The 144,179-nt window shown below is 41.5% G+C and overlaps 6 protein-coding genes, 1 non-coding gene and 1 pseudogene across 13 annotated transcripts; 5 read left to right on the top strand and 3 right to left on the bottom strand.

Moving 5' to 3' along the window:
- Nucleotides 1-3,763: 3,763 nt before the first annotated feature.
- On the top strand, nucleotides 3,764-22,716 carry LOC109112328 (E3 ubiquitin-protein ligase TRIM39-like). Its single transcript, XM_042745308.1, has 10 exons — nucleotides 3,764-4,061; nucleotides 5,997-6,624; nucleotides 8,930-9,025; nucleotides 9,347-9,580; nucleotides 14,453-14,618; nucleotides 15,435-15,506; nucleotides 15,607-15,627; nucleotides 20,120-20,146; nucleotides 20,310-20,485; nucleotides 21,329-22,716. Exons 2-10 carry the CDS (start codon nucleotides 6,016-6,018, stop codon nucleotides 21,686-21,688), a joined length of 1,761 nt encoding a protein of 586 aa, XP_042601242.1. The 5' UTR covers nucleotides 3,764-4,061; nucleotides 5,997-6,015; the 3' UTR covers nucleotides 21,689-22,716.
- Nucleotides 22,717-31,365: 8,649 nt separating this feature from the next.
- LOC109099333 lies at nucleotides 31,366-33,339 on the top strand. The gene has a single exon (XM_019112836.2). It carries the CDS (start codon nucleotides 31,366-31,368, stop codon nucleotides 33,337-33,339), a length of 1,974 nt encoding a protein of 657 aa, XP_018968381.2.
- Nucleotides 33,340-40,140: 6,801 nt separating this feature from the next.
- On the bottom strand, nucleotides 40,141-61,840 carry zgc:158376 (uncharacterized protein LOC100101643 homolog). Of its 7 annotated transcripts, none has more exons than XM_042745088.1 (12): nucleotides 61,326-61,840; nucleotides 55,246-55,388; nucleotides 54,922-55,107; nucleotides 54,026-54,169; nucleotides 53,871-53,957; nucleotides 51,324-51,506; nucleotides 49,429-49,461; nucleotides 48,279-49,330; nucleotides 45,703-45,866; nucleotides 44,979-45,143; nucleotides 44,233-44,454; nucleotides 40,141-42,010 (listed from the first exon to the last, which is right to left on the bottom strand). In XM_042745088.1, exons 3-12 carry the CDS (start codon nucleotides 55,090-55,092, stop codon nucleotides 41,853-41,855), a joined length of 2,379 nt encoding a protein of 792 aa, XP_042601022.1. In that variant the 5' UTR covers nucleotides 55,093-55,107; nucleotides 55,246-55,388; nucleotides 61,326-61,840; the 3' UTR covers nucleotides 40,141-41,852. The 7 variants fall into 7 exon arrangements, with proteins under 7 accessions (XP_042601022.1, XP_042601024.1, XP_042601021.1 ...); XM_042745090.1 differs by having other exon boundaries at nucleotides 55,246-55,371; XM_042745087.1 differs by lacking the exon at nucleotides 61,326-61,840 and adding an exon at nucleotides 60,110-60,243.
- A 498-nt stretch (nucleotides 61,841-62,338) lies between these two features.
- Nucleotides 62,339-70,283, top strand: LOC109088656 (NEDD8-conjugating enzyme Ubc12). The gene is made up of 6 exons (XM_019102815.2): nucleotides 62,339-62,681; nucleotides 64,809-64,903; nucleotides 65,504-65,542; nucleotides 66,510-66,613; nucleotides 69,229-69,292; nucleotides 69,415-70,283. Exons 1-6 carry the CDS (start codon nucleotides 62,567-62,569, stop codon nucleotides 69,553-69,555), a joined length of 558 nt encoding a protein of 185 aa, XP_018958360.1. The 5' UTR covers nucleotides 62,339-62,566; the 3' UTR covers nucleotides 69,556-70,283.
- Nucleotides 70,284-72,664: 2,381 nt separating this feature from the next.
- Nucleotides 72,665-96,793, top strand: kpnb1 (karyopherin (importin) beta 1). Its single transcript, XM_042745525.1, has 22 exons — nucleotides 72,665-73,170; nucleotides 73,726-73,784; nucleotides 75,410-75,592; nucleotides 78,354-78,554; nucleotides 78,633-78,785; nucleotides 78,859-78,918; nucleotides 79,012-79,101; nucleotides 79,307-79,417; nucleotides 79,498-79,599; nucleotides 80,210-80,434; nucleotides 80,508-80,699; nucleotides 81,040-81,170; nucleotides 82,034-82,181; nucleotides 83,834-83,905; nucleotides 83,980-84,124; nucleotides 86,102-86,184; nucleotides 86,492-86,599; nucleotides 88,641-88,784; nucleotides 92,827-92,932; nucleotides 93,014-93,128; nucleotides 94,558-94,719; nucleotides 95,213-96,793. Coding segments are annotated over exons 1-22 (2,631 nt in total). The 5' UTR covers nucleotides 72,665-73,130; the 3' UTR covers nucleotides 95,214-96,793.
- On the top strand, nucleotides 86,213-86,354 carry LOC122140897. The gene has a single exon (XR_006157438.1). It is a non-coding gene; the product is annotated as a small nucleolar RNA SNORA79 (small nucleolar RNA).
- An 11,652-nt stretch (nucleotides 96,794-108,445) lies between the features above and the next one.
- Nucleotides 108,446-110,583, bottom strand: LOC122140702. Its single transcript, XM_042745353.1, has 5 exons — nucleotides 110,165-110,583; nucleotides 109,873-110,024; nucleotides 109,554-109,652; nucleotides 108,993-109,133; nucleotides 108,446-108,894 (listed from the first exon to the last, which is right to left on the bottom strand). The coding sequence occupies exons 1-5, from the start codon at nucleotides 110,235-110,237 to the stop codon at nucleotides 108,715-108,717; spliced, it is 645 nt and encodes a 214-aa protein (XP_042601287.1). The 5' UTR covers nucleotides 110,238-110,583; the 3' UTR covers nucleotides 108,446-108,714.
- A 29,654-nt stretch (nucleotides 110,584-140,237) lies between these two features.
- Nucleotides 140,238-144,179, bottom strand: part of LOC109088651 — an 8,716-nt pseudogene continuing 4,774 nt past the window's right edge.

The raw sequence follows: 144,179 nt of genomic DNA, 5'->3' as shown, positions 1-144,179 counted from the left end.
ACTATGAAGGTATCAACTAAACAAACTGAAATAAAATCAGGAAGAGACAGAGGGAGTGCTTTCCTTATTTAGTTTAAGGAGATATGATTAAACAGTTATCACTTGTTAAAGTAATGCAGCATGGTCATAAAACCTAGGGAGACTGTTAGCTGCGCTAGCAGGGACACATCAAACACCTCAAGGTAATAAACAGAAACAATAGGAAGTGTTTCTAGTCGGCTCAGGGGCCTGGTGTAAGGAAGGTAATAGACAGGAAATTAGGCTACTAAAACCAGTACTACTCATTAAAGGGACAACAGTTGCTAGAACTGCTCTAACCTATACCGAGAGGGAAGATGGTGATGGTCAAATAACTAAAATAAGGTAAAGTTAAAATGAAAATGAAAATGTCCTAATAGCTTTAGGAGAATAAAAGAAATAATAAAAATAAACAAATTGATTTAATTAAATCTCAAATTTAATTCAAATCAACTTAGCTGAATCTGTACCTTCAAGTTAAAAATAAATGAATGAAATGAAATCATAGAGAGGTAGCATAAAGTCAAAATAAAAAAAATAAATAAAAAAATAACACAAATAGAACCAACGTATGTGAGGAGGGGCAAACCTAACTGAGTCTACACACAAGGTTATAGTATAAACATGAAGTGAAGCCAGGAGTGAGAGAGAGAGAGAGAGGGGGAGGAGTGGTTCACACTTTAAACTCTCACAGTGTCAGTTAGTCAGATGCTAACAGCTAACAATTAAGTTAGCTTTGGCTACACTCAGTTGTTTGTTTACACAAGGGTCTGTGACATGGGTGCTGTTATCAGATTGAACCAAAAGAGGCAGCTCTCAACTTCCGGGATCAAATGTTGCTAAGAGACTGATGCAAGCTTACAACACTTGCAAGTGGAGCAGAACTTGCACCGTTGTAAATCTGCATGAGAAACTCACGCGCCGTCAGTTATGACGTATCGCATGTAACTTAATTCAGAAATCAAATCAGCACATTCACTTCACAGACAATGGCAAGTTACTAGTTAACTAGACTAGAATTAAACCATTACTTCACTATTTAATTGCATCACCTCAATGACTACAATGATATGCGATGGTTAAAGGAAAGCCTTAATTTTGGGAGATGAGGAACATGGCTCAAATCACTAATAAAAGCAAATATACTGCAGCGAGATTACTTCGTCGCCCAGTTTTAATATCACTGCCAGTGGGGTTTCTTCGCCATGCAGTTTAATTCATGCAGCTAATCTGAGGTTTCTTCATCAGACTTAAGACTTATGCATTTAAAACTGAATGTGGGGGTTTCTTCGCCCAATATCAGATAACTTTAGTATAAAACTATTTTGATTGAGATTTTAAGACTCCCGGTTATCATTAATCCAACACTGACCTGCAGTATTCCAAGATTAATTTTGCTCTGTGAACAGACGAGAGGCACACATTAGTTAGCTATGCTAATGGTTAAACCCACGGGAGTAATAGTCTAGTTGTATGACATTGGAAGACGCAATGGCATCAGTCTAGCTATACATAACTTAAGGCCTTAATTTTAAGATACGCAAGGAACATTGCTCGCTATCTTCTTCACGCTAAAAGAGGGTTTCTTCGCTCAATTTAGGGCGGTTAAATTGCATTGAGACACACTATAAAAGGTTTAGCCGTTTTATAGGGTCAAATTTTATAAACTGCAGTTAACTTAAGTCATTAACAGTGGCTGGATTCTCAGTGAGGAACTCGAGAACTGTTAAGGCTCAGAACGTGGGCGTGTATGGCCTACACATTCATTCACAAAACGCGCGTTTGGATAGTAGTTTGGGTTTGAATGAACATGCATAAGAAATACACCACAGTTACTGAGTCTGCTCACAGAACTACGTTTAAAACGTTGCCTGCATTCTCCACCAAAATGTAACAAATTAGCTCAAAGTGAGATGTACATAATTAATCATAACGGGTTATTATTAACTACATTCAGCTTCAGGAATTACTTGTAACATTATATTATTAATAGTACAATAAAATGATTTGTTCGTCCGCAGGGCGGACAGTGTTAATTGTTTATTGACTCTAAGTAAAATTATTTCTCTGGCCACGAAAAATAATTTTACTACTAATACATTGCTCCCAGAGCATGTAACAAAACTGGAACGTTAAAGTGACCTTGTCCTGTGAACAGCAAACACAGACAACCAAGTGTGAATACATATGGATGTTTATTAAACTACACTACAGGGGAACATGCAACATCTGACTAGACACAAACATACGCACATAAAACATAGATGCCAATGCAAGGAAGGCATGGATAGAGAGAGAGAGAGAGAGAGAGAATGTGAGAGAGAGAGCGCACTGCAGAGAGAGAAAGATCAAGCGAGCGCTTACACGCAAGAGAGTGGATAGTCATGTCAGTATTTACTCATAAACTAAATCACAACCTGTTAAGAACCATCAAAGAATCTCATCACCTTAATTAAAAGGAGACAAAGCCTAGAAGTGCATCTAAATAGTTAACAAGCGGTTACTTGCATTGGTTCTGTAGTTGCTGAGTAAAGTGTCCCGGTGCATGCATAATGGGTAGATTCCTGTTAAATCCTGTTAGGAGTAAAACCTTCGTCATTTCATCCATGGGTTGACTGCTCCGAAGTGCTCCGAAGTGAATCAACAAAGTTGCGAGGGGTCCAAGGTGATGGGTGTCTCCAGGGAACCGCAAGTTAAGAGAAGAACTCTTTTTGGGTGTGGAAGAGGTTTTATCTGGTTTCCCGGTAACAATACTTTTGGTTGGATTGACCAATAACAAGGCATACAGTTTCAGCGGGAAAGTGTTTCTTTGTCTCAATGACACCTCATCTGCATATTTTATGAAAGTCGTGATTAATTGGTTATCTGGTAACCCAAATTATGGTACAAATAGTATGAAGCATTTTAGGATCACATAGTGTACATAATTGTTTGGGGAAGGACCAAGGACAACATATGTCGAAGATCTTACAGCAGAAATACACTCATATACCTGAATATAAGCGTTGAGAGTCAAATCCAGATGAGGAATTGTAACTAGGCTACTACAATAGTGAAACATACAAAAGATACATGCATACACTAGATACATTTGTAACTGATTAATTATAGTCTAAATGAATAAAATGGAATCCCTACAACCTAAAGCCCAAATGATCGTACATGATCCTAAGCAGATGCTACACTGTTGCCTCTGGCTTGCTTAGTTGGGGATAGGGGTGTCCTCAATTAAGAATTTTCATGGTCAAATGTGTAACGCACGCCTCACAGATGCAAACGGGTTAAATAATGTTTTATGTTTTGATTAAAAGAGATTTCAGTGAAAACCTTATACATTTTTTTCAAATTCTTGTTTACAGCATTATTTTAATAGGCTGTATATTAACTTATTAAGAGAAAACCAATAGTTTTTTGGTAAACATTTGAGCACCGTTGGCATGATCATAAAACCCCCAAAAAATTTGACTCTGAGATTGGTAGTCAAATCAGGCTCCTCCTATCAAAGCATTGAATCTTTGACTATTCGGGGTCACCCCTAGATGGGGACACTGAATATCCAGCGATATTGGTTACTTGATTGCACAGATACTATTTAAACTGAACTGAGCTGGATGATGACATCACTGAATTCAATGATCAACTGCCTTTAACTGAAAATTGGCACAATCTGTATTGTTAAAAGCGCTATATAAATAAAGGTGACTTGACTTGACTTCTGTAATTTGATGCGTTATTCAGTGGATAACTTTGACTGATACTTTCACTTCTGCCCATGTTTCAAAGGGTAATTGTCCTTCCCTTACACACTCCTGTTCCTCTCACATATTTTCGCTGTGTCTAATACACACTTGCCTAGCCTGTCAGACTTACCTGACTGCTTTTGGGAGCCGTGGCCAATCCCTGTGTGTTGAAGGAAAACATGTTAAACTGGACAGGCTTGCACACAAGACATCATGCACACAGATACCTGCGCTGTCAAGATAAAGAGATCCACTGCACACAAGTACAAGAAGATTCAACACAACATCAGAAACACATCAGAGGTAAGATAGCTCTATAGCTGTGTGAATCTTCTGTGAATATTCTCACTGTTCTGCTGGGGATCTGTCCATAAAGCCTGCTTTGCTTCCAGTATAGCACAAAATGAAGTTTCTGCTTTTTGTAGGCTGGTGCTGCTTACTAGAGTTTATAACCATGATATCAGAAATCATTATCACAGTTCTCAATTAAATCCATTTCATTGTTAGATGATTCGTTCATTAAACAACTAATATGACATCTAACGTTTTTTAACATATACAGTTGGACTGTCTGTTAGTGTTCTTCAGTCACAATGTTGGTTTGGAGTCTATACAGTTCTTTAGATCCATCAACTACCAGCACTATACTCCTAAACGAGACACTGAATGGACTTATAATACAAGTGTCTATAACTAAATAAGTAAGAAGTAGATGCAGTTTATGTGCTATATGTTGGAACAGTATTTAGAACCTCAGTAAAGGGACTCAACCAGATGTTGTTAAACCTGATTTTCAGCATTTTACAAAATGTTTGTGCGCATGACCTTTGTTATGAGATGTGTCTGCACATCTAATGCAGAGTGACTGTGCATTCATGACTAGGCACCTCCCTTTGAAAAAACCTGCTTTATGCTGGTTAATGTTGGTTTAGTGCTAGTGTTTAGTGTGATATCTCTGCCTGCAATGCTCATGCTATTCTAAACTACTAGTCACCGGAAATACTTCAGCAGCCCTATTAGTTTTCCAAACCACCATGTGACAGCAGTTCCTGGCAGCCCATAACCTGACCTAAACTGACCAGCGATCTGCGCATCAGAAGAAAGTTTTTAAATGTTTAGGTTTGTGTAGTAATTGTTACTGCAGATGACTGTAATGTTTAACATCAGTTTACACACAAAACAATATATAGAAACAGTTAAAATGCATTTGCCTACTGTGCACTGCTTACTGACAGAGGTAACCGAGCGCAAAATACATTTCAGTATGTGTGTAGTTCTGCGGGAAATTTTAAACATGACCATTTATATGGGATTATTAGAAATTGAGTTAAATACCACTCATCATCTTTAGAGTGACCACACATAAAAAGAAAACACGTTTTCAAGCCCATACGCAACCGTCAGTGTTGTTTCTCTGATTAAAGTGAGATGCAGTCACCATGCAGTTTATCTACATTACAAAAAGCTGAAAAATTACACATTCTAAATAAGAACCATATGCATACTTAGGACGTTTGCGCTGTAGGACTGTAAAAATAGAGAAAAAAGGGCGATGTTGACTTATTGAAATCAGATCTCCTATTAAGATGTTTTAAGAACATACATCCTGACATGCAATCACCTGAAAAACTAAGGTGAAGTACAATGTATTTAGCGTGTAAGGTAAATATGATGACATCTGACTTGATTTGATTCTCTCAAGCAAAGTTTGTAGCAAGAGGTTTCTGCCAGTGCCTGTTCTCTTTATTGTAAATCAAATGAGCCAGATTACTGTGTCTCTTACCTTGGTGGCCTTGTCCCATTCTTTAGCTAGTTATGCTGATTGGATTAGGACTGGTGAAATGGGGCAGGTTGCTATACCTGAATACTTTATTTGCATACTTTGTTTAAGGTCGTTTCCCAGGTGCTTTGTCTCTGTTCCTAAGCACTGCCCCCTAAATGTGTATAAACTACAAAGTGTCACTGCCTTAGTCAGACTTTTGATGACTGCAGCGCCGCGTTCTCAATAAAGAGCTCTGCTGAAGATACCCAAGAGTCTCCTAGTTTTAGCTTCTGAGATTCCAACAGGGGGAAGAAATATCATTTCAGATTACATCTTGCTTTTAGGTTTTTACTTCCAGAATTTTAATTTCAATGTAATGTCATTCAATAATAACTCAAGCCGGTCGACAACAACTAGCCTACCCCAGAGTCAGGGGTGGATCATTTTTCAGTCTGTGGATATTGGATGTTTTCTAGGCTGTCACAGAAGCGCAGCATGGCCCAGCTGGATGCGTTCTCTGAGCAGGAGCTGACCTGCTCCATCTGTCTGGATATCTTCAGTGAGCCCGTCTCCACGCCATGCGGACACAACTTCTGCCAGGGCTGCATCGGGGGCTACTGGGCCTCTAGCTCAGTCTGCACCTGCCCACTGTGCAAACGGGTGTTTGAGGAGCGTCCTGAGCTCAGCATAAACCGGGTGTTTGCTCATATCGCCCAGAAATATAAAGAGGTGCAGTACGGCGAGCCTCCTCAGCCGAAGCCAAGGCAAAAAGCAGTTATTTCCGGAGCTTCTCTGGCTGACGCAGAGCAGATTTTATGTGATGTCTGCAGCGGCAAGAAAAAGAAAGCTGTGCGTTCCTGTCTTACGTGCACTGCGTCGTACTGCGAGCTTCACGTGGTGCCACATCAGCAGACGTCGTTCTACGCCTCCCATCGACTGCTGGATCCTCAGGAGGCCCTGCGAGGCCGAACCTGCCAGGAGCACCACCGGCTGCTGGAGGTCTACTGTCGTACAGATCAGAAGTGTATTTGTGCCATCTGCGTGCTGGAGGAACACCGCACACACACCACAGTCTCAGTGCAGACAGAACGCACTAGCAAACAGGTAATGTGGAAATATGTGTTTTCACTGCAGCTCCAAACTACAACGGCAAGAAGGGATAGATCATTCAAAAATGATCATTCTGTCTGTCATTTTTTACTCACCCTCAAGTTGTTCCAAACCTGTATGAGTTTCTTTCTTTTGTTGAACAGAATAATATTTAAAGGGTTAGTTCACCCAAAAATGAAAATTCTGTCATTAATTACTCACCCTCGTTTTTTTTTAAACAGTGATGCGCGGGTTGATCCAAAATGAGCGGGTGTCTGCGGTCACCCGCGGTTACGAATCATCCAAAAATATTTTTAATGATATTCGGGTCGCGGTCGGTCGGGTCGTTTGAAAATAAAGATACCAATTAAACCTTTGTAATTTATATAGTACTAGACACAATTTTGAAATACATAGGTCTACACTTTATTGGCTGAATAACTGGCACGAAGATGACGCATGAGCTCAGTCTAGTGATGGGAAGTTCGGTTCTTTTCCACGAACCGAAATTCTGTTAAATATATAAAGTCACTAATCATAACTTTAGTCAGTTAAAAACCTCATAATCATTAAAAGTTTACAATTAAGTTTTGCAACAATGCACCCAAATACAGTAACAGCAATAATGTGCATACGAGGATTTAAGTCTTGAAGATATAAAGTAAATAAATTAGGTGTCATCAGCGCAGAAACCATGAACCACTTACTATACATAATATAATTGTTTTTTCAAAATTATCGCTAGGGACAATTTGGCAGTTGCTGGACATTGGTAGGGATACACGTCCCTGGCGACACCCCCACCCCCCCACCCCTAATTCCACGCCCCTGCGCTACGATGAGCATTTACTACTTTAAAAAAATGCGGGTCAGAAAGCGGGTCGGGTACAATATTTTCTTTTTCTTTTTTGCGGTCTGACTTGCGGGGCAGGTTAGTTGAAAACGTTGGTCGGGTGCGGGTTGTTTATACATTGACCCGCGCATCACTGGTTTCAAACCCGTAAGACCTTCGTTCATCTTCGGAACACAAATTAAGATATTTTTGATGGAATCTGAGAGCTGTCTGACCCTCCACAGACACCAACATGCCGGATCTGTTTCCTGTTGTACAATGGTTCTGAATGGAAACAGTGTATCGGCGTGACGCAGCTGACACAGAACAGCATACGTCCCGTGGATATTCTCCAAAATGGCACCCGAGTGATGCAGAGGAGACAAATTGTTGAATCATTTTTTTTTTTTTGCACACAAAAAGTATTCTCGTAGCTTGGTATAATTGCAGATGAACCACTGATGTCACATGGACTATTTTACTTGATCTCCTTGCTGTGTTTCTGGACTTGGGAACATTTCAGTTGTGTTGCTGTCTATGAGAGGGTCAGACAGCTCTCGGATTTCATCAAAAATATCTTAATTTATGTTATGAAGATGAATGAAGGTCTTACGGGTTTGAAACGACACGAGGGTGAGTAATTAATGACAAAATTTTGTGTGAAGTAACCCTTTAATGTTCTATTTACATATAAAAATACTTGAATAAATATATAAAATAATACCATGGAAGTTTATGGCTACTGGTTCCAAACATTTTTTAAATATTATAAAATATATGTGGACCCATCAAAATAAAGTGTTAGAAGATATTAAGCAGACAGTCTGCTAATACTCTAATAACTGCTAGTTGACATGTAGTTACTTACTGTTAGAAGAACATCTAAAGTGGACTATCAAAATAAAGTGTTACCTGAATCTCATACAGCTTTGGAATGCCATGAGCTTGAATAAATAATGAACAGAATTTTCATTTTTGCTGAACTATTACTATTGTTAGGAGCAGAGCATTAAAGATGCTAAAAGATGCTTTTTCTTAGTGTTCTTTTTATCATTGTATTTGATGTTGCTGTGCTTAGTGGGGCTTGCTGTAGCAAAGAATCACTGTTATTATCTCATATTCTTCTTCTGGACCAAACTTTGGCACCTTACTCATCCCATACCACTGAGTTATGATTTTGTTTAATCAATCAAGTGTACAGCATTTGGGGAGAGAAATGGGTGAAACAATATCATAGACATGGACAAGGGACTGGTGAAATCATAGTAACCAATCACGCAGACCTACACTGAGAAGAAAAAAAAAAAACGTCAGAGGGATATGTATGGATCAGAACATTGTAAAGACATAAATGGGCTCTTTTGACTGCCATGTAATATTTCAGAAGCACCCAACCATAAAGAGAGACTGATGTTTAGTCCTTCTCAAAAGATTGTGAGAAGAGAGATTTTAGACCTAAGAGACTTTATTTTTTCTCTCACCTCATAGAGGCTCCTGGGAAAAACAGAACTGGACCTTCAGACATGTATTGACAAAAGAAATGCCCAGCTGACTGAGCTGAAGAGCAAACTACACGCCTTGCAGGTATTTTAAAACTCAAGTCAAGCTTTACTGTCATTGCAAAGTTTGCAGCATACAGATGAATGGAACATATATATACTTGTATAATCTTTTGAGATTTGAGGTCTTTTGAGTTTAAAAGCTATGGATAGCTTTTAGAAATTTACTGTTAAAACAGTAAAAGGGACTCTTTTTTTGACAGTGATGTTTAATCACATATCTCCACATATTTCAAAAACTTTGCTCAAATCATCCATACATTACACATCTGCACCAGAAATATTTTGAACTGTCCCTTTGAATGGTGCTGCAGTCCAGGCTTGTCATGTACGATGTGTTTGACAGAGCTACGCTCAGGCTGAGCTGTCCGAGGTGGAGCAGGTCCTGTCTGACATCACACACTCGGTAGATCGCATCCGCAGCGAGCTGGTAGGCGGGATAGAGGAGAAGAGAGAGGCTGTGATTGGACGAGGACAAAGCATCGTCACCCAGCTTGAGACAAAGTTAGCACAGCTGCAAGAGAGCAGAGGCCGACTAGAGGCACAGGCTATTTCAGATGACCATATCGGCTTCCTTCAGGTACAAAGATGCAGTCTTATAACAAACACCCCAGATTCTCTGTGTGTTTTTATCTCTTCTGTTATTATGTTTTTTTAACCACATCCCATTCTCACTCAAGGCACCGAACACTGAATTGTGGTCAAGTGCTTTGCCTGTCACTATTAAGACACTATACATGCACCAACAAACTCTATTACAAATGCTTGTTTTATGCTTCTCTTATCATTATAATTGAACCGCTGAAAATGTTCATGCTTGGTTAACACAGTCACATCTCATTCAAAAGATATTAAGTTAAAGATCCCGAGAAGTCACGAGACACATGAATGTCAATGGCAATTTGCAGTCAAAGCTGACATAATGCTTCTTTAGTTATAATTCCTGAATGTGAGGAGGGCTGAGCATTGCAGTGGATGTAGACAGGATCATTTTTGGCTCTTTTCCTCAAACGCAGTGACGGTCCTAGTTCTTCTATATAACAATGCCAAGGGGTACCTTTAGGGTCTTAAAGGGATACTCCACCCCAAAATGAAAATTCTGTCATTAATCATTAACCCCCATGTCGTTCCAAACCCGTAACAGCTTTGTTCATCTTCAGAACCCAAATTAAGATATTTTGGATGAAAACCAGGAGGCTTGTGACTCTCCCATAGACTGCCAAGTAACTTACACTATCAAGGTCCAGAAAAGTATGAAAAGCATCTTCAGAATAGTCCATCTGCCATCAGTGATTCAACCGTAACGTTATGAAACGACGAGAATACTTTTTGTTTACGGTGATGTGGAGAGAGACAGAGGAATTGTTGAATAAAGTCGTTATTTTTGTTTTATTCTCGTACAAAAGTATTCTTGTCACTTCATAACGTTACGGTTGAATCACTGATGGCAGATGGAGTATTCTGACGATGCTTTTCATACTTTCCTGGACCTTGACGGTGTAAGTTATTTGGCAGTCTATGGGAGAGTCACAAGCCTCACGGTTTTCATCCAAAATATCTTAAATTGTGTTCCGAAGACGAACAGAGCTTTTACGGGTTTGGAACAACATGGGGGTAAGTGAATAATGACAAAATTTTCATTTTGTGGTAGAGTATCCCTTTAATAGTGTCTGTGCAGTCAGGATCACTGGGGAAAGGCATATTTGTGCGGTCCCCGGGGCCAGCTGTGTGAGGATTCCTGGGAAGCAGACAGATCTATCTGTGCTTTGGTGAATTGTGTCCAGGGTCCAAGACCAGGGTCAACACAAAGTCTGTACAAGCACTGAAAAAAAAAAAAAAAAAGCTTCGCTTCTTTACCTATTGTGTAATGATTTAGCTGATGACATTTTTGGTTTCTTGGAAAAGCAAGAATCTAGCCTGAAACATGTCGGCAATGAATATCCACTGGAGGCAAATTGCAGTTTAACCCAAATGCAGATTATTAATACACATCAAAACAAAGAAAAAGAATAATGACTTGACTATAGTACACTAGACTAGATCTGAAAAATACTCAACAAGAGACAAGAAAAACTTAAGTCCAGTCAAAATTTATTTCTATAGCATATAGTTGCACCAAAGTGCTGTACAACAGTATATATAAAAACTAGATAAAGCCTTGTACACAAAGCTATTTTAAAATCAATTCTAAACTTTATAGGAAGCCAATGTAAAGACGCTAAAATTGGAGTAATGTGATCCCTCTTTTTTGTTCCAATAAGAAGACTTGCTGTGGTGTTTTGGACAATTTGCAGATGAGAAATCGCTGTTTGAGGCAGGCCACAGTAAAGGGAATTACAGTAATCCAAGCGTGATATTATAAAAGCATGGATTACAGTCTCCAGATCTTTGTGGGGCAAAAACTGTTTCAGTTTAGCAGTTGATCTCAGATGGAAGAAGCTGCCCTTTACCACTGTGCTAATTTGTTTCTCAAAGTTGAGTAACGAATCAAATGTAACCCCAAGATTTCTTACATAGGTTTGAACATGGCAGAGAGAGAGCCTAAATTAAAAACAGATGAAGTCCTAGAGTGCCCTAAAATCAGAATTTCATTTTTGCTTTCGTTTAATTGCAAATTATTATTAGCCACACAAAATCAGAAACACATCACAAGCCCACGGACCGTTGGCTAAACGCCTGATGCATATGGGACACAAAAGTGGAAACACTTCAGGAGTTTCGAAGTCATCATCGGATTGGTTGAATTTTACAGGATATTTAAAGTTCATGGCATAGAATCTTTAAAATATGTCAGAGAGTTTTACAGACTGGTCTGTTATTGTGGCGACATTTCCATACCTCGAAACGTGACAATGAATGAAACAAACTGTGATTGGTTGTTTGATATGTCGGTCAAACGGCCTTATGGGCGGGCCTTGGCCAATGAAAGCTGCCATAGATTCCAGACCTTCAGTCTGAAGGTCTGGCTACTCTAGATTATTAGCCATCCAACATTTTATCTCCTCAAAACAGTTGTAGAGCACATCCAAAAATTCACTGCTGTCAGTTTTTGCTGGAAAATAGAACTGTGTGTCATCAGTATAGCAGTGGTATGACATCTTATATTTCTTAAAAATGGCACCCAAGGGAAGCATGTAAAGTGAAAAAAAGAAGAGGGCCTAGAATGGTCCCTTGGGGCACACCACATGACAAAAGAGCCGACGGAGAAGAAAACTTCCCAATGCTCACTGAGAAGGTTTTGTCTTTAATATAAGAGGCCAACCACTAAAGAGTGACACCTTGAATAACCACCAACTTTTCCAACCGATGTAACAGAATTCTAAGATCAATTGTATTGAATGGCACACTTAAATCAAACAAAACAAGCACCGCATATGAACCAGTATCGAGAACTTGCAAAAGGTCTTTGCTTCCCTTCAACAGTGCAGTTTCTGTGCTGTGCAGTGTTCTAAAACCTGACTGAAAAGTATCTAAAACATTGGTCATACTGATAAAGGAATTCAACTGACGATAAACAACTCACTCTAATAGCTTTGAGATAAAAGGCAGCTTAGAAATAGGTCTGAAGTAACTGAGGACAGATGGATCAAGATGAGGTTTATTAAGCAGAGGGTGAACCACAGCATGTCTGAAACTAGCTACGAACTATTAATGATGGCTGCTACGACCAGACTCAGGGTTGCAAACACTTCCTTAAAAAGACGAGCTGAGATGACATCAGATTCACAGCTGGAGGATTTAGTCTTAAAAAGAATATCAGCTAGCTGTACAGAGGAAATTGGATGAAAACAAGTTAATAAATCTGTTGGTGAACAGCTCAATTGGGGATCATATGTTGATGGCTTAATAGAAGCATTAATTTTCATTACTTTATCATCAAAAAAATTAAAAAAGTTCTCACAGGTTTCCCGAGATGGATCAAATGAAAGGGCAGGTAGCATTAAATCAATTGTCTTAACCCCTTAACTGTCACCGTCCCACCTGTGGGACGCTTGGCACTCTTTTTTTTTTGTTCTTTTTCTCTAGAAAGTCTTTTAGTAATCATCATAAATTATATACCATTTGAAAGCTTAGAAGCCCAAGATTCATCCTGTGAAACCCATTTTGAAATCGGACATTGCGTTACCATGGAAATGTTACTTTAAAATCTTATGGCGGTCTCCTCCCCCTTAGTGGGCAGTGTCAAGTGTCATATTACAAAAAGCATTACGGTCTTTTAGAATCAAAACTTTTTATAATCTTGGCAACAAACATATTGGAAAGGTCTGAGTCTCAGGATTCCATATTTGGTGGTTATTTTGAGTATTGAAGTAAAATTGACAGAGAAATCTAGGGAAAAATTCATTAAACAAAATTCAAAGTAGTTTTGATGGCTCCCAGTGGCTGTTTGTGGTATGACGCCCTAAATAAAATCTTACAGAAACCTCAATTTTTTTCATATCAACTTCAAATTTGGAACATAACTTATTTAGACACAAGGCTTTAAATTTATACCAATTTTAGAGTAAAACCTGTTATGTAAAATATTTATAATAAATAAAATTAAATAAAATTAATATAGCGCATTTTATTTACAGTAGATTTAAACTTCTATAACTTTTTGATACTTTAATTTTTAGAAAAAAATCCACTTTTGTCAAAATCTGCTAATTTTCTTCTTTAAAAAGAGACCAACCTTATGTCTATATTCCAAAGTGTTCATAAAATACAACAATTTAAGTTTGGATAGTGCACTTTAATGCCTATTTTAAAAAATGGGGGGTGACAGTTAAGGGTTAAACAACATCCTCGGTCGGTTCGCATTTTCAGTAATGAGTTTGGATAGGAATTCTGACTTTTGGTAGCTAGTTAAGCATGAAATCAGACACTCATATGAGACTTGGAGTTGTCTTGCAGTGTCTCTTTTCCATTTTCGTTCTGCCTTACAACACTCTTGTCTTAGAGTGTGGGTGTTATCATTAGGTAGAAAGGAGAAATTAGTAATAATTTAAGACAGGACACTGGACATGTCTGAAACCACAGGGCTTCACAAGTTATAAAATTATCACACTACACTAAAGCACTTTTTATTTTACTTGACTATTTTTTTAAGAGTTTGTGGTGCAACTACTCTCAGAATAATTATTTAGGGCAAAAAAGCAGGAGAGAGGCAAAGGGGACCTTCAAAGATCTTTATCTGGCCCTGGCAGAGACAGGTTATAACTGTGTTGTCTGAGTGACAGAAGCTAGATTTGTGTGTAGAAAGTCCTGCAGAAACCACAGATCGTGGATGAGGGCCAGAATGAGCCTGAAGGACAAAGGCTGATGAAGCAGATACTCGCTCAGTCTCAGTACTACACGTTTGTTTGTTTTTTTCAGTATACCTCAGCATAGGGGTACATACAGTGTTTTATCTTCATCATGTTGTACTCCACCAGATTCTTTTGAATATGATGATCTTTTTTGATGGCAGAGTTTTGAGGAAGCCAGCAGTCCCTTGCAGGACTCAGATATGGATATTCATGAGGTGGATGAGCTGACCCTACGATTCTCACTTGGGGACGTCAAAGCAGCTTTAGGAGAGATCCGGGAAAGACTGGATGACATACGCTGTGGGGAAGTGCATTACCGACACTCCGGTGAGACACTGCCGTGTGAGAAATGCAATGACACTGCATTACTAGCATTTCACAGCATATAGTGCCAAGGAACAGAGTGACAAACACGTTATAATACTGTTCCATCATTAATCAATAACTACACAGGAACAAATGAGTAACACAATATTAACACCAGTCTAGTAACTATGATTAACTAACAAGAAACTCTGATTAACAGACTAGTAAGTAACAGCTTTATGATTTAGGTAAGGCAAGGCAAGGCAAGGTTTGAGGTCTTTTAGTTTGCATTTGGTTTATTTCCTGTTTCCTTGGGCCATTTTGTAGTTTTTCAGCCCATAATTTTTCCCAATTGTTCCTAGTTTCTTCCCCTAGCCTTGTATATAAACCCTTGTGTCTGGTCAGTTGTTGTCAGTCAGATTTGTCCCATTTTTGTTTCTTTGAAGTGACCTGTTTCTGTCCCTATTCTGCTCTTTTCAGTCAATAAAACTTTGTGCAAATGTGCCATGACCCTTTGCCTGCCTGCCCGCCCTGTTGTTACTCTGGATTATACTCCTGTGGGGGTGTTTGAGAAGTATTTTGCATTCTCACATTATTTCTATAATTTTTTAGTAATTCTCTGGGAGGCATGAAAGAATAGTAGTTATTGATTAGCTTATAGTGAACTACTGCATTACTATTGCTTACCACAGAGTTTTCTGTGGATAATAGTATTTACCAGAGGGCCCTGTGTAGTTATTCATTAATGATGGAAGAGTATACCACAGAATACACATGTGACAGGAAGTCTCTTATGAAGAGAAGCTTATAAGAGCATGTGTGTGATTTCTGTGACAGTGTCATCATTAGCAGAGAGTGAGAGTATGATGAGCGTTCGATCGATGAAGAGGAATGAGTGGTCACTGAAAGGTAAAGAAAAACACTCAGACTCTTAGGAAATACATCTGCAGTATCTCTAGAAGAAACATTAATGATCTTCCTCTAAAATTTTTCATTTTGTGTTTTACAGATCTACGAAAATTAAAAATAGGTATGTATGTGTTTTAAGGTTATGTATGTACATTTTTTTTCAGTGTCTTTCTTGTAAAATTATTTTTTCATTATATTACTTGATGACAAAGAAATGCGTCATGTCTGAAAAAAATGTGTAACGTTAGACACATCATGCATTCATCTGTCACAGCTTTACTTTATTAGACAGTACAAGCATAGTACAAATGCATACTTTATAGTGCATAATTTGGGACACAACACAGGGTTATGTCTTGTCAAGTCAAGACACCTATATTTCTATAGCCCTTTAATACAGATTGTGTCAAAGCAGCTTTACAGTGTCAAACAGGAAAAAGGTGTGTTGATAATGCAAGAGGACAATAGAAAACAGTCAGTTTTTCATTTAAAGTGAGTTCATCATTGATTTAGTGATGTCATTGTCCAGGGATGTGTTTCCCTAAACCATTGTTAGCTAACTATAGTCGTTAGTTCCACTGAACTCTATCGGTAATGATGGAACTTGCGACCATAGTTGCTTTTTGGAAACGCACCCCAGCTCAGTTCAGTTTAAATAGTACTTTTGCAATCAAGTCGACGATATCGCTGTAAATGAGGCGACAGCAGCAAGGAACCAAAACTCCATCGGTGACAGAATGTAGAAACCAGGCTCAGTCGGGGGGCCAGTTCTCCTCTGACCAGACGAAACCAGCAGTTTAGTTCCAGGCTGCAGCAAAGTCAGATTGTGGGCTGGCATCGCTCAGAACATCCATCTGCTTGAAGACTGGATGCATCACATGGTGGATGAGTCAAAGCTGGACACAGGGTGCAGAGGATTCGTCTGGTTCTCGAGGTCTAACTGAGCAGCTGACAGAACTGTATATCACAGAACTGTGCTAATGAGCAATGGCGAGCACTAGCCATTAAGGGTAGTGACAGAGCTCAAAGCTGCTGTGGACCCTCAGGCACTGGACTACCTTGGACATGCTAGCTATGGGAGGAGAACAGATAGATGACCAACCCTAGCTCACCACTAAAATAAGTGAAGAAACCTAGTGAGCATGCAGAGTGACAGCTTTTTATTGGTTATGAGTGCTCTTTGTGAGCTTTCTAGGCAAACCATTTAAAATGTAGAACTTTGTTTTTCGGCCACACACATGTTGCAAAGTTTCAGGAATGACATCTGCATATTTATGCCAGATCCTCCTTTGAAGTAGGAGTGTTTGACATAGTGATAACCATAGCAATAGACGGGACAATATTTGAAAACGTGCATTAAGACTAGAGCACCCTCACTAATTTCATACTTTAAAACAAACAACCTGGTTGATATGCTTTTATTGTATAACTATATACATAAACAACAAAATACAAAAGCACTTAACAATAAGTAGCCTATTAATAAAATAAATAACTAGAGAAGGCTGACTATAATCAGCTTGCTTCCATTTAGTGAGATAAGCCTACTCTTCAGTCTCTCGCAAGACATCCGGTGGGGGGTCCAACGGGAAGGGCTTTGCTTGGAGAAAGCAAATGAAGCAAACGAAGAGTAGAAGAGATGAAGGGTTTCTGAAGCACACTGCTACAGCAAGCTCTAGCCAAGTGTTTGAATGTTAAGCAGTGAGCTCATTGTCTGCTGATACAAAAGAAACCAGTCAGCTGTGCCATAATGGTGTGATTATATCAGACTGAGTTGAACCTATCGGTCTGCGCCATCTAGAGTTTCATGACAGAACTTTGTACTTACTTTTTTTTGACAAATTATGTTTTATTATTAATAATAATAATAATAATAATAATAATTATAATAAGCTTTATTTTATATAGCGCCTTTAAAAGTAGCATCGCAAAGCGCTTTACATAAAAAATATGAAATTAAAAGATAGACATAACAGTGGAGGCAGTAAAAAACTAACCAAACAATAGTAATTACGAATCACATAAAAGCTACTCTAAAAAGTAAGTTTTGATGGACGATTTAAAAACACTAAGGGATTTTGCTTTCCTTATCTCAGAGGGCAGGGAATTCCACAACTTAGGAGCCAAAGAAGAGAAAGCCGATCACCCATAGTTTTTAGCCGTGTTGTTTGGACAGTTAAAAGACCAGCTTCAGAAGAGCGTAGAGCACGTGTAGGAGTGTACAGGGTTAAAAGCTCACACAAATATTGAGGGGCCAAATTATTCAAGGCCTTATAAGTGAGCATGAGAATTTTAAAATCAATACGAAAACTAACAGGAAGCCAGTGCAATTTTTCCAGGATAGGTGTGATATCCTGATTCTGATGTGCTCCCTTGCACTGGTCCTAGTCAGAATTCTAGCAGCTGAATTTTGCACCAACTGTAATTTACTTAAGGTAACTTTAGAAACTCCAGCCAGCAAAGCATTACAATAATCATGTCATGAATAGCAAAGTTAGGGAGAGAAATACCAGAAAATGCAGAAATATTTAAGGAGGAGGCAGCAGAAGTATGAGAGCAGCAGCTTGTTGATTGAGTGAAACAGTTGTTTAGGGTTTCTCTGATTGCTGACAATTATCTGAGAAAAATAAACAGATCTAGCTGACACAATCTCAGCCTTATATTCAAGTAAGCTGTCTTTCCAGGCCTGGTGATGAACAGTTAAACCTGATGTGCACCATCTATGCTCCATTTTACAACACAAAGCCTTCACAGCACGCAGATCATCATTGTACCAAGGAGCGGAGCGTGCAAAAGAAACAGATCGTGATTTCAAGGGATCCAGCGTGTCCAGGCCAGACAAGAGAACTGAATTCAGCACAGAAACGTTATCATCCAGATCACCAGATACAGAAGCACAACTTAAAAAATAGTCAAAAAATCTGAAAAATCATTGGGCTCAATAGATCTCCACTTGCGATAATTAATGATGTGAGAAGCGTTAGTGTTCATGACAGGTAATTCCATGTTAAAAAAGACAGCCCGGTGATCAGACAGACCTAAACCAGAGGTTTACAGCTGAGACACAGATGAACCATTGGGAAAGGTCTAAAGTGTGGCCTTTGTCATGCATAGGACAGTCCTAGAGTTGGTTTAATTCAAAGCTCTCCAATATGGACAAAAAATCTTTTGTTATTGTGGAGTCTTTTAATTCCATATGGATGTTGAAATTCCCCAGGAGAAGAATTCTCTCAAATACAGTGATACCCCCACCTCTACCAGAAGAACACGTGAGATCAAATAATCCATAGCCAGCAGGACTCAGTTCATTAAAAAGAAGACCGTCAGATTCTTTGTGCCATGTTTCAGTTAAACAGACAAGGTCCAGCTTTTATTCTAAAATAATGTCAGATAAAATAACAGCTTTGTTGTTGATAGAGCGCACGTTAAACAGTGCTTATTAGCAAGGTTCGGGAGGAGCATGATCAGATTATTAACCAGTTTGGCACAGGTATAACTCATTTAGCTAATTATCCTAACTAGCACAATGCATATATATACACACAGCCAACTCACCACCTCACTCTTAAACTGTTCTCATCCCTACTAGGATTGGGGGAGTTCTCTGGGTTCAGGATATATTCTGAGCTCGGGCCCTCCTTCAAGACAGCATGCCAAATATACTGAGTGTTTGCTAAATCAGATTATATGTAAGGGTGAACTCGTGAACTGACAAAGCAGGACATATTAGGAAGAGTGATTCTATGTGCATTGCTTTCAGTATCTGCTTCATTTTATGATCATTCATGCAATGCTGGTGGATGAAGACTTCTTTGGTAGTCGTGTAACCCCTAGGGTACAGTGTTTATAGTTAGAGACAGAGCCTCTGTTTACTCTGCTGCTGCATTATAGCTTACTTTGATACAGTAGATAAATACATTTTTGTGCAGTAATAGAATAATAATAGGCGTCGTTTTACACTATTCAATTCAATTCAAGTTTATTTGTATAGTGCTTTTTACGATACAAATTGTTGCAAAGCAACTTTACAGAAAAGTATGTTTCTACAATATTTAGTAGTAGCTTATCAGTGATGCGTGTCAGTTTATGTGCATACGGCAGAAATGTTCAGAAAATCAATTAAAGATGTAAGAGAGAGAGCTCAGTTTAATTCACTGTTGATTCAGTTCAATTCAGTAACTCAGTGTTGCAAACGGAAAGTTTTCTCATCACTGTGTTTGTGTGTGTGTGTGTGTGTGTGTGTGTGTGTGTGTGTGTGTGTGTGTGTGTGTGTGTGTGTGTGTTTGTTTGTTTGTTTGTTTTTTGTGTTATTTAGAGGACAGTTCACAGCCCATCCAAGTATTTTATGCACTCTTTACCAAAACACACACACACACACACACACACACACACACAAGACAATATTAGGATGTCTACTATTTTTTCCCTACAGAAGTCTATTTTCAATATTAATATTTCATTATTAAATTGTTTCACCTTCACTCATCAATACTAGCCTATCCAAATAAAGTCCCAGTATTGATGAGTTCATATGTTGATTTTAAAAGACGCAGTAACATCTGATCTATGATTTAGATCAGCCCTTAATACTGAATACTCTCTGTCTCTTTTAGGCCACAAAAAGATTAAAACCTATCTTGGTGAGTGATCTTGACTCCTGTTGCATTTCCTTCATAGCCTCATTTTCTGTAATGTACTGTATATTATGTGTCTACTTTCTATTTTCAGTTCTTCTTGAAAACTCTGAAAGTTCTGTATGATTAGTGAAGCTGGAGAGCTGATGAAATGTGTGTGTGGTTTCAGAGGACGTAACGCTGAATCCGACCACAGCGTACCCGTTCCTCATCCTCTCGGACGACCGCAAGCAGCTGAAGCGCGGCGAGAAGCTGCAGTTCTACAGGAACAACTCACAGCGCTTCGATGTCTGGTCCTGTGTGCTCGCCAAAGACGGCTACGAATCCGGAAGACACTACTGGGAGGTAATGCTTTAGAACAGTCTACATTCGGAGGTCCAAATCTGAATTGTCATCAATGTCAAAGGTCTGGAACAACTGTTTTTAATAAACATGCATAACAAATGAACACACTATAAAGTGCCTTTTGCTTTCAAAATACATTCATAACAAGTGCAAAAGTGGCAAAACAATTAACTTAAGTGTCAGCAATAGAGGTTGACCAATATGGATTTTTCTCATAAAAGAGAGTATGAGTTTATGTTTATTGCAGGGCACAGTAGTAGTAGTAGAAGTAGTAACATAATTCATAGTAATAATAATTGGCTCAAAACTTTCCTGGCTGTAATCTAATAAGCGCTGTATTTTTTCAAAGATACATTCATATACAACACCCGTGCCACGTTTTAATTTTTACTTTCAACCAAGTGTATGCCTTTTGTGGAATCTTTTGTGGTGGTCAGTTTTGATATTGTGATGTGTATGAGAAACACTGGACACTGCTAGAAGTCAAATGGCCATAATCTGACTGATAACCAAAAAATAAAAAACTAATTACTCATATTACACAACAGTGAAGTGTCACCCCATTATCAGTGGATCTCATGACAAACGCAAGAAAACGTTCAAATATCTCGCCTTCGCTTTTATTTCAGACCATCTCCAAACAGACATAAAAAAATTAAACAAATGATTTACAAGTTTAGCATGCGTTTATCAAAGTAGGAAATATAATTAGTGTTCTTGACTTTGAGAAGTGCTGCTAGAGACACTGATGCGCACACAAACTCATTTGTCACGCATTTCTTTTTACGCAAACCTGAAGGAGTAATGTTTTCAGCACTGAAGTTGTAAATGCCACACTTTCAGGTCAGTGTTGGTGAGAATAAGGACTGGAAGCTGGGAGTGGTGCGAGAGTCGTCCCCGAGGAAGGGTCTGTTTGACATGACCCCTGCTATCGGCTACTACGCGCTGTGGTGGAGCGGCAGCCATTTACGCACACTGACCGCGCCGCCCCTCGCCAAGATCAAAGTCACGGGTCACCTGCGGCGCGTAGGCATCTATCTGGACTGTGAGGAGGGTCAGCTGGTCTTCTTCAATGCCAAGACAGGATCTGAGGTGTATACGTTCACAATGGCCTTCTCAGAGAAACTGTTCCCACTGTTCGGCACGGGCGATAAAGACGTGCCGCTGATGCTGATGTCTTCGTTTGTCAGTGTCCCAGAATGAGAATGTGCGAAGAGCAAAGGCTGCTCATCTTGGCAGAGAATGAGTTCAGAGAGCTGGTTTACCTGCTCAGGGTTTAAGAATGCACAGACTCTGAAGTGAAATGACACACTCGCCACAGCTCACATCAGCTCATTTGTCACAGATGTTATGCCAGATTGTTCAAAAGTTTGGAATCGCTTTTATTATGTTTTGAATGATGGCATCAGTGAAATAACGCATGTGTTGGGTTACCTTGACAAAAACAAAACAATAAACCATAATGTGTTTCATTCATATGTCAGTAATACCTACAACTATTCCATTTGAAATATTTTAAATAATCATATCATTATCTTATTTAAATGCATCAATCACCATGTCAACTGTATTACATCCCAACGATTAATTCTAAAAAAAGATGCATTGGGAATGTCATTTAACCTTCATTTGTTTACAGAATTATGGCACAATGTTCACTAAACTGAAAAGTATAATGTGACTTTTTTTAAACTAAACAATTTAAAGGTGCAGTAGGAGATCTTGGAAAACTTTAGCCTGATAGCACTTAAAAAAAGGCCCACCCTTCCTGCAATCACTGTCCAAAGCCACGCCCCCTGAACACATATACGCTCACAGACCAGAATACCAGAGACAACATTACTGCAATAGGCTACATCAGCGCTTCCCAATTCCAGCCCATGTTCCGAAGTGAAGTCAACCCCTGCTCAGGGAGTAGGGAGCCATGAACACTGTGTAGGGATCATATCGATGTGAAGAGCCTTTCAACCAGCATAATACAAAATGTTTCTGAAGACAATCACCTATTGCACCTTTAATATTAGATTTTCATTGAAAAAAAAAAATAGGCTACTGTTTCCTTACTCTAAAATTAATTAAAATACTGTTGCAATATTTTTTATATATATATATATATATAAGTATTGTATTTTTATTGTTATGTTCATTTTTTTTTCATTTAATACATTGTGTGTCGAGAGATTGGCATTATTTAATAGTGGAGTGGTTACCGAATGCATTTGCTTGACGGAGTAAATACAGATCTTTGTGTGAATGAGTGAAAGTGATTTGGAGAGAGAAATGGTCAACTAGAACCCTTAAGATCTTTTTGTCGCCCATAAGATCTTGTCTAGGGTGCCGACATGATCACAACAGCCCTGTTTGTCACCTACAGTAGCACACCTGTGACAGCAGTCTTATCTGCATGAGTGAAGAGAAGACACGGGACGCTGATTTACTGCAGAATCTTAAAGCAGAGCCATATCCTTCACGGGGCAAATATGAAGGCTGGAATGTACAGTTATTATGGATGATTGAATCAGAGTTTGAGGTCTTGTGGGAAGAGTTTGACTGTATGTTTGATGAGGAGCACCATATGAGAGGGTATGAACAATACAGCATCTGTTTGTAATGGAATGTCTTGTACTTCATTCATCTTTTACCCAATTTAATGCAATCTTGGTGAAAAAAAACAAAAGTTGCATTTCCTTTAAAAATGAATGTTATATATGCATATTTATAGGAGCAGTGACAAAGAAATTTCCATTAAATTTTCCCCCAAATTCTAACTTAAAATAAATGAATAAATAATGTAATATCTGCAGATGTTTTTTGTATTTTTTTTTTAATCTTTTTTATTATTATTTGTCATATAGTTCAGCATGAATTGTGTTCATATCATGCTGAATAAAATGAAAAATCATTGAAAACATACATCTGATATATATTTGTGTGTGGTTCCTCACAAAGATGCTATATCCAGAATGTCTTGTGTGGACCGGTCACTTGTTTGTATGGCATGATACAAAACACAGTTAAATCTTTGGATACTCTAACAAAACTGAATGAGCTTGAGCTGTTACACATACACAAACTTAACTCATGCAGGTGCCAAAGTTAAGTAGCAAAAGAGCTCTCCCGGAAGCTATAGAGCACAAACGGTTTTATTATATTAGAAAGTCTATGGTTAAAAAAGACTTCCACAACTCTTTAAAGTTCCCAAATACAACAGTCAGCAGATTTCCTTCAACAAACATATTACCCATAACACACATCAAAACCAGACAAAACCTAAAAACAACACAGAAAAATAACAAAAACACCACAAAATAAAAAAAACCTTACAATAACACATTTATCAGACACTTATGTTATTCTTATATAGCTGAGTTCTCACTCACAGTCTTTCAGAAAAAAGAGAGAATAAAAGAACATTAACATAATTAGTATCATAAATTAGATTTACATTTACATTTATTCATTTAGCAGAACTTGTATCCAAAGTGATTTACAAATGAGGACAATAGAAGCAATCAAAATCAACAAAAGAGCAATGATACACAAGTGCTATAACAAGATCAGTACAACGCAGTACACATAGCAATGTTTATATATATAGAATAGAAAAACAATATAGAAACTAGTGTTAAGGGGGTTTATTTAAGAAAAAAAAGCAATTATTTTTTATATTTTTCATTTGTTTAAATAAGCAAATAATCATTAATTACTAAAGACCAAAAAACAGTTTTCACACACCTATTACACCAAGCTAGGACACGAGTGCAGCGGTGTAACCGTTTTCAATGAAGAAAACATTAGCTACTCCAATAATGGGCTGTTTTTAGATATAATACAGTGATATAGATGAGTCTCCAGTCATCTCCCAGCATCCCTCGGGGTTCAGTCAGCTGATCATCCCTGACTGCTCTTCTGGTCATCATCCTGTCTTCAGTCACACACACCTCAGTCACAGTCACACTCACATCCTGCCTGTCACTCACATCCTGTCTTCAGTCACACACACATCCTGTCTTCCAGTCAACCTCAGTCACAGTCACACACACATCCTGTCACACACACATCCTGTCTCACACACAGTCACAGTCAACACACACATCCTGTCTGCAGTTCCACACACATCCCAGTCACAGTCACACACACACCTGTCTCAGTCACACACACCTCAGTCACAGTCACACTCACATCCTGTCTTCAGTCACACACACCTCAGTCACAGTCACACACACATCCTGTCTTCAGTCACACACACCTCACTTCACTGTTACTCACCAGTCTTTCTAGGAATCGATTTTCTCACCTGAAAATAAAGACCTGGTCGTATGTTACCTCTGTTTCGTCTTCTATTATTATGACAATAATATTAATGAAAATACCTAAATTCTATTATAATAGTAAATTTTCTTAAAAATAATGAAAAAAGAAAAACTATCTGAGCTAGTGCTGTACAGTGTATAGGGAGGGAGCTCTATTACACCCAAACTATTCCATTCAAAGTATGCAAACATGTTAATGGAACATATGGCGGGTTTTACAAAATATCATGTTTTTATTTTGTTTTCATGGCAGATTTATACACTAAGACATCACTATCAGGTTAGTAAAATGCAATGAATATATAGACTTTAGCATCAGAGAATCAAGTGCAGCCATCTTTAGATTTTTTTCTTTGAAGAGCGATCAGCTGGTAAAGTGAATTAACTTACTGTAGATTTAACAAAAACCTGAATACAATACATACTAATTGTAATTGAGATTGTTGTGAATTAGATCAAGTAATACTGAGTGTATATGATATTTTTTATTGTTCCTCAGCTGCAGGTATTTTAATAAAGCGGCTCACTATAGCTGTATTCCTCCGTCAGCTTGGCTCTGGTTCTCAGCACCCCAAAAGCTTGTTCTTCACTGCATACTCATGGATGAGACATGCAGATAACTATAGAGTTCAAAGTTTAGTCACTGAATTTTATATAATCAATGAACTTTGAAAAAGTCAAATGTTGTAAACATTCTATTAGTTATCAAAATAAATGAATTGCAACAGTTCTGTCATACCTAAACTGAACTCTGTACAAAGGAAAAAACTGTTCTCTTATGAATCCCCATGTGCAAGAATGTGAAGAAGGGCAGAGGTCAACAGAACATAAATGCCAGAATGTAAAATGAGTTATTGTAGGCATTTAAATATGGTTTAATTTTCGTACTTCACAAATTAAAGAAAAATTATCACACATTTTTAGAAGAAAGTATGAACATGAAAAGTATGAGCATGTACAGCACTCAATACTTAGTTGGGGCTCCTTTTGCCTGAATTACTGCAGCAATGCTGCGTGGCATGGAGTCGATCAGTCTGTGGCACTGCTCAGGTGTTATGAGAGCCCAGGTTTCTCTGATAGTGGCCTTCAGCTCTTCTGCATTCTTGGGTCTGGCATATCGCTTCTTCCTCTTCACAATACACCATAGATTTTCTATGGGGTTAATGTCAGGCGAGTTTGCTGGCCAATTAAGAACAGGGATACCATGGTCCTTAAACCAGGTACTGGTAGCTTTGGCACTGTGTGCAGGTGCCAAGTCCTGTTAGAAAATGAAATCTGCATCTCCATAAAGTTGGTCAGCAGCAGGAAGCATGAAGTGCTCTAAAACTTCCTGGTATACGGCTGCGTTGACCTTGGACCTCAGAAAACACAGTGGACCAACACCAGCAGATGACATGGCACCCCAAACCATCACTGACTGTGGAAACTTTACCATGGACCTCAAGCAACGTGGATTGTGTGCCTCTCCTCTCTTCCTTCAGACTCTGGGACCCTGATATCCAAAGGAAATGCAAAATTTACTTTCATCAGAGCACATAACTTTGGACTACTCAGCAGCAGTCCAGTCCTTTTTGAAGCGAGACGCTTCTAACGCTTTCTGTTGTTCAAGAGTGGCTTGACACAAGGAATGCGACAGCTGAAACCCATGTCTTGCATACGTCTGTGTGTAGTGGTTCTTGAAGCACTGACTCCAGCTGCAGTCCACTCTTTGTGAATCTCCCCCACATTTTTGAATGGGTTTTGTTTCACAATCCTCTCCAGGGTGCAGTTATCCCTATTGCTTGTACACTTTTTATCTACCACATCTTTTCCTTCCCTTCGCCTCTCTCCTCTCTGCAGGTGTTTTGAGTTAATTAGCTGATTAGAGTGTGGCACCAGGTGTCTCGAATATTGAACCTTTTCACAATATTCTAATTTTCTGAGATACTGAATTTGGGATTTTCCTTAGTTGTCAATTATAAACATCAAAATTAAAAGAAATAAACATTTAAAATATATCAGTGTTATGTTCTGTTGTTTATCTGGGCAAAGAGAGACCTCTTGTGGTGATTTCTAACCTAGCATGTTGTTTACGTTTTACTTGCAGTCTCGCGTCAGTTCAATGTCTCTCGGTGAATTAAGCGGACTCAATTTCTCTCTCTTGATTTAACTTGGTCAGAAAACACGTTTGCCTGTAAGTACGAAGCCATATAGTCATCTCGTCATCTAGCACTAAGAATAATAGTAATGAGATCCTTTGTTAATGAAGTTGAGTTCGTTCTAAATGTGTATTTTGATCGCATATGCTAAACATTAGCTTCGTAATGTAAATTCCCATAGAAGTTAGCATTAAGCTGGCACATTTATTTTTATGTTTATCAGATTAAATTTCAATGTTATTCATAAACAACTTCTGTATTTGAATGGAATACTGAAATGTATTGTTCTTTGCAGTTTTACAGTGCTTCCTGAGTAAAGTTTGGAAAGGATAAACAAGCTTCATTCTTTTTTCTGGGGGAAACTGTTAACTATCTGCCGAGCTGATGTAACTGGCTAGGCCACGCCATACACACACAGAAGCGGGGGCAGAACAGTAAAAAGGCACAACTCTTCTAACGGCCAGCGCTTGTCGATCTGTAAGTAGAAAAAACCACTTAAAGCAACCATCATGACACACAGAATAGAAGAAGAGGATTTGGATGGATTAGAAACCAGATCACAAATATCTAACTGCTCAAGAACCAGCAGAAAATCTGTGGCTAATTCTATGGCATTGAAAGCACGGGCTAAAGCAGAAGCTGCGCGTGCTGAGCTTGCATTTGCTAGGAAAGAGGCAGAGCTAATAAAACAACAAGCCATTCTAAACGCCAGTTTGTATGAATTGAAATTAGCAAGGGCAGCGGCTGCTGCTAACGCCGAAGCTGAAAGCCTTGAAGCAGCTGCTGAGGAGGAATATGAACTGTTAAATCCACTTCAGCAAATAGAAAAAAACACACAATGCCTCCAACTCCAGTCGAAATTCATTGTGGAAATGCTGCAATGCAGATTCCTATCATACATCCAGGTCACCAGCCTTATCAGAGTACAAAAGCAGCCAATACAGTAAATTTAGTTGCAGTTTCACAATCAGATACAAGATCACGGGCGACCTCACCAGTACGCCAGCTTTTTATGGACAGCAGTGAAGCGAACAGATGTGACAATCAGGTCAACGCGTCACCAAGTAAAATCAGTGAACACAAGCTTCTTGAGCAAACTCAATATCACTCGTACAAAGGAGAACCAATCTGGACCCCAAATCAGATATCTAGCACTGCACAGAGAAAATCATACAGTGAGCTCTCCCACAATGTGAAACAAACCAGTGACGATTTCAGGCCTCCCCGGTTTTACTACACACAGCCACTCCCTATGTACAACACAAGCCCACCCAGTGCAGTGGCTGCAACAGACCTAGGGAAGTACTTGATGCGACGAGAGCTGTTGAGCTCGGGCCTGCTGAAGTTCGACGACAAGCCGGAGAACTACTGGGCCTGGAAGGCGTTTTTTATCAGCTCTACTGATGACCTGAAACTCTCCGCTAGAGAGGAACTTGATTTGCTGTGCAAATGGCTCGGGCCCTCGTCATCTGAGCAAGCTAAAAGGATCAGAGCGGTACACATTCACAATGCACCCACAGGCCTCAGGATGTTATGGCAAAGACTGGAGGATGTTTATGGCTCACCTGAGGTGATTGAAAATGCTCTTCTGAAAAAGGTTGAGGAATTTCCTAAGATCTCAGCCAAAGAAAACCACAAGTTAAGAGAACTGGGAGACATTCTCATGGAACTTGAAGCAGCCCGAGCAGATGGATACTTACCTGGTCTCTCATATCTCAACACCTCCCGTGGAGTAAGCCCAATAGTCCAGAAACTCCCTCCCAACCTACAAGAGAGGTGGATTACTGTAGGATCACGTTACAAAGACCAACACAGGGTGCCATATCCTCCCTTTGGAGTCTTCGTCAACTTTGTTTGTGAACAGGCAAAAACACGCAATGATCCTAGCTTTGCCAGCATTACAGGAGCATGGTGTGCAACAAAGACAGAAAAGAGTGTTTATCAGCCAGCCAGTCATCACGTGAGAACATCAGTTGCTGTGAGGAGGACTGAAATCTCAACAAGTGGCAGCGACAGCGATAATACAACAATAGTCAGGAAACAAGAGGATCCCGACAAACAGTGCCCACTACATAACAAGCCTCATCCATTGAGAAAATGTCATGGCTTCAGAAACAAAACTCTTGAGGAAAGGAAAGCGTATCTGAAAGAAAAACGCATCTGTTTCAAGTGCTGTGCTTCATCCACTCAGGTTGCTAAGGACTGTAACAGGCCTCTGCTGTGCCAGGAGTGCAACAGTGACAAAACACCCGTCAGCGCTACATCCAGGGCCCGCCCCATGGAAAACTGATGTACATGTGAGTACCGTGGATCACAGCGGGGAGCGGCAGCCGCTGGAGGCCATTCCATCTGTGACGTCCAAATGCACAGAAATCTGTGGGACTGTGAACACGTCAAAATCCTGTTCCAAAATCTGTCTCGCCTTAGTGTATCCTGTTGGCCAAAGAGACAAAGCCATGAAGACCTACATTGTTCTTGACGAGCAGAGCAATAAGTCCCTTGGAAGAACAGAATTCTTTGAGCATTTTGGAATTCAAGGCGCAGGGTCGAGGTACTCTCTGAAGACATGCTCAGGAGTGGTGGATACAGCAGGGCGACGCGCCAGCAACTTCATAGTGGAATCAGTAGACGGTAACATCCACATTCCCTTGCCTACTCTGATTGAGTGTGACATGCTGCCAGACGACAGGTCCGAAATACCATCACCAGAGGTAGCCAGACATCATCCACACCTCAAACACTTGGCAGACAAAATCCCAGCCCTAGATCCCAACGCGTCCATCCTCCTCCTACTTGGGCGAGACATAATACGGCTGCACAAAGTGCGTGAACAATGTAATGGGCCACACAATGCACCGTTTGCTCAGCGACTCGACCTTGGATGGGTGATAATCGGAGAAGTGTGTCTGGGAAGAGCACATAAAACCACAACTGCCAGCGTCTTCAGAACCAGTGTGCTGACAAGCGGGACGTCACTCCATCCTTAACCCATGCATCAGCAACTTAATGGTCAGAGAGAAGATTGACAGCGCTGTACCACCCCACACCATTCCATGTGTGTCTCATGCAGCCAATAAAGCAGATAGTCTGGGCAGAGATGTGTTTCAAAGAACACAACGCGATGATCAGCTTGGCCTGTCCATCGAAGATGAGTTGTTCCTTGACCTCATGGAAAAGGAAGTCTACATAGACGAAGCAAACTGCTGGGTAGCACCGCTGCCATTTAAGCCAAACAGGCTGCGTCTGCCCAACAACAGACAACATGCTGTCAATCGCCTCGCCTCCCTCTGTCGCATGCTGGAGAAGAAACATGGCATGAAAGAACACTTCTTCAACTTCATGCAAGCAATGTTTGATGCTGATCAAGTGGAGGTTGCCCCAGCACTGAGGCCACAACAAGAATGTTGGTACCTACCAATATTCGGTGTTTATCATCCACAGAAAAAAGACCAAATACGTGTAGTGTTTGATTCCAGTGCAAAACACGAAGGCATCTCCCTTAATGACGTTCTTCTCAGTGGGCCCGACATGAATAACACCCTACTGGGGGTCCTCATGCGTTTCCGCAGAGAGCTTGTAGCGGTAACTGCAGATGTCCAGCAGATGTTCTACTGCTTCATTGTCCATGAAGATCATCGTGATTTTCTACGATTTTTGTGGTTCAAGGACAACAACCCAAACAAACACATTACTGAGTATCGCATGAAAGTGCACGTTTTTGGCAACTCTCCTTCCCCTGCAGTAGCCATCTATGGCCTGAGAAGAGCAGCCCTGCATGGAGTAAAGGAACGGAACAGTGAAGCTACACAGTTCGTCATGAGAAATTTCTATGTCGATGATGGGCTGTCCTCATTCCCCACCGACAAAAAGGCCATCGCTGTACTGAAAAACACAAAGGAGATGTAAGCAGAGTCAAGCATCAAGTTACACAAAATAGCCTCTAACAGTCGTACTGTGATGGATGCCTTTCCCCCTGAGGAGCGAGCCAAAGACTTGGTGGATCTAGAGCTAACTGTTGATCCCTTGCCATTGCAGCGGAGTTTGGGACTCACCTGGAACTTGCAGTCAGACACGTTCACGTTCCGTGTATCTAGAGAAAAGAAGCCATTTACTAGAAGGGGAATCCTGTCTACAGTCAATGGACTTTACGACCCCCTGGGGTTTGTAGCACCTGTCACAATCAAAGGAAAGGTCTTAGTCAGGGAGCTGTCTGCCGAGCAAGCTGAATGGGACGCTCCTCTGCCAGCGCCGAAAGAGGAACAGTGGAGAATGTGGACGGACTCACTCTGTGAGCTTGAGCAGCTTCAAATTGACAGACCCTATGTGCCAGTTTCCTTGTGCTCCACAAAACACAGAGAACTCTGCATCTTCTCCGATGCCTCCACCATGGCCATATCAGCAGTGGCTTATCTCAAAGCAACAGATAAAAATGGACACACTCACATTGGATTCCTCATGGGCAAGGCAAAGCTGGCTCCTCATCCCCACACAGACTGTTCCACGGCTCGAGCTTTGTGCTGCTGTCTTGGCTGTTGAATTGGCAGACATAATTAAAGAAGAGCTCGACGTAGACGTCCACAAGGTCACATTCTACACAGACAGTCGGATTGTATTGGGCTACATCAACAACACAAGTAGAAGATTTTATGTATATGTTGCCAACAGAGTCACACGCATCAGAAAGTCTTCAAGCCCGGAACAATGGCAGTTTGTCAGCACAGAACACAACCCTGCAGACCATGGGACTCGCTCAGTGCCAGCTGCCATGTTGAATGACACCAACTGGTTCAAAGGTCCAGCCTTCTTAGCCAAAGACACCTCACCGCCAGAGGAGTTTGTGCTCATTGACCCTGAAGCAGACGCAGACGTACGGCCACAGATCCAAGCTTTCATAACCAAGACCTTCGAAGGAGAGCTGGGACCAAAACGATTTGAACGCTTCTCCAACTGGAAGTCACTTATTCGAGCCATTACCAAGCTCATACACAAGGCCAGGTCTTGTACAAAGGGCTCAATCAGCAATACGGATGAGCCGACACAAGCAAGACTAATAGTCATCAGAAACGCTCAACACAATACATTTGCTGAGGAGATGAAATGCCTTTCCAGAGGTGAAATCGTTCCAAAGTCAAGCCCTCTGAGGAAACTTAATCCAATTGTGGATAAGGACGGCCTGCTGAGAGTTGGAGGACGCATTCCTTTGGCTGACATACCCTGGGAAGAGAAACATCCAATCATTGTCCCCAGAAAGCACCACGTAGCAACCTTATTGGTGAGACATTACCATGCAAAGGTTGCTCATCAGGGAAGACATCTGACAGAGGGTGCTGTTCGCTCTGCTGGATTGTGGCTGATTGGAGGCAAGAGACTGGTGTCAAGCATCATACATAAATGTGTGACCTGTAATAAGCTGAGAGGAAGAATGGAAGAACAAAAAATGTCAAGCCTACCTGCTGAACGTCTCAACCCGGGTCCTCCGTTCACAAATGTAGGTGTCGATGTGTTCGGCCCTTGGACCATAAGCTCAAGACGAACTCGCGGCGGCATTGCAGAGAACAAACGCTGGGCAGTCATCTTTACTTGCATGGTAACAAGAGCTGTGCATATCGAAGTTCTCGAGTCTTTGTCCTCCTCAAGCTTTGTTAATTCATTAAGGAGATTCACAGCTATCCGTGGTCCTGTCCGCCTGTTTCGTTCTGACCAGGGAACGAACTTCATTGGGGCATGCAAGGAACTTCAGATCAAATCTGATGATCAGGAACTAAATGCTTACCTTCACAATCAAAGCTGCACCTGGACCTTTAATCCTCCCCACTCCTCCCATATGGGTGGAGTGTGGGAGCGTATGATAGGTATTGCCCGTAGAATACTGGATGCACTGTTGTTACAGACAAACACTGCCCACCTGTCTCATGAAGTTTTGGTCACATTCATGGCTGAAGTCATGGCCATTATGAACGCTAGACCCCTTGTTCCTGTGTCGTCTGACCCAGACATGCCCACAGTGTTCACACCTGCCATGCTGCTAACACAGAAAGTCGACCCAGTGCTGCCACCAGCGGGAGAGTATGACCTTAAAGACCTATACAGCAAGCAGTGGAAACAAGTGCAGGCATTGGCAGACTCATTCTGGAAACGCTGGCGTCAAGAATACCTGGTGTTACTCCAACCAAGGAGAAAGTGGCACGTGGACAAGCCAAACCTGAGCGAAGGAGATGTTGTGCTGCTCAAGGATGCTCAGGTCAAGCGGAATGATGAATGGCCTGTCGGAGTGGTGGGGAACGCCATTCCCAGCAAAGATTCTAAAGTTCGCAAAGTGGATGTGAGGGTGGGCAGACAGGATACTCAGCGGGTGTATTCTAGACCAGTCTCAGAAGTTATTTTACTTGTAAAAAGGGAATAGTGTTATAATACATTATAACAAGCGGGGAGTGTTATGTTCTGTTGTTTATCTGGGCAAAGAGAGACCTCTTGTGGTGATTTCTAACCTAGCATGTTGTTTACGATTTACTTGCAGTCTCGCGTCAGTTCAATGTCTCTCGGTGAATTAAGCGGACTCAATTTTTCTCTTTCTTGATTTAACTTGGTCAGAAAACACGTTTGCCTGTAAGTACGAAGCCATATAGTCATCTCGTCATCTAGCACTAAGAATAATAGTAATGAGATCCTTTGTTAATGAAGTTGAGTTCGTTCTAAATGTGTATTTTGATCGCATATGCTAAACATTAGCTTCGTAATGTAAATTCCCATAGAAGTTAGCATTAAGCTGGCACATTTATTTTTATGTTTATCAGATTAAATTTCAATGTTATTCATAAACAACTTCTGTATTTGAATGGAATACTGAAATGTATTGTTCTTTGCAGTTTTACAGTGCTTCCTGAGTAAAGTTTGGAAAGGATAAACAAGCTTCATTCTTTTTCTTGGGGAAACTGTTAACTATCTGCCGAGCTGATGTAACTGGCTAGGCCACGCCATACACACACAGAAGCGGGGGCAGAACAATCAGTCTGTGTGTAATGAATGAATATAATATACAAGTTTCACTTTTTGAATGGAATTATTGAAATAAATCAACTTTTTGATGATATTCTAATTATATGACCAGCACCTGTAGTTACTAGTGCTCTTTATTTATGATGATGATATAGAATTTATGAAGTGATGCAGAGCACCTATATGTCATCACTGTTGTTCTGCTGAAGCTCATTTGGCACCTGCATCATTTGACTTGTTCTTGGAGCTGAAAAGTCTCCCGTTTGTTGTGGTCGTAAAGAGATACTGTGGTTCCGCGTTTTAATAAACACATTTCTTGTCAAGAAAAAAAGGAGAAAAAGAGAGACAAAAGCTGTAGCTGTGAGTGGGCTGGCCACGCCCCTTTGGCTCCGCCCCTGATGTGTAAAAATAAACTTTCCATAATAGTTTACTGATGCCTTTTATTGGTTTTATAAAATTTAGTTCTACCTTTTTTATTTCTAAAATTCTTGTTAAACAAGTTTAAATTTATGTAATGCTGTAAATTTAGCTGTATTCACCCAAATAAATTCAATTCGTCTTATATTTTGTACATGGGTGTTCTTGCTTAATAATTTCCAGCCCATTTTAAACCAGCAATATAATAATTTGTAAACAATAGTTGACATACATAAGATAACCCAGCATGTTGGGTAAAAACATTTAATCCAACCAGCTGGGTCAAAATAAGCCAGCATGTGTTCTGTCCAGTATTTACACAACTCTGCATTGCCAAATAACCCAAGTTGGGTTGTTTTTAACCCAGCATTTTTTAGAGTGTATGATGCAGAAACCCACACCTACTTAACAGAACACCCTACTTATTCTGTACCGGACCCATTTGATGTAAAGACCACAATCCTAACCCAATATATGTTAAAATGTATATTATTAATAATAATACATTACATTTAGTTTGCATTTAGTATGCTTTTATGCACATAATGTCCAAATATTAGTTAGGACAAATGTGCATAAACAACAGGCATTACAACTCACACTGTAAAGATCCTTTACTGCAGGAAAGGAGAGGAGTGATAATCTGGAGCAGATGCGGGTGTTTCAGATTTCAGGTTATGGTGATTGTTGTGGGGAGTGAAGGTGGAGCCTGGTTAATCAGTGACAGGACTGCTCCTGACCTGCTGGACAATCAGGACGAGATTCATGGAAAGAGCTAAGAAGAGCAGGACCCATGATCATTCCTCTGGTCCATATCATTCCCATTCCACCGTCAGGAATCCAAGCTCTTCCAGGATGAGCGGTGGGAGTCCTCCATAGGACCAGGCTCTGTGGAAGAATCAGACACAGGAGGGTGGTCAGGTAGTAATGTGTGGGTAACTTCAGGTGGAGGGGTTGAAGTGGCGAACAATGAAAAGAGGCCCGTGTATCTGGGACTTATCTTCTGGCAGGGCAGGTGCAGCTTGATCCCTGGTGGAGAGCCACCCCTTTTGTCTGGCTTGATAGTGTTGTGTTTTCCAGTCCACCGGACAGCAGCATGACCCTTCTGGCGGCGCACTGCCCTTTGAAGATTTTGATGAGCCACTTCCCAGACCCTCTCGCTCTCTCAGAACCAATGGTCAACCGATGGACCACGGAAATGGAGGAGGCTGGAAGCGGAGTATGCACTAAAAGGGCATGAGTGTAAAGAATGCTTTCCAGACCCAGTAGGTGATTGGAAATGGTGTCTTCTGGGAGGCCAACATTGCAGAAAACACGATTAAACATCAGCCCACCAGTTTCCATGGCAGACGAGGGTCCCTTGAAGGGAATTAGATTGCAGACGTTGTAATATCTATCTACAAGGATGCAGGTACAACCATCTGAGGGAGGCAGACTGGTTGAAGTCCTCTCCGAGGTGTGACCAGGAAGAGAAAACATAGCACATTCAGAAGATCCTTGAACAAACCTTCTCCCGTCCTGTGCCATTCCTGGCCACCAGAAGTGATCTTCCACTTCCTGTTTGTTGCTGCTTGTTGTTTGTTGCTGCCGTATGCCTCTAGTTTGAGCTCCGTCACATTATTTCTCTATCGTCTATTTTTTATTATTGAAATCTATTTTATACACCATCATTTTCGTTTCTATAACGTGTGAATATATCCTCTATCGTATACTACAACAAAAACAATCAGAGCGCCTTGTTATCACTAGTTTTATTTTGATTTCCCAAGTCTGCTAGTAGCTTATAGCCAATTAGCATCGCCCTTAAAGCAAGTAACTCACTGTTACTGCTTTAATGGCGGATGTATGTCTACCTTTGAGCTTGAGGCCGTGGAGAAGCAGATTCGGGTCCTGGAGCAGAGGCAGGCCCAGCTGAGAGAGCGGAGAGCCGCGCTGGAAACCTCCCGGGCTGACGCTCACAAGTCCAGGGTAAGTATGCAGCGTGCTACTAACAGTCCCACCACCTCCACCCTGTGTGTTTCTCTGCACAGGCCCGGTGCACCCAGGACGCGATCTGCCCAGATGTCCTTCACTCCGGCGCCGGGACACCACGGACCCTGGGTGCATCCGCAGCGGAGGACGCGAGCCAGGCCCCGGGCGACGACTTCTCCCCCTCCGGTCTTCGAGATCTCCACACAGAACCGCTTCTCTTCCCTCCGCGAGACGGAACGCGACGCTGTGATCGTCGGAGACTCCATCGTCCGACATGTCCGTGCTACGTTAGCCGAAGGTAAAGTGCACACTCACTGTCTCCCTGGTGCTCGTGTTCTCGATGTTTCTGCGCAGATACCCGCGATCCTGAAGGCCGACGAGAGCCACAGAGCGGTCGTGCTTCACGCCGGGGTTAACGACACCACGCAGACGGAGAGGGACTTCAGGAGCCTGATCGAGACGGTTCGCAGCACGACGCCCGCGGTGACGATCATCTTGTCAGGACCACTGCCCACGTATCGACGAGGACACGAAAGGTTCAGTAGACTTTTTACTTTAAACGAATGGTTATTGTCATGGTGTAAAGAACAGAAACTGATCTTTGTTAATAATTGGAATCTTTTCTGGGAGCGTCCTAGGCTTTTTCGTGCTGATGGCCTGCACCCCAGCAGAGTCGGAGCGGAGCTGCTCTCGGACAACATCTCCAGGACTCTACGCTCCATTTGACTAGTAAGCCAATTCTCAAATAACTGCTATGATGGCTTTTGTTCTACCCGCTTAAATGTTAGAAGTACTTGCGCTGTCCAATCTATTAAGACGGTGTCTGTTCCCCGAATAGTGAGGTCAAAATATAAATTTAATGTAGGATCTAGAAAAAATCTTATCGTGATTAAACCAGAAAAACGTAAAATAAATGAACAAAAACAATTTTAAAAGTTTTGGCTCATAAACATTAGATCACTCACACCCAAAGCAGTTATTGTAAATGAAATGATCACAGATAATAGTTTTGATGTACTCTGCTTGACTGAAACCTGGCTAAAACCAAATGATTATATTGGTCTAAATGAGTCTACTCCATCAAACTACTGTTATAAACATGAGCCCCGTCAGACTGGTCGTGGGGGAGGTGTTGCAACAATATATAGTGATATTCTCAATGTTACCCAGAAAACAGGATACAGGTTTAAATCATTCGAAATACTTAATACTGCTTAATGTTACACTGTCAGATATGCAAAAGAAATCTATTGTATCTCTTTCTCTGGCTACTGTGTATAGACCACCAGGGCCATATACAGACTTCCTAAAAGAATTTGGAGATTTCCTCTCAGACCTGTTGGTTACCTATTATACCAAAAAACACTACAAAAAACATATAAGACAAAAAAATTACTTATTGGACCAAAAAACATTACACAGAATCTCGTAGATTACAATTTGCAATTAGACGGATGTACTGTTACCTCCTCTACTGTCAAAAATCTGGGTGTTATATTAGACAGTAACTTTTCTTTTGAAAATCATATTTCCCATGTTACAAAAACAGCATTCTTCCATCTTAGAAACATTGCCAAGCTACGAAACATGTTACCTGTTCCTGATGCAGAAAAGCTAGTTCATGCGTTCATGACCTCTAGACTGGACTATTGTAATGCACTGCTAGCTGGTTGTCCTGCATCTTCAATAAACAAGCTACAGGTAGTCCAAAATGCAGCGGCTAGAGTCCTTACCAGGTCAAGAAAATATGATCATATTACCCCAATACTACAGTCTCTGCACTGGCTACCTATTAAGTTCCGTATCAGTTACAAAATATTATTACTTACTTATAAGGCCCTTAATGGCTTAGCTCCTGCGTACCTAACTAGTCTTCTACCACGCTACAACCCATCACGCTCCCTAAGGTCACAAAACGCTGGACTTTTGACTGTACCTAGGATAGCAAAGTCCACTGAAGGAAATAGAGCCTTTTCACATTTGGCTCCCAAACTCTGGAATAGCCTTCCTGATAATGTTCGGGGCTCAGACACACTTTCTCTGTTTAAATCTAGATTAAAAACACATCTCTTTGGCCAAGCATTCAAATAATGCATCTCATAATTTTGGACTGCAGTTATATCTGATCAAATGCGCATTATTATTCTTTAACTTGGGTTAAACTAATTAATTTTACTTGGCTGGAACAGCAGCTATGCTAATTATGTCTCTATTTGTTTTGTAACTAGGATTTACACAAGCTCCAGTCTGGATCCAGAACACCTGAGAAGAGATGATGCCAACCCCTCAGAGGACCTCAGATGATGCTAACCCAGAGACAACATACAGAACTACCACATTTTGCTATAAGTTTGATTGCATAATTGCTGTTAATAGTGTTCATCGTCTGTTTGTTTACGTCTTTTATTGATTTTTCTGAACATTTCTGCCATATTCAAAAAAACTGACAGTCACCACAGATAAGCTACTACTAAATATTGTAGAAACTTAATTTTCTGTAAAGTTGCTTTGCAATGATTTGTATCGTAAAAAGCGCTATAAAAATAAACTTGAATTGAATCTTACAGCAGTGAGGGTTTGATTGGCCCCTGGCCAGTGCCCACACAGGTGTGACAGATCTGATCAGAGGGATGCATTGAGGTATGACCTGACCTCCAATATCTTCAAGATGCTCTCTGTTCCTGATGTTGTCATTTTTTTCCACTGGGTTGAGCATTTTAGAGAAGAAGGCACATTGATGAAGTTTTGGTGATGTCCTCTGCTGCTGAGACAGGATTGCTCCAACTCCTGTTGTAGAGGTGACTTCCACCACAAAGAGTTTCTTGGAGTCTGGATGAATTAGGAGCTGTGCGATGGGAAATGCTTCGAGTCACAGCTAGAGTCCAGGACAGAGACTGTAGAGTGAATGAGTAATGGACCTGAAGTTACGGATGAAGCATGGATAGAAATTGGCAAAATCAAGGAAACGCTATGACTTTTTTACAGTTGTGGGAGTGGGCCACTCGAGGACTGCAGCAAGCTTCCCCTTGTCCATCTGAACGACCTCATTACTGATTACCCAGGAAGTGAGGTGTGTTTGATCAAGTAGACATGCAAAACCTGCAGCACTGGGGTACTCCAGGAATCTGTCTGGAAAACACTGCTCCAGGGCTGCGTTTCCCAAAAGAAACCGAAGTTGATCGTAGCTCTATTGGTGACATTGATTCTACAATCAAACTTAGGCTTACGATGCTTTTGGGAAACGCAGCCCAGATGACCAAACTGTTCTAACGTTCAGTAGGTTCAGGTTTTGAGATAAGAAGAATCTGCATCTGGTGGACAAATTGGCAAGATATTTTTTAGAACTATCAACAGGGTACTTTTGGGTGTTAGGTTCAGCAAAGATGCAATCCCTGTAATGACTGTACATTGAACCGTACTTTCCAAATAAGTCCAGTTGAGTTTGTTTGTTTTAAAGAATAAGCCTGCAGCTGATTCCAAACTAATTCTGCTAAATCAAATGAAGAAAAGATAATCACTCATTTCTGGACACATCCCTGGCAATAGTGTTTTTCCACAAGTCTTGAGCTCTTTACTGGTGTGTTTTACTCGTACACATTCAAACTCTACACATGATGGGCATTAGGGAGTCTTTATTCAGATGGTATATATATCACACGGTGTGCCCAACTTACGCGCTGCAACAGCAACAGTAGTTTTCTCTCGGAAATGCACATAAAATCCTCATTGTTGAGCCCTGAAAATGACTTTTTTTAAGTTAGCCAGACTCAAGTATTTCAGTAGTGTTTGCAGCACATCGAGGAAAGAAAAGCAAAGCAAATAAAAACAACCCCCATTGTCTTTATTTAATTAGACATTTTACAGTAGTCACTCTTACAGTAGCTGCCTTGTTTTTCCCCATTGTTTCACATATTCTATCACATGGATCAATGCAAAGGAAGAAATATATATATTTATATATGAAAGCCCAAACCAGGAAATTTTGGCAAGATATTACAATAACATGATTTCAGCCCTGTGCATTCAACAGGGTGTATGTTTGGTTCATACATGGCAATTACGTTTGGTGGGCTATGAATCTGCAAAAAAAACATGGTCAGATGAAAGAGGAACCGTATTGAAAACCTACAACTTGAATTCTTCGTGCTGATTCCAGAAATGAATCTCAGTGATTGATATGCAACTATAAACTGCACACAGGTATTTCCCAATGTGCAAGAACGTCTTTTAAATGCAAACCGCACTGAACATGAAATCTAAAAACAACAACAACATCAACAAAAAAAAACATAGCAACTACATTGTCGAGGTCACTTTTAAGGGACGCTGTTTGTCTACTGCCATCAAACACTTTAAACTGCCATGTATTGGACCCAATACTGAATAAAAGTGTGCAAGGAATACAGTCAGTGAAAGGTGTTGACATGCATCGCATTCTGGAGGAAAGCAGCTGCAGAGCTCACCGAACGATGAAGGAAAGTTGTTTTCGAGGCTCCCTGGTAGAGGCCCGTTCAATAGTTCAACAGAGAAGATGGAACTGGTTTCAAATCAGAACAATTAAATCTGTTAAAGCCTTCCTGCTCAGAGAAGCATTAAAACAGCAGAAGTGACTCAGACTGGGAAGAATGCCTTTGCAGAATGTGTGGTTAGTCTTTTGCGCCTGGAAACACCAACTGTTTTATTCTCAAATACATGTTCAAACTAACTGGCCACAAAGCATCTATCTTCACCGTTTCTCCATTGCTAATGGGAGGCAAATTTGAGTTTGGACCGTTCTGGCTTTTAAGGTGAGCAGCTTGAATGACAACAAACCAAGGCCTCGTTCTGTGAAAACCTCTCCACATTCACCCTGCCACAGTATATAAGATGCAGCCGATCCCAGCGTCTGTCAGGCGTCCCGACCCGTGTCCTCCATCGATCAGGAAGAGAGGGGAAGGACAGAGGACGGTCAGCGTATGGCACAGCAAGACCGAGAGCGAGTGAAGAGAAGGGAACACCAGAGTTAACACTGTTCACACACACCTCCGAAAACTGATCCATCAATGAGTGAATCTCAACAAACACCTAAAACCCCAAAATCAAAGTCCAGCCTCATTTCAGGACCATAAAGATTTACAAGCACCTGATTCTCATCTCTGTATCTGAACCTCATCACCTCTGACAGCAGCGAGGACTCGAATTTGGGGGGACAATGTGCCTACCACTAATGAAATCATCTCATAATGCAAACAAAAACTCTTAATGGTCCCAAAGTGGGCTTTTATTTAATTTATGCAAAAAACCAAACAGATAAAATGTGTTTTGATTTTGGGGTGAGATGCACCCAAGCACACTAACATGGCTGTGTTTGAGACGAGCTCTCCACAGCAGGACACATTCTGCTTCGGGACAGGAGAACTGCTAATCTGTACACACACTCATTACTGGTACGGATATCTATGTGGACTTGATTTCTCCATTCACAAATGGTTGATCCAGGAATAAAAAGCGTCTGTGATGTCCGAATGTCCTGTGGTGTGTCAGGGCAGGAGTCTAGCTGTTCTTGAGCAGGAGTCTGTCTTCGGCCGAGGGGAAGCAGTGCAGCTGGCAGACGTCTGGAGCGAGCAGGCCGCAGGAGCGCAGGTCCACACTCTGCAGCGAGGCGCAGCGGCGCAGCAGCGGCAGACACTGCTCCGTCACCTTCACACAGCCTGAAACACAGCAGCGCAGTCACCACTCTGCTTACCTTCAGGATAAACCCACACTGGAAAACACCACCGGGATTTTAAATGCTACCATAAAAACCTATTCACTGATTAACGGCAAGTTCCCCTACTATATACGGTGAAAAAGAATGCATCATTTACAGTGAAAAACCATAAACTGACACTCCCAGAATTACCTGCGTTACATTTCACTTTTTTTTTTTTTGTTAAAATAACTTTCTTCTTGTTTTTTTTTTCTTATGAGCTGTGTACAGTAGGGTTGCATGTCACATCTAATGTTGTTAAATTAATGTTTATTGCATAATTCCAGTTTCAGTGTCACCATGATGGTGTTTAGTGTTTGTGTGAACGACTCTGTGCACCTTCTATATATGTGACCCTGGAGCACAAAACCAGTCATAAGGGTAATTTCTGGACTGAATAAATAATCTCTCCATTGATGTATGGTTTGTTAGGAGGACAATATTTGTCTGAGATACAACTATTTGAAAATCTGGAATCTGAGGGAGCAAAAAAATCTAAATATTGAGAAAATCATCTTTAAAGTTGTTCAAATGAAGTTCTTATCAATGCATATTACTAATCAAAAATTAAGTTTTAATATATTTACGGTAGGAGATTTACTAAATATCTTCATGGAACATGATCTTTACTTAATATCATAATGATTTTTGGTATAAAAGAGAAATGTATAATTGTGACCCATACAATGTATTGTTGTGTATTTCTACAATTTATATACCTGTGCTACTGATGACTGCTTCTGTGCTGCAGGGTCACTATGTCAGTATTTAAAAGCTGCTTGTGATGGGCTTTGGTTCATCATGTGACTCATCACCTCCTGTTTTTGGTGGTCCTCATCATATTAGAAAGGTACAAAACAGATTTCAGTACTTTCATAGGTTGTTATATTAGCATTATATCATTTAAGAAAATTATGTTTTTTAAATTTAAATGTAAGTTAAATTCATAAAACCTAAAATGTTGCTACTGTATTTTTTATAGTAAAACTTTTTTTTTTTACCGTATTTTTTTTCAGTGTATGCAAACAGCTAAAGCGTCGTGCGGTTGTGATCTGTAATGAGCAGCCCGAGGTGAACTACAGTCATAACAGCTGGACGTTCACATACAGCTGTTTCACTGTGAGCTTCAGAGTGCTTCGAGTCACAGAATAATGTTTGGGGAGTATCTGAACTCAGTCTTGGGTATCAAATGCTGACGCATCTTTTCAGGTTTGATGGTGATCAAAACAAATCTTTTACAGATATTCTTTTAACTTATTGCTGTTGTTGTGGCCACATCTCAACCACAAGCTCATTTTTATTCTCAGTAGCTTTGGTTTGATTAATTCATATTAACATGGGTTCCTATGGAGACTGTAACAGGACGAACCTGAGCTTAAACTCAGTCACGGTGAAGGATATTACTTCAACAGAGCAGGGTACTAACTCATGTTAATATGGACAATGTTCAAGTCCTGCGTGTGGGTGTATTTTAACGAGTATCCCAGAGAAATGTCTTGTCCCATAAACCCGTGCTTCTCAAACCTATCAGACGCACCTATTTTGGGATTTGCAGTCTGTACTAGTGAGCCGATGCAAACATCTAAATATTTTGGATGTTACCAAGTTATTACCATGCTATTACTCTATTTACCACCTTTTGTCTTAAAAAAAAATACATTATACATTATAAAATTATCATTTTACCATTGCTAGTATGCTAGTAATGGATTTAATTACATTCCTTTGAACTCAAGACGGCTGTAAATTTATGACAATTTAATTTTTTCCCCTAACAAAACAACATCAACATTACTCTGGAATTCTACAACTAGATATATTATATTTACTAGCATAACTTTGACTCATGATGTTAGAATGTTTTTTGGTGTTGCCCTGGTTGATCAGTGGGTGGCAGCAGAGTGTAATGTGCTCTACCACTGCTGTTCATGTAGTTTACAGTGTGCATATTCATGTCCATTACCAAAATGTAGTTCTACGACTGATGAGAAATGTGTCAAATATATTTAACCTCTGTGTCTTAAGTATTTCTGAGACACATCTGAGAACAAATGTCTGCATAACATGATGTGTAAAGACACAATGTATCCGGTCGAAGCACATGAAATAAACTGTAGCGCTCACTATGTCTCTTTCAAGCATGTTGTTCTGCCTGAGATAATAAGAGTGAGTGTGAGTGTGTACCTGCCAGGCTGACGTGCGTGAGGCTCTCTCGCAGCGGGGACAGGGGAGAGGTCAGCGTGTGGACGCTCTGGTCTGTGATGTGGCAGCACTGGCTGAGGTCCAGCTTGCTCAGCCGAGGAAGATAGCGCACTAGCAGGCGCGACACGGCGTCAGTCACCTCCAGGCCTGCCAGACGCAGCTCGGTCACGTTCTGGAAGCGTCCGCCGCGGTTCTCTCCATGAGCTGTGGACAGCAGCAGCACAGCGTCAGTCACATTCAGTGCTCTCAGTGCTGCCGGAGTTTTAACATGAGCTCTGAAGATACGTCACTACACACGAACACAACCCACATGAACACCGCACAGGAGCACTTGTGGAATACTTCTAACAATGACCAGACGAAAGCTACTGATCAAACGTGAAAACACAGTGTCAGCTGACCCTCAACACTTCATTTTCAATACTAACACTGCAGATGTTTAATGTGCAATACTATCTTCAGCACTGTAGTGTAAGCTGAACTGAAAACCACCAATGAATTCCTGCAGCCACCTCGTGATAAACTGTTCATTCCTGTTCTGTTCTGACAGCACTGTCAGTAGAGATGGACAGAGCGTGTGTGTGTGTGTGTGTGAGTGTGTGAGAGAGTGTGTGTGTGTGTGAGTGTGTGAGAGAGAGTGTGTGTATCAGTGTGTGTGTGTGTGTGTGTGTGTGAGAGAGTGTGTGTATCTGTGTGAGTGTGAATCTCTGTGTGTGTGTGTGAGAGACCTGAGCGCGTGTCGTTGGTCGGCGGGGCCAGCAGCTCCCTCAGATGCGAGTCCTTCAGATCCTCCACCCAGCTGAGGTCCAGCAGCCGCAAACAGGGACACACAGACTGACAGAGCGCCGAGACCGAGGCCCACGAGCAGCCCGCCACGTTCAGCTCCAGCAGCCCTGAGGAGCACAGCAGCACACAATCACTACACCTGCTCTGCTGCACCATCACTCTCACAGATGAAGCACAGCACCCACACATCCTTGAACTCTTTCACTTCCGGATAACGATTCATGATACACATGCCGTGATCCATCTACAGCTACAGGAATGCTCTTTTGATCCAAATATCTGCATCTAATTACATATTTAATTATTAAAAATATAAAACATATTTGTCTTGTTTTCTAGAAGAAATATCTAAACATTCTTGTAAAAGGACTTAAGATATTATGTCTTGTTTTCTGAAGATAAGCAAAAATATCTGCCAAATAAGATTATTTTTCTTGCCCCACTGGCAGATATTTTTGATTCTTTTAAGCAAAATCTTTTCTTTTCTTTTTTTCGAGTCCTTTTACTTGTAAAGTACCTTGATCTTGATTCAAGAATGTTTAGATATTTATACTAGAAAACCAGACAAAGTGACTAAGTATGAAAATCATTTTCTGCAGTGAATGCATTTGTCGGCTGATTATCAATCCTGCCGTGCATGGGTCCTCGCAGCGCTCGGGGTCCTACCTTGCAGACGGTTAATGAGCCACATGAGCTGTTTCTTGGAGATGTTGGTGTAGCCCAGGTTGAGAGACACGGGCTGTCGACGGATGATACTGCTCAGCATGGGAGGAGTTATGGAGCGCTGGCGGCTCAGATCGATCTGAGTCCATAACCTCTTATCACAGCACCTGCACACAAACACACACACAACAGCCACTTACAGATACACATACAGCTGAAAATAAAAGCACCCGCTGCAAAAACTACTTTTTACCACAGCAAGAATAGCAACGCACAGTGAATGAATAGCAAGGTCCACTAGTCATTACTTTTATAAATAATTGCAACAGCATTTAAAAAATATTTTGACATGAAAATTCAAATACGTTTCAGTTTTCAATAATTTATTGTTAATGTAATAGTAAGTAAATGTGACTTGTGTAACTAGGACAACAAATAAAGTGTTCCCTCTATTAATCTATTAGTCTGCACTGCTTGAACATCGGTTTTGTTAGTGAACATCACTATATTCTTCTCCCATTCATGAGGGATGTGTGTCACTGCTGCTTGAACAGGGTACAAGGGCCCTTAGCAGCATGAAAAACAAAACTTTTATTCAACTTCTGAACGGATTAGACTTATCCTAGAAATTGCGCAAATAGCCCTTACTTTATAATCACTAAAAGGTGTTCCTTTATAATCATAACAAAGCAGAAGTGTCAGAAGGTGATGGGCCCGAGACACACAGACATGACATCCTCACAGAACGGATGGACATGCTGGAATATGACCTTTCTGACACCTGCTTCCCAAGATTCACAGCTTTCATCAAATACTCTATTTGAGTGGACTGCAACGACTTCAGGTTTGTTGAATTACAGGGAAGCAGTGTCATTTCTGCGCTTTAGTGTCAATAAATGCTGTTTTCAGACTGAAGAGGAAGGTTGGGTTCACAGTATATCTGATGTGATCAATATATGATATTTACCAGAGTATGTACTAGAGGTCGATCGATACCGATAGCTAGCCTGGACCAAACTGACCCATACAGAGAAATCAACCGAAATGCATTCTGAACGAAAAATAAAATAGTGCTCTACTATTAAAAAAAAAAACAGTACTTTACCATACTTTGTGAATGGATAAAAATATTAATATTGATTATTATTTTGATCATTAAAGTTAGTTCGTAGTTTAACCAATGTTAAAAGAATAAAGTTTAAAATGTAAAATGTATTAGTAGTAAATGTTCCGTTAACACACTCTACACTACTTCCATTAATCTTGATGTTACTAATTATAAAGAGAAACCATTTCATTTCAACAGTCCTGCTCGAGATGGCCATCTTTAAACATCCACACAAAGGCCACAGGACTGAAATTATTGTTGTATACTCTCTGTATTCTATTCTAGAGCCTGTGATGACTATCTAGTCCAGGAGAACAGGTATTACACACCGGTCACGCCACACCTAAAACATTTCAGATCAGTCCTTATATAATGGACATTGGTTATGATAATTTTTGTATCTACTTTGAAGGCATCTTGAGTAAAACAGCTTCAAATTTAACGAAGCATTTGCAGAAGCTTGACCCGGAAGTGGCGAGACCTGTTTAAGATCATGCAGAAGTCAGCTGTGTTTAACCTATCTGATGTTTCCGCTCTGTGCAGCACACGTCAAAACAAACAGCAGGAGGTGACAGTGATTCCTGCCTCTAGTATTATGACAGCAGACCTTCTCAGCCGCTCCAGCAACAGACACAACCTGGAAAACTATGGCCATGGATTTCTGCAGACAGCCGGTAGTTCCAGCTAACTATCGGAGCTGATTAATCGGCAAAACCCATACATCGGTGGACCTCTAGTATGTACTCTGCAGTTGTGTTGTTTGTACTGTTAAAGGGGTCATCAGATGCAAAATTCACTTCTGAACATAAATGTGTGTTGGCAGTGTGTACACAACCACTCTATAAAGATATAAATACAGTTAGTTTCCAATAATAATGATCCCTTTCTCAGATGCTTGTCCCAGGCCCCTCCCACACTGGTGTTTTATCATAGCTCCGCCCTGAGTGACTGTCATCAGTCCTCCACTGCTTCACCACAAGAATGACTCGTGTTGTGTTGTTGATGTGATGATGAACACAGCAGTCATCATTTACTGCTAACATCTGAGCGCTGAAGACGCAGTGGATTACATTTGTTTCTGAAGAGAATGTGTCTATGTTCACGCGATCATTCGTGATCCAGCGTCACCTCCAGAAGAAGTGAATGGAAGCTTCTTTAATCAATCTTTGGCCTTTCCTAATCATGTGCTCGTTAGCAAGAACAGCTGGTCAGTCCTCTGAAGAGAGGGGCGGAGTCAGCAGAGCTCATTAGCATTTAAAGGGACATGCACCCAAACGGCTTGCTGTGAACAGAGCTGTTTTTGACAGGATAAAAAGGTGTTGTTTTACACTACCACTGAGAAACTTTAACCAAAGTATGATATAGACCTTTGATTAAGACCCTAAAGAATCTTATCAACTTGTGGAAAATTAGCATCTGGTGACCCCTTTAAAGTGTGAGAGTGATGTCGGTGTGGTGTCTGGTCCCTCACCAGCGGCTCCAGGTGCGGCACACTCGCATGCAGACGCACAGCTGCCGCTGGCTGAGGTGCTGGAAGACGCGGAGCCAGACGTCCCGGGGCAGCACGTGCGAGGCTCCGCTGTCCAGCGGCAGGCAGTGGGGCTCGGGGCAGGCCGGCGGGGGCCGCACCAGGTGCCGCTCCATCTGCAGCGGTCGCGGCGGAGAGGGCACAGCCACGGCGCTCCTCTTCAGCAGCTGTGAGCGCGGCGGCGCCAGCGAGACGCTCCCCGGGTGAGAGCCGCCGTTGGCCGCGCCGGATCCGGCCGTCGCTGTGCTCTTGTTCCAGGGAGCGCTCTGGCCCTGCCGGCCTGCTCCGCGGATCCTGCTCCCACGGACGGCCTTCCCAGCAGCGTGCCGGTGATTGTTGGAGTTCTCCTTCTCCTGCAGCTCTCTGCCGCTGACCCGCGTGCGGCCATTGCGCGTGTCCTGTCCGTTAGTGCGCTTGGACGAGGACAGGCCCTCAGGACCCGCTAAGTGTCCGTAGCTCAGCGGCTGCGTGGCCGAGAGCGGTGAGGATGGGGCCAGGGCTTTGTGAGCACGGTCGCCCGAGCCTTCCTCATCATCGTCCGGCTCAGCCTCGGCGAGTGTCCTCCGCAGCCGCGTGCTGGCGTCTCCCCTGCGGCGCTGCGTCTGGTCCTCCTGCTCCTGCGCCGCCACGCTCTCACCCTCAGACTCCTCGCTGGCACTGAAGCCCAGCTCCGCCAGACGCCGGCTCCGCTCACGCTCGCGCGCACCGCTGCCGTACGCCGGGGAGGACGGCTCCGAGGCCCCCGCAGGGGACGGAGAGTCTGAGTCGGATTCCGAGTCTGTTTCGGAGCTGGAGGAGGACGAGGAGCTGGAGTCACGCACTCGCTCCAGGAGCTGGCACATGCGCTTGAAGCGCTCCAGTTTCTCGCGGTGATGCGAGCGCTGGTCCTGGCTCGGCGTCGAGGCCTGCACTGAGCCGGAGCCGTGTCCGCCGCCCGACGAAGAGTTCGGCCCGTTCGCTTCAGAGGAGTCCGACGAGTTGGGCTTGGCTTTCTGCTGAAGACGTTAAAGAAAGAGAGTTACTCTACAGAGACACTGACCACCGTGCATTTCACGTCAAGACTCAAAGACGAAGGAGAAGAGAACGGGCGTACCTTCTTCAGGTGTTTATCACGGGCTCCTTTGATCTGTTGGGGACAAACAGAAAGACACGCAGTGTTCATACAGTACTCTGAAGTGACACACCCCATGACAGCAACGATCAGCAATGCTGCCAACTTCTTTCAATGGTAACTAGCTCGAAATGTCGCTCGATGATGTCATACGTTAGTCAGCATAATCATTACTTCATTGTGTCGCGTTTGCATTCTGCCTAGTGTCAACCCTTTATGTTTGTTTGTCTCGCTCCTGCTCTCTGTGCTCACATGCTGAATTTTAATCCAGCCAATTTCACAATAAAACAGTTTTCATTGATATATCTTCCTTTTTCTGTTGTCAGACAATGAGATTAATATGAAATAGTGGCTCAAACATAGCCCAATAAGACTACACAACCAGCCCTCCAAGCTGTTAATCTGCATTAATAACCTGATTTATAATCGAGACGTGCTCAGACAAAATCAAATCCCCAGCAGATTTGTGGTTTCGGCTAGATTAACATGTAAATGATCATTCAGGTTAGAAGCAACAGAATATCTGTTTGAAGTGAGTGCTGCGCTCCTCTCAGAGATAGGTGTGTGCGCAGCGGGAGAACAAGACCTTGGGCTCCTGCGCCAATACTGACCAGTCTTTGTTCGGGGAAAAAGTAACTAAATCTGTAAAGTTGCCAACACTGATGATCAGTCACAACAAAAATATAGCGATAATTATGGCAATCTGTGGGCATCACAAAAATACAAACTCTGGGGCTTTTCCTGAATTATTTAGGGAGTCTTTAGCAAGACAGACCACTGACACTGCCAACAAACATTAAAATAGCATTTAATAACAGGTGCTGTCACATTTACTCTTGACACAAACCTCAGTGGTAACCCACGCATTGAGGAATTCACCTGATGGGCTTCTGGAGTGAGAGAAGTCTGGGGAGGTCTGACACATGAATCTACAGCGTCGAGGGGTAAAGGCACTTGATCTGGCAGTGTGTAGGGGCTGATTTACACTGACCGCATTCAGTTCAAGAATATACAGTGCTGCTCAGAAAGCATCGGTCACGTATGGGATGTCTCCGTGATCTGACTGCACCTTCAACATATGACTCCAACACACATTTCTACTACAGTTTACAATTAAATGCAGCCTTTCATGAAATAACAGAGACCTTTTTGGTAACTATATATAATAACTAGGGATGTGCATCACGACTAATTGCATTAACATTGAAGCAGAACATCTTCCAACCGTCTAGTAGCCTAACAAACCCCCAGAAGACTGTCTGAAATGTGTTTGCCTTGATCAATGTGTTCACTGAATCATCGTTAGCCAATATGGAGAGATTTGTTAAAATCAACTGAATCAACAGCCTTTGATAAACAGAAGTGCTGAAATAAACGTTAGTCAGCACAATTATCGTTGTGTTTGTTGGTTACCACTGCATCTGCCTGTGTGTCCGGCTTCGAACACGCTTCATGTGAATGAAAGCAGCTGTGACAGATGGCAAAGTCACAAGAAAGCTTGACCTGTTATTAAAGGCTATTCTGTTCATTAGGATACTGATATAACAACTGTTGATGAGGAGTAAGTTTCATTCACAGTGTTTCCTCTTTAAACCAGTATAACAGAACCATTATTGTCCCTCACAACACTGCAACAAGGACACCTTAAAATGAAGTGTAACCAAGTATTATTTTTAACCGTATCATTAACATGACAGTAATTTTAATAAAGCCTCTGTAAAAATATGAAGAAAAACAAATGTAAAGCATAAAAGGAATGATTAAATGAATGTCTAGTCTTCACAGAGCTGACTAGCGGTCTCAGTAGTGTTGAGTAGTAATAAGCAGTTATATGAAGGTCATGTAGCAGAAACGAGCACCTGCTGGCTGTTACTCACCTTCTTCTTGGAAGCGCTCTCCTGAGGAAGCTCCTTGTCCTTCTTGCGTCTGGCTCCGTCCGGCCGGGCCGTGTCTTCCAGAGACAGGCTCTTCTTCTTACTGGGAGGCGGCTCATCCGTCAGCTTCCAGCGGCTCACCTCCCCGTTGTCCATGCGCCTCTTTCCTGAACCATCTCCTGGATCCTAAACGCCAGACGGACCCCACATTACTACTATTATTATTACGGTGAAGCCCACGATTAAGTGAATATGTAACAAGCTGGAAGCTGTACAGCTATAATGCACTTCCATATACTCTTTAAAGGCACTTTTGCTGGAAAGATGGCATACGATGCAAAACATTACTGACTTTTCTACACATTCTTACCAGCGCTTCCATGAAAACTCATTTATGCAATTCTGCACAGTAGGGCTGTCAAAACAAATGTTGAATTTAAAATAAAAATCCACCTCTGAAAGCAAAAACACTGCATTATAATGTTCGGTGTGCATCAGAGGCACAAGAGATGATGAAGATGAAGGTGTTTTGTATTTTAATGCTTTTGTTAGTCTATCCAGCTGAAGCCATAAGAAGCAGCGCTGTTCATTCAAAATACTGCAGAAACAGAACATCGATGAGGAGATGATGCTGTTTACATCAAAACTGACACCAAGCCGTTCACACAGAACACATATTTATCAGTCCCTCCAGGATTTCACAGAACCTTTTTCTGATTTTTTGCTGCCTAAAATGACTGATTTTGCTGTGGCTTTCTCAAAATTTGCAGTGATATTTGTGGCATTTCTTAATTGTTCTGCAGTGAAAATATACCACACACAACATTCGTCTAACACTGTTATGACTTTTCTGACTTTGAGAACCGCTGTAGGTCTCCAGACTAACGTTTGAGGACACCAGCACCAGTAAGTTCTGCAGCAGGTGTCTCCAGCACCTGACAGTAAAGCACTCTCCCTAATCACACACACACATCTCAGAGACGGCTATCTGATGTCTGCATGTACATGTGCAAGACGTATTTTAAGAGTGCTTGTTCATCTGCAGTACGTCTCTAAGATGTGTCCTGTTAGATGTCAAATAGACATTTATTAGAACGCATGTAAAACTGCTTCTGAGACCTTTATCAGATGATTCCCAGATCTTTAGCAGACGTCTTACAGATGTACTTGTGCTGTCTGGGTAGTTGAGATGCATTCATAATGTCTAAATATCATTTAATAAATACAAAAACATATACATATATATATATTAGGGAGTGGAAATGGCCTATAAGCAGATAATTTAATATCTATTTTATTTTTAGTCTTTGCTTTCCTACAGTAATCAACATTTAAAGTGGATCAGAAAAGTTAATCAAAGTTGTCCTAAGACGAGAACGGGTATTGTTTTGGTTTTGGGACAACTTTGATGAAAGGTTTTGATCCTCTTCAGATGTTGACTACTGTACATCATGATACTTTTAGTGTTATACATGAGGGAAACCTATGAAGGAGGAACAAATATCCTCACATTAAAAAGAACTCTCAAACTCAGTAATAATTAAAGCTTTGAAGTGCTGGGAAACATTAGAGCACATCTGCCACAAGTTGTTCCTGCAGTTTCACTGTTAAATCAGTGGTGAACGGTGGAGATTTGTGATTATTGAACAATGTTTCTCCTGGTCTCCACATCAGTGGTGTTTGTTCTGATATCTGCTTCAACAGAATTCTGCACCGAATGTGAGTGCTCCTCGAGATTTCACAGAGATGAATCAGAACACTGATTCTGTGGTGAACTCGACTGGTTTCTTCACTGTGTCTCCCAGCGCTGTGTGTATCAGTGTCGTGTGATCGAGATCAGCCCGCGGCTCCAGCTCCAGCAGATAAACGGTCTGCGCTGTGTAGCTGTGAATCGCAAAATCCTGGAGGGACTGAAAATTTATGGCATTCTCTAGAGGGACATGTATCACTGTTCCACTCGCGCCTCACACAAGAGAGACGCATGTTCAGAAAGACATGTAAACTGAATTAAGTTCAACTTCTGAAAAACATGTCTCGAGGCTTTCTCCTTTCCCACGGCATCTCATGTTTTTACATGAAAAATGTGCTCTTAGTGACTGGTTTTCAGTCCTGTGTATTAAACTATACATACATACAAGACGCTGCTTTGTTTCTAATTGTTTAAGCAACTTAATTAATTATACTTGGTTTTAACATTATTTTAAACATTATGCACTTTTTTCAAAGATAGTCGTGTTATTTTATTGCTTTGTGGCCTCAGGAGAGAAGATAAAAGCTTTATCCCCTAACTGAAATTATGCCTTTTAAATTCTAATATAATCTGAATATTGATACTATTTATGTACAAAATATGAATTTAGTTCTTCAGTCATTTTAACAGCCCTACTGCACATTAAACCTTGTGATTAAAATAAAAAATTTCCATCAAGAAAACATGATCTTGGTCACAAAACACAGAGTACACAGCATCAAAGTAGACTCTGAACAAGGTGTGGAGATGGAAGCAGACGATCAGTGAATGTACAGACTGTACGGTCTGCAGACTCTTACCTTGCTGGTCTTTCCCTCCTTGTGGCACTTTGGACACTCCCAGCAGTTTGGGATCTCATCATTAATAATGCCTTCAGCCCTGCCCATCTGAGGAGAGACAGTCGATCAGCAGTGTTCCCGGCAGCGCTTCAGACGCTTCAGAGGGGGACACTAACCTTCAGGCAGCTGGGGTGGATGATCTCGTTACAGATGGTGCACTCCATGAGCGAGAGGCTGAACTTCTCCTCCTCTGACTCCACCGTGTCCTCCTTCCCTGCTTCACCGCAGGCGAAACACACGGCTGTGTGCGGCAGCACCGGCTGAGGAGAGCGAGTGAACAGAGTCACGCTTCACCCCGACCCAAAGCATCGCTAGTGTCCTATCAGCCGGCCCCAGGAGTGAAAATCACTCACAATTCATTGTAGAATAACCACTTAATAGTTTCCACATCTTATACTGTTGGTTGGCAATGTTTTTTTGTTTTCCCTGAAGTGCAACACAAGTCTTCAGACAGAAGATGCTTGTTTTATCTCTTTCCTGCTGATGCAGAGACTCTGGGTTTGTGAGGTAAACTCTATGATTATTCCATGTTAACACCACATAATGGCTTACTCACGGTGAAAGTGAAACTATAACGATGCATAGTGCTTAAAGATGCGTTACATTTAAATGATTATGGCCACGTGAAGCTGTTAGACAGCATAGGAGGATTTCCTAGAAGCAAGGATAAAATAACATCTTGTGTGTCTTACCCAGCCTAACAAAGCTGAGATGTGCTACTTTATTCACTAAAATGTGTTTAATCTTACCACGCTGTTATTTAATAGATTAAATGTACTAGAATTTTATTGAACAGTATGTGAAAATAAGAAAATTTTAATTTTAATCAAGGATTTGTTGACTTTTACTGCACATTATTTTGAAATGTACAGAAATGTGTGCTTTCATATCACTGCTTTTGCTGTATAAGGATCAGATAAAAGCAGGCTCGGGGAGCAGACGAGGCTTCTTTAAAAGTGTTAGTGAATCCAGGCCGATGTGTGTAATGCCTCTGACGCTGGTCTGGACTCACCGCAGTGCACTGCCGGAGCAGACAGGACTGCTTCATCCGGCCCGGTCCACCGAACTTCTTCATGTCCTTGCAGAAGTGGCACTCTCCGCACTCGGTCCGCATACAGGCCTGACAGCGCCGGCACCGTGTCCGCCGCCGCCGCGCGCCCCCCAGCGCCTTACTGCCAGACATCCCCTCTGCATTCAACTGAGAACAACAAAACAGCTCAAACACTACAGCTAACACACTCACCTCACAGTCTACAAGCAGTGTCTGGACGCAGAAGAACCCCTAAACACTACACTAACGCTTTAGCTGCACAGTATTTGCCTGATAAACACTCACAGCTCACGCAGGACACAGATTCACTCTCTGGCTCGATACACACACCAACACGTGTCAGAAGAGGGATCTGGCGCCATCTCGAGACTCACTGACAGACGAGAGCATCAGCAGTCTCAAAAACACAGCCTAGAGGAGCAATTAGACTGAAAATAAAGAGTGGAAGACATCAGCTCAGAGAGTAACACTACTAACAGTATATTCTACTGAAGCACTGCTCTTGATCACGAGGAACGTGTCCTGTCCCTTCAGAGAGAGGTTTCTCAGCCAGAGCCGTGCTAAACACCTCATTCTGAAGATCAGGAATTAAAATCAATCCTAGCTACTCTCCTCACTGTGAGTGATTCATCCATGCATACTTTGGACCTTGTAATCTTATAATCCTTAATAAAAATGTCATAACCTGCTCTTCCTGTAATGTGACACATGAATTAAAAAAAAATATATAATGTTAGGTGTTGGAAGAATTAAGATAATAATAATCAGGCCACCGGAGCTGTAGACTTCTCTCTTCAGTAGAGGAGTAAAGCAGATTTAGCTGAAACCACTGTCATCGGTGATTCATTAGGTGCAAGTCAGCGGCTGACTGTTTTTGAGAATTAAAGATCACTGAACACAAAATGAATACCCATGGCGCCTGACGATATATTGAGGTCTTATGAAGTGAAACGATCGCTCTGTGCAAGAAACAAGTTCCTCAGTCAGAACTCACTTTCAGACACCTGACAGTCACTCCGATTCAGAAGAGCCGTAAAAAACATTACATTTAGTCATTTAGCAGATGCTTCTATCCACAGTGACTTACAACTGAGGACAATGGAAGCAATCACAATCAACAAAAGAGCAATGATAGGCAAGTGCTATAACACAAGGTTTTATTATTATTATTATTATTATTATTATTATTATTATTATTATTATATAAATAAAAAGAAAACAGATAAAATAGAAAAAGAATTTTTTTTTTTTTTTAGAAAACAAGCAATTAGTATTAATAGAGTGCAAGTCTATTAGGGACAAGTTTTTTAAAGACTAGAATTAGAATAGAGAGTGCTAGAGTTAGAAGGTCAAATAAAGATGGAAGAGATGTGTTTTTAGCCGATTCTTGAAGAAAGGCCGGGACACACCAAGCCGACTTCAAAGAACTAGCGGTGATGAAAGCCAGCAGTGTTATCGCCTCGCGTCGGCAGTGTCGGACCAAAAAGCTGCACTCTCACCGATGGCCCCGACGTCAGTTCAACATGTTGAATCAGACAAACTGCCGCCGATGTGAGCCTGACGAGAGCCGACGAGTGGAACACACTAAACGAACTAGCCTGACCGTCACTCACAGTCGATAGCACACGGCCGATCGCCAGCTTGGTGTGTCCCGGGCTTAAAGACTCAGCTGCTGGGATTGAGTTGGGCAGGACATTCCACCAGGAGGGAACATTTAATTTAAAAGTCCGTAAAAGTGACTTTGTGCTTCTTTGGGATGAACAATCAAGCAACGTTCACTTGAAGAACGCAAGCTTCTAGAGGGCACATAAGTCTGAAGTAATGAATTTAGGTAAAGGGGTGCAGAGCCAGTGGTGGTTTTGTATGCAAACATCAATGCCTTGAATTTTATGCGAGCAGCTATTGGTAGCCAGTGCAAATTGATAAACAGAGGTGTGACGTGTATTCTTTTCGGCTCATTAAAAATTAATCTTGCTGCCGTGTTCTGGATTAATTGTAAAGGTTTGATAGAACTGGCTGGAAGACCTGCCAAGAGAGCGTTGCAATAGTCCAGCCTGGACAGAACAAGAGCTTGAACAAGGAGTTGTGCAGCATGTTCGGAAAGAGAGGGCCTGATCTTCTTGATGTTGAATAAAGCAAATCTGCAAAACCGGACAGTTTTAGCAATGTGGTTTGCTGGAACCACAAGCAGTTCTGTCTTGGCAAGGTTGAGTTGAAGGTGATGGTCCTTCATCCAGCAAGAAATGTCTGTTAGACAAGCTGAGATGTGAGCAGCTACCGATGGATCATCAGGATGGAATGAGAGGTAGAGTTGAGTGTCATCAGCATAGCAGTGGTATGAAAAGCCATGTTTCTGAATGACAGAACCTAATGATGCCATGTAGACACAGAAGAGAAGTGGTCCAAGAACTGAGCCCTGAGGCACCCCAGTAGTGAGATGTTGCGACTTGGACACCTCACCTCTCCAAGATACTTTGAAGGACCTATCTGAGAGGTAAGACTCAAACCACTGGAGTGCGGTTCCTGAGATGCCCTTTGTCAGTAGGGTTGATAGGACAGCCTGAAAAAAAAAGAAAAAATATTGGGATAGCAGCATAGTGCACGTCCAACTTCAGCCGGTTGCGTCAAATTACAGCACTGAATTACACATTTCTATGGATAAAATGTATCTAAAAATAGTAGGAAACAGAATGAGATGCTGCAGGAGAGTTACATGATCCAAGCTGCCCAAAACATGAGAATTCTTTATTTTAAGCTTTAAGCTAATGCAACAGCGTAATGGCTTGTTCTGTCAGGCGCATTGACAGATGTGTGTGTCCTCAGCGCAAAAAAAACTTTTAGTTTACGGTCATACCCTTATAAACAAATGTCCCAAATTCACACGAGTATTTGCATTTTTGCATAAATGTCCGTCCTGACAGTCTGTGTTAAGTTTGAATCTTTACTGAAAGAGCGGCGGGTGCATGCACGCGCGTCAGACAGACGGAAAACAGAGACAATTAATAATCAGCAAAAACACTCATTGTGCTGAAATATCAGTTGTTGAATTACGGTTTAAAAGTTCAACATGCAGAGTATTTTATGAGAGTAGGAACTGTAAGGGGATAACAGTGTGTAACTGTCTGAATATAAGTATCAGACGCTTCATAACCGCCTTTAACAGGATAAAGAAATGACAGGAAGACGTGACTCTGATCAAAGTAAACATTACTCTGTTAACACTGTTTACAGCTGAGTTCATGATTTTATTCGTCTTTATCATCTTTATTATTATTTTATTTTTTAATGCAGAGGTTTAAAATATATTCACTATATACAATGCTGAACAAATTTATTAAAACAGATTAATGTAAGGTTTTTAACAAATCATGGTTTGTGGCCCTGCTGCTCTAGACTAACAGTACTGGTGATTACCAAAATCACTGTTTGGCTTTCTGTATGGGTTAGTCCTCCAATACACACCAGATCTGTAGTTACAGTAGTAGGCTATTTCTGATGCTATAATATCATTATTGCTGTTATCTATGAAAGAAAGGCAGAGAGCTTTATAGTGTTTTTTTAATTACAGTCGAGAAGTACATAAACAATGCCTGCAAGAATGCAAGCTGTTATGAAGGGCATAGGAGGCCACTGATTGCTTGAAGGACATTGGGCAGAATGTGTAAAACTAACAGTTATTTTGATAATCGATTAGTTGGGCGATTATTCAGGAAAATAATCGCCCAACTAATCGATTATCAAAATAACTGTTAGTTTCAACTCTAAACCGAATTCTTCTAAATTAATGCTTCTCATTGTTTATGTAAAAAAGGTGAGATGATGAAGACTAGTTTATTCAATTTATACATGATAAACATCCATGTTTCATCATTGTTAGGTGCTTTAAAGGCACAATACGGAGGTTTTCACCACTAGGGGGTGCATATTCAAAACAACAACAAAGGTGAAGCTTGATGACGCTGTGTAGGAGGACGTCCCGGAGGAGGTAATGAATTATTATTATTATTAATTATCTGTACTTTCCACAGTTATTCAAACAGCAAATAAATTATACAGAGAATCCGAGCAAAGAACATTTACTTTGTCAAAGAAAAATATGACTGACTTCAGTCTAGCACGAGTTTAAGCACTCTGAAAAAACTCCCCTCATAATCAGTAAAGCTGGCTGTACACGTTTTTATGAATGAATCTCTTACATCATAGGTACATCTGCACTGTTCATGATGAGAGAATTCAGTCGGCGAGCCTGTGCAGTGAGCAAAACAGTCACCTGAACGCCTCTGATTGGCCATCGCCTTCATAAGCTCATCAGACTCGTGTGTGATTGGTTATAATCACAACTCTATAAAATGGCCTAAAAAATCATAGCGCAACATTGAGCAGATCTCAATTTAACGCTGCAGTAAACACTTTTCATTTCATTTTTATGTTATTCGTAACAGCCGTAATGGCTTTAGTTTAACTGCACTGCAGCATGTGTGTCCGTGTGTTGTCATAGTTTCTACAAGCAGAACCTGAGGATAGTTATAAGATATGACGTCACTGATAGAAGACGATGACCAGGGACGAGGCATTATTTAAAACAAATCCTTGGGAACTTTCGGGATAACATAAATACACCACTGCGTGAAATATACCACACTGTAGTGGTAGAGTAGTTTTTGGATATTTGACTATGAAAACCTTACATATTGTGCCTTTAATAATATAATTGAATGCAAGTTTCACCAGTTAACTGAATCGAACTCTCTGAAAGAGCTTCAGACTTCTCTGTTTGGCTCTGGAGTTCAGGTAATAATGGTGTAAATAATGCTCCGCTTCTTGCACGGACCGACTGTTTCACTTCATAAGACCTCAGTACATCATCAGGAGCCACACGGATTCATTCTGTGTTTTTCATTTTCAAAAATGGGCAGCTGCTGACTTGAGTTTATGAATCACTAAGAAGTACGGGTTCAGCTAGAAATCTTCTGGACTGATTTCACTACTGAAGAACAAATGAGTTCTAGGATGGCCTGAGGGTGAGTAAACGAGTAAACGCTCTTCTTTGGGTGAACTATCCCTTTAATCGAGCCACACACTATAGATGAACAGCAGCTCACACATCCTTACAATCACCATATCATCATGGACTGCACACATCACACACCTCTATCTGTTAAAATGACGTGGATCATGATTTGAGATGTTGGTCGTTTTCATCCATAAGGTGACCGAAATCCAGCCGTTCTTCTTGTATCCAGTGTAAGACAGCAACAGCAAGGGACTAATACAGAATCCAGTCTACAGAGTCAAATATAGCGTCAGTAACTAGACTGCTGAACTACTGATGGAGCGGTGAGATCTCACACACACGCACTGCACCTGAAACACACGCACGGTGGAGATGCACTGCTGATGCCACATTCGTTTATTTTAGCGGTTTCAGAAGAAAGCAACATGAATGCATCAATAATGAACATTCTGTGTGATAGTGAAAGTATTCTGAGCATGATGTGAGATAATGAAAGTGAGCTCTCCTACACGGCATGACTCCAGCTCAGGATTCGAGGTGAACCGTCAGGTGTCCAGTATATCTGAGAGTATGATAGGGTCCAGGACAGAACCATCAGAACCGAGAGAGGTGTTCCTCGTGAACCTGAATCTCTTGACTGAACATGACACTTTCACTATCACTGACACAGAACACACACTTTACACCGCAGTCACTGTTTGCTCTCAGTGTTGTGCTGTATCATGACACTGCTTGGGTTTTATAACTCTAATAACTCCAGTGTACTGGAGCAGGTTCTTCTAACACTAACTGATTTCCTTCACACTCACACACACACACACACACACACACACACACACACAGTGTCAGGTGAAGCATGGGCCTACAGCGAAACACGGGCAGATCCGCTCAGACACAGTGAGGCTTCAGAGAGCACATACCTGCACTAGAACACTACACCTGAACAGATCGTCTCGCGCTGACATGTGTAGCACAGCTAACACGAGCAGCTAACCAGCAGCACGCTAGTCTGCTCAGCTCCACGCTATCTGCTGCTGTCTACACGGAAACAGCACAGCAGCCCGAGACGAGCCCGGCTGCTGTTTACCTGACACACAGCACGACACGCGGCGACGAGCCCAGGAGAGCCCCGCGAGCCGAGCCGAGCCGAGCCGAGCTAGCACGGGTTAGCAGGTTCATTCAGCAGCGCCACTCTCTCTCTAACCAGGGCTGCTAGCTCTCGCGCACACGGGCTCTACTAACCACCCTGCTCCGGGAGGAACATCGCCCACCGAGCAGTGTCCTAATCACACCTCAGCTCCACACACACACGACAAAACACGACGAGCTAAGCGCGCAAACAGCGACTCACCTGCTCGCGTGGACGCGCATACTCCTAGATCGAGCATTAGATTGATGTTCGAGAGAGAGAGAGAGAGAGAGAGAGAGAGAGAGAGAGAGAGAGAGGGAGAGCGCTTCCTCGTTCCTCCTGCTCTGATCAGGCTCCCTTCACAGCTTCACTCGAGTGACTCGCTTAAACTACCATCATCTCCATCATCTTCATCATCTTCCTCTCATGCACGGGGACGCGCTGCTCCCGCGGGTGTCTCCAGCTCCTCGGAAGATCCTCGTGTGTGATCCAGAGGCCGATGTTCCAGGCGCGTGTGATTCCTGAGCGCTCGGCTGAACTGAAAGAGAGAAGCTGTCTTTTGTTCTCTATTGTGCTCGTCTCTCTCTCTCTCTCTCTCTCTCTCTCTCGGTGCTGTCTGTGTCCGTTACCGAGACCCCCGCGAGCGGATCCGCTCTCACACCTCACACACCACGCGCTGCTCCTGCTCCAGCAAACCAAACAAACACATACATACATAGGGTAAATACAAATATGGAGAGTAGGAAATAAATAAATAAATACCAAAGCTCCTCCCGGTCTGTGCGTCACAGCCGAAAGGCATCATGGGAAATGTGGTCCATTAGTGCCCTACCCCAAAACATTCGTGTTACGGTTATAAGATCGCTTTTTATATAGCACAACGCTTCAGATGTCATATTAGTTAAATAAATAAAATACAAAGTAGTGTTTTCAGTGCTGTCAAGCAATTAATCGCATCCAAAACAAGTCTTGTTTACCTAATATACGCGTGTGCGTACTGTGTATATTAATTCTGTATATATATTAACACAAACACATGCATGTATCTATTAAAGAAAAATATGTTATGTTTATATATTAAAAATATATGTATATAAATGTATATACATGTAAATATTTTAAAAAATATATACTGTGTGTGCTTATATATTAATAATAAATATACACAGAACACACATATTATGTAAACAGAAACTTTTATTTAGGATGCGATGAATCGTGTGACAGCACTCGTGTTTTAAATCACTACAGACAGCGATCAGAATCAGACTGAGGTGTGTGTGCTGGTCTCGAGGCAGAGTGAGCGGCTAGCATTAGCGGCTAACACACACACACAGAGCTGCTGTGGAACACTCACGCACCCGCGCAGTCCGCTGTGAAACACACACACACACACACACACAGCGGCGTCAGACCAGGGCTAGAGCGGCTCGGGCGTGTGTTGAGCACAGAACAGAGCGAAGATGATCAAGCTGTTCTCTCTGAAGCAGCAGAAGAAGGACGAGGAGTCCGCGGGAGGAGCGCGAGCCGGAGCCGGCGGGAAGAAGGCGAGCGCGGCCCAGCTGCGGATACAGAAGGGTACGAACCTTACGAACCACACACACACACACACACACACACACACTCTCTCTCACACACTCAGTGCGGCTCGCGCGTGCTTTCAGTCCAGACTGTTTACAGACATCTCGTGACGGTGAGGAGAGTGGAACTAGCATTAGCCGCGGCTCTAGCTAACCTGTGTTAGCGCACTCTTTAGTTCCTCTCACTGTTATATACTCGATGTTTGTGAACCTCAGAGCAGTCGCAGGGAGCCACGCTCCTGTCTCGAGTCACACATCACGCCGTGTTTCTGTCAGAGCAAACTAACGAGGTTCATTCAGAGTCACAACACTGAGGCCTAGCGTGGATGTGAGGATCCCGCGGCTCAGGTGTGTGTCAGCACCTGCCCTGAGCTGCTCAGACCTCTCTGCGCTCAGGTAACACGCTCTCGAGAGGCCACTCCAACACTACCATAAGCTCAAGGCACCGCTGACCCCACAGTGACCTCTCTCTCAGCACTCTGCCCTCGATCATGTTCTATCTGAAGAACACGTGTGTATCAAACCTGTTCATCTGAAGTGTTTCTGTCAGCATGTTTTATAACTCTGTGCTGGAGGGACCGGTGGTCTGCTCATACAGCTCTCAGACGGACGGCTGCTGATCATACTCCTTTAGGAATAACACAATTAAGTAGTTAACAAGTCATTAAATGTGACAATATATGAAATCAAACATTAAATGTGTTTAAAGCTGCAGTGCGTAAGTCTTTGTCTGAAAGCCTGCGGTTGCAGCTGTTTGCGGTTATCTTCCTTGTGTGGGTTGTGCACCGTTGCCCATTTTCATCTCCCTGGCAAACTATCACCCTCCTGTTGAAATCCTTACCCCTCTGTGCAAGCTCTGAATGCACTCATATAAAGTGTCAGTATTTAGCTCAGGGCAGGTCACTGTTCAGATCAGATCACGATTTCTGCTTTTCTCAGATTATTAAGCAGAATTGTCTGTGATTTTCGCCCGTGGGACTTTATTTATCCCATGAAAATGTTCCATTTTTAGTTGCTTTGCATCAGTAACAAGCCTCCACAAGCATTGCGGTTGCCAGATATCAAGACTTTAAATCCCTCCATCAGAGTTTTGTTCTTAAATCGATACATTTATCAACGGTGTGATACATCGTTGATACATCGATACATTTATCAAAACAGCATGTGTGAAGCACACCACTGAGCTTTAATGAAACACTTTTTTATATCTGAAGAAAACACCATTTATATCTGAAGAAAATTGAGTTTCTTGACTCATGCAGCGCTACTGTAAACAAAGTAGCACTTGCTAAGTGTTTTGAATGTGAATTATTAATCAGCCAGCCTTCAGTTTTTTCATTCCAGATGGCCATTAATTAATATTAAGTCAATTTTTGACTGTACTAAAGCATAAAAACACCATCACACATTTGCAGATATTAAGGATCTGGGGTCACACACTTGTTTCTCTGAAAACAACACTACATCAGTTATTCTGCTGGGGAGTGTGTGTTCAGTACCGGGATGTCTGTTTTTGTTTTGGTCTGTGTGACTCCGCCCACTGACAGTTCACCCAATAGTGTTTCTACACCCCGGGTTGCCAGTTAGGGGTAAACACAGCATATTGCAGCCAGCAAACAGACTGGGTCAGAGACCTAAAAACTCTCGGCATCCATCGAAAACAGCGCTCGCCAATAATCTCCATTTGGACTGCAGTACTCGCTTCAGCAACTGGCTGAAATATTGCTGAGACACACTCTTATATGAACAAACACGCGTATAAACACAACAGACTTTATCACGATCAGCAAAAAGTTCTGTAAGCTAGGTCAATAATGTGCTGATCTACTAAACAGCTCTGCTTTAATGTGAATGCGCTGGAAGAGGATTGATTTGAAACATGAGGCACACGTCAGCCAGTATATCATAATCAGGGCTCCTAATTCACTCTTCTGCTAATTAAAATGATACAAAAGCACTTAAATCAGCGTAGCAGCCGATCTCCTGAGCAGAAATCCCACCGTCAGTCAGGGGTCCTGTCTCCAGGCTGATCTCTGATCAGATTGAACAGCAATCATAATGAACGCTCCGTCGTTAGCATGACGTCTGTGTGAAGGTGAAAGTAATGCTTTTTGTTCTGTGTCAGACATCAATGAGCTGAACCTGCCAAAGACGTGTGAGATGGTGTTCCCCGACCCAGACGACCTGCTCAACTTCAAGCTCATCATCTCCCCGGACGAGGTCTGCAGGCTTCTCTCTCAGAACAGACTGACTGAACCCAGCACAGATCACTCAGGATGGGGCAGGGGATCCAAAATCAGTTCCAGTTCCACTATCTGTACTAAATTTATCCATTCCTGAGTGCACGTGTTTTTGTGAAAAGGGGCTGTTAAAAATGCATTTGTCTTTGAATCATTCATTAAAGAGATTCATTCAAAAACACTGATTCATCCAGGAATGAAACGAGTATCATTCATTCATAAATTCCATCAGATTTTGTTTAGCTGTCTAATATTTTTCTATATTTCTACAGCCTTCATTAAAAACATTCTCAGGTTATCCAGAAGCGTGCAGCTCTGTTTTGCACACAAACAGCTCTTAATCGAGTCTTTTGTGTAGCCTGTATTCAGCAGCAGTTCAGTGTTTTGCAAAAAGACACAGAGAGAGTAAATATGTTTTGATATGGTAGAGATTTTGTGACCAGGTTGGAAAGGAAGAGAAGTGGAAGTGGAGTTGATCAGATCTGTGCTGGAGCTCATGCCCGGTCCTCTCAGAGCAGCATGTTACTCCGTCTGATGAACTTCACCAGCATTCATCATCTGCTCTATTCTTCTTTTGCAGGGTTTCTATAAAGGTGGGAAATTTGTCTTCAGTTTTAAGGTAAACAGCATCTCTGGTTCTGTGGACACTCAACTAAAGCAGTGTAATCGTATAAGAGCGAGCAGATCAGAGGCCGGATTTAATTACATAATAATGTTTTCACATGGGTCTTGGACCTGAAGAAAAGACCTTGTTCTGAAGCATGAGATATAATATTATAATAACTCAAAAAGAGTTTAACTTGTTGAAATGGTTTATTGTAGATAGGAAGACAAAACAGCTAACTCAGTAATCACTGAAATGTTCAAATGAACGCTGTACATGCAGAAGTGCTATGTTTGTGTGACATATGTCTTCAGTTCCTGTCAGATTTGTTTGGGGCATGTTTGTGGACAGCTGTACCTCTGAGGACCCCTCAGGACTTCCTGTGTCTTACTCTTAAGTCTTTATTTCCTGCTGCCACATCTGTAAAATGGGTAGAATTGCATGGAATTGTGCATCTTTATACTACAGGCTTAATTTATCAAGATCGATGCAAAAATGCAGGTGCTTTAATTAAGAGCGTGGCATTTTGTCAGATTCTGTGATTCTGTTTAGAAAATGCAATGTGATAAATTTCAAAGGCTGTTTGATTAACCAGTACAAAGAAAAGTGTGTCACTAATAGGCGACAGACATTGGTTTGTATGTTTAGTGTAGTTTGATTTCAGAAGCAGTCCCGGTTCTCGGGTGATTGTGTGTATACAGTGTATGTGCAGTGGCAGTGTATGATCCGTCATCAATGTGATATTTTTTCACCCGTTAGTTAGCCAAGTCTTTTCTTTAACAAGCTTTTTTTCTTGCTAATTACAGTTTGATTATTTCTTTAATTGTCGTTTTCAGAGCGGACACGTTTGGTCACGCATTATTTTTGCTTTAAAATAGGATACTTGTACTGAAAACTGACCGGTTCTAGTCGTTGTGAGTGATCTTTTGAAAGCTTGTGTGATTACTCTTCAGCGGTGATTAAAGAGGTGTTTTTCTTTCAGGTAGGACAGGGATACCCTCACGACCCTCCTAAAGTAAAATGTGAAACCATGGTCTATCACCCCAACATTGACCTCGAAGGCAACGTCTGTCTAAATATCTTGAGGTATTGTGTGCACTCTTACACACTGGGATTTATGATATAATTACTAGGATTTCCACATGGAAGATCCCCAACACTGGGTTCCGACCAAAGACAAAATCCAGATCATTTAGTGTGCTTTGATGCTTATCCTGTAGGGATGGGTGATATGGACTTAAAACTGTATTACAATATTCTCTGGTATTTATTGTGATAACGATGTCAATGATGATAATTCGTATGCATCAACTGAGAGACAAAAAATAGGGTGTTGCGAACACAAACGTAATGTAATGTCTGTTTCATTCATACTGGAAGCTAGAGGGCGCCCTCGCACAGAAACTCATATGCATCACAGAAGTAATAACTGATGATGCTTCAGGAAATCCCTAATATGGACAAAGACATCCAGCTATTGCTGAGTAAAGAGAAGATAGAAACACTTAAACTGATCAAACATGAAGACAATGAACACACAATTGTGACAAAATATGGTTCATCTGTGTTTTTCAAGCCATCTTGGGTATTTTTTTATAAGAATAAAGAATGTTTATAATGCAGTGCTAATCGACATAGGATTTCTGCCTCATTCTGTGATGTGAAACCAGGTCTGGTCACAAAAATAAGTTATTTCAATCACTTGACTGATGTTATAAAGTGTCCTAACTACACACGACCAGACACGACGTGACAGAATCAATCAAATATCACAGCCAATCAGAAGCGTGTGTGGGCGGAGCCTCTCTGGAAGTGCTCTGCACTCACAATGACATGGATGTTTATAATCTAATTCATAAATATTAAACCTTTTTAACATTTTTAACATTTTTAAAAGTACATGCTGAGTAACTCGTAACATCTTTATTATAGAATACACTCGTTGGTTTGCAGTGAGTCACAGTTTTAACATACATCTTTGCTTTAATTTATTTTCAAGATCTGAGGTAAACTGTCTGTTGTTGTTTTTAAGTATGGCTATAAATGCCACGCACTATGATATTTAAACTCCTGTTAGACACGTTTAACTTTGAATAAAGCACATAATCAGTAAGTAAATTTTATTTATATAGCACATTTCAACATAGCAAAGCTATCCAAAGTGCTTAACAATGTAAAATACAGTTAAAAGAGAAAAGGAAAGCACAGAAAAGAAGCAAACAAGACAGACAATAACACAACAATGAATTGAAATTAAAATGCTAAAGAGAAAAGATAGGTATTCAATCTCGATTTAAAAATGGTAATGGAAGGTGCAAGCCGGCAGTCTAGAGGCAATCGGTTCCACAGATGGGGGTCAGTGACTGAAAAGACTCTGTCACCCTTAGTGTTCAAACGGGAACGAGGGACAGATAAAAGAGCCCTGTCAGCGGATCTTAAAAGTCTCGTAGACGGCAAAGAGATAATAAGATCTTTAAGAAAAGATGGAGCTTGATTGTTAAGAGCTTTAAAAACAAACAACAGAATCTTAAACTGAACTCTAAAATGGACCAGAATGGATAAAAGCATGAATAACCTTCTCCAAATCTAGAACAGTTTGGAGATGACCCGTAATTGATAAAAAAACTGTCCCTAACGACAGAATTAATTTGTTTGGACAAACATAATTCTGAGTCTATGATAACGCCCAGGTTTCTAACCTGTGAGGAAATGGAGGGGAAATGATTGTTTTTGGGGACCAAAAACAATAATTTCTGTTTTGTTCTAATTGAGTTGGAGAAAGTTATTTGGTAACCATTTTTTAATATCTGAGATACATTCCATCAATGGTTGAAGGGAATCACCAGCTTTGAGCGGGAGGTACAACTGTGTATCATCAGCATATAAATGAAAAGAAACATTGTGCTTCCCGATAATATCCCCCAGAGGGTGCATATATAAGTTAAAAAGAAGCGGTCCCAGAATAGAGCCCTGAGGTACTCCACTAATAATTAGGGCAGACGATGAGGAAAACTTGCTTAACTCTACAGAAAACTCTACAGTACCTGAGATCATCTACTGTCATATAGTTTAAATGTTGTTGTTCCAGCCACTACGTCGCGGAAATATAAACTGTTTCTAAAATAGACATTTTGTGTCGTCGTTGCGGCTAGTTAGGACCAAACCTCTGATTAACATGGAAAAGATACATTTTATTGCGTGTCACATCGTATGCAGTTAGGACATGGTGTAAAAGTTTGTCAATATATCTCTTTGTTGACCACAGGTTTGTAAACAGGCTCATACACATGCAGAACTTTATCGCACACGTGCTGCTGTACTACAGTTATTCAAGGCTCAGAATGGTTTTAGTGCACTGTGCAGCCCTGACAGACTGTAGAAGGAGCTCCTCGTTTAGAGAGAAACTCCTCCTCAGCTTCACGTCCGTCTTCAAGTCGCTCCACACGGTCACACACAGAGATATGTCAACAACCAGACTTTATCGTTATTATCGCAGGAAGACTCATTCTATCGTGGGGAGAATATTTACCAGTATATCTCCCATCCCTGTTATCCTGTACAGCCTTTCATGTGAATGACAGAATGCAGCCAGAGTATAACGGGGATAAACGGTAGAAAGTTAGACAGTTGTTGAATTATCAGTCATGTAATGAAGCATCAGTGTGTGATCCTGAAATGTGTGATCACTCTTTCTGTTTCAGAGAAGACTGGAAGCCAGTGTTGACGATTAACTCCATCATATACGGACTACAGTATCTGTTCCTGGTACGTTCAGCTCTGCTGCTCATGAAGCTTAGATCCTAGTGACACAAACCCTGCTGAGTTTCTCTGGGTACACACGTTAACTCCAGCTGCTGCTGTGTGGTCTCTGTGTGTCCCTCCCGCAGGAGCCCAACCCTGAGGACCCCCTGAACAAGGAGGCGGCGGAGGTGCTGCAGACCAACCGGCGGCTCTTCGAGCAGAACGTCCAGCGCTCGCTGCGCGGCGGATACGTGGGCGCCACCTACTTCGAGCGCTGTCTCAAATAGTCCTTGCCGCCGGCCCTCACATCCCAGAATGCATTTATCGTTTACATGCGCTGAGACGCACTGACCGACACACTGACCGCACACAGAAGGGGGGAAGGCCGGTCAGTGACTGTTGCTCAGAGAATCCAGTCGTATTTCGCCACTATGCTGGTACCCACTGTTTATTTTTGCTGAGATTCACATGCTAACTTATCCTCCCACTCACAGAGAGCCAGACAGATCATTACACTTGTATTCATTACCCAGGCTTGAGGACCCCATTCTTCTGGGCTTCGGCCAAACTGCCTTGAGTCGCACGTATTCAACTAGTCACTCATTTTTACGTTCGCCAAATAAGACGCGTGTAGCGTCGCCTTCGACCAATTCTGATAGTGCTGACACACTGATCCCCGTTGAAGCTAGAGAGCGGCTAACCCGAGGTCCACCGGATCCGTCTGCTCATTGGGCTGTTGTGAGTTTGGGAGACTTATGATGTTTTGCTGTAGTTTTCCTGGTTGGGAATGGGTGGGATGGGATTTTCGACGTAGGGTTAGGAAGGGTTGCGTACAATGTTACAATTCTGTTGTGTATATTGAAATCCCAGTTGTTCACGATGACTGCAATATGAATTATGTTAAATAAAATATTGACTTGAATGCCTACATTTTAAGATTAGTGTAAACTGCAACAGCAGATTGTCTTTAAAAAAAAAAAAAGCAGCAACAATAAAATGTTTTATCTGACCTGGACGAAGCTGTGCCTCTGCGTCAGCACACTTGCACTGATGATCGCTGGACGTTCAGAACCAATCAAAGCGTCCGCAGTCGCAGAAAACAACCCCATTACTCTCAAAGCCACTGCAGTCCAAACAGCACAAATCTGATTTGACAAAGCCTTTGATATCTGGGTCGCCCTCTGGAAAACATTCTCATTTAAAAATGTTTCTTCTGTAAGACAAGCTCAGGATGTGATGGCAGGAAGAGGAACGGAGACATTACAGGCTTGAACATAGTCAAATAATCTGCAGCAAGATACAGAAGTCCTTCAGGTAAAAGCCTACATTTCACTACCCTCAGATGCTGTCTCAGCAGACGCAGAAGTGCAAGCAGAGGACTGTGGGATAGCACGTGCTGCCTTCAGAGATCCATCAGGTGATGGGGGCTCAGGATTTGGACGGGCCCCTGGACGCTGATTCTCAGATTTCAGATGAATGAATGAATGCTGTAGACATCTGTCGTTCAAGTATGAGGTGTCATTTCACAATGCCTTCATTACAAACCGCTTTAGTCAAAGTAAGCTGGTATTTGGGCTAATGCATTGGTGTATTGATTTAGAACTGAATGATCTATGAAAGGTTTATTCCTTCATATCCCTAGCGAAAAATAAATATTCTAAGATGTATCTGAAATACATTTATTTCATGCCAATTATACTACAAATACAGTTACATGATTATGTTCTTGATAAAATACCCTGCAATTGTACTTTTGCTATACTAAACAATACTTAAAGTCTGCTAAACTGGAACAACTAATTTTGTACTTAATGCCCTTTAGTTGTGTGGAAGTAGTGCTGAGGTCCAACTAAAGACATTAGATTGTGCTAAAGTGAAACTATTGCAAGTACACTTCAGATATCTTGCATTTAAAGACTGATATTATTTAAAGATCATACAATCCTTATTAATAGGGTCATTAAAACACATTTTAGGCTTAATATTAAGATAATGTGCACAAGTAGTATGCCAAATAAAGTTGAATTATAATTTTTTGAAAAAATCATAATTATAAGTAGAAAAAAATAATAGATTTGAACTATAGTATAAAATTAAATCTTTTTTTTTTTTTTTACTATGATCACCATACAGTACATAGTGTATCAGTGTGGGTGAAACAGGTCTACATGGCAGCACACAGTATACTGGTTTCTGTGTGTCAGTAACCTGCAGTCTCAATGCAGTACGTCTGTCTGCCCTCATCTTCATCATGAGGAACAATTCATTTTACTTCACCACATTTCAGAACATAATCTGTAACCGTCCATGCACACCGGTTCTTGTTCTTGAGAAGGGTATAACCTGTGACCCCACAGAATCCTGCTTTGGGTAAATCAGTTTACAAACCGCACTGAGTGATTGATCTGTGATTGATCCGATATACAAGTACATCTCTAATGTTTTTTCCATTTTTCATCACTTATGTTTTTATTATAGTAATAATTTATGTCAGGATCAGAGGATGAGGGCAAGTCGTGTATGAGCAGAGTAATGACTTACACGTCAGTGTTCAGATCATCTTCCTCCTCACAGAGTCAGTGTTAAGGCACTATTTCCTCTGCTCTTCCACTGCTCTGCTGACCTGAGTTCATGAGTCCTGAACGTCATCAAAGCAAACACATGAATTATTTCAGTAGGGACGGAGGCATCAAACATGGTTTTACTACAAATAAAAAACAAACATAACTTCACCATATACAGTTTAACCATGGTATTGGTAGTTAAACTGTGGTTATACTCATGTAACCACTACTCAAAAACCATGGTTACTACACTTTTACTACAGTAAAACTATGGTGGAGTTTTAGTAACGAGCTGTTATATTGATAGTAACATTATTACCGAAATCTTAGGTAACACTTTATTTTAAGGTGGAATTATGCATAATTACATGCATGTAACCCTGATCCTGACCATAACCATGTAGTTAATTAATGTTAAATATATAACTGCACACTGTGACAAGCCAAGGGCTGCTGAAGATGAAGTGAAACCAAATCTTATTTGTAATGAGTTACACTACTAGTACTATTGCTATTATCACTTTATAATTTTTTTTTTTTTTTGACTTTTAGAAATTACAACTGCAGTCAGGGGGTACAAAAAGTAAAGCACATAAACAGACATAAAAATACATATACATAATCAGTGACAAATTTAAAGGTTTTTACATTTTATTTAGGTATTGCAAAATTTCTACTCTTAAAATTAAAAATAAAGGCTTATTTCCTCCAAATTTACATTTATGAATACTAAATTTAGCTAACAAAAGCAGCAGATTAATTAATATTCCTTATGGTAAGAATTGTCATAAGAGAAAAAAACAAATAATACATTTTTAAAGCACAGTTGAAAGCTGGGCATGATATGAGCCTTAATAAAACAAACTGAATGAGGACAACTCCAAAATAAATGATACAATGTTTCATCATGTAGATCACAAAATGTACACAATGTATCAATACCACAATTAAATCTGTTCACAAGAAAATAATTATATGGGTAATATTTATAAATAAGTTTAAGCGAGATTTCTTTGATTTCCCTGCTATTATCACTGTAACTAGCTACACCCAACGCTGACCACTTCCTGTGTGTGTGACGCTCAGAAGCGCGTGCGTCGTGACGCCGGATGGGCGGGGCCTCTGACGTCAGCGCGTGATATCGTTCCGCGGGCGGGAGTTCGGCGCGGCCTTTCCCTCGCGACAGCGGCTGATGAGCAGAAGAAGCAGCAGCGGCGCTCCGCGGGAACTGCTCGTCTTCGGTTTTAGGCGTGGACGCGACTCTGACTCGACCCCTCCGACCCCCGTCTCCCGTCAGGATGGAGCTGATCACAATCCTCGAGAAAACCGTGTCTCCAGGTCAGTTCCGCGCGGGATCCACATCGCTTTAGCGGGCGGCTAGTGCCGCGCAGGCCCCGCGACGCGCCTCGCACGCTGCGCGAACAGCTGTACAAACATATAAACAGCGTTTAACGCTTCAGACTGTCGACGCGAGCCGCCAACGCGCGCATCAGGCGTCAAAGCGGCGTCGCGTTCGAAAGCGAGCGTTTGCCGGCCCGCGCGGCGACAAGTCCCTGACGCGCACAGATAATGTAATTATGCGCCTGTTTCTGATCACATACAGCATAAAGACGTCTCCAGGCGCCCGCGCGTGTTCCCGGCGCGTGTGGGTCATCAGCGCGAGCTGCACAAGTTATTAGCAGGTTAGCATGCTAGTCAGGAAGTGGCTAGGCGTTAGCATGGCTAGCGCTCAGTCATCCCCTGCGATCTGCTTCAGAAAGTTTCAGAGTTCAGGGCTGCGCTCAGATACGGGGCTGTGTTTGGCTCCGTGACGCGCGAGGCTGCGGGCGCGTTTGGCGGGAGTCGGTCACTCGTCAGAAATGTTGTTTGATTCACGGCTGTGATTGATTTCAGATCGGAATGAGCTGGAGGCGGCGCAGAAGTTTCTGGAGCAGGCGGCCATCGAGAACCTGGTGAGCGAACCACCCCACACTCCTCTGACCTCTTGACCTCTGACCCCACACTCTCTGCACAGACTCTGAGGGTGCTCTGGTGTATAAGGGTTGTAGCAGCAGGGTGTTCGGGGTTAAAGCGGTATTGTTGCAGGTTTGCTCTCTGTCAGTGTAGTCGTCACAGACACAGATCTGTTGATTCTGAGAGCGCTCAGAGCTCAGATCGCAGGAGGTTCTGTTCAGCAGGAATCATCTCATCAGTGCTGCTGTAGAGAGGAGCAGCAGCCTGCGCAGGACTGCGTCTTCAAGCACTGGGGGGCTGACTCTGAAGCCACTGTTTAATGTAAATTAAACTGTAATTACCAGAAATTGGTGTGTTTCATAGGCTTACACACATTATTATACTGTGATTTTAAACTAGAAGTGTATTCAGACTTTAAACAATGATAGAAGTTATGAATGAAAGAGTTTGGTTTGTAAGTATATATATTTATTTAATTATTATTATTATTATTATTATTATTGAAAATGTTTAGAATATTATAAAATATGAATAAACAAAATTGATCGGCATTAATCTAAAATCCCCAATCAAATTCAAATAGACATGATGGATACAATCAAAAAGACATCGAGGCTAACTCTGATAGAGTGATGTATCTTAATAATTAGCTATTTACAGTGCAACGTCTGCATATTAATCATGTTACAGTGCTTGCTGTAATTATAATAATGGATATAGCTCTGATGTGCATCCCGGGTGATAACATATGAAATGCAGGATATTAAAAAAAATAAAACTTTAAAAGTTGCAGTGTAGACGGAAACATTGCGGAAGTGCTTGGACAGTAAAGTCTTTACATCGTATTGTGGGTCAAAAACCCTTGCTACATGTACTGTGTTATACTTCACTTAGACCAAGTCGTTACACGAAGTCACTGTGGATAAAAGCATCTGCAAAATGATAAAATATGAATTTATTCGAGAGCTACTACAGGGCAGACTCGGTTTGTTGTGCAGCGTAGAGGACTTTATTGATGATAACTGGTTCTGGAGGCGGCCCGGTAACGTCCGTTGCTACGGAGCAAAAGGCACTCCATTTATAATCACTAAAGTTATTCATCTTAGTTCATCACAATCTCACAAAGTTACGTTATAATCAGTGAAGTTCTCTACGCTGCACAATGAGTCTTGCTACACTTTGTTATAATGAGATGATTTGTGTTGAACCAACGGCTGAACGAAATCTGATCATTTGAGCAGTGAGTGGATTCTAGTATAAAGACCTCTGATTGGCTGTTGAGTTCAAGATAACCAGCAGATATGTCTGTGATTGGCTACATTTCTCAACGCTGCAAAAACGTGTTGAACTAGAAACCGATCTGGAGCACAACCCATAGTGCACTGGGTAGTTTGCCAGTCTGCAGTGATGTGCCAGTAATACAGTAATACAGCTTGAGGGTGCTGCTGCTGTGTCAGTCTGCTTCGACCTCGCCGTCCTTCACGCCGCTGGACGAGGCTCTGCCGGCTGCGCTGTGACACATTTGAATGCTAGCCAGGCGCTTTCACTCCTCCTGCATGCTGCACCTACTTCTAGTGTTGCGGAGGTGATCGCAGCAGCTCGATTAAATCTGTCTTGTTTCCAGCCGACGTTCCTGGTGGAGCTGTCCAAGGTGTTGGCTAACCCCGGGAACACGCAGGTGGCTCGAGTCGCCGCCGGGCTGCAGGTCAAGAACTCGCTGACCTCCAAGGACCCGGACGTGAAGACGCAGCACCAGCAGAGATGGCTGGCCATCGACGCCAGCGCCCGCCGGGAGATCAAGAACTACGTGAGTGTGTGGGCTCGCCTCGAGCGCCCAGGTCTGTGTGTGCTGTGACCGGGTTCATCCAGCAGGTGACATGCGCGGAGAACGCTGACCTCAGATCAGAGCCCGTGATTAAGATCTAAAACAAGTCCATGCTGTAAATCTGGGTTTCTGTCAGCTAGTTAATAAACACTTAATCATTAGATATTAGCTGCATCACAGTTGGTAAATATGCCAATGCTAATGTTTCAGTATAATGTAACTGCTTATAGTAAAACATAGGGCTGGGTTTGACACATTCACGATTCGATTCTCATTCACAAGCTTTCTATTCAATTCAATATCGATGATTTTGGATGTATATCAGGTACAGTACATGCCAAATTTTCTTAAGGAAAAAAATCTCTCAACTAATGCTGTAAAATATACATGAGTCACAGCGAAGTTTTTAAAATAAAGTTACAATTACATAATATTTCTACTTCAATTCATATTTTTTTAAATATAAAAATTTAAATGGTGGCTGTCAAAAAATAAATAATGGATTTATTCAAACTAAACATAAGAACAGTAAACATAATGAATATGTTATATAGTGCATATATTTAGCAAATATCCCTCTCTACAGTTTATTTTTCTGTCTGACTGATGAGCCTATGGTCACAGAATATGTTTGTTTCTGAAGTAAATGTGACGTTGTTTAGAAGAGGTTATATTGACGTCTGTGCAGCTGAAGCACTGATCGAGCGATTACATGAGACAGGATACAGATTCCCTTCGGATGTGTAGTGGTGTTTATTTAGTGCTGGTATTAATGTGGAGGAGATGATCAGTTCACGTGCGCGTCTGTTGATCCACGCGCTACAGCGATCAGTCACTCCTGGGGCTGGGTGATGTATCCAATATTAGAGATAATATCGGAATCATTTTGACGACGATATAAATTTGAAAATATGGTGAATATTGAATATTTTGAATTAAAGCATACTTTCCCAAAAGAATGCGGCGAACAGCCAAAAATGGAGACGGCATGTTATTGTGGACTGCTCTACACACCTCTACTCTGTGAGCGTTCTTGAGTGCGGTTGCCAGATATCAAGAGCTCAAATCACCCAATCAATTATTATATATATATATATAAAATAATGTAAGTGCATTTTTCTTATTTTACAAATGATCTGCCAATAGGGTACAAAAAATATGGCAGCAGCTGTTCACACTAAGTGGAATTAACATACTTTCTTAGCCATAGATCCTGTTTACAGTAGGCTAAGTGCAAATAGCTCTAGATGCTATTCACACTTGGTGAAAATCGTGATGTATTCTATTTACCATGTAGCAGTTCTTTGCGTGTAAATAATAATTAGATGCTATTTATTCTTTATTCTTGTACATTAACAAGATGCAATATAACAGATTGTAAATGACTATATTACAATTATAAAAACTTGTAGCATCATTAAACACTCGTTAGGCACTTTACGTGTGAGGGCGGAGCTACACTTACTAACCGACACCGCGAATAATCTTGTTTTCCATTTGCATTAAGATTATTTTTATTACCACACTGGCAGATAATTTTACACAAGTAAATGCACTTAATTTAGATCCCCCCTGGAAACGAGACTAAATATCGTATATCATTTTCTTATGTAGAAAATCCATCTTGATTTAAGATTTTTTTTTTTTTTTTTTTTTTTTTTTTTTGTACTTGAAATAAAAAAAGAAAATGCTTGGTAAGGAAAGGGACAGAAAGAGACTCTGGGTTTACTGAAGAAAGCCTGCTCCAGACCAGGTTAGGTTCACAGAGTAAGTTACCACGGTTCCTGACTCTGAGTTTCAGAAACGGGCTTGATTTACCCTGCTGTCTCGGGTTTGACACACCTCCCGTTCTGAAACCCAGAGTGTCCCTCATTTCAGGGTTTACACACTCTGAGTTTCACTTAACCTCCTATCTGAAATGGCCCTTGTTCTATCCAAGATGTTTTTGTTGTTTTTTTAATGGGGAGAAAATCATGTTTTTTTTATTATTTAAAAGCAAATGCAAACATATCGAGATATATATTGAATATCGTAAAAAAAAAAAAATTACAATATGGAGATATTATTTTTTTTATATATACATCACCCAGCCCTAGTCACTCCACATTAAACCATGCCAAAACAGCATTTATTATTTGAATACTGCAGTAAATGGACATAAACTGAAACCTGAGACTGTTTCATATTAAAAGCACAGTGCTTATTGTGATGTATTGGATGGGAAGTGCCCTTCAGCGTTCTGTCCATTAACTGAAAACAGGCTCGACTAATCGATTTTTGGGATTTAAGAATCAATATCGTTTGGTAAAATAGAGAACCGATTAATATCGAGATACTGATATTTTTTACCCAGCGCTAGTGAAACAAGAATGCAGTGTTTCATCTGGAGTCCTTCACAGAGACTGGCAAAATCAGCTGCTTTGTTTTAATCAAACGATTATCCGGATCCAAAATAAGTTCTTCTTTACATAATGTGTGTGTTCGGTGTGTATTTCTGTATATATAAATACACATACATGTATAAATTTACACTGAATGTAAGATTTGTATTTGACTAAGGATTCCTCTACAGAGTGATTATCAGAGCGTGCAGCTGAATAAAGTACAGCCAGTAGTTCAAGTTGAAGAACTGGGTGGTCTGTCCGTCTCTGTCGTAACTCTAGAAGGGTCATTATTCAGATAAGCAGCAGACAGTCATGTTTCCAGCAGCGGGGTGTGTGGTGATGAGCTGTCGTCTGTGCAGGTGCTGCAGACTCTGGGCACAGAGACCTATCGGCCCAGCTCGGCCTCTCAGTGTGTGGCTGGCATCGCCTGCGCCGAGATCCCCGTCAACCAGTGGCCCGAGCTCATCCCTCAGCTGGTGGCCAACGTGACGGACCCCAGCAGCACAGAGCACATGAAGGAGTCCACGCTGGAGGCCATCGGCTACATCTGCCAGGACATCGTGAGTCCCGTCCAGCACACACTCACTGCCCCGTGTTTCCTAGCATCTGTCTGATTGACCTTGTGAACGCTTTGACAGGACCCCGAGCACCTCCAGGACAACGCCAACCAGATCCTGACGGCCATCATCCAGGGCATGAGGAAGGAGGAGCCCAGCAACAACGTCAAGCTCGCCGCCACCAACGCGCTCCTCAACTCGCTGGAGTTCACCAAAGCCAACTTTGATAAAGAGGTACTGCCTCAGGGTCACAGGGCCTGTGCGGCTCCGCTCTTAAATCTCATGCTCTCTCTCTCTCTCTCTGCAGACGGAGAGACACTTCATCATGCAGGTGGTGTGTGAGGCCACGCAGTGTCCGGACACCAGGGTGCGTCTCTTTCACACACACACAGGTCTGTCAGATGCTGCTGATCTCTGCTGCAGCAGACTCTTACGAGTGTGTGGTTGTGTCCTGCTGTAGGTGAGAGTGGCTGCGTTACAGAACCTGGTGAAGATCATGTCCTTGTATTACCAGTACATGGAGACCTACATGGGCCCGGCGCTGTTTGCTGTAAGTTTCCCTCCTGACCAGCTTGATCTGAGAGTCCCAGAGCTCACTCCTGAAACTGAGATGACGGGTGCTCAGGGTGCTGTGTTCAAATCCCCTTTGTGTTGGACCCAAATATTAGGCCACAGATTCATTATCCAGATATTTTACAGGGATAGTTCACCCAAAAATGAAAACTGTCACTTACTTATCCTCAAATCCAATACAGATCACAATAGAGGCCATGAAGAGTGACATCGATGAAGTGGCCTTACAGGGAATCGAGTTCTGGTCCAACGTCTGCGACGAGGAGATGGATCTGGCCATTGAAGCCACTGAGGTGAAGCACGATGCCATCTCCAGTCTGCTGCTCCGCACGAGCTGTCCTTCCTGACCGCTGTTGATGTTGTCTGTCCTCAGGCCTCTGAACAGGGCCGTCCTCCAGAGCACACCAGCAAGTTTTACGCTAAAGGAGCTCTGCAGTACCTGGTGCCCATCCTGACACAGACGCTCACCAAACAGGTAAAGCTGGTCTCTCAGCGCTAGTGTTGGGCGGGTTCTGAAGCTCGTTTCCAGCCATACATCGTGTGTGTGTGTGTGTGCAGAAACTCCCCTCTGAGATGATGAGCTCACTGAAGCAGAGTGAAGTGATCACGAGCTTCTCATGCTGAGGAGCAAGACCTAGATTCTCTCTCATTCACAAACCACAGAAACTAGTGGAGTTCTTCAGAGAGCGTGACTCTGCAGAAGTTATTAATGAGTGACAAATCAAAACTATGACAGCCTGCAGGCGTACACAGAGACCGCAGATCAAGTTGAAACTGGCCTTTTAGGTGCAACAAGCAGCTCAGTGACAGTATTCTCAATATATCACATCCATGATATAGAGCTTCATTGCTAATAGAAAATGGCTTCTACATATGTGCAACTTTTATTAAATCCATGAACTGACTTGTATTTAAAGTACCTCTCGAAGGCTACGTTCAGAAAGGACAAAGTTGATTGTTTTATTCATAACAGTGAACAGCACAAACCACAGGGGATCTGATCTTTAGGTTCTGATTTGGGCCGTATGTGGTTAGCTGTTTGAGACTTGAGGAGTGTGTATGAAGTGAAGGTGTGCTGTGTGCAGGATGAGAACGACGACGATGACGACTGGAACCCGTGTAAGGCTGCGGGCGTGTGTCTGATGCTCCTGGCCACGTGCTGCGAGGACGACGTGGTGCCGCACGTGCTGCCCTTCATCAAAGAGCACATCAAGCACCCGGACTGGCGCTACCGCGACGCCTCCGTCATGGCCTTCGGCTCCATCCTGGAGGGCCCCGAGCTCAGCCAGCTCAAGCCGCTGGTCATCCAGGTAAGGGCCGGCGCTGGGCTCAGTGAGGGACGTGACTGTGTGAGGTCTGTGTGTGACGTGAGTGTCGCTGCAGGCCATGCCCACCCTCATCGAGCTGATGAAGGACCCCAGCGTGGTGGTGAGGGACACCACGGCCTGGACGCTGGGACGCATCTGTGATCTGCTGCCCGAGGCCGCCATCAATGAGGTGTATCTGGCCCCTCTCCTGCAGTGCCTGATCGAGGGCCTCGGGGCCGAACCCCGCGTGGCCTCCAACGTCTGCTGGGTATGACACCACCTTTCACAGCGCTCTGAGTCTGCTGACACATCACTGCTTTCATGAAGAGAAGCGTGCCTGATGGGTGTTTAGTGATCTGTTGGAGTAGTTGAACCCGGATGGCACTGAATATAATGCATCTTTAACTGTTAAGTACTTCAGTATCAGTACAGAATACATGATTCGGTGTAGTTAAACTGGTGACTTGCCTCAGCCATGCACACAATCAAATGCTCAGTTTTCAATGCGAGTGCGTAGTCGTCAAACACTTGATGTAGTGTGTGTTGAGCCCTCGGACTCGTAGCACGGTCTGATGCGGTGATACCAGACTCACAGATGCTGTTTGCAGGCTTTCTCCAGTTTGGCTGAAGCGGCGTACGAGGCCACAGACGCTGCTGACGATGAGGAAGAGCCCAGCACATACTGCTTATCCTCCTCCTTTGAGCTCATAGTCCAGAAGCTGCTGGAGACCACTGACAGGTACACCATGATGGGAGTCAGACAGCTGCCAACCTAAAGGGATAGCTCACCCAAAAATAAGTCATGTCACTAATTACTCGCCCTCATGTCGTTTCAAACCCGTAACACCTTCATTCATCTTCAGAACACACATTAAGATATTTTTGATGAAATCTGAGAGCTCTCTGATCCTTCATAGACAGCAATGTAATCAGTGCATTTTTTTCGAGGGTGGGGGGGTGCGGGCTTAAACATAATCTGCATAAACAGCGCTGTTTACTATTAGGGGAAAGCGTGCATATGCATTGTGATACTCTCCAGTTGTTCAGTAAATCTCTATACGTGCATGCTTTCACACGGAGCAGCATTTACTACACAGAGCCGCTGTTCACTGACCAGCTGCACAAGATATGATCGTGGTTTAGCGCAGCAGCTCTGTGTAATAAATGCTGCTGCACGTGTAGAGATTTACCACTGATAACACAACCGGCTTTACTGACCAGATGCACATTAATATCGTGCTGATATTTATTGTGCATCCCTAGTCCTTGCTACGTTTCTGGTCCTGGGAATATTGCAGCTGTGTTGCTGAGGGTCAGCGAGCTCTCCGATTTCAAAAATATCTTAATTTGTGTTCTGAAGATGAACGAAGGTCTTACAGGTTTGGAACGACACTTATGGATTTTTTGCACTTAGACAATTTTTATTTTTGGCTGAACTATCCCTTTAAAATAAGATGAAATCATCAAAATCTCTAGATTAAAAAGGAATGATCTGCCAGTGTGTACCCTGTTCTAGTCTGAGATGACAGCAGAAGGCCAGGGCGGGTGAAGGTGAGGTGTGATGCTCCTGCAGTGCGCTGACTCTCTCTTCTTCACTGTTAGGCCGGACGGGCATCAGAATAACCTGCGGAGTGCAGCGTATGAGGCTCTGATGGAGATCGTGAAGAACAGCGCCAAGGACTGCTACCCCGCGGTGCAGAAGACCACGCTGGTCATCATGGAGCGACTGCAGCAGGTCCTGCAGATGGAGGTGAACAGATGGTGCTCGCGCTTCATGTTGGGAATGATGTTCAGTGGGGCTGGGTGCTGATGTGCGTTTAACCTAGGGCTGTGTGATTAATCGAAATGAAATTGAATTGGCCATTAGACAGAAGCAGATAGTCATGCGTATCTTTGAGTGAAGCACGCTTCTGTGATCCGCAGTAAATCTAAAAAATTTCAAACACTCAACTGATGTTACGAACTGAGTTTGTAATTAAAACGTGTTATTAAAGGATCATGAAACCCCTTGTTTCAGCACTGGTTAGTTCTCACCACAGCTCTAAAAAAATGCTGAAAAAGTGGGCGTGGTGCGGAGCGGAGGAGGTGGAGACAGACAACACACACAGCTTCGTGTTCAGACAGTTTCACATCCAGTTAAAAACACAAATGAATGCCCAGTCAGTTGTACTCCGCATCGAAAACGTGTGTGTATATATATATATATATAATGAATGTGCTGTTGCACCTCTGCGAACGTTAGGCTTATCCTGTGGCGTTTATATAAGTTTTTTTTGACGGGTTTGTGTCACAGAGCTGTAAAAACTGTTACACTCACTAAGTGAATGAATCGCATTTGTGCCGAACTCTTATTACAAAGCAAAAACAAACTCTCTTCTTTGAACCATGAACGTTTTTTCAGTTAATGTGTGTGATGTCATCTCACAGTCTGAAACTTCTGTCATAGCAAATCAACACATGCTGTTGTCAATAATTAATCGACGCGTCTTCTCATAGGATAAGAACACGCAGTCTCAAGAATAATTTAATAGACACCGAGGCATCATCGATGTACTATAGTCCCTTGCATGTCACAAATTGTGACGTCAACACAATGTAGATTTTAAACCCGGAAGATGAAAATAGCACAAAAATGCTTAATTAACCAGTTTTCTCCGACAGTTAAAATTATCAGATGCTAACGTTGTCTTCTGTGATGTGCAACACAAACACCTCAGCTAAAATCTCAGAAAAAGCAGTCTGGGGTTTCCTGACCTTTTAAATGTGGTATTTTCAGATGAAGCAGCATTTACTACACAGAGCCGTGGTTCACTGACAAGCTACGCAAACAGCTTTCATAATCGTAGAACCATTTCTTCAATTTCACAATTGTGCGATTACAGCGGTCTGTGATTATGAACGTGATATTGTGTAGATTGTCAGTGAACTACGGCTGTGTGTAGTAAACGCTGCTCCATCTGAAAGCAGGTGATGATGATTTACTGCTGATGACAGAACCGGCTTTACTGACAAGATACACATGACATCACTTTCCATTAATCCTGCAGCCCTAATTTCAACAACGGACTGAACTGAAAATCATAATTGACTATTTTAAATGTGTAGTCATTGTTTCATATGAAAAAAAAGCAAAGCTTATCTAATTCTTATCTAAATTATCTAATGCTGTTTAGTGAAGTTATTCCTGCATCCACTGAAAACTGCTTAGACTAAAAGATAAATTCTTTGAATTCAGTCCATACTGGCTCATCATAATGAGAATGGATTAAAATGGAGAAATGATTGATGAGCAGCCCTGTGGTTCAGGCTCAGACTCTTGTCTCTTTCTGAAGGAACTGAGCCGTGTGTGAGGGTGAGGCTTGTTTTGTTGGCTGTAATTGAACTCTTCTGTCTCTTGTTCAGTCTCACATCCAGAGCACCTCAGACAGGATCCAGTTCAACGACCTGCAGTCCCTGCTGTGTGCCACCCTACAGGTGTGTGTGTGTGTGAGAGAGAGAGAATGTGTGTGTGTGTGTGTGCGCTCGCTCATCTGTGTCCCCTCCTTCAGAACGTGCTGAGGAAGGTGCAGCACCAGGACGCTCTGCAGATCTCAGACGTGGTGATGGCGTCTCTGCTGCGCATGTTTCAGAGCACCGCTGGCTCCGGAGGCGTTCAGGAGGACGCTCTGATGGCCGTCAGCACTCTGGTGGAAGGTGAGGGGCTGCAAACATTCGAGCGGTGGACAGCGTTAGCTAGCTGTCAGTCAGAGAGTCGAGCTGAACAGAGCTTTCTGCTACACACGAGAGTTGTTAGGGGCCAGTGGGAAACTCTGTTCTCATCTAAACCAGGGCTGGGCGATAAATCCATGACGATAATTATCACAGTATCATTTTAAAATGATACGAGGAGTTGGATAAATGTTGAAAAATGTTAATGTGCCAAAAGCAGAACAGACCATTTATCCGCTCGGAACAAAGTTCAGACGCGAGCGCTAAGCAGCGCTGTGAGATCCACTGGGTTCATACAACGTTCTTGAAGTACTTGAATTTTGGGAATTGAAGTCCTGGAAAACCCTTGAAAACAAACATTTCTGAGAAGGTACTTGGAAAGTACTGGAATTTTTAAAATAAGTGGTGTTGTTTTTTTCTCTATAAAACCATCTTTTTAAGCAAAATTAAAGATGTAGCACATCTGATATAAATACAGAGTCGTCTCGCTGGGCTTTTAGCAGTGCACGAGATTTCGTGATATTACTCCTTGAGGTGAAAAGTGGTCTCGTGATATCAGTACAAAGTTGTGTTTGTGGTAAAATTTTTGATGGTCCTTGCATTATATTGTTCTGTCTTTTATTGCATGTGCTGTTCGTTTGGGGTTCGTTTGGTAATGCGTATAAAGTCTAATGTGTTTTGTGATGCACTGTTATCATTTACAAGCGTGGAGCACACCTCCATCTCAGCTGCTCCAGACACAAACTCTTCCTCTGCATGTGCTGTGAGTTTGTGTTGCTTAACGTTCATCAGGGAAAACACTGTGTTATCTCACTAGATTTGTAATGTAAATCATTTATAAACATATGCAAACACAGGAGAATACATCAGCATATTTCTAAGTATGCGATTTGTGGGTCCTCGCGATTTCAAAATAAAAGTTCAAACCCTCGCTCTGAGTTTGCATGTGGCCAAATATTTAAATTACATGGATTTAAACGTCCTTGAATCACGCTGTAAAGTGAAGCGCCGTCAGGCCGTTGGCTCCCTCTGCAGGTATTTGTTATAATACATAATATACTTAAACTGGTTATGTTCATATTGTTTAGGCATATTGTTACATAATGTAGGTCTGTTTTATCAGGGTTGTTCTTTAAAACCATGCAGTTACTTGGTTTTGATACTTTATTTAAATCTGAAAAAAATTCCAGGTTAAAGTTAAACTGCGGTCCTAGCGTGTGTGTGTGTGTGTGTGTGTGTGTGCGGCAGAACTGAAGTGACGCTGTGCGAAATGCGGCTTGTGCGCATGCTTCAGGTGTGAGTCACACAGCAAGACGAGACGCCAAAGAGTTGTTTTCTGGAACTTATTGCACTTAACTCTTTTTAACGTCAAGCAATTCTCTGCTATATGCGTCGAACTAAAACTTTGACCTTTTGCAATGTTTTGATTTAAGTAGCCTATTATTAAAATGATTCAGATATCGCACACTCTTGCGATATGCTTATTGCTATATTTACATTTGTGATATTTCAATAATTTTGATATATCGTGCAGCCCTACTAGGTGTCAGCGGAGTCATTGTGTTATGGGGCTTTTCCCTTTGAGTAAGATTTTGCAAGTTTCAAACATTAGAATTGTGTGTGTAATTCTGTTCTGCACACTGAAGCATTAATATTGGTGTAAAATCTCAATTGTAATTGGTATGAAATGCCTCAGTTACGTGATAATGCATAAAGGTATATAAAAACAAGACTCTTCTAAGAAGGTAGTAGAGCGAGTGCTTCTGTGTCCCGCTGCATTCAGTGCTCTCACCATCACTCTGTTACAGCTGCACCAGACTAACAGATGTGTTCAGGGTGTAATGTTAGGAGGAATTAAGAATCTGGGAGTTGACGAGCATCTTTCAGTGTCTCAACAGTATTTCTTAAACAATTTCCTGAATGACTGAAATCAGCTTTTTCCCCTCTACCTTCCCTCTCCAGTTTTGGGCAGTGACTTCTTGAAATACATGGAAGCCTTCAAGCCCTTCCTGGTTATCGGACTGAAGAATTACGCGGAGTATCAGGTAATGCTGGGGTTAAGCTGGCGTCTGTTGATGATTGTTCCTCCTGCTGCTCTGAGCTCAGGCAGCTCAGGATTTTACATCATCAGAGAGAATCAGAGTCTACTTCACCCGGTGTGTGCCGACCCAGCGGTCACATGTGGCCACACTGGACATTGCGTGACTCTACAGCTCATAAACTTCTCTAAAAACAAGTGACAGTGTGGCTTGTTTGTGAATTAAACCTTGAGTGTAATTACCCTGTAGTGAATTAGAGTGTGTGCTCTCAGCGGCTGTCAGACATGTTCAGTGTGTGTGTGTGTGTGTGCAGGTGTGTCTGGCTGCGGTGGGGCTGGTGTGTGATCTGTGTCGAGCGCTGATGGCCAACATCCTGCCTCACTGTGATGAAATCATGCAGCTGCTGCTGGAGAACCTGGGCGTAAGTCTCCGTCTTGTGTGTGTGTGTGTGCTGCTCGTTCAAATGGTTTGATTCACAAGCTGTCCTGGCCAGTCTTTTGTAACTATTAAGGCTATTGCACACTGAGTCCGAAGTTTTTGTATGTGTTTTTTCATATTCATTATCATAAAAATTTGTCCCACACACAAACCTTGCACACGGAGTCCGATGCGTATTAATAAATCCACTGCGAAAAATTTGCACAACAGCACTTAATGGAGTCTTCAAGCAGTGAGGGTGATTTTGTTGTCCTCTCGCGTCTTAAACCGAGAAACAGGAAGGAAATATTGGGTCCGTTCAATCCTGAGACATAGAGAGGACGGAGAGTTTCCCTCCTTAAGGAGCAGCAGGATTATCCCCAGCGGTTCAAAGTTCACTTCAGGACCGCTCCGTTTATACTAGGACCACATATTAAAAAGAAGTGCTTGCTGCGGACGCCAAAAACACAGACAATCAAATGTGATTGACACAACGTCAGGTTGTATTTATTTTTCAACATGCAAAAATTTGGGACTGCGTGTGCAATGGCCTTTAGTCTTGGTTGAGTTACGACGGGTCAGATTTTACTGTGACAGTAGTGTGGGTTAAAAGGATGAGACAAAACAACAGAAGTGGATTAAATCAGAGTGGTGTATTTAGTCTTCACAATGAACTCGAAACAACACAGAGGTTAGTTCTTTTAATCATATTTGTGTGTAGTATAATAATCTGTGGCACTATAGCACCACTACGCATGGGCCGGTCTGAGATTCTGACCGTATGATAACCTTAAGCAAAAATATCACAGTATTGTTGTTACAGCTCTGAAATGTTGTTTTTAAATGACTGGGTAAAAAAAAAAAAAACTTTTTCCCACTGGACACAATATATTTTGTTTTTGAGAAACATGCAGAATATTAGAAACAGAAGAATTAGTTTATTTTTTTCTTTTTGTTTCCTGAAAAGAAAAAAATAAATACTGACATCTTTATTTAACCTAAATCTGTAATTACAGTTATTTAATTTTAGTTATATAATTCATATACATATCATTTAGTAATATAATAATAATCATACACATAATTTGATTTAATAATAACCCAGTTTGAAGCAAAAACAGAATGTTCCGACAAGCTTTGTGAAATTATACCATGTAAACTTTTCATAAGACAGTCAGCTCCCTCAGAAACACATTCATATAAACCCCCAAATCAATACTGAGGATTTTCTTCCAGTAGTTTGTGTATCATGAACAGTGAGTGATCTGCCTGCTGCAGTATTTTTCTCTGTGCGTCCGTCTTCAGCGTCTCTGGTCTGTGTTAATGGGTGTTAACAGACTTCATATTTTATCATAAATTACATTTTGGAAAATGATTGCATTGCAACACAGTTCGTTTAAGTCCAGAACAGAGAGTTGCAATAAGACACAAAAACGGCCAGCTGCTGATCGCGTAAAGGCCAAAGTGTACTTCGGCTGTCCACGCACCTTCAGCATTACATTATTTTTGTCATCAAGAGTACACCATGAGTACTCCAGGACAGGCATCAAGAGTACTGCGCATGTGTCGAGCTCATCCGTCCGCGCTCATCTGTGGTTGAGTATACTTTTGAAAGCTGTGTGCGAGACGGAAAGGAGCGCTGAATGTGTAGTGTACCTCCTTAAGTTTGGTCATCCTATACACCTGTGACTGACCGCTCGCTCGCACCAGCAGGAGGAGGAGGGGTCAGTGTTACTCTCTGAGGGATTCCTGCTCTTTCAGTCTCTGAGGAGACATGGAGAACAGCGCATACTGCAGGAATGGTATAATGGAAAATATTAGTCGTTCTTAAGCCCTGTAGTTGATCAGTTTCCTTTCATCTTTCTCTCTCTTAAACAAATGTGTGCAGTTTTTTGCTGTTGTTAGGTTGTTTATTTTTCTGAAGCCCTGTAGTTGGTCAGTTTCCTTTCATCTTTCTCGCTCTGTAAATGCAGCAGTGCACCTGTATCCAGATTTTTTTTTTTTTTTTTTAAGTTATATAATTTTCTGAATGCATGTGTTTGCAGAACGAGAATGTGCACCGGTCTGTGAAGCCCCAGATCCTGTCTGTGTTTGGGGATATTGCTCTTGCCATTGGTGGTGAATTCAAGAAGTACCTGGACATCGTGCTGGACACTCTGCAGCAGGCCTCGCAGGCACAGGTGGACAAGGTAAGCAGCACTGCCCCCACACCTCTGTTCCCCAGACGGCCCGTCATAAACTCTCTCTGACTGCAGAGACCTGCACCTTGTGTTCAGTGGGTGTGAAAATGACTAGTTCTAGATTTAGACAGTTCTAGAGGATTGTGTGTGCGGTTATAATTGTTGTAATGGCCAAGTCAGTGTCACTGATTACATAATTGGGTTGATTCTTGTGACACACAAAAAATGGACCTATCTAAACTTGATTGTGAATGTTTTAGATATATTTCAGTTTAGTAAATGTTCTTGTTGTTGGGTATAACCTATGAAGCATGTAAAGGGTTCTTCACACTGTTTTATAAAGAATATCTCTTTGGGTTTGAGACTTCAGTCTTTGTAACTTTACAGATCTTCTTTATTCACCAAGAGCTTGTAACACTCCAAAGTGTAAGGAAAACTTGAAATCACATCATATGAGCCCTTTAATAAATGTAAAATAATTTGAATATAAATACTAATTTATAACATCCAGCATCACAATGAACGGTTTAGCACAACTAAATAGAGATTACTGACATCGCCTCATGCTCAAGTTCACGCCAGCTCTTACAATACAAATAAAATGGAAAGATAAAAAATGAATAGTTTCCATGGATCTAGTCTTTGCATCAGTGTGTTTGATATTTGAATCAGGTCTCCTCTGTTGGAATGGAGTTGGCTAGATGGCACTGTCACAGAAAATAGGCTGGTAGTAATGCGGTGCTAGAACTGCAGTCTCTGGTGTTGCAGGAACATTGGGTTGATTTGTTCAGACCCATGTTACCCTGCAGTCACACACACACACACACACAGCTGTAAATGTTATTTATAGATCATTCATTATAAAAATCTTTAACTGATATACTAATTTATTGCTAATTGCTTAGATCAGAGGTCTCAAACTCAATTCCTGGAGGGCCACAGATCTGCAGAGATCACCACCACACAACAGCCTGGAAGTGTCTACAAAACATCATGAAACCAACCACTCAGTGTAATGTATTTAGTCTGAGTGGACAGTGAGTTTGAGCACAGGTGCGGTCAGTAAAGTGCTCGCGTGCTGCATGCGTTAACTTCCACTACACCCTTCAGTGTAATAAAGAAGCATCACGATCAGCACGAGGACAAGCGCTGTGAGTGACAGGTCAGAGGTCACGCTCTGCATCTCTACTGCACGCTCTACTTCTCGTGAGGGCCGCTCTCTTCGTGGCTCCAGATGTCTGCAGGGCGGTTCTGCTCATGCCTGTCCTGGAGCGATTCTGGGCCTGTATTCACAAAACATCCTCAGGCTAAAAGTAGCCCATAACGCTCTGATTCAGGAGAAAATCTTAAAAATAATGGGCGTCAGTCCTACATTTTTGCTCTAAGGGTGTTTCACAAAGCGTTTTGGCTCTTAAACTATCTCCTAAATCTGTGAAAGGTTAGGAGCAGTGAAGAGGAGTGCTAAGCCACAAACTATCCCAAGATAACTGTTGCTGCCTCGGAACATAAACATTTTAGAAACACTTGATGATGACGAGCAAACTTTGAAACAGGTATCACCTTTGGTTTTTATTTTCATTAACATCATTAACAGCTGTTCTTGAGTCCAGGTTGGTTTTCTGTACGCTTGCATTCATCACTGACAACCCCAATCATTCAACTAAAATATTTAAAATATTTTTATACACTAATATTCACAAAATGTTTACGAGAAGCACACAATTAGCTGAACATATACTAGTTTAATTAGTGACACTTTTTTTGTGCTCTACAATATTTCTACTCTGAGCTGAAGACTTCCCTCTAGTCCTCAGTACCAGTTTGTCTCAGCAGCTTTGTGAACATGTTTTAAGAGAAAACTCTGTTTAGGAGAACTGTCAGTGGTGAGATCAGATGTTTTGTGAATACGGGCCTGACGTCTCTTCCAGGACTCTTTAGTGAGACCGTGCTGGACAGCTTTGAGACGCTCTGGTCCGGCTCACGTGCTCTGCGGTCAGACAGTAGTTTCTTGGTTTGTTTCTCAGGTTCCCTGCATGCAGAGAGATGAGGTTCATTGTGTGTGCTGCAGGAGTCTGTTCGTTACAGATACTTGACCCATTGCAGCTGTGAGCAGACACGGCTGAACAGAGCCTTTACCTTGTATCTGCCGTAGAGTCTCAACATGTTTTTTAAAAGTTAACCTTCATTAATAATGTCTTTCTCAGGGTTTTTCCTGGGTCAAAATTGGTCTTCGGTGGTGGCTGACCGACATGGTCATCCACACACAGCAAAGAGTACCCTATACCCACATGATCCGCAAGCCCAATACTGACAATAAATGTGACATTTAAAATAAATACAAAGAAACAGTTAGATTTTTTTCTAATCCTATTTATTCATGAAAAACGATCACTGTCAGGCTAGATAGTAAAAGAAAGCGATTACAGCTTATTTTACATGTAAACATCATCGATACCAAAGTATATTTGAAATGTCAAAGGTATCACAATTTATATATTTACAAATTATGCAATTACCAGACACAGATATTACCTGTCACTCTCACTGTCATCCTTTCTTGCCCTCTTTGCAAAAAAAAAGCTGTGATTTTTTCCACGACTGGCTTTCATAGTTTTGAAAGAAAAAATCCTTTTTTGATAGACCTGATAATTATTTTAGTGTAATCATATCAATTAAAAAGTAGCATTAAAAACATAGCGTTAAAAGGTGTAATAGTGTAATTTTGTGCCATATAAAATATAATAAAATTAGCAGCTAGCTAGCAACAGCTTGCTTTGTGCTTTGATCTAGTTTCATCTCACTCCAGTCTAACTTTAAACTAAATGATTTTATAGGTAATTTACTACACATTGTCATAGCTCTATACATACTGTGGATTATTAAGGCTAAATTTTACTAAACACCTCTTGCTAAATGGGGTAAGCACACTTACTTTCTCATTTCAGATGTGTGTTCTTCTAAGAAGTAATGATTTGTTATACACCGATTCAGACACTGAGGGGCAGACCGATTGCTTTAACCATTCATTATAATGAATCGGCTCAAAGGAGTCATTAGGTCGCGAATCGGATTTAGCGGACGTGTTGTTTGGGAATCCTGGCTGTTAGGACATCGCGAAAGATTTGTCAACACACACACAAACACACACACACAAAAACAAAAAAAAAACACTTCATAACTGGATAGATTTTTTTTATTTTTTTTTTTGCGTTTATTTAAAGTTATGTCAGCTGCATGTGCGGAATGCTTGTCACAAGTTGTAAGAGAAGATAAGGCAACTTTTTTTGACTGCATTTCACACCCAGCGGTAATTCAGCAAAAATATTCTCCGAATGCAGCACGTGAAACATGGATTCGGTCTCCCGACCTTTAGGATCAGTTGATTTTGATGCGAGGGAGAGAGCAAAGACAGAACTGAAGACGGAGAGTGCGCGCGCGGGGGAGGGGCGCTGTACTCGTTCTCTCGTCTGTAGCCTGCTTCTCACAAAACACAATTACACATCAAATAAGGCTTCTGCGGGACAAAAAATCGTTTTGGCAGCCGCCAAAAGATTTTCAATGTAGGAAAAACCCTGTTTCTAAACCTGCGGCTCTCTTGTGTGAGACACGAGTGTAACTGTGATAGATGTCCCTCTAGAAAATGCCATAAATATGTGTTCTGTGTGAACAGCTTGGTGTCAGTTTTGATGTAAACAGCATCATCTCCTCATCGATGTTCTGTTTCTGCAGTATTTTGAATGAACAGCGCTGCTGCTTATGGCTTCAGCTGGATAGACTAACAAAAGCATTAAAATACAAAACACCTTCATCTTCATCATCTCTTGTGCCTCTGATAAAGCTGTCTGACGCACACCGAACATTATAATGCAGTGTTTTTGCTTTCAGAGGTGGATTTTTATTTTAAATTCTAAAATCTTGATGTTGCCACAGATGTGTTGTGCTTGTGATGTTGAAATTGTGATTATGGAAGTGGATTCACAGGTGTTCTGGAATGCTGGAGTTGGTTGTTTTTAGGCCTCTGAAAGTTAAGCCAGGCTTCTGTGTGTTGCAGACAGACTATGATATGGTGGACTATCTGAACGAGCTGCGCGAGGGCTGTCTGGAGGCCTACACTGGGATCATCCAGGGCTTGAAGGGAGACCAGGAGAACGTGCACCGTAAGTTCAGCTCGTCCCGGGACGTCTCATGCAGACGAGCGTTACATGGATTCATGTTAAAGCGTGTGTTTCCTCCTGCAGCCGATGTCATGCTGGTGCAGCCTCGTGTTGAGTTCATCCTGTCGTTCATTCACCACATCGCTGAGGACGAAGACCGATCCGACGGAGTGGTGGCCAATGCTGTCGGACTCATAGGGTGAGAACTTCACTGAACCATGTTTTTCTTCTGGTCCAGCTGTGCCAGCGCTCAAGATTGAGACCCGCCCTGCCAAACAAGTTATTTGTTGTTTTTAACCCATGTAAACACCTTATTAATTACAATATTTACATTTGACACCAGCGTTTTAAATACCAATGCAGCTTCACAGTTCTCCATTCCAGTTTTACTACCACAGCAAAAACTACTAGTCTAGCCAAGTATAGAGTTCAAACCTTAACTTGTAAACCGTCAGTTATAAAATGAATACAACAGGACAGAAGATATGTGATTATTTGAAGTGTTTGAGGTGTTACCGATAGGATTTCTTTCTTCAGTATTGAAATAATTGTAATAAATTTAGATAAGATTGTATATCTGTATATGAAAGAGATATCCAGCCAATGATTAAAACGAACAAAAAAAAAAAAAAAAATTTCTGACGGACTGATATGACACAAACACTGTTAACCATACATTTGTACATTCTCTAACATGCATATTTTGGAGACACAGTTCATTTAAAAGTCTCTGGTGTGTAAAAATAGCACATACCATTGTGTCCTGTATTTTACAGTAATAAGTTATAGGAGCATTAAATGGTTAATGAAGAAACTTCATTCTAATGCTCATTATATTATGCTAAAGATTAACTACGTATACGCTAATGGCAATGTTTATTTCAATCCAACATTCAAATTAAAATATGGAATAATATTCATAACAGAAGCTCTAAATATTCAGAATGTAATTGAAACTGAGCTGCTTGAACTTGATCAGGGTGTTTTGTTAGTGATGCGTTTCCTCTTCTTGAGGTCACCACTGCTTTTAAGAAGAGGTTGCCAGGTGTTCACAACAAAACCCACCCAATCCCATTCCGAGGGGGTCCCCCTTTAAAAACCACGTTGTGGGGATAAAATACATGTTTTGGTGGGGTTCCCCGGTAAGATTTGCATTCCAGGGGCTAAATGTCATGTTATTGTGGAGTTTTTCAACCTGTGGATATGAAAAACAACCTGCGGCAACGGTGTTAAAGCAGCACTGGAAGAGGTACTCGGTACCACCTGTACTTAAAAAAGACCTGGTACTGTAACATTTTCATTTTTTAGTACTGACTAAAATACCGGGTCTTTTGACAACACTAGTTCCAAGCTGCTGCTGTTGGCCAGTCTCTCCAGTGTTATCAGTGTTTAACCTGCTGGGACATTATGGTTCAAAGTTGAACTTGGTGACCAGAGGACGAGTCTCAGCGTGTCTCTAAAGATCGTGTCTGGCTGTTTTTCTGCTCTCGTGTGGACAAGTCCTTGGGTTTAGAAGCACTACACTTTCCATATGTGGGTTGATTCTTTTTAAAACGGCAGCTTGGCTTCTGTTGTTCTGTGACATAGCTAGTCAAGTTGACCCTTTTTCTCCCCCCCTCCCCCCAAAGTGACCTGTGTACAACCTTTGGCAAAGATGTGATGAAGCTGGTGGAGGTTCGACCTCAGATCAACGAGCTGCTGTCTGAAGGACGGAGGTCCAAGACCAGCAAGACCAAGACCTTAGCCACATGGGCCACGAAGGAGCTCCGCAAGCTGAAGAGCCAGGCTTGGTATGTGACGCACCTCACCTTAGAGGTCACATCTGACCCCAAAGAATTGTTTCACAAGAACCCCAACTAACTATTAACACCATAACAAAAAAACAGATCTTTACATTATTCAATTAAACTGACAGTCAACATTAAAATATACTGTCTTTGTTTCTACATTAATTTGAAGATTGAATGTGGGATTATTGCAATATAAAAGTGTTTTTGAGAACTTGAATGTTATGTGGGATTAATCATGATTAATTTCAGAAGAGAAAAAAGTGACAAATAGTATTTTTTTTTTAATCGGTTGACCCCACTAGTTAAAACTTTATCGCTGCAACCAGTCCTGGTGTGAACAGGCCTTTATTTTGGTTGAGAAGTGTCCTGTACGTGGTTTTGTGAAGCTCATCTAACATTGTACCTGAATTGAAGGCCTTCGTCTGCCACAAACCGTTAACACGAGTGTCTCTTCAGCCGTGTTCTCCATTGTGTTCTTTTGGTTTGTTTTCAGATTACCGGCCGTGGAAATTCTACCAAGAATAATGGAAATCAAACCCACTGAGGTTTCTTCTGTCTTTTACACATAGACGTCAAAGCAGAAGTGACGTGTGCGCTGAGATGAGTGTCTGAGAATGAGTGAGAACGAGTGAGAGAGAGACATCACACCACATTCAGAGTTCAATTCCAGCAGCTGCCAGCAGAAAACCTCAGCGGCCCACGACCTTCACCCTCTTCCCCATGTGACTCTGACCCCCCAATAAACTATTCCTGAAGACCCACATTCTCTCTTTGGAAAGCTAGTGCATCATATTAGTACACGTTTGCCAGCCTGTCTGCATTTAGCTCAAGCAAGGACCGTTGTGCATCTGCAGAATTCATCTTTGGGCTCGTGTAAGACTGCAGATGTTCCCTATTTCACAATCCATTCACAGAAGACACAAACCCAGAAGGAAGTGATGCTGCTGGAGTTTCTAATGGCGTGACTGGAGTGTGAGTGTGTGAATGAACGGAGGGGGTCGCTGTCTCCACACCCCCCTCTTACTATTTCAACCAATAATAAATAAACATGATAAATATCTTGTTTGCAGATTCAGTGAGATGCACTTATGTAAACATAGGAGAGCGGCTAGTGGTCAGGGATGGGCAGCACTCGGGCGATCCAGCGGCGAGCGTTCATCCTGCTTTCTCAGTCAATTGCTGCGCTATATTTTTCCCCCTTTTAAAAAAAAAAAGAAAAAAAGAATTAAAAATAAATGGTTGTTATTAGTATGCTAGTATGGCTGGAGCTTTCTCCTGCCCTGGAGAGGGAAGACCGTTGCCTCTCGAGGGGAAAGTTCTAGCAGAGCGATCCATGTTCTAGGGTGCAGGAATTAGACACTTCCACTTCCTCCTTTATTCTGCTTCATTTGTTTTGCAGGAAAATGAGTGCCAAATCCATGCGGATACCAATGGACTTGAGCATAATGTGTGTGAAGACGTGAAATAAACATGTCAACGATGTCACAATCTGATTTGCATTGATGTGCTTTGGTTGTATTTTTTTTTTTTTTCTTCTTGCGGCACTTAATTGGAGTCATTCACCAAGCTTTTAAAAAGAATGAACAGAATCAGACGTTTGTATGAGGTTATATTTTTCCATTGATATGAGAATAAAATCAAATTGAACCTTTCCGGTTGTACTTCTGATGCATTTCCTGTGTAATGCAAGCCGCCGTCGACTCCTTTATTTCCTAACTTCACCGGATCAAATGATCTTGATGTGTTGAAGAAATGGCCTTCTGACAGTGCTGTGGGTGGCCTTGCTGGGTGTCTCTTCCCCTCTCTCCACATGTGTGTGGGTCATGTTGATGTTCAACATTGTTCTGAAATGTTCTTCATTAAGTTACTGAACTAATGAGGGCGTGACGGGAAGCTTTCCAAAAGCAAGTCGATGCTGCAGGAGCTGTTAGCCCACAACTGAAGAATCTGCCTTGACTAGAACCATTGTGGTTTATAAAATCAGTGATGATTCTACTGTGTTTTATCAAGTAGTAAGATTAAAGGCACACAGTTGTTGCATGACTGGTATTCAATAAAAGAACCTGATGTGAAACAGTGGTGCCGTGTACTTGTTGATGGACTTCATATTTGCAATGTTTGCATAGTACAGATTGTAAACTCAAGCCACTTGATGCTTTTATAAGTCGTTTTAAAGTCAATAAATGAGCGACTTAAACGTTTGGTGTTTCATGCTGATGTTTTCTGCGTTCTTTGCCTGCTGGCTGTTTAATTGAAATGTGGAACCATGGACTTGATGAGCACCATTACTACCTTAAACATTAGGGAACACTTTGTACAATATTCTCATTTGGTTTAATAATAATTTAAAAATCTGTTAAGAAATTATAGCAGAGTAAACATGTAGAAAGACTTTAAAGTTAATTCAGGTAAGTTGATGGGCTGTGATGACAGATAGAGTTGCTGTGAGGCTGTAAATATGTGGCTTTCAGGGTATTTTATCACTATACAAGGATATATATCAGCCACTGATACTCTGACACAAGGTGTTCCTCAAGGTCCTTGATTCATTTCTCATCATTTTCATGTACAAGTAGTAGAATTGATGTAGGGTTTCAAAATCAGACCCATACATCCTGACAAATGAAAATAAAACACAAAAGAGTGCAGGTTTGCATTTTACCAAAACCTGGTAAAATATTCCAGTCTAAAATGTAGTGTTAGGTTAACAACGATAGTGTTCAATTTCATAGCATACACATGTGGAGCATATATTCATTATGTTATGATTTGATAGAGATTTTTGAGAAGATTTATGGCTGACTGTTGTGTCATCCCTGCAAAGAGGCTGTTGCGCACATATTAGACTGCAGAACATGGTGTCAGAAGTATAAAATAATCTGCAACAAGCTCGTAAGCTGTACAGTTAGTTTAGTTTTGAATTCATTTCATTGTCAGCGAGAGGAGTTAACGGCAAACTGCACAAGTATGAATCAATTTCAAGTTTCTCCGCTGGAAAAATGCATGTTCAAAGCGGATGATTGGCTAACATGGATAAAACGTTGAGAAGTATTTTGGATTGCATCTGGTTTGAAAATACAGCCAGACGAAAATCAAGTGAATGTCCTGAATTACACGATTGGTGAGGAGGCTGAAGACCTGAATACCGTAAGCCCAAGAGGTGGCCATGCTTCTAGTGGAGTGTGCTCTGGTCCCCCTGGAGGCCGCACTCCCTGGGATTCATATTCAAGATTTATATTCATCACATACACGATTATATAAAGAATATATAACCAGCAGTGAAATGTGAGTCAGGTCCGCTCCATGGACAGTGCAATTATTACAACACAGAGGAAAATATACATAAATATAGGTGTGAACGAATGAAATAAAAGTAAACAAAAATATAAGAATAAAATATAATAAAAAAGTATACTGTAGAATTAAATATAGAATAGAAAATAAAATGTGCATGAAAGTATATTGTAGTCTTAAATATTAAGATACACAGTAGCCATCAAGGTTTTCAGGATCTGCAGGATTTCATATGCCAAAGAGATGACTTCTACAAGCTGGATGGAGTCCTTGATTATTTTAACAGCTCTGCTTTTGCAGCGTTTGAGGTAGATGTCCTGCAGAGAGGGGAGAGAAGACCACAATAATATACAATCAGTCAATACACTTTCTATGGCCCCTGAATAGAAATTTACCGGAGCTGTTCCCATACCACACTGATATACACTGAGTCAATACACTTTCTATGGCCCCTGAATAGAAAGTTTTCAGGATTTGCAGGATTTCATATGCCAAAGAGATGACTTCTACAAGCTCTGTTCTCTCACCCTGACCAAGGTAGGCATTATTAGGCAAAGGGAGGAAATGCGTAAAGCAGACATTGTGTCATAGATAGGCCAGTGCATCCATGCCACGAGAGGCATCCTCGTTCAGCAGCGAGAAGAACATAGGACAAAGGATGTTTGTGCACAAGGTGAAGAGATCAACATCTGCCTGGCTGAATCTCTTACATAGCATAGCACTCACCATCTGAGGGTGGAGGCGCCGGTCTCCGTAGAGCGTGTTCCCCCTCGTCAACAGGTCTGCACCCATGTTCAGAACGCCTGGGACGTAACCACAGAGAGTGCTGCCCACTCCGTACTAACAGCCTTAGAGCTAGAGCATGAAGCCTGGATGAGCCAACCCCCCCGCCGGGTTTGGCATGACAGTTCATGCGCACTCCCGCTTTGCCTTAGTTCATGCTGAGCAGGAGTGCATTCTAATTAGCCTGAAAATAAAAATAAATGAACATCCGAGGGCATGTTGAAATATACACAACTTACTCAATGTATAGTGTCTCATGTAATCACTTAATGAGTGTTTCAACCGCGGAAAACATTGTCTCACAACCTCAGAAAATCCATTCAGTGTCCATAAACTATATTTAAAAAAAATGTACACTAGAGAAAAGAATTTTGCAAGTGCAATTTGTAATGGTTTTACTGCTTATAATGGAACTTGTACTGGTTTCGGTGGAAACTGTCATAGACTCTCTGGCTCTCTACTGGTAATTGGTCTCCTATTGGTGGCTTGTCAAAACCAATAAATCCTAATGGAATATGTCCCAAAACACAGAACATTTTTTAATGGTTAAAAGTTGATTGTTTGTCATTTCACTTTTCAGCCTTTAAACCATTTTTAAGAAAAGAGTCAAAAATCAAAAGTATTAATTATTATATTAATGGTTTAATGGCTGGTTTAATATTATTATTTTAAACCAGCAGAAGGGCAGAAGGTACACAAAGCAGTGCAGCACCTGACCATAAAACATGCAGCCCTAAAATTTATTCAATGGAATCATAGCCTTTTTAATTTTAATCATCACATTGAGCTATATGGCAATTGTCTTTCCATCCCCATAGTACTTTTTATGGCCTTAATTTGGCCTTAAAACTTTTTAGTAAGACAATTTTACATTCACGTTTATAGTTGGAATCTCTGTATGACAATATTGTCGTCTTAAAAATGATGAAGATTGCTCTCATTACTTTTATTTTGTTAACAAAATTATATTCAGGGTGAACAAGCTCTAAATAAAACATTGAAAAGCCCTACAAGTACAAAGAAAACTGATTAAGAACAGAAGTTCTCAGTCCACAACAGAGTATGACGATTTTTTCTTTCTTTTTTTTTTTTTAGAAACTTTTAATAAAGAAATGTCTTTAAAGCAAACATAGTTTGGCAGAAAAAAAATAGTACCCGCCCATAAAATAAAACCTGACCCTGGCCGAGTACACACATCGTGGGAGATAAAAATAGACAAAAAGTATTCTCATAGTGACGTGGAGGGAACTAACTGCTGATTTTAAAGATCTTCTTACTGTGTTTCTGGGTCCAAAAGTATTCTCATAGCTTTGACAAATTCCAGTTGAACCCCTGATGTCACATGGACTATTTTAAAGATCTTCTTACTGTGTTTCTGGGTCTGGGAATATTTCAGTTACATTGCTGTCTTTGGAGGGTCAGGGAGCTCTCGGATTTCATCAAAAATATCTTAATTTGTGTTCTGAATATGAAGGAAGATCTTACAGGTTTGGGACGACACGAGGGTGAGTAATTAAAGTGTGATGAAATTCCCTGTTTCAGCACTGGTCTGAAAGAAATGGGCATGTAAAGCTGTGGAGTGTAGAGGCTGGGAAGAGGGGAGAAACCAACCAGACAGACAGATTAATATTAAAATATGAGCAGAGAAGGAAAGGGAAAAAAAACAGGTCACCTTGATATATTTTCAAAAAATATAATAACCATAATGAACTCTTATCATTAGAGACTACTAACAGCCGTCATGAACAAATCAAATTTGTTTTGATTAATTATTATTTGAAATAGACAAATAAGCAGAGATAATGGTCTATATGAAAAATGAAGAAGAACATTTAAAAGTTCTAATAATACAGTCTCAGAACAAACGACACACATCACTTTAAAACAGAAAGAATAAAGGCGTAGCTGCTTTTTGTTTATGCATCTTTGAACTTTTGGTCTATAGTATTGTTTGTTATGTATCACAATAGTCTGTTGCCATAGCAGTTATGATCAGACATAGAGCTGTATAAATGTGATCCATGCAGCGAGTGTTGTTGAACTCAACATGACATTTAGCACAGAACCCGCTCTGTCATGCACGCTTCATGTGTTGTTACATATTAAATATTGTTACAGTCAGTGATGTCATCATCCAGTTCAGCTCTCTTCCAGTAGTGTCTGTGCAATCAGACACTAGTCAGTGTCCCCAACTAATCAAGAGACAGCGGCAAGGAACCAAAACTCCATCAGTGACAGAATGGAGAAAAAAAGGCTCAGTCGGGGGCCAGTCCTCCTCTGACCAGACCAAACCAGCAGGTTTTTAGACTGGAAGAATGAAATCGTTCCAAAAAATGAAAAAAAAAAACTTAATAATAGACATAATGTGTGCAATTGTTGTTTTTACTTATGTGCAACCTGTACATACATGCTACCATCTCAAAAAATTAGTTTAGGGGTCATGGCACTTTATTTTTGTTTTTGGGTGAACTATCCCTTGAACAAACCATCAGTATGGAGAGCCACACCCTGATTCTACCCATGACCCTAAACACAACTCCAGAGAGGACGAGCTGAAGTCAGTTGGCTCTGCAGTGAGCACTGCTTGAGAGAATGTCACCTCATTAACTTATGCCATGGTCTGTCTGAATACTCGATTCTGATTGGCTGGCAGGTGTTGATCAAGTATGGAATAATTCAATTCAGTTCAATTCAAGTTTATTTGTATAGTGCTTTTTATGATACAAATCATTGCAAAGCAACTTTACAGAAAATTAAGTTTCTACAATATTTAGTAGTAGCTTATCAGTGGTGACTGTCAGTTCATGTGCATACGGCAGAAATGTTCAGAAAAATCAATGAAAGACGTAAACAAACAGATAATTAACACTATTAACAGCAATTATGCAATCAAACTTATAGCAAAATGTGGTAGATCTGTATGTTGTCTCTGGGTTAGCATCATCTGAGGTCCTCTGAGGGGCTGGCATCATCTCTTCTCAGGTGTTCTGGATCCAGACTGGAGCTTGTGTAAATCCTAGTTACCACGGGATATACAAATAGAATAAACATATAAACAAATACACAAAAAATTATCTTATCTTATTCTCAAGCCAATTAAAATTAATTAGTTTAACCCAAGCTAAAGAATAATAATGCACATTTGATCAGATATAACTGCAGTCCAAGATTATGAGATGCATTATTTGAATGCTTGGCCAAAGAGGTGTGTTTTTAATCTAGATTTAAACAGAGAGAGTGTGTCTGAGCCCCGAACATTATCAGGAAGGCTATTCCAGAGTTTGGGAGCCAAATATGAAAAAGCTCTACCTCCTTTAGTGGACTTTGCTATCCTAGGTACTATCAAAAGTCCAGCGTTTTGTGACCTTAGGGATCGTGATGGATTGTAGCGTGGTAGAAGACTAGTTAGGTACGCAGGAGCTAAACCATTAAGGGCCTTATAAGTAAGTAATAATATTTTGTAACTGATACGGAACTTAATAGGTAGCCAGTGCAGAGACTGTAGTATTGGGGTAATATGATCATATTTTCTTGACCTGGTAAGGACTCTAGCCGCTGCCTTTTGGACTACCTGTAGCTTGTTTATTGAGGATGCAGGACAACCACCTAGCAGTGCATTACAATAGTCCAGTCTAGAGGTCATGAACGCATGAACAAGCTTTTCTGCATCAGAAACAGGTAACATGTTTCGTAGCTTGGCAATGTTTCTAAGATGGAAGAATGATGTTTTTGTAACATGGGAAATATGTTTTCAAAAGACAAGTTACTGTCTAATATAACACCCAGATTTTTGACTGTGGAGGAAGTAACAGTACATCCGTCTAGTTGCAAATTGTAATCTACGAGATTCTGTGTAATGGTTTTGGTCCAATAAGTAATATCTCTTTCTAATCTGAATTTAATAGGATTAAATTATTGGTCATCCAATCTTTTACATTTTTAACACACTCTGTTAGCTTAGATAATTTAGAAGTTTCACCTGGTCTTGTTGAGATATATAGCTGAATATCATCAGCATAACAGTGGAAACTAATCCCGTATTTTCTAATGATATTACAAAGGGGCAACATATATATTGAAAATAGCAGAGGACCTAGGACAGATCCTTGTGGCACTCCATATTTTACTGGTGATAAATGAGATGACTCCCCATTTAGATAAACAAAGTGGTAGCGATCGGACAGGTAGGATCTAAACCATCTTAAAGCCTGCCCTTGGATACCTGTATAGTTTTGTAATCTATCTATGAGTATGTCATGATCTATGGTCTATAAAATTTTAGACATAAAGGGAAGATTTGAAATGGGTCTGTAATTTGCCAGTTCACTAGGATCTAGTTGTGGTTTCTTAATAAGAGGCTTAATAACTGCCAGCTTGAATGGTTTTGGGACGTGACCTAAAGATAACAACGAGTTAATAATATTGAGAAGTGGTTTTTCTGCTACAGGTAACAACTCTTTCAGTAATTTAGTGGGTACAGGATCTAATAAACATGTTGTTGGTTTAGATGCAGTGATAAGTTTATTTAGCTCTTCCTGTCCTATAGTTGTAAAGCACTGCAGTTTATCTTTGGGTGCAATGGATAAAACTAAAGTATTAGATGCTGTAGAATCTACATTTGTTATTGTATTTCTGATGTTATCTACTAATAAATAATAATTGATGACGGGCCGTTGAATTATTAGAAAAATAATGCACACCCGAGGTGGTAATGCAGCCACAACCAACATTATGAAGCTGCAGGCCCAGAGGCCCAACTGCACACTCCCAGAACATCGTTATTTCAGACAGTGCCACCTGCTGTTTGGAGGATTACCTAACCTAATTAGATAAGATTACCTAACCTGAATTCAGTTGCTGATAGATTGCAACTTACACTATTTTTCTACTATTAAATATTATGCTATGACTGAATGCATTATTATATTAAATATTACACATACTAGGTTATTAGGATTTAATGCATTAAGTCTGGTTTATTTGTATTAATTTTATTTGTAAATAGAAATTGTTCAGTTACTTAAATATTTTCATATTCATTTATTGTTTTCCTAATTATTACGGATTTATCACATTCTATAGTATTGAGTAAAGGGGATGAACATTAACTCTAAAACCAAAATACATTTTTGTATTGAAAAAAATAACTGGGTTAAAAAAATAACTGGGTTAATAACAATTCTTCTGTCAAATTCCTCAACTTCACTAAAAGAAAAGATAAATGCTGTGGTCAGAAATGTTGTGTAACACAAAATTCCAACAGTTTTTGTACAAACAAAAATTTGAAAGCATACCTTGAGTGTTAAGTGGGTCCCTGGAGGAACATCTCTTCAGCCTCCTGCCAAGACAAGCCCTGCAGATGGCCTGTACAAATAAACCAATTAATAAAATAAACCATGCACACACTGCAGAACATAAACATGCTCACGTTCACACATGTTTTGGGCTTACCTCTGGGAGGAGACATCCTCACATGAACTCCACCTCATAGACAGACACTTGAAAACGGTGGCAGAAGTTGTGATGGCTTCACATGTAGTTATAAAGGATTGTCAGGGACTGCTCACTCTCAATGTAGACAGACACTTGAAAACGGTGGCAGAAGTTGTGATGGCTTCAGTGTGAGGGGTTGGTGGTTGGTGTTTTTGTTTGTATAGTTCTTAATGTTTAATAAAATCATGTTTTTTTGCAGTAGAGGTAGTGATATTGTGGTTGACTTCTGCTAATTGATACACTGTTGTGTATTGTAAATTCTGAAAAACAACAGTATAAGATTGCACTTTAAGTTTGTCTTACAGTTTTTCACTATAATAAGATACACTTGCAAATATTACCTTCATGCTGGACCGATCTATTGAAATGTGCCTGCAGATGCTCTTTTGCCAGCCGTGTTGGAAAACTGAGAAACACAAATGGACAGTGGAAATGACTGCTGCATTTGGTGCACTGTATTAGTTCTGGCAGAGACCTTTTTTTAACTGTAATATCCATCTGGGAAAAAATACACAAGTCACACGCAAATTATTTAGACAACCCAACAGAGCTCATACTGTCAATTCTACGCAGATTACTTGATATTTTGATGAAAATAGTTGCTGTTATTGTCTGTGGTAGCACTTTGAGATTTGTAAAGTACAATAAAAAGAACGTTAAATATTATTTTATTATCTTCTGTAGCACCACTATAATATTAATAAAGTACAATAAAAAGAACGTGCAATATTATTTTTCTTACACATATGATACTACTACTACTAAGAGTAAATGGTGTAGTAATATTAGTATGAAATAATAGTAGTAAATACAGTAATACGTACAGTAGACCTACATAGTACTAAAATATGTTACAAACAATAATTGTATTATATATTATACATTTTATTTTACAATTTTTACTTTAACGTTTTTTATTTTGTTAGAAAACATATTAAGTATCCCAGAATGGAACAGTAACACAGAAAATAAGAGCAAGCTGTAAATATTATAAAATAATGCTATCTTTCGACACTAATTTTGATCAAATCAAACGCTGACTAAGCTAGCAATAATAGGTTATGCAACACTTGTTTGAAAATAACTGGGGAGAACAAAATTCACGGCTTATTTTGTCGAACTATCTATCTAAACTAACATTAAATACTAAAATAGGCTATTCGTTTGGTGGTGTAATAAGATGTCACATTGATTTATTTTTCTAATAATAACGGCCTGTCGTCAATTATTCCGCTTATACTACGGATACCACACCTCACGGCATCGATCAGATGATATATTTAAAGGGGTTCTTCCGGTTTTTTAGAGAGCGAGAGAGGGCTTGTGTGAATTAGACTGCAGCAGTGTCTCTAAACAGCTGTTATTACCTCACGAGTGAGAAATGTCATGTGTATTTACTTTCAGAAACTGGTCAGTCATGTTGTTTTTGTTAGTCCTGTAATTTCCGTTATTACAGTAAACTATGTGAAGTGATATGGAACTGTAATGTGGTCAAGAGAGCTGCCTGGAACTACGTTCACCGTGTGTTTCCCTGAAAATAATTGCACAACGTTCATCAGCCAATCAGATTCAAGCATTCAACGCCCCCATAGTATAAATTTTTTTAACTACAGGTAGTTCCAGGTCAGTTTAATCACATTCTACATTAATGCACTTCCTATAAACATTAATACCCATAGTAACATACAGTTACAGTTGAATAGTAATACAGAGTGAGACAGTTACAGTTAACATTTCTGATTTACTGAGCTAGGCTAAATGGATGATTTTCATGTGTCATTTAACTTATATGGTCATTATGTCAATTTTGATTAATGGGTAGAGGCACAAGATGAACTGGACGAACCGGAGAATATAACATCAAACGAGAAAATGTAATGAAAAACAGTACAAGTAAATAACACCAGCAGACTGAAGATGACAAGGACGAGGTTAATACAAAAAAGACTATAAATGGCCAATTACCACATTCAAAGACTTTTTGTATCAGAAGAAAAAAATGATGCTGTTGAGACTTACTCTGCTTCTGAACTTAATGAGGCATTGTGAGAATGTTATGCCTCTGTTCAGACTACTACCGGCCGAGAATACAGTGTTGCAAGCCTGAAGTGTATCAGAGCGGGTATTAACCGTTACATCACAAAACACAAGATCAGAAATGATAACGACTTTAAATCAAGGACTCAATTATAAAGCGCTACAGGAAAACTGGAGAAGACACCAGCGTACACCACTGACCTGGAAAAAATTTAAAAATTCACCTGCGCTCTCCCCATTCACACCCATCGGGCTTGTAGGGAAAGTTTGGCTTGACATCCAGCTGTGTTTCACACGGAGGGAAACCACGACCGATCTAAAGAGTCTTTCGTTCTCCGACAAGACGAGAATGGCTTTGAATACCTAACCTTGGCCCATAACCCAGAAACAAAAAATCACAAAGATCCTACTGCATCTGACAGAGAGAATTTATGAGGATTTATGTTTGAGTGCCCTGGTGACCAACTTTGTCCCGTGGAAAGCTTAAAAAAATACCTGTCAAAGTGATATTTGTAAAGAATCCCTTTGTGCAAACTCGAGGACACTGCAGTGTGGTTCACCAGGGAGCCGATGGGAATCAACTACCTCCGCAATACGCTAAAACATATTTGTGAAGAGGTAGCTAATACATTTAACAGATATTCAATTTTTCACCCTATGAATTCATACTGTTTGTAGATAACCTGTAATATTTTCCAAATCTAAATTGTCTTTCAGGTGGAAGGTATCAGGTAAATTTACACAAAGCATAGTTTGCGTAGCCCTGCCGTTGGTCGGCTCTCTGACGCCGGACCGGAGAGTCTCCAGATCATGTCAGTGACAGGCCAGCGATGCGAGGCTAGTTAGGGCTCCATCTTTGTCAGAGAGGAGAGCGTGGAGTGATATTCTTACATCTCGAGCCTCAACCAGCAAAGATCCATCCTCCTCCACGCCTAAACCTAAAATAACACTACCCTTTTCCATGTCTAATTTCACAGTCGATGGAAATGTGTTCAACATCCATTAAGTACACAGATAAAATAAACTTAAAAACGTTCAGCTAGGCCTTTTTTTCTTCTCGTTTTTATCTAATTACATGCATTTAATCAAAGACTATAGAATACCCAAGATATGTCACGCGTATAGTTTTGAATGGCCGCTCAATCGCAGGAAGCCCCGCCTTCTGAATGAAGGAGCCAATCGCTAATCAGTAAAGTCAGCACGTCACTGCAGCTGCCGTTAGAAGCGACCCGGTTGCTATAGAAACAGTCAGCGCTCTGATGTGCGCTCAGGACTGCACATGTGCACTGGCTGATCTAGTGACGTGACATACAGCCAAGTACAGTGACCCATGCTCAGAACTGGTGCTCTGCATTTAACCCAACCAAAGTGCACACACACCTGGACCGTGAACCATTTATGCTGTGGCACCCGGGGAAATAATAAGCACAATGTGAGCAAAATAAACATCGACACAGTTGTTATGCAAATGAAATTTAATTGCAAGCCTGTGAACAGTTTATGTATGTTGATGGCCGCTGAGTGACATGACTGTCTTAAAGGGAGAACTGTGGCACTGCTTTATGTATTTGTCTGAATGGGGAGAACTGATGTATTTAAAGAACTATTGTAGCCTAATACTATTTATTATAATTCATTCAAATAAATTCAGTTTTGCCACCCAGCTGTGTCTGAATTACATTCAGGAGCACATAAGCTGTTGTCAGCACTGCCCTGCGCCTGTATAAAATACCTAAGCTTAAACTGCTACATTATATTTCTCATCAGCGAAAGTAACTACTTCACACACAAATCTCTTTCTCACTCCACAGTTAATTCAAATAAATGCTATAATTCATTCAAACAAATGTAATCTTACTGCACTACTTAATATATTTGTCTGCTCTGTTTTATTTAAAGCGAGTAGAATGCTACATCTAGCAAGTTGTAACTGACGAAAATAACCGTCATTTTTTTCGTTCCAGTTAAATATTGCAGCGCAATATCGTTTAATGCACAGCTAGCCGTTAATTATCCTTACATAGTTAATGTGGCATACGTAATAAGTGTGTGTTTAGAAACAATATCTGATCAGTAATAAAGTTAACAGTTATTCACAAAATGGAGAAACAATATCTGATCAGTAATAAATAAGGTTTAATAGATATCTTCACAGTACCCACAGGGTACAACATCTGTCAATATAACATCATAAAAATAAAATCAGCAATAAAAAATATTTAAGTCATATATTAAATAAACAATAAATACTTTAAATAATTACCATAAAAACATCCATTTAAAACAACAGTTATTCCAAAGTTCAGCTCAAACTTAGCAAGGATAACCCATTCAAATGTTTTACAACCAGTGAGCCTTACAAAAATACACTCCACACAGAAAAGTCAGCTAGTTTGATGCAGCAATGTGGCGCAGACTGCGGAAGACGTCCTGTGTGAAGCTGCGCAGCTGCTGAAGAGAAAGATGGATGGCCACTTGGACTTGATAATCACCGCTGAGCCGTGGAGAGAGCGCTGGGAACGCTGCCTTCTGGGACACTGTGCTGGGAATCTGGGCCAGCTGCTGCATCTGAGCGAGAACAGAGGACAGCCCATACTGAAAACACACCCTTCTGTTGTAGGTAAGTTCAGGTTTGTAAGCGATGCTAAAGCGTCTGAAGCTAATACCTGGTGGACCTGAGCAGACAGGTCTGTGATATCAGCGAGCAGGAGGCTCAGTTCTTCTGTGGAGCTCGAGCGCTCTCGGATGTCCTGCAGGAGGTCACGGTGTAGGTCCAGACCGGCCACAATACGGCTTAAACTCACGTCCTGCTCAAAACAAACACAAACAGACACAAATATTTCAAGCCTGTGTGTAGGGGTGACCCCAGTGACCAAAACTGGACTTTAACACAAAGTTTCCCTGTTGAAAAAAAAACAGCATATGCTGGTTAGGTATGCTTTGAAGCCGGGATGCTGATTTGAGCTGGTTTAAGCTGGTCGGACCAGTTTAGGACCAGCACATGAACAGCAAAGGACCAGCTCAAATCAGCTTAAATCAGCATCCCAGCTTCAGAACATACCTAACCAGCATATGCCGTTTTTTCAACAGGGTTGATTCTGGTGACGCATTTGTGCTGAACGTATAATAAATTACATTCACTTTTAATGGCTTCATCTGTATCTTCATTTTACATCGATAGGCTATATTTAACATGCTTAGACTTTACCAGGTGAGAGAGTATTTACCATGCTGAGGTCCTCTGACTTGAGCACCGGCGGCGCGGGGATGCCAAGGTCACTTAAGAAATACTCCAAGTGTCCTGCTTCGCTGGAGAGAGCCAAACCCTGCAAACAACACCGCTCCCATTATGACACTATACTAGCAGAGGAACAACACCATCAACCGACTGTACCACACAAACTAAACCAAAAGAGACTGTGTAATCAGAACAGCAGGAGTTTAATTCTCCACTAAAAGTAAAGGAGTTATTATCATATAGTATGTGCCAGCTGAGCTGTTCTAACGGGTCCTTCCTGTAGAAAGTGACCCAGCACGCACGCTCACCGCGGTGTTGACGCACGCCTGGTGCGCCGCGGGAACGTCGCTCAGGATCTTCTTGGCTAAACTCGTGGCGCGCTCCACAGCGCGCGTCATCTCCTGCTTCTGGAGCGGCGCGGCGTCCACCAGCGTCAGACAGCAGCGCAACACTGCAAGAACTGCGCCGGGAAACAACGTGTTAATGATTCACAGCACACGAGATCTGTCTTATAAACCAGCGCTGCACATACACAGCTTTTAAAGTACTATTCATAAAGTTTCCAAAGTATGTTTCCTAAACGAGCGAATCTGTACTTACTGAGACAAAACTTCATTGTGGTTGTGAGTGTATCGAATATTTTACTGCATTCTAGTAGCCTATTTAAACCCATTGAGATTGTCCAACTGAGGAAACTTTGATGAGCTGTCTCGTTATTGCGACTACATTATAATCTATTACGTGTACGCTGCGTTGCGAAAAACCAGTGAGGAAAGGTGCAAGGAGAAAAACACACTCCTGTGTCTCCTGTTCTTTGGGGGGGGGGGGAGTGAAAACGCCCCAAAAAGTGGAAATTATTTCACGTTTCTTGAACTTAGTTCTGCTCTTGTGTGAATCAAAGCAAGTGCTCCGCAGCAAAATGCCCCTTATTTTCCGGGCGAATTTAATGGTATGGTCATAGATGTTTAATATCCCTCGGGTCCGGATCTGACGGGTCTGAAGGAGAAATCTCCCGGGAATTCTTCTGTTTCGTCACTGCAGGAACAGCGAGAAAAAGCCCAGACCGCATCCGTAAGCGCTGCGTCACCGTGTTCCTCTGAAGCGCTTCACACACACCTAACGTTACTGTCCGGATTAAAGCTGTCAGAAAACTACAATGTCTTAAACATGAGTGAGAATGTCTTAAACATGTCTTAAACATGAGTGAGAAACACTCGCTTCCCTCAGAAGTATTTCTTTGGGGTGATTTATTCTCGATGATTGTGCTCGAAACAAGCTGCCAGTTGGACAGGAAGAGCATGAGATAATCAGAGGAGCTGCTGAGGAAGTCCTGCGCTGAATCTCAGTGAAATCCAGGAGTTACACAACACGGGCATTCTGTAAGCACACTTTTAATGACATGACTAATTGCATTATTAATCACGATTAGGCCAGTTTTAGGCTGGTCTGTTCATTTCCGTATTTGTAGAATATATTTTCATTGAATTGATCAAACATATTTCAAATAACAAATGCCAAGACAACCCTCTCAAATCAATCAACAAATGAAAAATGTGCATCCTCAGTTCTGCTCTGAATAACGCATAACCCTGGATGTGGTGGTCTGATTTAGTTGTACTGATTCATCTCTTTTCTAGTAAATGAACTCAGATTTCAGATTACTGTACTTTAAGTTAATTAAGCTCTTTATTGAAAAGGGGTTGAATGGTAATGTCTGTAGTGTAAGACAGAAGGACAGCCGTGTGTGGAACTGCTGAAACCTGCTTCAGTTCATGAAGATTAAACACCGGACTGCACTCATTACATTTCTGTTCGTCACATGTCTGAGAAATTTGTTTTGCTGTTCAATCTATCTTTTTTTTTCTTCTGGAAATAAAAAGCAGCACTGAAAAAAGTGTTTCATTCCTCTAATTAAATTTAGGGTAATGATTCACATCTACATTTCTTAACTTGAGCCAATGAAAAATAAATAACTTTGATAAAGGGCAAGATCTTTTCTTTCTTTTTTTCTTTCTTTCTTTCTTTCTGAAAATGAACTAAATGACCTGCAGAAAACAATTAGCAACCATGTTTACATGCACACCAGTAAGCTGGTAACTTACAAATATCTGCTTATTAAAATAACCAGTTTTCCTTGTTTACGTGCACACCTGACAAACACACACACACAAAAACACAAACACATACACGCATACACACAAACACACACAAACACACACACACACACACACACACACACACACACACACACACACACACACACACACACACACACAGACAGACAGACAGACACACACACACACACACACACACACACACACACACACACACACACACACACACACACACACACACACACACACACACACACACACACACACACACACACACACACACACACACACACACACACACACACACACACACACACACACACACACAGATGCAGACACACACACACACACACACACACACACACACACACACACACACACACAGACACACACACACACACACACACACACACACACACACACACACACACACTGAACATACACACACACACACACACACAGAACACACACACACACACACACACACACACACACACACACACACACACAGCTCTAGTGTGTCCGCAGGATGTTGTGAGACTGTGATGGGTGCACATTGGTTCCACTAGTCTGGGGGTTCTGCAGGTATAAGAACATTTGTTCATTTTAAATTTACAGTTTTTTACAGATGCTAGGACACATTTCTCAATACTTAGGTCACTTTTGCAGAACTCTTCACACAGTGAGCACAACAGAAGTCTATGTGGGCTAAACTGAGGATCAATTATCATTGCTTTGGAACAAAATGCATTCAATGACTACATCTCTCAAATTTCATGAATTATTTTCTCACTCAGACACAACAACTGCCAAAACTCTTTGTACATACAGGCCAATTTACACATGCTTACATACTGTTTTCAAAACTGTTAAACTGATGTTCAAAACAATAACATAATACAAAACTGAATAAGACAGCAATTTGCTACATTTCTACAGTTATATTTTAATGAAATATATTTTAAATCTTAAAATTAAATGCTATAAAAACAATTGGACAATTGGACCAGCCACAGCTGATTCTCATTGTAGATGAACATCTACGCAGGTGTTACTCTTTCAATTGCATTACAAAAGGAGACAACTGCTGAATAGTTTTGTATTGTGATGTAAACATGTCTGATTCATTCCAGTAACATATATTGCAGTGAATTATATACAGAGATGTGTCCTTGTTTTACACAAGAAAACACTGTATAATGCTACATGTTGTTAGTGTTTTTTAGGTCATTGTTTTGTGGGTGACAAAGTGTGTTTGTCAGCTGTCAACCTTTGCTAGTGTTCTGGAAGAATGAGTTGATTTGAGACCTGAATAAAGTGTTTTGGTAGTTGTAGTGCATTTTGAATGTGAAATGAACTGCTTTGCCAAGCTGAAAGTTGGTTAGGATAACTGTGTGAAGAGTTTTGCAAAAGTGAACTAAGTATTGAGAAATGTGTCCTAGCGTCTGTAAAAAACTGTAAAAGCATAAATCTGCTGCATTTTGAGAGCAGAGTCAAGTGACTAGATCAATGAAGAATGTGCTCATTCTTAGTAGTAGTCATTTATTTATTGTTTGCATAGATGTGAATGCGATGGTAGGGAACAATTTACACTATATCAATTCTTATAAAAGCTACAAATGCCATTCTGTCAAGAGCAGGGAGTGATTTTCCTCCTCGTCTTTTGTTGTTTGATTATCATTAATGCCGACACTTAACTCAAGACACGAGACAAGACAAGGTTTTACACATTTGTAAAAACAAGATTCTCTATGACCAAATACATGACTGGAAAAATTCATTTAACTAATCATCTTGTAATAAATGTAATTTCAGTTCTACTTTCTGAGTATGAATTATCATATGCAGTAAAAACAACAACACTCAAGCACTGTAAAAGGTTTTGTTCAGCTGACTGGCTTCTCTCTTGTATGATTTCATGTGAGTCTCTTCAGACCTTAGAACTGTACATGAATTATGATGAACTCTAGATTCTTCTTTGTCCTATTAAGTGTGAACAATAAGAGCTCTCTCAATATTAAAAGTGCAAATAGAGACCATTTTTTTTCAAGCATGATGCAGAGACAACTACAACAACCTATTATATCCTACATACTAACAACAGTCTAGATTTGTTATGTCGCCTTATTTACGCGCATCAGGGAGTCGCTCTCAAAACTCGGGGTTTTAAAATCGCGTTTTACTTTCGGTTTCGATTTAACGATCGCGCGAACTCTCGGCGGTGATGAGCGTTTATTCTACAATACAAGACACAAGTTTGTCAGACGCTCTGTAACGAATGCTCGGTTGATGTTTATTATGGGCCAATGAGGGTCTTTTTTTGTTGTTATTTTTTTTTATTTATTTTTTTTTGTTTTTTTGCGCTGAAGTAAATTTAAAATAATAAACAAAAATAGTCCGGCCAATCCGAGCACAGCAAGCAATAGCCGTCATTTCACCGTCTGGGTTTAGTATAGACCCGAACAGGTGCGGACTGGTCATCTGGATGTTCTGGAGCCCAGGACTGCCGTCGGCCTGCAGTTCATCATCAAAGAAAAAGCGTCAGATTAAGTGACGTTGACAGCCGACAAAAGGGGAGCTAATGCAATCTATTTTTGCTTATAAGAAACCGAAACTGCCGTATACGGCCCGCTGGATAATTTTAGATTCGGATGATCAATTTTAAAATATTTGAAATGTAAGTCACCTAAAGATTGCTTTCCGTTTATAATGTTAATACTATCTCCGACCAGGAGAGGTCGCTGGTTTCCAGCCCTTGTATTAATTTCAGTGTAGTAAAACATGAACTCTGTAAACATTCGCTAACATTAGCAAATAATAAATGAAAAACTGACCATGAAAACAGCATATTCCAGTCAAGATGGTAAACAGATGCATTGTTTATGCGTAGTGGTGTGATGACGATTTAAATAACAGATTTCCAAACACACATAAGTATCCCCTTGAACTTGTGAAAAAAAAAATAATAAAAATAAATATATATAAATATATATATATATATATATATATATATATATATATATATATATATATATATATATATATATATATATACATACATTTAAGACCATGTAAAATCTAAAATGATACAGAAAGTCAAAAGGGGTCATATGGGGTCATATGATGCTGCTAAAAAGAACATTATTTTGTGTTTTTGGTGTAATGAAATGTTTATGTGGTTTAAGGTTAAAAAACACATTTTCCACATACTGTACATTATTGTTTCTCCTCTATGCCCCGCCTTCTGAAACACATCAATTTTTACAAAGCTCATCTCTCTGAAAAGCGAGGTGTGACATGACGTGACATTCAGCCAAGTATGGTGACCCATACTCAGAATTCGTGCTCTGCATTTAACCCATCCGAAAGTGCACACACACAGAGCAGTGAACACACACACTGTGAACACACACCCAGAGCAGTGGGCAGCCATTTTTATGCTGCGGCGCCCGGGGAGCAGTTGGGGGTTCGATGCCTTGCTCAAGGGCACCTAAGTCATGGTATTGAAGGTGGAAAGAGAACTGTACATGCACTCCCCCCACCCACAATTCCTGCCGGCCCGAGACTCGAACTCACAACCCTTCGATTGGAAGTCAGACTCTCTAACCATTAGGCCACGACTTCCCACTGTGTGCTGTGATTGACCAGCTATCCAGTGTGTTGTGATTGACCAAATGCCTCAAGGGTGTGATGGAAATGTTACGCCTCTTAACATACTGTGAAGCCTTGTCCGCCTGAAGCGACAAGACATAAACATAAAACCCATTATAAATGTGATATAAACATGATTTCTAGTCATGTCTTCTTTTGGAAGGCAAGACAAAGTAGTTTCGCTTTCTCAATGAAACAGCATCACACACCGCGGCCTTGAGTGAGCCGTGGCCGGAGGCATAGAGTGAGCCATGGCCTTGAGTGAGCCGTGGCCGGAGGCATAGTGTGAGCTGCGGTCTAGAGTGAGTAGAGGCCAGCATGAGTGAGCAGAGGCCGGAGGCCTAGAGTGAGCCATGGTCTAAAGTGAGCCGTGGCCGGCTTGAGTGAGCAGAGGCCAGAGGCCTAGAGTGAGCCACGGTCTAGAGAGAGCGGCTTGAGTGAGCAGACGCCGGGAAGGCCTAGAGTGAACTGCGCGCCCGGCATGAGTGAGCAGAGGCCAGAGGCCTAGAGTGAGCCACGGTCTAGAGTGAGCCGTGGCCAGCTCGAGTGAGCAGAGGCCGGAGGCCTAGAGTGAACCGCGGCCGGCTTGAGTGAGCAGAGGCCAGAGGCCTAGAGTGAGCCACGGTCTAGAGTGAGCCGTGGCCAGCTCGAGTGAGCAGAGGCCGGAGGCCTAGAGTGAACCGCGGCCGGCATGAGTGAGCAGAGGCCAGAGGCCTAGAGTGAGCCACGGTCTAGAGTGAGCCGTTGGCCGGCTTGAGTGAGCGAAGGCCGGAGCCCTAGAGTGAGCCGCGGTCTAGAGTGAGCCGCAGCCGGCTTGAGTGAGCAGAGGCCGAAGGCCTAGAGTGAACTGTGGCCAGCATGAGTGAGCAGAGGCCAGAGGCACAGAGTCAGCCACGGTCTAGAGTGAGCCGTGGCCGGCTTGAGTGAGCAGAGGCCAGAGGCCTAGAGTGAGCCACGGCCTAGAGAGAGCGGCTTGAGTGAGCAGACGCCGGAGGCCTAGAGTGAACTGCGGCCGGCATGAGTGAGCAGAGGCCAGAGGCCTAGAGTGAGCCACGGTCTAGAGTGAGCCGTGGCCAGCTCGAGTGAGCAGAGGCCGGAGGCCTAGAGTGAACCGCGGCCGGCATGAGTGAGCAGAGGGCCAGAGGCCTAGAGTGAGCCACGGTCTAGAGTGAGCCGTGGCCGGCTTGAGTGAGCGAAGGCCGGAGCCCTAGAGTGAGCCGCGGTCTAGAGTGAGCCGCAGCCGGCTTGAGTGAGCAGAGGCTGGAGGCCTAGAGTGAGCCGCGGTCGAGAGTGAGCCGCGGCCAGCTTGAGTGTGCAGAGGCTGGAGGCCTAGAGTGAGCCACGGTTGAGAGTGAGCCGTGGCCGGCTTGAGTGAGCGAAGGCCGGAGCCCTAGAGTGATCTGCGGTCTAGAGTGAGCCGCAGCCGGCTTGAGTGAGCAGAGGCCGGAGGCCTAGAGTGAGCCATGGTCTAGAGTGAGCCGTGGCCGGCTTGAGTGAGCGAAGGCCGGAGCCCTAGAGTGAGCCGCGGTCTAGAGTGAGCCGCAGCCGGCTTGAGCGAGCAGAGGCTGGAGGCCTAGAGTGAACCGCGGCCGGCATGAGTGAGCAGAGGCCAGAGGCCTAGAGTGAGCCACGGTCTAGAGTGAGCCGTGGCCAGCTTGAGTGAGCAGAGGCTGGAGGCCTAGAGTGAGCCGCGGTCTAGAGTGAGCCACGGCCGGCTTGAGTGAGCAGAGACCGGAGGCCTTGAGTGAGCCGTGGTCTAGAGTGAGCCGTGGCCGGCTTGAGTGAGCAGAGGCGGGCGGCCTAGAGTGAGCCGCGGTCTAGAGTGAGCAACGGTGCAACAGTCTGAGCAGAGGCTGGAGGCCTAGAGTGAGCCACGGTCTACAGTGAGCCACGGCCGGCTTGAGTGAGCAGAGGCCGGAGGTCTAGAGTGAGCCACGGCCGGCTTGAGTGAGCAGAGGCCGGAGGTCTAGAGTGAGCCACGGTCTAGAGTGAGCCGTGGCCGGCTTGAGTGAGCAGAGGCTGGAGGCCTAGAGTGAGCCGCGGTCTAGTGTGAGCCGCGGCCGGCTTCAGTGAGCAGAGGCTGGAGGCCTAGAGTGAGCCGCGGTCTAGAGTGAGCCGCGACCAGCTTGAGTGAGCAGAGGCTGGAGGCCTAGAGTGAGCCGCGGTCTAGAGTGAGCCGCGGCCGGCTTGAGTGAGCAGAGGCTGGAGGCCTAGAGTGAGCCGCGGTCTAGAGTGAGCAGAGGCCATGTCGTGTAGGTGGAGAAGAGGAGGGGTCCAAGAACTGATTCCTGAGGAACCCCAGTGACATGTATACATTACAAGATGTATACATTATTCACTTTTGTAGTGTAATTTATTTGTTAATGAGCCTGAGTACTTTCTGTACATTTTGTATTTTTGTTTTGAATATTCATATGTGTAAATAAAAGGGAAGTAATTATGTACATTGTTCATTTAATGCAGCATACAAAATCTAAAAATAAATTTTTTACACATTAATACAAATAGTTCAATACATTACTGAAAGTACTTTTTAGATCTATTTCCAACATAGCTTAGGTTTAACATCAGAAAACAATATCAGTTTTGAGCCCAGCCCTGCCTCCATGTGTTCTGGGGTCTTCAGGAGGTGAATCTCTTGAGCCCCTTTCGCACTCCACGTTGGACCCAGAAAATTGACGGAACATTGCCGGGTCGCCTTCTGTGTGAACGCAAACACGTCCTGGGATTGATTCCGGGATTGATCCCGGGTCGGGGACCTAGTAACATTGCCGGGTTCAGCCTTGGAATGAGCGCTGTGTGAACAAAAGCCAGAACTAATGCCATAAAGGGTGTGTCGTAGTGATGACGCACGTAATAAAAAAAAAAATTTCAACCACACTTTTTAATTCAGATCAACGTTTGCGACGAAACAAATATGTGCAAACTGTAATGAAGCAGAGATCAGTTAGTTCCTAACTTTCCGCGCTGAAGCTGAGATCGTTCACCAGCTTAAGTGAAAGTTAACGTGCCTAGCATTTTCAACTCGTACATTACACGTCACACCGTGATATCACGTGTCTTTACGGGATCTTTACGGGTTGTGTGTGAACGCACGCACATATGCAGTGGACAATGGAACGAGGCACATGTCAAACACTCTGGAGACCACTCTGTATGATGTACCACTGGCAGACAGAAGAGAAACACCAGTGTCTGGATTGTGGTACTTCTCAGAAGATCCAGCAGCACTGTCAGGGCCTCCCTGCTCAGCCCAAAACCATTAAAAGCCTCTCCAGCGCTGACACATTCAGCTTTATCCTGCAGTACAGGGGTCTGGTCTGATTTAGGGAAGGAAAGAAAAGAAACAGTTTAGAGCTATCACAAAGTAATTAGTCAAAGAAATATTAAGATACTTTAGTAAACTACATTTATTAAAGGAATACTCTATCCCAAAATGAAAATTTTGTCATTATTCACTTACCCCCATGTCATTCCAAACCCGTAAAAGCTTCTTTCGTCTTCCGAACACAGTTTAAGATATTTTGGATGAAAACAGAGATGCTTGAGACTGTCCCATAGACTGCCAAATGAATAACAGTGTCAAGGTCCAGGAAAGTATGAAAAGCATCATCAGAATACTTCATCTGCCATCAGTGATTCAACCGTAATGTTATGAAGCGACGAGAATACTTTTTGTACACAAAGAAAACAAAAATAACGACTTTATTCAACAATTCCTCTCCTCTGTATCTCTCCAAATCAGCGTAGTACCATTTTGACAAATCTGACTAGAATGCAAGTGGCTTACGCTCTTCATACACACACACTCCACAAGAACTCATTCTTTCATACTTTCCTGTACCTTGAAACTATTTATTTGGCAGTCTATGGGACAGTCTCAAGCCTCCCGATTTTCATCCAAAATATCTTAAATTGTGTTCCGAAGATGAAAGAAGCTTTTACTGGTTTGGAACGACAAGTGATTAATGACAAAATTTTCATTTTGGGATGAAGTAACCCTTTAACTACTAATACCACATTGGGGAAAAACTACTAGTCATATTTATAACCTTAGCGAAAGGGATAGTTCATCCAAAAATGAAAATTCCAAACCTGGAACAACTTAAGGGCAGGGCTCGAATTGAGGGGGGATGTGGGGGAATGGCATCCCCTTGGTGGAAAAAAATGACAAAAACCATCCCCCTGTGAAACCGCCATCCCCCCTTAACCATGCCCTTTAGATTAATAATGTTGTGTAATATGTAAAATATATTGTGCAAATTAAATGTTAAAATTCTCTGCTTATGATAATTCACGAACTATATAACAGCGATTGGAAAATCAGAACTTGATACTGTAACAAGCTGAAGCAAGTTTCAGTCATTTTTCGTTATTTAAAAAGAAGACAACAGAGGGTATGCTTTTTCTTTGATTAGAATTTAAAGACATTTCCATGACATAATGTCATTGTGCTGTATGTGTGACTGTGAGGGACTTAGAGATAAAAGGGAGAGCTGACGAGTAGGCTATCTCACAGACTTTGCAAACAACAAACAAAAACAAATCTTGAAAGTCCAGAAGCATTCACTGCGTGATGAAAACCATTAGAATGCAGTTAGAATGCCCTTATAATTCAAGCAATGAAAGAAAAAATACCCATGTATGAATTTTTATGTTTTTATATTCATTGCACAAACAATGTACTTTTTCTGAATATCAGCACATAAATATGCTAAGAAATTTTATACAATAGTGTAGAGCAATGTGGTGTTTCATTCCTTGAATGAATCTGTTTTTGAATGAATCATGTGAGCCAGTGATTCAACGGTCCATTCCCTTGTTTCGTTTCTAATTGAATCAGCTGTTTTGAACAAATCGTTTGATTTGAATGATTCAATAAATTATTAATTAAAAACAGTGATTTGCTCCCACCTACGGGCGGTTTTATTGTCATCTGTTTTTTATCCTGACAAGGTGCCAGCACAGAAACACATTCAGCAAAATATTGTTTAATTATCAGTATAATTCCTCCATTTCATGCCCCAGAAGGGAAAAAAAGCTTTTTTTAATAAGGCTAATTTTTCATTAAATAAACAAACATTTTTAGACAAATTTTGTAATTGTGTAAAATTAGCTATGGGACAACCCTACAATGAACCCCAACCCTGTCCCATTAGCTGTGTCCCAAATTGAAGTGTATGGACTATGAAGGGTGCATTTGAAGTCTGAATGCGTCACAGCAGCGCGACGAAGACTGTCCCAAATTGAAGTGTGCAAACTCCGAAGTGCGCATTTGAAGTGCGATTGCATCACAGCGTCACAACGTAAGCTTTCCCAAAGTCAGAATGCGCCCTCCAAAGACCGCATTCTAAGGCCGATTGCATCACCGTGGGGGGACGAAGGCCGATGTATTTCAAAAGCGATGTCAAATGCAACCCTCCATTTCTCGGGAAAATTAAGTGTACATCTGATGGACACTTTGCATCCTACCATATCCCAGAATCACTTGCGTGCAGATGACGACGGTGTTTCTATTCAAAGAACAGGGCAGGTGAGAGTTCTGTGGGGGAATTCACATTAGAGCCCGACCGATATATCGGCCGGCCGATATTATCGGCCGATATGAGCTAATTGCATTTAAATCGGCATCGGCGTTTATAACGGCCGATGAAACATGAGAAACAGAGTCTCATGCTTCACTCATGTTATGAGTGTTGCATAGTTTTGCCCACCAGAGGGAGCTCTGCAACTCCCCAGTTGACAACAGCGCCAGAAATCCACTACAGAAGAAAGCTATCAGCCGAGCCACGGAGATGTTTCTCTTTGACGGTGAGTCTGTCGTTCGTCATGTGAAATGATTGTAGATTTAGTTCATACACTGTATATAAAAACAGTGTGGTAGTTCTAGCTAACGGTCCTATCATTATCACTTCTAAATATTCTGTAACATCACTTACAGCCGCTAATGCATTGCTATATTAGATTAGCCACAAAGCTAATACCATGTTTATCAGTGGAAGAGCCGCGAACGTTAATAAGAGGTCAAACTATAACGTTAGCGTTTAACTTATTCTAAATATATCTGCAGTGTTTCCCACATAATGACCGCGTAACTGTGGCAGGGGGGCGCGTGTAGTCAATGACTAGAAGTTATGTACAGCGTGCCTCGAAAAAAACAACAACTGTTACGTTATTCTAACGCTAACATAGCTTCCTTTTTAGCAGGCCCCTTAAATGCTTGCTATTAACTTGTTTGAAGGTGGTTCTTCTCAAAATTGACAGCGGTGTGTTCATGAAACTAACGTTAACCATTCAACTTCGAAATGATTCCGTAATCTTCCGGTAACAGTAGGCTAACTTTACGTTCACCAGCGCATGACGATGTTTTGATTCAGACTGCACAAAGAGAAGAGGAGAAGATATACGGGTCCGTTGTGAATGTGTCTGTGAGAGCAAATATAGTGTAGTTACAGTAACTACAGTAGGTGCGTCAGAAATGAGAGAGGGGACATGTAAATAAATGTGAGCTGAACAAGCGCGCTTTTTTTTCTTTTTTACAGATTGTTTCAAAGCAGCTTTTACAGACATAACAGGAAAATGTTGTAATAATATAGTTAAATATAAGTAGGTAATAGGTAAAAACAAATACATAAAAAATAAAAAAAAAATAAAAAATTATATATATATATATATATATATATATATATATATATATAAATATATATATATATATATATTCTCTACTATATTTCTCATTTTTGCCTATGTAGGAGATCCCTGTTTATTATTATTATAATTCTAATGATGACATGAGTAATGATACATGGTGATATTATTAATACACATGCTTATTCTTTCTCTGTCTCTCTTTCTGCCCTACAGATGGCTGAAAAAGGTGAACGCTGTAGCAGCAAAGTGTGGGACTACTTCTGCAAAGATTCCTCTAATGCAGTGTTCTTTTGATCATTAAAAAATATATACTTTTGATGTGCAATTGTTTAAGTCATTGAGACTGTAATCTAAGGCTTTTTTTTAACATAATCCCTTCTGGAAAATGGTTTATACAGCCCACAATACATAGAACAGGCAGATATTTTGCTATTGAATGTTGTGTAAGTGTAGTTTATAGGAAATGGGTCTAATATCCAGTTTATTTTTCAAAACCAAAATATCGGCTTATAAATCGGCTCTTTTCGAGTTAAAATCTACAACGACAAAAACCCACAAAAATAAAAATTCATAAAAACCAAATTCACATTGAAATGTAAGTATTATGTTTTAATTTACTCAAATACCTAGCGAAAGTGTTAAAAGGCAGGTTTTTTTTTTAACACAAAGCCCACAAACAATAACACAACCACTATATAAGGCAATAGTCTTTCCCTTTGTTGTGTTTTTGTGGTGCTGTTATTCAAGGTATGTCTATAAATGTTTTAACCAAACTTTAGCACTTCAGTATTTTGTATGCATATACTGTGTCATATTTTCTAATGTTAAGATTGCAAACCTGTCTTTGTATTTTTCATAAGTGTTTACATTTCCTTTTGTTTTAGTACTATTCAGGAGAAAATGAGCCTACTGGGAAAGACTTAAAAGATACAAAGTAAAGTTAATAGACACCTTTTTGCTGAATTTCATTTTGCTGTTGTTGTTAACAGGCATGGTTTATTTGCTCTTCCTTGCAAGTGTCCTGGGACAGGTGAGGGAGTGAGTGGAACTGGTGGAGCTACTCAGGGAGAACAGCAGACTCCAGAATGAGACAGAGGAGAGAAAAGCACAGGAGAGCAAGTGTCCAGGCACAGGTGAGGGAGTGAGTGGAAGCTGGTGGAGCTGCTCAGAGAGGACATCAAACTAGAGACAGAGGAAAGAAAAGCACAGGAGAGCAAGTGTCCTGGGACAGGTGAGGGAGTGAGTGGAAGCTGGTGGAGCTGCTCAGGGATGACATCAGACTCCAGAGAGAGACAAAGGAGAGAAGAGCACAGGAGAGCAAGTGTTCTGGGACAGGTAAGGGAGTGAGTGGAAGCTGGTGGAGCTGCTCAGGGAGAACATCAGACTCCAGGGATCAGAGGAGAGAAGAGCACAGGAGAGCATGTGTACTGGGACAGGTGAGGGAGTGAGTGGAAGCTGGTGGAGCTGCTCAGGGAGAACATCAGACTCCAGAGAGAGACAGAGGAGAGAAGAGCACAGGAGAGCAAGTGTCCAGGCACAGGTGAGGGAGTGAGTGGAACTGGTGGAGCTACTCAGGGAGAACAGCAGACTCCAGAGAGAGACAGAGGAGAGAAAAGCACAGGAGAGCAAGTGTCCAGGCACAGGTGAGGGAGTGAGTGGAACTGGTGGAGCTACTCAGGGAGAACATCAGACTCCAGAGAGAGACAAAGGAGAAAAGAGCACAGGAGAGCAAGTGTCCTGGGACAGGTAAGGGAGTGAGTGGAACTGGTGGAGCTACTCAGGGAGAACATCAGACTCCAGAGAGAGACAGAGGAGAGAAGAGCACAGGAGAGCAAGTGTCCTGGGACAGGTGAGGGAGTGAGTGGAACTGGTGGAGCTACTCAGGGAGAACAGTAGACTCCAGAGAGAGACAGAGGAGAGAAGAGCACAGGAGAGCAAGTGTCCTGGGACAGGTGAGGGAGTGAGTGGAACTGGTGGAGCTACTCAGGGAGAACAGTAGACTCCAGAGAGAGACAAAGGAGAGAAGAGCACAGGAGAGCAAGTGTCCTGGGACAGGTGAGGGAGTGAGTGGAACTGGTGGAGCTACTCAGGGAGAACATCAGACTCCAGAGAGAGACAGAGGAGAGAAGAAGAGCACAGGAGAGCAAGTGTCCTGGGACAGGTGAGGGAGTGAGTGGAACTGGTGGAGCTACTCAGGGAGAACATCAGACTCCAGAGAGAGACAGAGGAGAGAAGAGCACAGGAGAGCAAGTGTCCTGGGACAGGTGAGGGAGTGAGTGGAACTGGTGGAGCTACTCAGGGAGAACAGTAGACTCCAGAGAGAGACAGAGGAGAGAGAAGAGCACAGGAGAGCAAGTGTCCCTGGGACAGGTGAGGGAGTGAGTGGAACTGGTGGAGCTACTCAGGGAGAACAGTAGACTCCAGAGAGAGACAGAGGAGAGAAGAGCACAGGAGAGCAAGTGTCCTGGGACAGGTGAGGGAGTGAGTGGAACTGGTGGAGCTACTCAGGGAGAACATCAGACTCCAGAGAGAGAAAGAGGAGAGAAGAGCACAGGAGAGCAAGTGTCCTGGGACAGGTGAGGGAGAGAGTCGAGCTGGTGGAGCTACTCAGGGATAACATCAGACTCCAGAGAGAGACAGAGGAGAGAAGAGCACAGGAGAGCAAGTGTCCTGGGACAGGTAAGGGAGTGAGTGGAAGCTGGTGGAGCTACTCAGGGAGAACAGTAGACTCCAGAGAGAGACAGAGGAGAGAAGAGCACAGGAGAGCAAGTGTCCTGGGACAGGTGAGGGAGTCAGTGGAAGCAAGTACACTCAACTTTGGGAGACAGCTAAAGGCTCTCATCGGTTTTGTCATAGATTGCGACATGCCATGTTTCTGGTGATGCATGTTTTGAATGAGAAACGCACGCCTTCTGCCTTGACGGAGTGGATCGGGATAGTATTTTCAGCATTTAACAACTTAAATTATGCCGTGTTCCTCGCACTACTTTTATATTCTGCTAGAGAGGACTGCAACTGCAATGCATCATCATTTGGACTACTGTGGTACTGCTCTTTGACACATCTGCAATAAATTCTTTTTAGAGGGTAATTAACTGGCTGAGATTCGGGCCGGTTATGGCCCATGTGTGGCCCTTGTCTTTAATCCAGTTCTGGGCAACTTCAGGGCCGTTATTCTTTGTGGCACTTGGGCCGAGGGATAAGTGATTGTGTGGCCCGGAGCTGGGCCAGAAAACATTTGCTATGTGGGGACAGTCACTGAACTGTGGAAGAGACTGGAGGAAGAGTGGACCAAGACCACACCAGCATAGTGTGTCCTTTTGATAATACCTAGAATATCAAAATCAACTGCGGGCAGCAAATCCTTTTCCTATTTAGCGCCCAAACTCTGGAATAACCTACCTAACATTGTTCGGGAGGCAGACACACTCTTACAGTTTAAATCTAGATTAAAGACCCATCTCTTTAACCTGGCTTACACATAACACACTAATACACTTCTAATATCCAAATCCGTTAAAGGATTTTTAGGCTGCATTAATTAGGATAATCTGAACTGGGAACACTTCCAATAACATACTATGTATGATTTTTGATTTATTTTATTTTACCTACCAAAGCATAAAACACAATAAAAAACCCTCAACAAAAAAAATTGATGGAAAAATCCATAAAAAATTCTATTAAATTAATTTATTATTCTAATAAATTAAAAACACAATCTAATAAATAGAAAAAAACATATTCTAATACATTTTATCAACAGTGTAAAATTGGGATTAAAACACAAACCCATAAGGAAAATTCAAACAACTTAATAACAACAATTTTACTCTCTGTTTAAACTGTTCTTTAGAAACCTCAATAAGTGATGTGGGAAGACTGTTCCATACCTTTGACCCTCAATATAATACACTAAACTGTGTTTGAGTCATACGAGAGTAGGGAGGCCTGATAAGACAACCACTACGAGTTGGATAATGATGAAATTCATTATTAAAAATAAAAATATTACAAAGATGCTGGGGAAATAACTTTTTTATAGAACTATAAACGAATAAAGCAACCTGAAGTTGATTTACTTGATAAACAGTAAGAATACTTGCCTGAGTAAACAGTGATTGGGAAGGGTGTCTACGATTTACACAAAATATTATTCTTAAAGCTCGCTTCTGAAGTCGAAAAATAGATTCCAGTTTAGTTGGGTGGGTACTAGCCCAAGCAACATTGCAGTAATTTATATATGGGTACAACATTGAGTAATACAACAAGACTGAAACTTTTTTGTTAATCAGGTGCCGTATTTTACCTAATATACCGCCTACTTTGGCTATTTTTGTATTTGTGGCACTAATGTGCGGTTTCCAAGATAGAGAGTCATCTAGTATAACACCGAGGAAACGAGCAGATCTAACATTGTTAATGGAGATATCATCAATTTGAATTTTCATTAAGGAATTAAGTGAATCAGACTTGATACCGAAGAATATATAACTTGTTTTTTTTATGTTTAGTGACAGTTTGTTGGACTTGAACCAAGTAGATAACTTATCAAGTTCTTCATTAACTACTTTTATTAAAATTTCAGGGTTTTTATGGGAGTAAAATACACTTGTATCGTCTGCAAATACAATTTTAGAGAGTTTATTTGAGACATTTGGAAGGTCATTAATATATAATAAAAATAACAAGGGACCCAAGACGGATCCCTGTGGTAAACCACACTGTAGAGGAAGGGGAGGGGATTCTGTCCCATTATAGTTGACAGTTTGATACCGATCTGAAAAATAACTAGTGAACCAGAGTAGTGATTTATTCCATATACCGTAATACGAAAGTTTTATGTACTTGTTACATCGTTAGAAGAATGGCATCTACGCTAATTTTAGTCTGTTTCTCTCTTATTCCGAGGTCACCGTAGCCACCAGATCCAGTCTGTATCCAGATCAGATGGTCACTGCAGTCACCCTGATCCAGTACGTATCCAGTCCAGATGGTGGATCAGCACCTAGAAAGGACCTCTACAGCCCTGAAAGACCAGGACTAGAGCCCCAGAGACAGATCCCCTGTAAAGACCTTGTCTCAGACGACCACCGGGACAAGACCACAGGAACCTGTTGAGTCCTCAGCGTGTTTCAATGTGATTTATGGACTCAAAGCTTGCAGAAGCAAACTACATGGAAGTGTTATCATAAATACCTATAATTTGATACCGATACTGAAATATCTGACGGTTCCATCACTCATTTTCCACAGTATCTACCGAATTATACACCAATTCAATCTGCGTCTCTCTTTCCTCTTTGACTGTGAGTTTGACACGCATCTGTCTCCTGTCAATTACAGAGTCTGAATGTCTGCGCAAGACTGCTGGTATTCCGCATAATTTTATTCATTCCCGCGCAAATGTGGTGAGCACTTTATTGCAACATGAGAACACAATCATGTAATTGCAGAAAACCTGATGCGATCTCTCAAATAGGCCTAACTTATACAAATGAACTCCTTGTGCACAGACTGTGTGCAGTCGCAATCTCTCCGTGCTTTTAAAGTAGAAATTATTTCTCTTTGCTCCTGGATTAAACTTTGTTAAAAGTTATCAACCATTCAGAATAGATCCACACCTGATCGATGAAAAATCTTCTAGAAATGTTATTGGTTGTAAGTGAATTGTACGGTGGCCCAACACAACGACATTAAAAAAGCAAACATAAGCTCACAACACAACGACATTAAGGCACAACACAACGGAAATGCTCCCGACCACTAGGGGGCAGTTGGTCTGCAGAAATGGGCAATAGACTAGCTGCACGGCACACAGCCTACGTATTTCCTGTGAAATCTCAGGGCTCATAAAGGTTCCGCTCTGTATTCTGCCCAGCTGCAAACTTTTGTCATTAAACAATGATTATAAAATAATATTTATACATTTATTTATACATATTGCTATAACAAATTAAGTATACCACAGTAATATAATTATTTAATGAAGAGCTTAGTGAGGGTGGTTTACACAGCTATTGCTGTGTCCCATTTTGTGAGGCTCCTCAAAGGTTTTTCACACTTCTCCCCTGGATGTAGAAACTCGTAATAAGTGGATTCAGAGTAGTAACGTTAGACGCAATGATTTTAACATCACTTCTGATACTACAGTCTGCAGACGCCACTTCAAGAAGGACAACAGAATGCGAATCTACACTAGGTAAGATCTAAACCCTTATTACTATATTACTGAGCACAATGTAGGCCTATTGTGAATTTTTAAATTATTATTATTTATTTATTTTTCATCGCTGTGGTTGCCTGTTTGTTTAAAAACCTCTTCTGTGGGTCAAGGCAATTGTTAACGAGTTAATAGATGATTCACCCAAAAATAAAAAATAAAGCTGTCATCATATACTCACCATTATGTCATTGTAAACCCGTATGGCTTTCTTTCTTCATTGGCATACAGAAATGTTGTAAATAATGTTACTGTCAGTCAGCTATTTAGATAGACCCCACAGAATAAATTCATAATGGTTTAGAATGACACGAGGGAGAATAAGCTAAACTCCCAGCTAAAATCTTTTTTTTTTTTTCTTTTTTTTTACGTGTAGGTCAATACATTATACATTTTTAAAGTATCTTTCAGGTTCAATGTAGGCAAACTAACTTTTGTTTGGTGTGTATTTTCTGAAAACATGTCTCATCCAATCTAGATTTGAGATGTAGAACCATTTAATAGCCTTTTGGAGAGTTATTGACCTGCAGTCCACATGGTTTGTGAGACCAGAGCAAGGACAGCTACAACAAGCAATGCAATGGTAATTCAAGCTTCAGGTTACAGATAATAAAAATTGAAAATATAACAATAACTGCCAGAAACTGTCAGACTAAAGCCCCGTTCACACAAAGAATGATAACTATTAAGATAACGATATTAGAGTCCACACTAGCCAACGATATCATCTGTTTATTCTAAGCGCACACTCGTCCGGTGCTTTAAATTTTTGAGCTCGTTGTAGCAGGATTCTGATTGGCTGTCAATATTTTGAATCATTCATCAGCTGAAAAAAAAAAACGTTCTGAAAGTGATTCCAACGATATCTCTTCTCCTTTACCATAACATCATAGCTGTAGACTATGACACTTCTATTATGTTAATACTGAAAAACGATTTTTAAAACTATATCTTTATCGCTATCTTTATAGTTATAGTGTAAATGGGCCTTTAAGGTTTATTACGATACATAGCAATCTTAAAATGGCAACAGTATTTAAAATACCTTATATCAAGTGAAGAAGTTCCTGTCACAGCAAACACCTATCAGAGCCACCGATGCAAACAAACATGGATTACCGGGAGCCCTGCTGTTATTTCTACTATCTCTTATGAGTTATAAAAAGCTGAGGTGGACCGAGTTTAAAGCTAAACTCTAACTTAGCCCTGCTATTTTTGCGCAGATCAAATCGGTGCAGCAGCGTTATCCAGCCTTATTAGCTAGATTTGCTAATTAGACGATAGAACAATACTCACACTGAAGTTGCTGATGTAACTTGAAACGTTTAATGCCCTTCTCCGTGTGATGAAATTCATTTACAGTAATCCGGGGAAGTTCTTGTAAGAAGTAAAATCATCTTCTCCTCTTGTCATTTTGAAAGCTCTATGGAAAGAGCAATGGCTGTGACCATGCATAGACTCATTGTGTACAAGAGCAGAGCTAAACTGTCCAAATTAAAAATATTATTGATTTATTTTCTGCTCGATTCGTGAATTGATACATTAAGATTATCAGGATATCAAAACATTCAATAAAAACACGTTGTTCATTTAAAAATTGATTATACATTAAATTACACATATTAATCACTTACTTTGAGAATTTCTAGTGGCGTGTCGAGGAAATATCGGTGTTTAACTGTCAACACTGTCCTCTAGTGGTCGGGAGCATTTCCGTTGTGTTGTGAGCTTATGTTTGCTTTTTTAATGTCCTTGTGTTGTGCACTACTGGGCCACCGTAGAAATCCACCAGAAAATCTTTCAACAATCAAAGATGGAACTTTAATTTCTTTACAATGTAAGTTTAGGCTAGAAATGTTTTGGAATAGGATATTTGTCTGATTTGTACATATAAATATCCTAGTCTGCCTAACTGCATAACTACATTGTACAGTCATTACAGATCAAAGCCATCTGATGTTCATTTATCTAAATAAATAGACCTGACATACTGTATATGGCTCTTAAATCACTGCTTATAAAAATTCAGCGTTGTCATATTGTCAAACTGAATTGAGGTCATTTGTTTTATAATTTTATTACTGTGTACTTTTTTTTTTGTAAATTCAATTCAGTTTGAAATCAAAGTTGAAATCAAGCTTCCTTGTGCTGTAAGCTTTTTTTAACAAAGTTACCCTGTTTTAAAGGCACAAATACACAGAATGAGCAAATGTTATAGACTGAGATTTTTGTAATGGAAATTAATCAATATTTATATATATGTAAATAAAAGTCTATATAAAATCTATAAAGTGAATGTGTTTTTTTAGAAGACTTGGATTAAACTAATTTCAAAGCTTGAAATAATTTGTGCCTTGAAAAAATGGATGGACAATTTGTTTTTTGTAAATATTAAAATATCTATATGGCAGTATACAGTATGTGGTAGCTTTGCCAATGGTACTGAAAATGATTAGTCATTATGAAATCAAAAATAACCCTACTTGCTTTTTTAGTGCACAGTACAAGTCTTGTGGTGAACAATTGAACCATGCAAGTCAATACAATGGAAAAAAATGGTCTGCTATCGCTTCGGCTCTGGAATGGCGTTCTTGCTCTGATGAAGTCAGTTTGATGACTCATGACTCTTGTTAAGTCATGACGTAAGGTCCAAGCCTCTACTCATTTCACTTGAGAATACTATCTCAGCAGCCATTTATGAGCAATATTTAATTAGTATTACATATTTAAGCTAAGTGTTTAAAGATTTGCTGTGCACAATACAGGCTCCGTGCTCACAGTGTCTCAGACACTAGTATTTTAGCTGAATCACGGCCAGGCCATCTGGGATTTCAGTATGGAGATAAAGGTTAGGGTTAAAATTTTTCAGTATTACATGACATCATGATTGTGTATATTAGCACAGTTTGTTGTTTTTTGGGGGGCGTCTGGCAGAGCATTAGGACCCAGAGGCAGTGAAGCATGATGTCAGACAACAAGAGAGATTCTTAAAGGAACACTCCACTATTTTTGAAAATAGGCTCATTTTCAACTCCCCTAGAGTTAAACAGTTGAGTTTTTTACTGTTTTTGAATCCATTCAGCCGATCTCCGGGTCTGGTGGTAACACTTTTAGCTTAGCTTAGCATAGATCATTGAATCAGATTAGACCGTTAGCATCTCACTCTAAAATGACCAAAGAGTTACTCTACTGTAGTTACATTGTGTACGGCAGCAAAGTTCCATGATTATTACGCCGGAATGAGAGTATAGTACCTAACCATATGGGCCTAGAAAATCACAACTTTTCATTTTCCGTCGGTTTTAGTAGACAATGTAACTACAGTAGACCAGTGGTTTTCAATCCTGTTCCTCGGGACCCACTGCTCTGCACATTTTGCATGTCTCCCTTATCTGACACACTCATTTCAGTTCATGCAGCTCTTTCCAAATAAAACCATTATATTAAACAGTTTTAAAAATAAGGGACAAAAACAAAATCTGCAGAGCAGTGGGTCCCCAGGAACAAGTTTGAAAACTACTGCAGTAGAGTCAAGTTTTAAATAGGGAAAATATCGAAACTCATCAAGTCAAGTCTGCTTTATTGTCAGTTCTTCCACATGTACAGTACATACATACAGAGAATTGAAATTGCGTTACTCTCAGACTCATGTTGGGGGGGGGGGGGGGGCAGGTTCGGGAGCGAGTTCAGCTTCCTGACAGCCTGATGAATGAAGCTGTCCTTCAGTCTGCTGGTCCTGGCCTGGAGACTCCGCAGTCTCCTCCCTGATGGCAGCAGACTGAAGAAGCTGTCTGATGGGTGAGTGGGGTCACCTGTGATGCAGAGGGCTTTACGGTTGAGACGGGTTCCATAAATGTCCTGGAGGGAGGGTAGAGAGACACCAATTGATCTTCTCAGCTGCTCTCACTATGCGTTGCAGAGTCTTCCGGCAGGACGCGTTGCAGGCGCCATACCACACAGTGATGCAGCTGGTCAGAATGCTCTCGATGGTGCCTCTGTAGAAGGTGTACATGATGGGGGGTGGGGCTCTGGCTCTCCTCAGTTTGCGGAGGAAGTAGAGACGCTGCTGTGATTTCTTGGCCAGTGCTGCGGTGTTGTCGGTCCAGGAGAGGTCCTCTGTGATGTGCACACCCAGGAACTTGGTGCTGCTCACTCTCTCCACAGTCGCACCGATGATGGTCAGAGGAACGTGCTGAGTGTGCACTCTCCTGAAGTCAACAACAATCTCCTTCGTCTTCACTTTTTCACTACTTGAATTTTAGTCAGTGTGTAGTGTGTATGTTTGGACATAAAAAAGATCTTCAAAGTTAGAAATCACAAAGTCCACTCCAAAGGGAGATATTTCATTTTTTTAAAAATCCCTTTTCAAGAACTACAACAAACGGCTCATTTGGACTACAGCATTGTTTTCTGGGGTGTGTGATGTCACAAAGCGGCCCATTAGAATATCATTAAAATAAATCATGCCTACGGAAATGGTTGGGGGGTGGGGAGGGGCGAGGTTGTGGTTAGTACACTTGGTTGAGTAGAACAGACATCCTATCTAAAATGTGATTTAGCCAAAAAAACAACAATAACGTAACCACTCTAATATGTCTTGCAGTATCTGTGTGTGCAAAGGTTCTGCGTGATCTTCTTGTTTAATATTCTCAGGGTCTGAATCCAGCTCAAATTGATATAACAATATTGACACCATTCTTAACTTTACTGGAGCAGAGGGAACTTGCTGCTTTGGCAAGGGGCGGGGCAGTACTGAAACACCATCTGAGCAGTTCACTGATCACCACGCACTGGGACAGCTAACCAATCACAACACATTTCGTTTTTCGGAAGGCGGGCCTTCATCAAACCCGGAACTAATCGAGCCGTTTGTGCCAGGCTGGGGAGAAAGGTATTGAAATAATGTAAATGATGTGAAAAAGAATGCGTTTTTCGAACCACCAAGCATGAGCATGTGCTAGTACACCCCCCAAAATGAAATCAAGACTTTGTAAAAGAGCATAATAGGACCCCTTTAAAGCTGCAGTCGGTAACTTTTGGGGCTCGCATCTGCAAAAATCCACCGCTCCCGGCTCTTCTGGTCCAATCAGCGCAGGGCTGTGCCACAGTGTTGTTTTGTGTTGAAAATGTAAAAAATATATATAATGAGCGAGTACATCATGAATACATTTTCCAAACCGTGTTTTTGTTTTATCCTGAATCACTACAGTAAACCTATAATAAGTGTTTATGTTCGGACTATTTTAGTCTGGTTGGGGTCGGCAGCGCTGCAGAGTAGCACAGTAGCTGCGTGACTCGCCATAGATGTAAACAGAGAGAAGTAGCTCCGGCTACAATGTTCTTCCGCCAGACGCAAGCCCCAAAAGTTACCGACTGCAGCTTTAACCACTCCTATCCAACCAAGGTATTGAAGTTAGAAATTCCTGTCGTAACAATCAGCCCTTTCAGCTGAATCTACACAATTTAAAACAAAGAATTGTTTAAAATGTTTAGATGTTGGGTGAGCAGATTAAAGACATAAAGACGGCTGATATAAAACAACAACAGTGTATTTTCACAAAACAATGTAATAACTAAAACAACACGGTATACATTAAGAATAACCAGACTGCTAAAAGAGTCTATCAGTTAATACCCTAAAACAGTCCAACAGCAATCCGTGCACAATAGTCCCAAGTGTCCACCTGTGTATATACAATCCAGTAAATGTGTTATTCCAAAGTGCAATTGCAAACTATTGCCTGTGTTGAGAAGGAACATATTGTGGAGTTACTTACCAACCAGGACTACTTTGCACTTGCACTTTGGAATAACACATTTACTGGATTGTATATTATATGCTTCAAATGCTCCACCATCATCCCCATCCCAAAGAAATCCAAAATTACAGGACTAAATGACTACAGGCCTGTGGCTTTAACGTCTGTGGTGATGAAGTCTTTTGAAAAACTGGTGCTGGCCCACCTGAAGGACATCACTGGACCCTTACTGGATCCTCTTCAGTTTGCCTACAGAGCAAACAGGTCTGTGGACGATGCAGTAAACACTGGACTGCATTATGTTCTGCAACACCTAGACAGACCAGGGACTTATGTGAGAAACCTGTTTGTTGACTTCAGCTCGGCCTTTAACACGATCATCCCAAACCTCCTCCTGCCCAAACTAACTCAGCTCTCTGTGCCCACCTCCATCTGTCAGTGGATAAACAGCTTACTGACAGACAGGCAGCAGCTAGTGAGGCTGGGAAAACTCACATCCAGCACCCGTACAATCAGCACCGGAGCTCCCCAGGGATGTGTTCTCTCCCCACTGCTCTTCTCCCTCTACACCAACGACTGCACATCTAATGAAAGTGACAGTGAAAGTGACGTGACATACAGCCATGTATGGTGACCCATACTCAGAATTCGTGCTCTGCATTTAACCCATCCAAAGTGCACACACACAGCATGAACACACACCCGGAGCAGTGGGTATCAGTTGGGGGTTCAGTGCCTTGCTCAAGGGCACCTCAGTCATGGTATTGCCGGCCTGAGACTCGAACCCACAATCTCAGGGTTAGGAGTCAAACTCTTTAACCATTAGGCCACAACTTTTTTTTTTTAAGATGACCCCTCTGTCCAGCTCCTGAAGTTTGCTGATGACACCACACTCATCGGCCTCATTCAGGACGGTGACGAGTCTGCTTACAGACAGGAGGTTAAAGAGCTGGCTGTCTGGTGCAGTCTCAACAACCTGGAGCTCGTATATATATAAAATGTTTGACTGATAAAGGTGGTATGCTAAATCTAAATTTGTGGGAAGTCGTGGCCTAATGGTTAGAGAGTCGGACTCCCAATCGAAGGGTTGTGAGTTCGAGTCTCGGGCCGGCAGGAATTGTGGGTGGGGGGAGTGCATGTACAGTTCTCTCTCCACCTTCAATACCATGACTTAGGTGCCCTTGAGCAAGGCATCGAACCCCCAACTGCTCCCCGGGCGCCGCAGCATAAATGGCTGCCCACTGCTCCGGGTGTGTGTTCACAGTGTGTGTGTGTGTTCACTGCTCTGTGTGTGTGCACTTCGGATGGGTTAAATGCAGAGCACGAATTCTGAGTATGGGTCACCATACTTGGCTGAATGTCACGTCACTTTATATACCAAAAAGTGCAGTATTCCACTGTACTGCATAGATAGGTATAACATAACTGAATGAGCCAGTCTTCATGATCTTCCACACACACACACACACACACAAAATTTTACTGTTTGCATTTCTAGTACAAAACTCTTTCCTTAGCTTAAGTATGCAAACCTCTTTGCCACATGCACTGGAAAATGTATTACATTGAAAGTAAAACTTTCAAATGAAAATGGCATGATTGTTTTATAAAGTAGGCTATGTGTTCATATGTGCTTCATTTTCACTGGAGGAAACAGCTGTGGTGTGATGAGGGGTGAACCTTAGGCTACAGTAGATGGGGAGCCGGTTGATATTTTGTAAACTGTATTTTTGACAAAGAACAGAACTGCACAGATGCAGATATTATAACAATCTATCTTTAAACACACAGCGTGTCCTCTGCGCCGCCGCGTTCTGCGGATAGAAAAAGAACGCACTGACGGGGAGGAACCGATTGAAATCTGCCGCCATTTTCATATGAAATTTAAAGGGGACTGTGGTGATCACGAATTTGTGTACAGTTTATGGAGCTAATCGCTATAGCCCCCATAAAATTGGCCTATGTACCCGGAACAATTGTACCAGGAACTTTTTCCCCCAGGAACTATTTTCCCCCAGACCTGTTGCTTTCTGCATTTCCAACGCGGTCTAAAGTACCGTGAAGATTAGGCAAAGATTAGGTCTGCGCGTGTTTCTCAATACAAAGTACGCAAATTTTGGACTTGAATCCTCAGTAGTTCGGACTTCGACTCAGGAGTGTGATCTCCCGCGGACAGGTAATTCTGCAAACAGCAGTGTACTTGATAACATCAATCAACTCGCCTTGTCTACTGCAATTTTCCTCACTGTATATTTTCAAAAAAACGAAATATGAAATACCACAGCCTCCTTTCGTTTTCATTTAAACATAATAATAGCAGCAGAAATGTACTAAGTTCAGGGAAATGTGTATATATATACAGCCATTACAATGAAATGAAATATTATATCAATTGCCTCTTTTTTTTTATTTTCATTTTAACATATAGATAAATTGAATACAGACCAAAGATTACCTGTTAGATTTACCCAAAACGAATTATATTTTATGTTTAACCACCAAAGAGACATCAGAGCCAGCGGCAAATGTCAGAAGGACTAGCCGAGTTGAGACTGCTCTCGGCGGATACATGAGCACTGAGCTCCCACTGATCACGTGGAGCTGACTGTCTCCGAAATCGGCGAAACACATTTTTAAATAGGCGCTGTCTTTATAAATAAACCACTGATTTGAGTTTTAAACAACTACATTCTCGCCTGAAATACTTTTAAAACTACATTTCATGACACAATAAAAGTAATATTTTGAAAATTATCTGATTAAATGGTGGTTGAAATCACAATGCTGCGTGAACTCAACCAATCAGCACGCTCAGCGCACATGTCCCGTCCCCGAAAGTTCCGGACCTTTGAAAAAGCACTACCTCGCGAGCAGGGACTTTTGGTGCGTTCAAGTCCTCCTGGGAATTTCGTACGTACGAGGAGGGAAGTCGTGCTGACGACGTGAGGTGCGTTCAAGTCAGTTTCGTCGGAGAAAGAGGCGCTGTACCTTCTTTTAATGAATAGCAAGAAATTACAGCAAGGTTTAATAACTCGGCTTATAGAAAAATGCTAAACGGAGAGATAAAAAAATGTTTAAAGCCATGGGCAATGTTGCGAATCAAACCATTTCTCGTCTAAAGGTGCACAAATGTTTGGAGTTTTAGTTGTAATTCATTAACTTGCTGCTTATAACAAGATTAATGATGATCATGATAAATGACAGTTTATAGACTAGTAAACATTGAAATTCAATTAAAATTTACCGTCAACTACAGACGTTACATGCATTGATTTCGCCATGTTAATCACTGACACGCCCCCAACTCGTACAGATCGGGGCTTAAAGAAAATCCCGAGCTCCCCACTGGTATTTACGATATTGTGGTGGCGTTCATGTGCATTCAACTCGTAAATACGATCGATACGAGATGACTTGAACGCACCATTTCTAAGGGACATTTTTTTACCCGGAACTTTATTTAGATCCTGGTTCCTGCTGTGGAAACACACTGAGTACCAGCCCGAAGTCCCTAGTTCCTGGGTTTAGTTCCAGTGGTGGAAACGCGGCTTGAACGCACACTGCTAGACTTCATCATCTAATGTATGCACCAGTGGCGATTTCTTTAAGACTGCAAGGGAAGCTCGGCTTCCCTTATAATGTCACAAAATTAATGGTCAAATATGTACTATTGTATTAACATTTTATTGACTAAAAATGCGTTAGAAAACGTTCATCTCAAAGACGAGTTCGTTCAGAATCTGTTTACATATAGCAGGTCGGCTGACTCGATTTCCTTCTCATACATTCCCGCAGCGTCACAGTGCATTTCCCTATTGAAGCCCAGCGTCCATTGACTTCAATGGGGCTGCTTTGAACGGTCCTTTTTTTCAGCGCTTCGAAACTAGACGGTCATTGGATAAACGCTGCGATTATGTCCCGCCCACGGACGCTCAGCGTCTCTGGGGGTGAATGGGGAGTGGGCTGGGCCGGACTCCGAGCTTCTGCGTGATGATTGGAGGGTCTGTTCGAAAGACTGCATCTCCTTTTGACTGACAGCGATTCTGTACTATAAGGGAATCACTGAAGCTATTCGCGCCTCAGTCCGGATTTCTCAAGTTCAGTCGAAATAAAAACTGCCTGCAAACCTATTTCTTTGATATTTGCTTGGGGAAATTGCTTGATTTTCATCATACATTTCACACAATTATACACCACATTCCTTGTTTCAGTTTTACAGAGTTTAATATATTTTTTTTAGATCGTTCATTCATTCATTCCTTCCTTCATTCATATAACGGATCAGGACTTGCAGGGTAACAGGGGAAAGCTGTGTGATTACTTGGTGTTCCTTAAAGACATGGAGTTGGACAGTGCAATGCCTCAGCTTTACAAACTGTTCTCATTAGTGGCAACAATTGGAGCTACATCTGCAGGTGTAGAAAGGAGCTTCTCCTGTTTAAAGCGACTCAAGTCCTACACCCCGAAACACAATGGGCCCAAGGCTGTTTAAGCAGCCTAGCTCTGCTGGCCATTGAGAGGACACTGGTCAAGTCACTTTGAAAAGACTCCTAGTTGGTACGACAGGGGTCACAGAACCATTTTCTTGAAAAGGAACGTAGGGCAGAATTTACTTTTAAATAAAACAGACAATTTTATGATGTAGGCCGAAAATGAGCTTCCCCTCTCTGACAGACCAGTAGCTGCCACTGGTATGCACTCACTCTGTAGGTGTGTTTTGTTTACTTTTAGCGATATACTCATATTATCAAATCTTACATCGTTAAAACAATTACGATATTATCGCAGACCATAGATATCGCACACCCCTATATGGTTTAGATTTCTATAATGCATTGTCTTCTTAGCGATCCACCAGTTCACATTTAAAGCTCTGCGTGTTTGCAGGGTAAAAACATGGGTCGATTTTCATATTGGTCTGAACTGTGAACAAAAATTTATTGAAAATGCTCATTCAATCACTTCCATCATGTTAAAAATACAACAGAAACCACAACAACTTCCAAACAAAAAGCAGAACAAAAAACAGCAGCACTGAACTCTGAACATGTTTATTCAGTGAAATCATAACGTTAGCCTTCTGAAGTTTAATCTTCACACTAAGCCATACAGCAATTCTAGTCTTTCCATCCCCAAATTTAAGACCTCTTGAAATCATAATTAAGACATTCTTGTACAATTTAAGGCCTTAAATTTGATACAACTAAATTTAAGACTTCTCAAGAGCCCGCAGAAACCCTGTATTTTATTAAAAACGTGTAAAAAATTTAACTTGCTTAATGTACTTACATCTAAAACTTTCCCAACAGATCTTGAAAAGCCATTGTACATGTGAGGTTAAAATGGATCGTAACTATGTGTCTGAAGTGGAATAACGATTAAAATGACTCTTTACATGGTTTAGATTTGCTGTAATTTTTTTGACTGTACTAAAGCATAAAAACACCATCACACATTTGCAGATATTAAGGATCTGGGTTTTCTCTGAAAACAACACTACATCAGTTATTCTGCTGGGAAGTGTGTGTTCAGTGCAGGGATGTCTGTTTTTGTTTTGGTCTGTGACTCCGCCCACTGACAGTTCACCCAATAGTGTTTCTACACCCCGGGAGCGCTGAGTCTGAGGAGCCGCAGGACACATTTCTGCCACTAGCTGTCAGTATTACAAACTGTACCTTAAAGATTCTGAAAACACCTCCCGAAATACAAAACCCCAATCACAGATTCATCATCCATCTCAGGAAATCTAAATGAAAAACGACTGCTGTTGAGAACGAGTGGTTCATCCTCAGTTCTTCACACCTGGAGCACAGATGCATTTCCAGACAGGAAGAACCTATGCAGTTCTTAACGTTCATCTGTTCCACGCTTATATCACCCACACATTCATCTCAAGCCTTTCATTTTAATATAAGAAGGAAAAAAAGCCAGGACTGAATGTAAATGAGTAACACAGACAAGCATCACATACTGTACTGTCTCTTAACAACCTGACACTTTATTTCCCAGCCACTCAGTTCCACTCATTTCCAAACTATTCTCACATTACATTATGAATTTTTAATCATTGGTAAAAACAAGACGAGCTTATTTTCAAATGCAAAACTTTCTAACAAGACGCTTTTGTGTTTGTTTGAGATTTCTTTTGCAGCAAACCACATTGTTGCTATGAATGTATAAAACTGATGCATGCATTGATGAAAAAAACAACAAAACTGGAGAACTTCTGATGTTCTTTATGTTTATAATCCCACAGTATGTTGATGAGATATAATAAGAGCAAAGCTAAAGGAGGAACACACAGCGAAATTCAAAGAATAGAGACGGAAACAGAATACCACAAGAGAAAAAAAAAGCGAGGAGGATGTGAGAGTGCAGACTCATGGGAAACTATCATCATCATCTTCTGCCATCTCTTTAGCGAACTCCAGATCCTGCTGCTCTCGCTCTCTTCTCTCCTGTGAACACACACGGACAGGGGTGAGCGTTCTGTCCTTCAGCAGCTCTCGGGGCAGTGTGTGTGTGCGGCTCTTACCTCAGCAGACTCCAGGGTCCTTGTTGTACGCCTTCGGTGGAAATCTCTGGCCTGCACAGAAACAGGTGAACAGACTTACATCGCTCCCTATGCCTGATCCAAAACCTCTCTTCAAACCCATAAACCCATACTTTTAAACACAGAAAAACATAATAATATTAATTTATGGTGTAATTCATTTCCATTTCAATCCATGTTCACTTTTTTCAGCCAACAATTATTTTTATTTATTTTATGATTTTTTAAATGAACTTCTATATGCTTTACTACGTTGTAGTAGTCCAGGCTCAGGTAACAAAGCGAATGTTTGCTGGATCTTAGAAATCCTATAACCTTGACGGACATGTTGTGTATGTCCAACAGAAGGAGATGCGCTGGTGGAAGGCCAGCTGAGGCTCGCGCGTGCTGTAAATGTCTCCATGGTCTCTTTCGAACTGGACGTAACCTTTCTCGTGGTTTTATACTGGCCTCGATCACACCGTCACCGGATGGCCTGGACAGGAGAGACGGGCACATGCTTCAGCTCAGTCCCCTGATGAACACCATCAGATGAATGTGTGTGCGAGCCTCACCTTGGCCACGATGAACTCTGCGTCTTCAGGACTGTCCAGCTGCAGCTTCTGTGCGATGTCGGCCAGAGAGATGCGCCGAGTACGACAGGCTGATCATCCTCACCCCCTGAAACACATCACAAACATCTAAACGTCCATCTGCTGCAGGACACACAGCTCTACAGAACCGTGTCTCTCAGACGGACTGCACACCAGAGCGGTAGCAGCAGAAACACCCTGCAGGAGATCACCGGTCACAGAGCTGCATCTGAACCAACAGACAGGCCAGTCAGGATGTGACGATTAACTGTGAGCCGCTTGAAAATCATTCAAATATGTGATGATTCAAATCGGTGGAGATGCTGAACAAATCATGATTCAGTTAGGGGCAGGAGTTTATATGAATGTATGTCTGAGGGGAACTTACTGTCCTTAGAAGAGCTTAGATGGTGTTTTTCTTTCCATCTTACCTCTGTATAATGCATATTAAAGTTCATAAGTGCAGCACTGCTTTGTTTACAGCGGTAACCAAGGAAATGCTTTAAGCTCCACCTGCTGCGGTGTTCACAAGCGGTTTGTTTACACAGCGGTAACCAAGGGAAACGCTTTAAGCTCACCTGCTGCGGTGTTCACAAGCGGTTTTGTTTACAGCGGTAACCAAGGAAACGCTTTAAGCTCCACCTGCTAACCAATTCACAAGCGGTTTGTTTACAGCGGTAACCAAGGAAACGCTTTAAGCTCCACCTGCTGCAGTGTTCATAAGTGCTTTGTTTACAGCGGTAACCAAGGAAACGCTTTAAGCTCCACCTGCTGCAGGGTGCTGGAGCATATAGCTGTCCACTGCTGCGGGTGTGTGTTCACAGTGTGTGTGTGTGTTCACGGTGTGTGTGTGTGCACCTGGATGGGTTAAATGCAGAGCACCAATTCTGAGTATGGGTCACCGTATTTGGCAAATGTCTCGGACTATCTCCACTTTTTTTCAGAGTTCACACCTATGTGTTATAGAGCCAAGTTAAAATATTCTGAAATATTTAGTGTCGAGCAAACCAAGCCAAGTTATTTATTCTCAAGTCATTATTCTAGAATATACATTTGAACACAGATCATACTGTATGGTACTTTTTTAAGGTAAGAGTCAGATTTATCAATTTGTATTATACTCTTAATAAAATATTTGATTTCAGTAAACACTTCAACGGTCACATGCACTAGACTTGCAAACGTTTTCACCCATGATCAGACATCATACCCTTCAGCACGTTTTTAAAAGGGTACACAAATTCAACATATATGACTAATCATAATTTATCCAAAGTTTCAGGTTGGTGTTCTTTTAATTCAGCTAGGAGTTCACACCGTGATCTTCTGCAGGTCACGCGTCTTTACCCTCACTCACACAAACACAGAGCGTGTCTGTACTACAGCAGACTCAGTGTGCTGTCTGTCAGTAAGATGCCATTCTAGAGGGATGAAGGAGAAGATGAGCAGCACTCACCGGTCTTGATGACGTTGTGTCTCATACGGATGATCAGCGTGTAGGTGCCGTCTGCCTGAAACTTCTCTCCAACTGATCCAGCGCGCTGGTTAAACTTGGCAAGATTCCCGCTCTCACCGCTGCACAGGGCAGAAGCAGCAGTTACTATCACATACCATTCATAGGAAGGAGTTAAGAGTGTGACGCTTTATCTCTTCTCATGATCCGCATGAGTTCAGAAGAACCAATGTTAACAGGAAGTTCAGAACTGTAAATATAACTACTTTTAAGACAAAGGGATGTAAAATGCATGTTTCTAGTGAGTCTGAAGGCCCTGGTGAGCAGCTGAACTCTGTTTCCATCACAATCTGTTTTCACGATGTATGGTCACACCCCAGCAGGATGTGCTGGAGCGTGGACCGTGGCACATGTCTGCGGGGTGAGTTACCCTGTGTCAACAGGAAGTAGGGCAAGAGCGACCTCTTGAGAGAGACGGCTGGCGGAACTGCAGGCGGTCAGTGATCTCCCCCAGCAGCAGCTCCACCACGATCAGCAGCTTGTGCACCTGCCGGACACACAGCCATCACGTCAACACAGCCCCAGTGACGAAGACACACACACCGAGACAGAGACATACGCTCACCGTCTGCTCTGAGCCGCAACGGCCGCCGTGTGCTGAGGCGCTTTAACGCAGGGCATTCGTCAGGGTCCTCCTCGCCTCTGAAATACTCCATGCTGGATGCCTTGATCCCGCCCTGAACGTTAGACATTATTACAGACTGTGTGAGTGTGATACAGATTCTGTTAACTTACTACTAATTATTCACCAAAACTGTAGCACTAGCACATGTAGTCTAAAACTCCTGCAAACAAATAGCCATAGCTTCCGATAACAAACACTAGTGTACCGATCATATACTCCATCCTACTCCTGTACATTACTCTGATCACAACGCTGCAATATAAAATCTTCCACAAACACGCACATTCATCACAAATCACAGCCAAAACATCCATCAGAACCTACCGCGTGGATCATCAAATGAACACATTCAGACGCGAGCGACGTCACAAGAAACAAACAGAACTGTGTAGTCCGGACACGGAGTAATACAATACACATGACGAAATTAAATTATTATTATACATTTATTATACATATTTAGATAAGTGCTGCGTGATAAATGAAATGAAATTGATTGGCCATTAGACAGAAGCAGACAGTCATGCGTATCTTTGAGTGAAGCACGCTTCTGTGATCCGCAGAAACTCTAAACCCCCCCGCAGAGAAACCCAGGACACCCCATCACTGCAGCTGAGAAACAGAAGACTTAAAAAATGCTTTCATTGATTCAGCGTTGACTGATAAACACACCACTACCACAATATATGCTTTATTTTATCTGAGCGCTTATTATCATTTGTCATCGCGACGACGGAGCCTCACTACAACACAAACCCGGCTCCAGACTAAAGGCCCCGTTCACACCAAGGCACGATGACTATAAAGATAAGGTTTAAAATCGTTTAATATCAGTAAAAAAAAATAAAGAACAGCAGAGTCCACAGCACAACTATAACGATAAAGAACAAATGAAAAACAATATCGTTGGAATCACTTTCAAAACGATTTTTTTTTTTTTTTTTTCTTCCAGCT

The sequence above is a fragment of the Cyprinus carpio genome, chromosome B19 (genome assembly GCF_018340385.1).
Source record: "Cyprinus carpio isolate SPL01 chromosome B19, ASM1834038v1, whole genome shotgun sequence".
In the NCBI taxonomy this organism is placed as follows: Eukaryota; Metazoa; Chordata; class Actinopteri; order Cypriniformes; family Cyprinidae; genus Cyprinus; species Cyprinus carpio.
Note: the sequence above shows the minus strand (reverse complement) of the source record. Positions and strands in the feature narration are given on the sequence as shown.

Bases quoted from the DNA above. Each gene is read 5' to 3' on its own strand.
- kpnb1 (XM_042745525.1), top strand. From the start codon at position 73,131: ATGGAGCTGATCACAATCCTCGAGAAAACCGTGTCTCCAG. The intron at 80,700-81,039 runs GTATGACACCAC...TGCTGTTTGCAG, and splicing joins TGGCCTCCAACGTCTGCTGG to GCTTTCTCCAGTTTGGCTGA. The intron at 83,906-83,979 runs GTGTGTGTGTGT...CCCCTCCTTCAG, and splicing joins TGCTGTGTGCCACCCTACAG to AACGTGCTGAGGAAGGTGCA.
- LOC109088656 (XM_019102815.2), top strand. From the start codon at position 62,567: ATGATCAAGCTGTTCTCTCTGAAGCAGCAGAAGAAGGACGAGGAGTCC. The intron at 62,682-64,808 runs GTACGAACCTTA...GTTCTGTGTCAG, and splicing joins CCAGCTGCGGATACAGAAGG to ACATCAATGAGCTGAACCTG. The intron at 66,614-69,228 runs GTATTGTGTGCA...TTTCTGTTTCAG, and splicing joins GTCTGTCTAAATATCTTGAG to AGAAGACTGGAAGCCAGTGT.
- LOC109112328 (XM_042745308.1), top strand. From the start codon at position 6,016: ATGGCCCAGCTGGATGCGTTCTCTGAGCAGGAGCTGACCTGCTCCATC. The intron at 9,581-14,452 runs GTACAAAGATGC...TTTTGATGGCAG, and splicing joins ACCATATCGGCTTCCTTCAG to AGTTTTGAGGAAGCCAGCAG. The intron at 15,507-15,606 runs GTAAAGAAAAAC...TGTGTTTTACAG, and splicing joins GAATGAGTGGTCACTGAAAG to ATCTACGAAAATTAAAAATA.
- zgc:158376 (XM_042745088.1), bottom strand. From the start codon at position 55,092: ATGTCTGGCAGTAAGGCGCTGGGGGGCGCGCGGCGGCGGCGGACACGG. The intron at 54,170-54,921 runs GTGAGTCCAGAC...CGCTCTCCTCAG, and splicing joins TGCTCCGGCAGTGCACTGCG to CCGGTGCTGCCGCACACAGC. The intron at 45,144-45,702 runs GTAGGACCCCGA...TGTGCTCCTCAG, and splicing joins GCTCATTAACCGTCTGCAAG to GGCTGCTGGAGCTGAACGTG.
- LOC122140702 (XM_042745353.1), bottom strand. From the start codon at position 110,237: ATGGGTTTAAATAGGCTACTAGAATGCAGTAAAATATTCGATACACTC. The intron at 109,653-109,872 runs GTGAGCGTGCGT...TGTTGTTTGCAG, and splicing joins AGGCGTGCGTCAACACCGCG to GGTTTGGCTCTCTCCAGCGA. The intron at 109,134-109,553 runs GTAAATACTCTC...TGTTTTGAGCAG, and splicing joins AGTCAGAGGACCTCAGCATG to GACGTGAGTTTAAGCCGTAT.
- LOC109099333 (XM_019112836.2), top strand. From the start codon at position 31,366: ATGGACACACTCACATTGGATTCCTCATGGGCAAGGCAAAGCTGGCTC.